General features: G+C 41.6%; 3 protein-coding genes across 11 annotated transcripts; 1 reads left to right on the top strand and 2 right to left on the bottom strand.

Moving 5' to 3' along the window:
• Nucleotides 1-21,355: 21,355 nt before the first annotated feature.
• LOC140372489 (metabotropic glycine receptor-like) lies at nucleotides 21,356-41,818 on the top strand (the record flags this gene model as incomplete). The annotated part of the gene is made up of 6 exons (XM_072459588.1): nucleotides 21,356-21,486; nucleotides 24,037-24,275; nucleotides 29,248-29,386; nucleotides 36,454-36,559; nucleotides 37,394-37,540; nucleotides 39,057-41,818. Coding segments are annotated over 6 exons (2,571 nt in total), but the record flags the coding sequence as incomplete, so codon positions are not given.
• Nucleotides 41,819-72,440: 30,622 nt separating this feature from the next.
• On the bottom strand, nucleotides 72,441-77,525 carry LOC140372490 (gap junction beta-2 protein-like). The gene is made up of 2 exons (XM_072459589.1): nucleotides 77,101-77,525; nucleotides 72,441-73,574 (listed from the first exon to the last, which is right to left on the bottom strand). Exons 1-2 carry the CDS (start codon nucleotides 77,173-77,175, stop codon nucleotides 72,534-72,536), a joined length of 1,116 nt encoding a protein of 371 aa, XP_072315690.1. The 5' UTR covers nucleotides 77,176-77,525; the 3' UTR covers nucleotides 72,441-72,533.
• A 3,480-nt stretch (nucleotides 77,526-81,005) lies between these two features.
• LOC140372491 (cyclin-Y-like) lies at nucleotides 81,006-119,420 on the bottom strand. 9 transcript variants are annotated; one of them, XM_072459592.1, is made up of 12 exons: nucleotides 119,113-119,420; nucleotides 92,213-92,287; nucleotides 91,016-91,036; nucleotides 88,654-88,688; nucleotides 88,554-88,577; nucleotides 87,357-87,457; nucleotides 86,857-86,892; nucleotides 85,754-85,811; nucleotides 85,486-85,602; nucleotides 85,153-85,319; nucleotides 81,912-82,074; nucleotides 81,006-81,383 (listed from the first exon to the last, which is right to left on the bottom strand). In XM_072459592.1, the coding sequence occupies exons 1-12, from the start codon at nucleotides 119,273-119,275 to the stop codon at nucleotides 81,273-81,275; spliced, it is 1,071 nt and encodes a 356-aa protein (XP_072315693.1). In that variant the 5' UTR covers nucleotides 119,276-119,420; the 3' UTR covers nucleotides 81,006-81,272. The 9 variants fall into 9 exon arrangements, with proteins under 9 accessions (XP_072315693.1, XP_072315692.1, XP_072315691.1 ...); XM_072459591.1 differs by having other exon boundaries at nucleotides 81,008-81,383; nucleotides 85,486-85,605; nucleotides 87,357-87,454; nucleotides 119,113-119,419; XM_072459590.1 differs by having other exon boundaries at nucleotides 81,009-81,383; nucleotides 85,486-85,605; nucleotides 119,113-119,419.
• Nucleotides 119,421-120,000: the final 580 nt, after the last annotated feature.

Here is a 120,000-nt window from a genome sequence, read left to right as displayed (position 1 = left end):
ACAAGACTAAAAATAGACAGCATGTTGTCCCTCGTGACACTTCTATTTTAAATAATTCCTTTGTTATCGCGTCGACTGTCACATTGCTTTGTACCGTAATACCCTTTTATTTTCCCTCGTTTTCCGTCTTTACCTCAGAATGTGTCGCCGGCGATGACTTAGAAGAAACGGAAAAGTGGAAGAATGGTTTGAAAATGTGCACGAAAGCGGGGAATATTTGTCTGTTTTCATAAGGGGAGATGAGAGCGCACATTTGGACATGCTTTGGCAGTTTTGAATGGAAAGCCTGCCGGATTAGCTGCTGGGGCGGCTTAGACGGAGTGTGGGTGCGCCGGGCGGACAATGTTGTTTCTCTTCCAGTCAAAACAAGAATGCTATGCTAATATGTCGACAGTTGGACAAGCTGAGATCAGTAGATTTGGGTGAGAATGATGGGGGGAAAGATATGGATTTGGAAATTTGCTAAATGCCGGTAAATTCAATGATAATAATAAAATAATACAGATAATGCCTTCTCAGATTTGAAATTCTCTATCTCTGCCGGTTGCTCAAACCCGATCACTTGGTCGATGCTAATTGGAGCTACGTCAAATCAAAGTTTTTGCAAAAATAAAACAAAACGTGTGTAGATTAAACCTGTTTATGAGGACACAGATGAGCGCTGTAAACACTGGAGGTAAGGAGCCTGTTACAGTCACTTTAGCGCGATTTGTTTGTGCGATTTCCAAAGTTTAAGAGTTGTCACTAGCGCTGCTTTCGTGCTCTGGTCTGTAAAGCTGTTGGAAGCTCATAATTTGAGGTATGCGAGCTGTGACCCGACAAATAGTCCCAACACGATCACAAGGACCCCACAGACTCGAGGGTTGCATATAGATACGTAATTAGTCAACAGCGATCGATCACTTCGTAACTTGGCTCATCCGGGAATATTTTAGAACTCCTACAAAATGACTCCCTCAAAAGTTAAAATATAGATGTATCACACTGTTTACTTTAATTCAAATTTCAGTCCAAAATAAAGTGGTCTCATATAAGTTAAAACTAGAGTATGGATTGATTATATCAGATATAATTGCAAAGAAATGCGCTTTATGAATATTTCCCCTGAGAAAAGCAAATGTGCAAAGTAAGTGTTAGTAACTTGTTGGTGTCTTATGTTCCGGTTGTCTCCTGGCTGGCTGTAAATGTCTGGCCTTCTCCTTGTTTACCCGGCGTGTGGGTGCCCCTGGTGGGTCGTGGGTGCCCCTGGTGGGTTGCGGGTGCCCCTGGTGTGTCATGGGTGCCCCTGGTGGGTTGTGGGTGCCCCTGGTGGGTCGTAGGTGTCAGCAGCTCCTGAGCGATGTCCTGGAGCTGCTGGAGTCATTGGTGTGTGGGCCTTCTCAGCACATCGCGGGGCTAATGAGAACGTGCGTGGCCTGGGAGCCGTTTATATAGCATATCCTGACCTGACAGGCTAAGAAATGTTCTCTGTCAGCCTCTCCTGCCTCATGCACTCCTCTCCTCCGCTCCCTCTTCCTCCTCTCCTCTGCTCTGTCTTCCATCCAAGCGTTCCTGACACTTCCAATAAGACTTGAGTAGATCTAGGGCCTGCTGTGTGCGTTTGCAGGCCTTTTGCTCTCCCCACTTCCCCCTGTGAACCTCACAAATCTAGACTGAATTGCTAAAGTTGAACCCACATTGGTCTAGACTTGAACTTCTTACTGAGGGATACATTCATAATTCTGAGCTGCAGAACCTGTATGTGTAACTATATTATATACTGTACTAATGTTAAGGCAGTGTTTGTAACAATGGCAGCTGGTGGTCTTTATTTTTTACATATGATTGATTATTATTGGATGACACAAATACAGGGCCCATTCTATTCTATTCATGCTCTTGTCTTATTTACTTTTATTGAAATTAATGGTCAAAAATCTGCACCAGAGACTGTAGGCCTATTAAACCATGTCCAAAAAGTACTAGGCAAGACTTAACTGGTCCTAAATAAATATGGACAGCGTGGATTTCGTGGAATTCAACAGTCCTTTTTAGTTCCCAAAATATAGTTTCAATGCTACTCCAGAGTGCTTGCCCGTCAGCCAAAAGAGCAGCCATCCATGGAATACGTGGTCCTGAGGAAAGTTGGAAAACACGCATGAACGCGCACATAAGTTGGGTAACTGGGATCAAACGCTGCTGCGTAACATCCACACCTGACGTCACTGTGCTGTGGAGACGGGGCGAGCATCAGCTGATTTGTTCATTTATCTTAAACATTTGTGCTCTTTGACAAAACATGTCTCCAGCAACACTTAGGTGTTTACTGTCAGTAGTCAAGACCATAGAATTTGCACAAGAAAGACCCAACTACTTAATTGATTACTTTACTTAATTAACGTTAAGAAAAACCATATATGTTTCCCATCTTATGCTTTTGATAAGGCTAACAACAATAAATGTTAGTGGTTATCTCTATTTAACTCTGTGCTGATTGATTTTTTTCTTATTGGTGACATTAAAATCCAGACTTTCTGAGAACAAACGCAAATGAAATCAGATCTTCTCCTCTCAGAAAACCGAACACCCAAAGACCCCATGAACGCAGCCTTACAATCCCAATACGTCCTCAAACCAATCATTGCCATTGCTATTATTATTAACTGACAAATGATCCACCAAGACATAACCTTCATGTTGGATGTCTGGTGCAAATGGCCATGGAGACTTCCTCTTGGCCGTCGTGAGCCTCAGGTTTTACAGTGTAAGGTGTGGGCGGGCGTGAGGAGGCGATACTGGCTCCTGTCGGTGGTCCGTGTACAGGGGCCATGTTGGATGTAATTTACACCCAGCCCACCTCAGGGAGCCCGGAGAGGCAGAGGACCTATTACCTGCCTGCACAAAACACTCCTCATGTGGTCCAGAGTGTCAGCTTTCATAGAGAATTAGATCCATCGATATTACTGCCCCCCCGGCCAAGCCCTCCTTTTGTCCAACGGAACTGTCACAACCAAAAGGGTAAACAGAAACAAAATCATAAAAACCAAAAACCTCTTGACACTGTTGCACTTTGGACATTGTAGCAAATGAAATGCTCCTGAGATCAAAATGTATTGTTTAGTTGCAATACAAATGGATGTGAAATACATTGACCATGATCCTTTGCTGTTATAGAAGTAATAGTAGTTAGTTAGTGAGTTAGTTTGTATTTTTAGCAGATGGAGAATTAGTAATGGAGGCATTAAAGGTTGTCGTGTCCATATTGGTTCTGATAGAAATAATGCTTGGCAAGTAGATGGTCTAATAACACTAATAAGCTGTGTTAGTTGTAGTAGTTTTAGTAGTATAGGCTAGTAGTAATAGTAGTGGTAGCAGTAAGTACAAGAAATATTTTCTTGGGTGTCAATAAATCCTTTCAGTGTTTGAGTACGCCTGCATTCTTAAAAGCTGGTACTGTTCCATACATTTGCTCTATTGTATTTTCAATGGGAGGGTTAGCATTAGCTTTCAAACATCATAAACTATGACAAACCAGGGCTGTTTTAGCAACAAACAACCACTCGACCACATGCGCGTAACACCAGAGCTGCGTTAGAAAACATTAGCAAATGTAAGCAGTTTTGTGTCGACTGTTAACGTTTGCAATTAGCGCCAAAATTAGCTTGTATGCCAACAGCCGCGTAATAAACAGGTATTGGTCAGTTAGATATTCATTCTTTAATCTTACTTGTTTCTAAACTGTGACTAAACTAAAAACTTAAATACAATGGACAAAATGAGTCTATTTTTCAGAATGTAATATGCTCTAATTTTATTCTAATTATTTTTCCCTGATGCAACTCCCATATTGTCTACTTCTATTTTACTTGCCTTATGTTCTACCTGGTCCAGCTCGTTTTTTTTTTTTTTTTCTTTTCTATTGTTGTTGTTGTTGTTGTTGTCTATTTTCTAATAAAACTTAAAATAGCAAAAAAAGAATGCACCAAAGCAGTAGCAATTGTTGTAGTAGCCGTGTTGTAATTGCAGTGATAGCAGTGAAATGTACTCAAAAGGAGCTGTACATTTGCATAGCTCTTCCACCCCATGAATGAGAAATGAAACAAGAAGAGTTCTGTTATCATGAGCCACGGTCAGAGCCACGTTCAGAGCCACGTTCAGAGCCACGTTCAGAGCCACGGTCAGAGCCACGGTCAGAGCCACGTTCAGAGCCACGGTCAGAGCCACGGTCAGAGCCACGTTCAGAGCCACGGTCAGAGCCACGTTCAGAGCCACGGTCAGAGCCACGGTCAGAGCCACGTTCAGAGCCACGGTCAGAGCCACGTTCAGAGCCACGGTCAGAGCCACGGTCAGAGCCACGTTCAGAGCCACGGTCAGAGCCACGTTCAGAGTCACGGTCAGAGCCAAGGTCAGAGCCACGTTCAGAGCCACGTTCAGAGCCACGTTCAAAGCCACGTTCAGAGCCACGTTCAGAGCCACGTTCAAAGCCACGTTCAGAGCCACGTTCAGAGCCACGGTCAGAGCCACGTTCAGAGCCACGTTCAAAGCCACGTTCAGAGCCACGTTCAGAGCCACGTTCAGAGCCACGGTCAGAGCCACGTTCAGAGCCACGGTCAGAGCCACGTTCAGAGCCACGTTCAGAGCCACGTTCAGAGCCACGTTCAAAGCCACGGTCAGAGCCACGGTCAGAGCCACGTTCAGAGCCACGGTCAGAGCCACGGTCAGAGCCACGTTCAGAGCCACGGTCAGAGCCACGTTCAGAGCCACGGTCAGAGCCACGGTCAGAGCCACGTTCAGAGCCACGGTCAGAGCCACGTTCAGAGCCACGGTCAGAGCCAAGGTCAGAGCCACGTTCAGAGCCACGTTCAGAGCCACGTTCAAAGCCACGTTCAGAGCCACGTTCAGAGCCACGGTCAGAGCCACGGTCAGAGCCACGTTCAGAGCCACGGTCAGAGCCAGGTTCAGAGCCACGGTCAGAGCCACGTTCAGAGCCACGGTCAGAGCCACGTTCAGAGCCACGTTCAGAGCCACGTTCAAAGCCACGGTCAGAGCCACGGTCAGAGCCACGTTCAGAGCCACGGTCAGAGCCAAGGTCAGAGCCACGTTCAGAGCCACGGTCAGAGCCACGTTCAGAGCCACTTTCAGAGCCACGGTCAGAGCCACGTTCAGAGCCACGGTCAGAGCCACGTTCAGAGCCACGGTCAGAGCCACGGTCAGAGCCACGGTCAGAGCCACGTTCAGAGCCACGGTCAGAGCCACGGTCAGAGCCACGTTCAGAGCCACGGTCAGAGCCAAGGTCAGAGCCACGTTCAGAGCCACGTTCAGAGCCACGTTCAAAGCCACGTTCAGAGCCACGTTCAGAGCCACGTTCAAAGCCACGTTCAGAGCCACGGTCAGAGCCACGTTCAGAGCCACGTTCAAAGCCACGTTCAGAGCCACGTTCAGAGCCACGTTCAGAGCCACGGTCAGAGCCACGTTCAAAGCCACGTTCAGAGCCACGTTCAGAGCCACGTTCAAAGCCACGTTCAGAGCCACGTTCAGAGCCACGTTCAGAGCCACGGTCAGAGCCACGGTCAGAGCCACGTTCAGAGCCACGTTCAAAGCCACGTTCAGAGCCACGTTCAGAGCCACGTTCAGAGCCACGGTCAGAGCCACGTTCAAAGCCACGTTCAGAGCCACGTTCAGAGCCACGTTCAGAGCCACGTTCAAAGCCACGTTCAGAGCCACGTTCAGAGCCACGGTCAGAGCCACGTTCAGAGCCACGTTCAGAGCCACGGTCAGAGCCACAGTCAGAGCCACGTTCAGAGCCACGGTCAGAGCCACGTTCAGAGCCACGTTCAGAGCCACGTTCAGAGCCACGTTCAAAGCCACGTTCAGAGCCACGGTCAGAGCCACGTTCAGAGCCACGTTCAAAGCCACGGTCAGAGCCACGTTCAAAGCCACGTTCAGAGCCACGTTCAGAGCCACGTTCAGAGCCACGTTCAAAGCCACGTTCAGAGCCACGTTCAGAGCCACGGTCAGAGCCACGTTCAGAGCCACGTTCAAAGCCACGGTCAGAGCCAAGGTCAGAGCCACGTTCAGAGCCACGGTCAGAGCCAAGGTCAGAGCCACGGTCAGAGCCAAGGTCAGAGCCACGGTCAGAGCCACGTTCAGAGCCACGGTCAGAGCCAAGGTCAGAGCCAAGGTCAGAGCCACGGTCAGAGCCAAGGTCAGAGCCACGTTCAGAGCCACGGTCAGAGCCAAGGTCAGAGCCAAGGTCAGAGCCACGGTCAGAGCCAAGGTCAGAGCCACGGTCAGAGCCACGTTCAGAGCCACGGTCAGAGCCAAGGTCAGAGCCACGGTCAGAGCCAAGGTCAGAGCCACGGTCAGAGCCACGGTCAGAGCCACGGTCAGAGCCACGGTCAGAGCCACGGTCAGACATGTGTTGTGACGGGGCAGTCCTCAGGCTGTAGCACCAGTCTGCTCTTGTGTGGTGGTCCCATCCTATCCAGTCTCCATCCATCAAGAGGTACTTAAAGGTCATGTGACAGATTAGAGGTTAGACAACGTTTTACTAAAACAGAGTGAACATGATCATACTGTATTTCAGATTTGACTAAAACGTTTGCATATTTTTCCCCAGGTCGACAATTTTGATTAACGTTTATACTTTTACTTCCTGGTTGGACATGAGTATTTCACAATTAGATTATACCATAGTTATGATTTGACTGAACACACCTTTATTTCTGTAAGTGTTTAAACTGTCAAAAAAATGTGTCAGTTGAATGTCAATTGTTGCCCAATTTTTTAAAGAATGTCGCTTGATGTTAGTTTTCATCTTTTCTTCACAAACTGGAACTTGACTGTTCAAATCAAATCAAATCAATTTATTTTTGTAAGGCTATGTTGTAAAACTTTGATAAATATTTGCCACAGAATGAACCAAACAAAGTCATAATTAGAAAAACATAAGAACCGAATTTCGAATTCGAAACATATTTTTAGTGAATAAATAAGTTCAAATAATAAGAAATATACATGTGTATGTCTTTTTTGTTATAATTTGATGCAAGTGAGTAGGAGTATTTGCACGTTAATGCCCATACGGCATGTTTACAGCATGATACACATGCTGTAAACATGCCGGATTGCTAATTTCCCTTCTGCATTCGTGTGGTCTCCCATCTCTTTTTTGAGGGGGGATTTCCACAATATTGAAATACTTCAACAAAAGCATGACTGTCCTAAACTGAACTTTGAAGCTTACGTCACATCTGAATCCAGCATAAATGATGGCTTTATGTTGCTCTATTGACTGCGGACTAATTTATGATTTCATTTGAGCATTTTCATTTCAGTAAGAGCCTTATTTGCATGAGCCTGTGCGGTGATTCACGCCGCCGCTGCCAAATGGAATGACATTACCAAAGATCATACTGCACGGACTTTAAGGCGGACAGTGCATTTAGCTGTTCTAGAGCCAATCACTGCCCTATAGATGAAATGAGTTTCCAAATTGTGTAATATTTTTATAATAAATGTCATGTAGAGATAAAAATTGTGCTTAACTTTAATCATATATATATCTTTAGCATTTAGGCCACTATAGACAAAACTATGTAAAGCAGTTTATTTATTCCAAATGGACTGTGTACCATCCATTGTACCGAGTGCCAAGTACTATGTTGAGTCTTAAAGGTGGTATGGACGATTTTTTTCAGCAAATTTTTTATCATAATTCCTCGTGGCGTGGATAAATCATTTGTCCTGCCATGTATCAATCATAACACGCACCTACCGTTCACCTCCAGCCGCGTCAGGCTCGTCCCCACGTTTCCTCGTGCCTAAGCGCATGGATCTATCATAATATAGTTCCCTCAGTGTACGGGGCAAAATGAAGACGGAGAAAGACAGTTCGAGCTGACGCGAAGTGGACAGAAATCTACAGGAGACGAGAGATGCGATGCCCTCAGTTGCGCTAATAAACAAACGCACGTGTGTGTTGTATCAGTCCACACGGGGGAGTGACATGCGCACTTCCACCTGCGTTCTCAAATCGACGAAAAATCGTCCATACCGCCTTTAATAAAGTGGTTGAATTAAAACTATAAAATTACATCCAACGTTTAATTAAATTATACTTCTCAGAATAGTTTTAAGACACTTTATTACTGCTAGTAACTAATACAACCAAAAGACGGATTACGTCATATGGCGGCGCCCAGACACGCCTCTGGAATAAAGTGACTAGACACAAATGGCAGCGCATCATTTAAGCCGTTGGACCACTTTATACTTCTACCTGTCTTTGTGTCTGTATTTGGCACCATATACAGTATATAACAAAGTTGGCGTTTGCTCTTGTAGTTGTTGAACAGTGGGTGACAGAGCAGCTCTTCTACATTGAAATGAATGGATTGGTTCCCTCACAGAGGTCCATTAATAGCTGTTCCCTCAGATGCCAGCTGTATCTACTGAATATTTTATTTATCCTTCCAATTACATTAACTTCAAATTATAAATCTTATTTTACATCCTGCCAGTTAAGGAGTAGATTCCTCTAATACTTTTTTACTCACTACTAATTTCTTATCTTCTTTAAAGTTACAGTACTGTTACTTGAGTACATTTTTTGCCTGAATAGTTAATCCGATATTGGCAAGCATAAACGAACTGACAAATTAGACCATATTTTGTACCTCGCTCCCTGGAGCTCTGCCGCTAACACCACAGCTAGCTAACTCATGTCGCGCCTATATGTGCACCACACACGTTAGCAGCTAACCCACCCCGCGCTAGCAAGTGCCGAACCAAAACGGGTCCTGCAAAGTCTGCAGTCACTCCAAAGACAGGGACATCACAGCAATGTAAGTGGTTTGAATGAATACGTGGGTGAATGTGTGTAAACCCTTGGCCGGTCTTTGTATGTTTATGACCATTGTGCAGGATAAATAATGGTGTTGCAAAACTCTTCCTGTCGGCCAATGTCTTCTGAGACAAGATATCATCAAAAAATGTCAAATTGGTTGTTTTGAAGTTGTGTTTCGTAACGCCTCAGGGGAAGTCATTATGTGGAATTACAAAGAAGCTCTCTAAAAATATATATATATAAAAATACTGAAATGAAAAAGAATGATAAATGCTACCAAATTTGGAACTAAACTCAGAACTAAACCTGGGCTACACCATGACTAAACCAATTCAAACCAGGCCCAACCAATGTTTGATTTTTGTGTGTGTGTGAGAGGATTTGAGCTCATTTTAATACACTCTATTATTAGGTAAAACTTCAAATTAGTGTTGTTGTTGTTATTTTTTAAAATTATAAAAATCAATCAAAATTGTAATAAATCTGTTGAGTCAGAATCAGAAAAAGGTTTAATGCCATTCTCAGTGATCAGAACACAGAAACTATGAACTTTAATTACTCTCAGCACGTTTTAGACTTTAGAGATATTTTATTTACTCAAACGTAATCCATGGACATAACAAAATCCAATGCAGATGTAAGGAATTCATATTTTTGGTTGCAAAGCATTATTGTCCTTAGTGATCTTTAGATGTTAAATAATTTGCTTTATTTAACATCTAAAGATCACTAAGGACAATAATGTCCAGAGGGGCTGGACGCTCCACTTCTCTGGTGTTGCCCGCGGGGAGAGGCGGCGGGCTGGTGTGGGCTTGCTTATAGCCCCTCAGCTCAGCCGCCACGTGTTGGAGTTTACCCCGGTGAACGAGAGGGTCGCGTCCCTCCGCCTTCGGGTGGGGGACAGGTCTCTCACTGTTGTGGCGGCCTACAGGCCGAACAGCAGTGCAGAGTACCCGGCCTTCTTGGAGGGGTACTGGACAGTGCACCGACCGGGGACTCCGTTGTTCTACTGGGGGACTTCAACGCCCACGTGGGCAATGACAGTGACACCTGGAGAGGGGTGATCGGGAAGAACGGCTTCCCCGATCTGAACCCGAGCGGTGTTCAGTTATTGGACTTCTGTGCTAGCCACGGATTGTCCATAACGAACACCATGTTCAAGCACAAGGGTGTCCATCAGTGCACGTGGCACCAGGACACCCTAGGCCGGAGGTCAATGATCGACTTTGTTGTCGTGTCATCAGACCTCCGGCCGCGTGTCTTGGACACTCGGGTGAAGAGAGGGGCAGAGTTGTCAACCGATCACCACCTGGTGGTGAGTTGGATCCGCTGGCGGAGGAGGAAGCCGGACAGACTTGGCAGACCCAAGCGCATTGTGAGGGTCTGTTGGGAACGTCTAGTGGAGCCCTCTGTCAGTAGGGTATTCAACTCGCACCTCCGGGAGAGCTTCTCCCATGTCCCGGGGGAGGCTGGGGACATTGAGTCCGAGTGGACCATGTCCTCCGCCTCCATTGTTGATGCGGCTGCTCGGAGCTGTGGTCGCAAGGTCTCCGGTGCCTGTCGTGGCGGCAACCCCCGAACCCGGTGGTGGACACCGGAAGTAAGGGATGCCGTCAGACTGAAGAAGGAGGCCTATCAGGCCACTCTAGCTTGTAGGTCTCCGGAGGTCATCGACGGGTATCGGCAGGCCAAGCGAGCCGCGGCCCGTGCTGTCGCAGAGGAAAAAACCCGGGCCTGGGAGGAGTTCGGGGAGGCCATGGAGGAGGACTATCGGTCGGCACCAAAGAAATTCTGGCAAACCGTCCGGCGCCTCAGGAGGGGGAAGCAGTGTCTCACCAACACCGTTTACGGTGCGGGTGGAGACCTGCTGACCTCGACTGGGGATGTCGTCGGACGGTGGAAGGAATACTTTGAGGATCTCCTTAATCCCTCAGTCACGTCTTCCGAAGAGGAAGTAGAGACCGGGGACTCGGAGGCTGGCTCATCCATCACCCAAGCTGAAGTCACTGAGGTTGTTCGCAAACTCCTCGGTGGCATGGCTCCGGGGGTGGATGAGATTCGCCCTGAGTACCTAAAGTATCTGGATGTTGTAGGACTGCCTTGGTTGACACGTCTCTGCAACATCGCGTGGCGTTCGGGGACCGTGCCTCTGGACTGGCAGACCGGGGTGGTGGTCTCTCTGTTCAAGAAGGGGGACCGGAGGGTGTGTTCCAACTACAGAGGGATCACACTCCTCAGCCTCCCGGGTAAGGTCTATTCCAAGGTACTGGAGAGGAGAATCCGACCGATAGTCGAACCTCGGATTCAGGAGGAGCAGAGTGGTTTTCGTCCCGGTCGTGGAACACTGGACCAGCTCTATACCCTCCATCGGGTGCTCGAGGGTTCATGGGAGTTTGCCCAACCAGTCCACATGTGCTTTGTGGATCTGGAGAAGGCTTTCGACCGTGTCCCTCGGGGTGTCCTTTGGGGGGTGCTCCGGGAGTACGGGGTCCGGGGCCCTTTGCTCAGGGCTGTCCGGTCCCTGTATGACCGGAGCAGGAGCTGTGTTCGCATTGCCGGCAGTAAGTCAGACCTGTTCCCAGTGCATGTTGGACTCCGCCAGGGCTGCCCTGTGTCACCGGTTCTGTTCATAATTTTTATGGACAGAATTTCTAGGCGCAGTCAGGGGTCGGAGGGTGTCCGGTTTGGGGACCACAGGATCTCATCTCTGCTGTTTGCAGACGATGTTGTCCTGATGGCTCCATCAAACCCGGACCTGCAACATGCACTGGGACGGTTTGCAGCCGAGTGTGAAGCGGCTGGGATGAGAATCAGCACCTCTAAATCCGAGGCCATGGTTCTCGACCGGAAAAAGGTGGCTTGCCCTCTTCAGGTGGGTGGGGTGTCCTTGCCCCAAGTGGAGGAGTTCAAGTATCTCGGGGTCTTGTTCACGAGTGAGGGAAGGATGGAGCGTGAGATCGACAGGCGGATCGGTGCAGCGGCTGCAGTGATGCAGTCGCTGCATCGGACCGTTGTGGTAAAGAGGGAGCTGAGCCGAAAGGCAAAGCTCTCTATTTACCGGTCGGTCTACGTTCCTACCCTCACCTATGGTCATGAGCTTTGGGTAGTGACCGAAAGAACAAGATCGTGGATACAAGCGGTCGAAATGAGTTTCCTCCGCCGTGTGGCTGGGCGCTCCCTTAGAGATAAGGTGAGGAGCTCGGCCACACGGGGGGAGCTCGGAGTAGAGTCGCTGCTCCTCCACATCTTGAGGAGCCAGCTGAGGTGGCTCGGGCATCTGTTCCGGATGCCTCCTGGGCGCCTCCCTCGGGAGGTGTTTCAGGCATGTCCCACCGGGAAGAGGCCCCGGGGAAGACCCAGGACACGCTGGAGAGACTATGTCTCTCGGCTGGCCTGGGAACGCCTCGGGATCCCCCCGGAGGAGTTAAAGGAAGTGTCTGGGGAGAAGGAAGTCTGGGAGTCCCTGCTCAGACTGCTGCCCCCGCGACCCGGCCCCGGATAAAGCGGTAGAAGATGGATGGATGGATGGATAATTTGCTTTATCTGCCCCACCTCATGACTTCATAGTGAGTGAGCGAGCGTGCAGAAACCGAGACCTCGTATCAACTTCCTGCAGCCTTCACGCTCTACTGTAACTCAAGAATAGTGCCGTAAGACTGTCAATAATTGTCTCCTCCTCTGTATCGATGTCCATTAGACCTACACACACACGCACACACACACACACACACACACACACACAAATATAACCTGATCCCCTTAGCTTCCCACTGAGCCCGACGCAAGATTCCCAGCACTTAGCATTGATTATTAATGGAAGTTTTGAAAAGTGGGGGTTGGAGGTAGAATCTGATCTTTATGGTTCAGAGGCTTTTCGTTCCCAGAAGCTGCATGTGGAGCGGGGATGAAGTGTAATCATATGTAGCGCAACGTTTATGTAAGTGAAAGTCAGAGTTGTGATTGCTGACAGTGACACCTTTCCGCTAGAGGTGGGAGATGTATTAAAAATGTGTAATATTGCAAGTGTTGTTCTGGAGATGTGCTAAATTAGAAAAGTTTATTGCCTGTATGTTTGAAGCTATTGAAGAATCCTGCAGAAAGTAACAGAAACGTCTAGTGTAATCTCCAGAGTATAAAGTGATGTTTCTGCACTTTTGTGGTTCATTTTATGATCGATTGACGTTTTGTGCGATACATGAACCTCAAAAATCACATATTTAGCACTTTCCAGATGCATTGTAGTAGGGCTGACACTAATGATGGTTTTTATAGTCGACTACTCTGTGATTATTTTTTTGATTTTTTGAAATATATAATGGTAATCTGATTCTGTTGCTGTCTTTGTTACAAAAAGGTATTTTCGTTATGTTTTGGAGTCACGATAGTCGATTAACTGTTACAGCCTAGTGCCATAACGAGACTATACATATTATTTTGTTTTTTTAAAGTAGAATGAGCCGAGGAGAAAAGATATGATCCATTTAGCCAAAGTTTGATGTAGATGAAATATTCAAGTGAAAGAGCTTCATTGAGAGCCTAGTCAACAGCAAACAGGTCTGTAATTATGATTATTGTAGGTTTCCTATTTTGAAAACAGTTAAAGAAGTACAATGGCACTTTCATCTTTCTAATCCTGGAAGTTTGTTAAATCCCCGTCCATGTTTAAAAAAGGTGTAAGGCCATGCCAATAAAAGCTCTTCTGTCGTTCTGGTCCGTTTGATCTCAACCGTTTCCTGTTTCCTGTTGGAGCATATGAGCTTGATTAAAATTAGCACAGCATGTAAGTGCAGATATTTAATAAATACTTCAATAGACTTGTCTATCCCTTAAAGACAATAATAGCACAATAGCTTTCTGAAGTCTTTTTGGTAATAGCCCTATGTCTTTATCGTGGCTACAGTCGCTTTCCAATACAGTAGTAATCAGTCAGTCTGAGGCGTGCTAACCTGTGCTAACCTGTGCTAACATTAGAACAGTGGAGACAAACAGCATTCATCTTGGCAACAATCTAACTGTCTCTTTAAACTATTCTGGTTACTAAAATGCACATATTATGCAAAATGTACATTGTTGAGCTTGTATCCATGTTATAACATTGTTCTCTCATCAAAAACATACCTGGAGTTGTATTTTGCTTCATTCATTTGCTTGTTGACTCCTGTTCACAGTGTCTTTTCAGAAATGATTCCGTTTCAATTCTCCCGAGATTGTTATGTGGCAGATTTAAAACATCCTGGCTTGTTTTGATCCTGTTTTGTTTCGACTCCATCTTGGCTTTCCCTCCTAAAATGATCTCTTCTGTAAGGTCTTCCCCAGTCTCCCTTGCTTACAGCTTTAAAATTAGCATCCCCGTGTTCCCCCTGATCTGTTTGGACCGGTGTGAGCACGGGCGAAGTGCGATCACGCCATTAGCAAACGTCTCGAGTGTTAAATTGGATGAAAAACTTGGGCGGATTTGAATGATTTGGAGCAGTTACTCGAGGGAATGTCTGTGCTCCTCACGCCTCATCTGCACAAACGGGCATGTGGTGGGCGGGGTCAAAGAGAAGGGGCATAATTATGGCGGTGGGTGGAGTCAGATAGGGAGAGGGGCAGAGTCAGATTAAACTCGGCCCTTCTGTCACCTCCGGGTCCCGGTGGACAAGCGTTTGCGTCAGTAAGCTGCTCAGAGCCTGCCTCACTGCACACTGGGAAGACAAATAAAAAACAATCTTATGTGTGTGAAAGAAGAACATTTGTATTTCATTTAAAAAGAAATACAAATGCTCCAATGATACAGTCTTATTCTGCATTTTCTAACTTTACTATTAATAAACTCCTTATTACTTATTACTGCTTATTAGTATGATGTGTATATTTTATTACTTTTGTTTTGTTTTGTTTTTACTATTCTTATTCCTATTATATGTCTTATAATATTAATGTATTAAAAGTATACAACACGTTTAGAAAGACAGCTTTGCAATGACATAAGTGAAACAAAAAAAATCTGGGTAAAACGAGTTGAAATCACTATGTACCAGTCAGTTTCCTCTCGATGTAACTTGTGCCTGAGACGAGAGCTCAGCCGAGAAATCTGTGCATAATTGTGCCACAAATCGTGTTTCCATTGTGTATTATTCGTGTCATCGCCGGGGCAACATTTGCTGCAAGTGGATTATAAAAAAGAAAGCCCCCTCTTATCATTTTGCACGTCACCCGCTGTACATTGGGAAATGTTTTAACAAACCAGCGCCACTAGTAATATTGTGATGAGACGTTACCTTCGTTTTACAATTATGTCGTATTGGTTCAATCCACGTCGTAAACTTTGGCTTAGAGTTAGAGGGAGAAAGTTTTGTTTGCCAAAAAATGTACATCTACTCCAGGCAAGGCCACTTTATTAGTACAGCACAATTCATACACAAGGCAATTCAAAGTGCTTCACAAAAGGAAAAAATGCATTAAAATCACAAAGAAATTACAGAAATCACAAAACAGTTTAAGACATAAAAGTGAAGAGAGCAAATACAATCCTTTCAGTCATATTATTACAGCTAAACAAAACTGTTTTTAGCTTAGATTTGAACATGCACCAGCAGGAGGCCGGTCCATGTTTAGTCCTGACTCTGGCACCAGCAGGAGGCCGGTCCATGTTTAGTCCTGACTCTGGCACCAGCAGGAGGCCGGTCCATGTTTAGTCCTGACTCTGGCACCAGCAGGAGGCCGGACCATGTTTAGTCCTGACTCTGGCACCAGCAGGAGGCCGGTCCATGTTTAGTCCTGACTCTGGCACCAGCAGGAGGCCGGTCCATGTTTAGTCCTGACTCTGGCACCAGTAGGAGGCCGGTCCATGTTTAGTCCTGACTCTGGGCACCAGCAGGAGGCCGGTCCATGTTTAGTCCTGACTCTGGCACCAGCAGGAGGCCGGTCCATGTTTAGTCCTGACTCTGGGCACCAGCAGGAGGCCGGTCCATGTTTAGTCCTGACTCTGGCACCAGCAGGAGGCCGGTCCATGTTTAGTCCTGACTCTGGCACCAGCAGGAGGCCGGTCCATGTTTAGTCCTGACTCTGGCACCAGCAGGAGGCCGGTCCATGTTTAGTCCTGACTCTGGCACCAGCAGGAGGCCGGTCCATGTTTAGTCCTGACTCTGGCACCAGTAGGAGGCCGGTCCATGTTTAGTCCTGACTCTGGGCACCAGCAGGAGGCCGGTCCATGTTTAGTCCTGACTCTGGCACCAGCAGGAGGCCGGTCCATGTTTAGTCCTGACTCTGGCACCAGCAGGAGGCCGATCCCTGAGACCCTCAGAGTCCGAGATGGTTCATATGGCACTAACATATCCAAGATGTACTTGATGCTAGGCCATGGAGAGACTTGTACACAAGCAGAGCTGCTTTAAAGTCTCTTCTCTGAGCCACAGGAGCCAGTGCAGAGACCTGAGAACAGGACTAATGTGATGGTACTTCCTGGTTCTAGTCAGGACCCGAGCAGCAGCGTTCTGGATGTACTGCAGCTGTTTTACAGCTCGTTTGGAGAGGCCAGTGAGCAGCCGTTACAGTCTAATCTACTGGAGACAAACACATGGATAAATCTCTCCAAATCTGGTTTAGACACTATATTCAACTATATGTTTTTAGATGGTAAAAAGCTGCTGATGTTATAGATTGATTCATTACAAATACTTGTAGGCATCTGTATCGATGATAAACTCTCATTCAACAAACAAGAGCTAGCGAGTATAAGAGCTCACAAATAAATCTTCTTTAGAAATAAAACACGCTTTTTAATTGTAGAAAACAGTTCATCCAGGCGACATTTCTTTCAGTTCTAGATTATGGTGATAATATCACCATATATAAATGCATTCTACAGCAACAGTGTTAAAATCTCTCAGTTTATCTTTCAGCTCTGAGGTTCTGCTCTGAGGTTCTGCTCTCAGGTTCAGCTCTAAGGTTCTGCTCTGAGGTTCTGCTCTGAGGTTCTGCTCTGAGGTTCTGCTCTCAGGTTCAGCTCTCAGGTTCAGCTCTAAGGTTCTGCTCTGAGGTTCTGCTCTGAGGTTCTGCTCTGAGGGTCAGCTCTCAGGTTCAGCTCTCAGGTTCAGCTCTCAGGTTCAGCTCTCAGGTTCAGCTCTCAGGTTCAGCTCTAAGGTTCAGCTCTAAGGTTCTGCTCTGAGGGTCAGCTCTCAGGTTCAGCTCTAAGGTTCAGCTCTAAGGTTCAGCTCTAAGGTTCTGCTCTGAGGGTCAGCTCTCAGGTTCAGCTCTAAGGTTCAGCTCTGAGGTTCAGCTCTAAGGTTCTGCTCTGAGGTTCTGCTCTGAGGTTCTGCTCTCAGGTTCAGCTCTCAGGTTCAGCTCTCAGGTTCAGCTCTCAGGTTCAGCTCTCAGGTTCAGCTCTCAGGTTCAGCTCTAAGGTTCAGCTCTAAGGTTCTGCTCTGAGGGTCAGCTCTCAGGTTCAGCTCTGAGGTTCAGCTCTCAGGTTCAGCTCTAAGGTTCAGCTCTAAGGTTCTGCTCTGAGGGTCAGCTCTCAGGTTCAGCTCTAAGGTTCAGCTCTCAGGTTCTGCTCTAAGGTTCAGCTCTCAGGTTCAGCTCTCAGGTTCAGCTCTCAGGTTCAGCTCTAAGGTTCTGCTCTGAGGTTCTGCTCTCAGGTTCAGCTCTCAGGTTCAGCTCTCAGGTTCAGCTCTAAGGTTCAGCTCTAAGGTTCTGCTCTGAGGGTCAGCTCTCAGGTTCAGCTCTGAGGTTCAGCTCTCAGGTTCAGCTCTAAGGTTCAGCTCTAAGGTTCTGCTCTGAGGGTCAGCTCTCAGGTTCAGCTCTAAGGTTCAGCTCTCAGGTTCAGCTCTAAGGTTCAGCTCTCAGGTTCTGCTCTAAGGTTCAGCTCTCAGGTTCTGCTCTGAGGGTCAGCTCTCAGGTTCAGCTCTCAGGTTCAGCTCTAAGGTTCTGCTCTGAGGGTCAGCTCTCAGGTTCATTACAGGAGAGTGTTAAATTGTGAATTATATTCAACAATAGAATGTGATCATTGGACAAGAAGAGAACAGCACTTCCTTTTGTTTGTGTTTAAGGCTCTAGTTTGCATTTTGCCTGATTATTTATCAGGTTTATTGCACATTAATTTAAGTATTCACCGTTTGAGGTCTCTGGACATTTTTATCTTTCAATCCCATCGTATCAACACAGAGACAGTAAAAAAAGCTTTCAACTACTTGGAACAAAACACAGAGACTTTTTAAAGTAAATCATTTTATGCCTTTTAAGGATTTTAAAGAACTGGTCAAGGACTACCTGCTACTACCTTTTTTCAGTTACAGATGCAAAGTGAGTTAGCTGTGTGGGAAAGAAAGTGTGGTTTTACGGTCATTATTTGCATTATGGGATTTATAGCATTTTTAATGCCCTGAACTTTGTCGTTAAAGAATAATGCAAAGTCATTACACTTGGATGTGGAAATGAGTTCTAACGGCAGCTGAGCTGGAGGGTTTGTTAATCTGTTTACTGTGGCAAACAGGACACGCCAGTTGTTACTGCAGCTTCCAATTATTTCAGAAAAATATCTTTCCCTTGTTCTACATAAAATGAGGTTGTACATGTAAAACTTCTCTCTGGGAATCTCTTTTTGAACCCGGAGCTTTGACTTGCGCCATTTCCCTTCGGTCTGGCGACACTCCCTTTTCTGTGCCCTGACCAAATCATCATTACTCCACGGCGCCTTCTGCTTATTTTTAACCATTTTAGCCTTCATAGGGACGATGGGGTCCAGAACATTCAAAACACTAGATGTAACATAGAATCTAGTGTCAAACAGAGTTCAACAAGTCATTTACATGGAGGTTTTAAGGACAGAATCAAGCTCTTTAGCGTTTCTCACACAAATATTATCAACATGCACATTGAAACCACCTGTAATGACCAAACCATCAAAGTCTGTACATACAACTGAAAGCATCTCAGTAAAATCATCAATACAACTTTGCCAGTGCTGGGGAGGCTTGTATAATCTAATATCTAAGTTCATTTATAAAGTAGGATTTGCCGTGCTTAGTGAAGCAAAACACACAATGTCAAACTGTTGGGGCCTGATACATTTTTGGAGCATAATGTTGGATTTAAGACATTTTATTATGTGGTTATTAGCATGTATGCTAATTTGCACCACGGATCACTAACATTAATAATCTTCACAAAACTGCTACACAAAGCTAACTCTCCCACTGAATGTAAGGAATGGTCTGGAAGGTTTTATCATGTTGGTTTATTTATCTTACATTTAGTTCTTGAATTAGAACTTGACTTTTACACTTCCAGCGCTGCTAACTAAGTGGTTCCAAATGTCTTCATTTCTCCAAAGTTGTGGTCATCAGCTTTTTCTGGCTCTCAGGCTGTGGGCCACCCTGTCTCCCTTGGGTGCTCCTCATCTTTCCCTGACTCAGACCTACTTGGCAAAAAATCTCCACAGCTCCCGCCGCCTGAGGGAAAGTATTAATGACTGGCCTAATCCGATTAACATTAACAGTCCCACAGGGTAAAGCTGCTACTCACTGATAATTCATGTTGGCGCAGATATTTTGGCTTTTCACTTTGTTTTTCCCCATCGATTTGGGTAAACTGTTAAATCTCTGCATTGGAGAGTTCATATTGGGGGAGGACATTGATTTGAAGGCTTTTTCAGTTGTATAGGCTCCGATTGAGTGAGAGATTAGACATTTCGGTCATTAGACATGGTACAATGCCTTTAAATAAGCTTAAGTATAATTAGTAAACATTGAAATGAAGACAACTCTTCAAGAACCTAAGGATATCAATCACATTTTGGAGATTTCGCTTATTGAGATAATTACGAAATATTACGATTGAATGATCATTCACAACTATTGACAAGCAACATTAATATTCTAAATAGAGTCACGTTCACACAAATTATATCCATGTCTATAGTGTGAACGGTGTAATGAAATCAAATGTGACATAATCAGCCAGAGAAAATGCACTTTACATTATTTTAGTATAGATGGAGTTGAAATACTTGTTGTACTTCTGTATTCTGTATTATTGGTTTTTAGTTCTTGCAATTTAGGCTACGTTTGCGTTGCAGGATATGATAAACAAAAGAGATTTTTTTCGTTTCATTTTTTTTTATGTGGTCATTCACATTATAAAAAATGCGATTGCCGTTTGTGTCTGGAATGCTTCTTAATGTGTCCCACATGCGCACAAAAGAACACGACGACACACGTAGTGTTTAGTCGGTATGGAATATAAGAGCAGGTTACCCTTAGTATCTATCCGCTGTCATTGCAGCCAGGAGCGCTTAATCCCTCGCTCGTCCCACTTTCCCACAATCTCCTCAAATTCCGCCCTATTACGGTATTCCGCCCTAAATTCCGCCTCTATTTTTGCTGAATTAATGCTTCACCTGGTATATTGATTAGTTCACAAACTTCCTCCATCTTCCACTGACAGTTTTCGTCTGCCATTTCTCTCGACTTTCTCTGTTGTTTTCTGACGCTTTGTCTCTGAATTGTGACTTTTATCCCGGAAATGTCACGTATCGATGACGTTTAGGGCGGATGAACCGGACCTGAGCGTTCAGACTGAAGTCGCACTCTAAAAGTACAGATATATATTGGATTTATTTCCACATAAACGTGACCTGGGTCAGATTTGAAAAAAATCTAAGTTTTGCTGTTCATACTGTCTTGAAAAAATTGGATACAGGTCACATATGGCCAAATTGACTCGCAGTGTGAGCGTAGCCATAATATCCAATATATGTCTTGTTGTAGAGGCCAATAACCGATATTTGTCTATATCAATAATCTGTTTAAAAATTAATAACAAGGGCCGTTCTATCGGCGTTAAAGGGCCTATGGACAACTCATTTGTACTAAAACACAGTTAAATGTTACAACTTTACTTTTTTAGGTTTATATTTTTACTTCTTGGTTGTAAATCTTGACATCACACTTTCCAGAACCAGGATTTAGCTTAGATATACATGATGTAATCTGGTCAAAAAATACGGTGTGTGTTTTTTCATTACATGAATCAAGAGCAGCCGATGGCCGATCTGCTCATATGTTTGGGGTGATATGTATGTTTGATCATTTTCCCCAAATTATGTCATTTGAATTTACTACAATAAATTTATTAGTATGTTTTAGAATTCTGCTCTAATGCCTGTTATATTGTTTTTAACTTTTTCTTTACAAACTGCTGCTTGATATTTACATCTACAAACGTATTCCATTTGCAAATTGAAAAATATTATATTATCTTAAAAAATACAATTATTTTAATATTCAAAATAAATACATTAAATGTATTTATTTTGAATATTAAAATAATTGTATTTTTTAAGATAATGCAGCTGCTTTTTTGCTTTATTGCTCTTCTGTTTCCACCGTAACTAATTTTTCTGTTTAAAAAGACACATCTGATGCAGAGGGCAAAACGCGATGACACATGAAATTGATGGGAATTTATCTATATCACTCTTTGAAACACTCGATATCAACACTAGCACTGATATCTTCTCCAGTCATAGTATTATCTAACATCCAGTATTTTCTGCTCTTTTCTCAGGTGGGCATCCTGTATTTCCAGCCCAGTGTGTTCCGCTGTATCCTGCTGCGATGGGTGCGTCTGCTGGGCTTTGCTACAGTCTACGGGACGCTGACTCTCAAACTGTACAGGTACACTCAGTCCCATCGACTTCCTCCAGCAGCAGCAGCACATTCTATTGACCCAGTTCAGTGTAATTACAACAGGCTGCACGTGGTAACTGCTTGTAAAGTGGACAGTTTGTCGTTTGACTGTAGTGGCCGGCAGGAGTGGATTTCAATCAGCGCTAATAGGATAAGAAAGGCACTTTTTCAGTTTGATTTTATGATTTCAACAAACATTTGAGAGAAGATTGAAATATGAATGTCATAAAACTGAACTGAACTAGTCCAAACTAGGGTTACACTATGATTCATTGACTAATTGTAACTTGTCAACTATTAAAAAAACATATATATTCATTGCAATCATTATATTTGTGATTTTCCTCAATTACGCATTTTTAAAAATGTAAATATTCTCTATCTACAAGCCTTTAGTCACTATATTTCAACTTTTATTTGATTAAAAATATATTTTAAAACTGTAAAATAGAAATAACTGTTTGACTGATTGAAATGTGCACTTCCTTGAAGGAAGGAAGGCACTATCAGTAAAATACAATGCACTTAATGTGAGTTTGATGAGAGATTTAAGAGTAATTATTCAGCTTGTCTTTTTAGTTGAATTGTGTTTTCTTTTCATCTATATCAGACAATAGGGAGGAACATTGGTTGTATTACTTAAATAATTGCAGCATTTTTAATTCATTCTCGGCTCTGGAGTTTTCATATCATTGCAAAGCCACACCATGTAATCTGATTTCTTTCTGGTTGTGCACACTTGAGCAGGTTTTGACACAGACAATTATGAATAAAAGTGCTAAAGTGGCAAAGACAAATATGAGAGGGGAAATGTTGAGTTATTTTAAAATGTATTTGTAATTTGTCATCAATATACAAAATTCCCTGATTATCTGACATGTGTCACCAGGAGCTCGATTATCAGATTTCTCTTTGGGATTTAAACACACACCAAGAATTGTCCTAATTATTCTAGTTATCTGATTTTTACAGGCCTTGTAAATGTACGCATGTTGAAGACCGAAGTACCCTTTTTTAAATAAAGGTAGATATTTTTGTCTCAGCATACTAATCTAAATAAAATGTGTAGTCTTTACTTTAAATTTTAATTTGGTGTTTATTTTTATTCGGTCCATTCATTTTGCACAGAGCCAACTGTGTCAAATTTATTAAATTGTTTAAATTTGGATTAATCTGGGAACTTCAGTATGATTACTTTGAGAAATGACATGGCATTTTTATGTTTCTCACAAATATTGACACCGTAAAAGATTGTGACATCTTTAGTTTATTTCACTATAATCTCTCTTATTTTATTTATTTAAAAACTTGATGTGAGGAAAAGTGAGCTAAGTAATTCTGATTGTATAACATTTGTAATTTTAACGATTTGTCATTTTAACAATTAGCATTTGTAACGAAGAAAAAAAGTAAAATAGATTTATGACTACATCTCATTTGGGAATAATGTAAAAAGATGTGCATCAGACTACAACTAGGAATAAATAGTTGATAAGCCCTCGTTAGCAGGAGCCGAGTGGACATTTACTAATGCAGATGTGGCCTAATAATAGTGGCCTGAGACTATGGTACACTGAGACACTGATGTGAAGCTGGATAAATGACCTTATAATGAGGTTTCACAATGTGGGATGTAAAAGTAGAAGAGCCAAAATGATTGCTGTAATGTCCTAACCCAAAACTTCTACATTAAATCATAAAGTGATGTATGTTTATCCATATTTTTAAGTTCCCATGTGAATGAAAAAGAACCAGACACCAGAGATATGCTGAAGCTGGTGTAAATCGGCCCTGTATGAACTCATTGTGTTTTATCCTTTGCCCAGTTTTCTTTATGGACCAAAACAACCATAAGCCATGTCTCAATTGGTTCCTCCAGACAGGTTCACTTCAGAGTACGCTTCTCTTAATGGCCGTCTGCGTTTTCAAATTGTACCCGATTTCATCTTTTTAATCATGAGGCCAAGCTAAGCGATTCACAAATAGACGTTCACAGTAAGTCCATGTTTGTGTGGCTAAATCTAGCGTAAACAAGAAAATACTTCCTGTTTATAATTTTTTCTGCTCTCATTTAAATCATCTGCACCTCTACACTGTTCTTTTTCTTTTTATGAATGCATTTGTTTTAGTCATAGATGCATTATGTACTAGAAATATAATATGTTGAGTCTTGGCGCGAGAAAAAAAAAATCTCATCACTGGAAATGGTTTATCACAACATCGGGTCAGCGTTTGGAGAGAATTTTTTGTTTTATACATCTGCTTTTTGCCATTTTGTTTTCAGTCGAGTCTGCGATCTTTCTTGTCCAATCATCTCGCAGCAAAGCGTTCTGGGGTTCGAAAGCAAGCCAGCACTTTCTGGAAACTAATACCTCTCACGGCCCCTTCAGACCCATGAAACGGGCCGCTACAGCTCACTTACAACGTTGGAGACATTTTCGGACGGTCCTGATCCGCTCCAAAGTGAACTAGTCGAAACGTGGCTATGTCTGAACAAAACAAAACAATAATACATGATTTTTATTTATTTTATGGCAGGGTGCTGAAGGTGTTCCTGTCCCGCACGGCTCAGAGGATCCCCTACATGACGAGCTGGAGGGTGATGCGTCTGCTGGCCATCATCCTGCTGGTGGTGCTGTGGTTTCTGGTGGCCTGGACGTCAGCCGTGTGCCAGAGCCCGGAGCGGAGGTGGGCCCTCATCGACGTGGGCTACACCCCCGAGGGACTGCAGTTCAGCATGTGTCTGCTCGACCGCTGGGACTACATGATGGCTGTCGGTATGTTCCGCACGCAAGTCGCAACACAATGAATAAGAGATGCTGTTTCGTGTGAGAGGAGGACATGGGTTATGTGAGGTCGTCCAGCTCAGGAACGATTGGAGAAGACTAGGAGTTCAATGGATGCAAGGCAATTACAGTAGGTTTTAAAGTGCATTTACGATGCTCTATTGTGGCCTTTATTAGCTTCTAAACATGTTGTTGTCTCCTTGGCTTTTGTATTGTATGTTTTAGCACATAATATAATGCCTTTTTGCAAAACACACTATAAATTTAAGCGTCTATGCATAATCTAAGCAATCAGATATGTGTTAGAGCTCCCTCTGCTGACAGCAATGTGTATAAACCATAGATGCCTCAGTGGGCGATGCAATCCATTCATTTTAATGGATTCAACAGCTGCAAGAGCAACAGCTGCAAGAGCAAACGCAGACTTTAGGACAAAGACATGGAAAAGAATAGAGCGATCCAAGATATATTCATGAATGCTATTGGTAGTTTCAGGCTAAATGCTACGGCAATGTTAGCACCGTCCACAGAACTGTGCTTTTCTGAGGTTTACGCAATGTCAACAACCTCCATGAAGTCTCAAAAAGGAAGAAGTAGCGTTGCCAACTGAATCAAAGACAGTTTTCACCCATGCCAGTCTACGCCTTGCAAAATGATGCATCGTCGACTGTATCTATGAAAAAACATGTAGCAATGTGATCGGCATGCTAACAAATGCACGCAGCTGTAGTGAAACCAATTTGACCGCTGGAATGCTCAGACTGGTTCCGGTTTTATGGACATTGCACAGGAGCTTTCAGGTTTATTAGCTGGTGAAAATTGAAACGGAGTGATTTCTGAGCATGCAGAGACAGAGACAGAGAGCACCTTGTGTGAATGAAGTTTTTGATGAGGGGACATTCAAAAATGTTGGTAGATCTGAATGTCTCAACACTTAATGGATATAAAAGTAAAGAGAATTATGACAAAATACTTCTGACTTAACCATGTGCAGTACCGTCATATTCATGTGCATATAACTGATGTAAATAAGAGTGTTTACTTACCATTAGTATTAGTATTATTTAGTCTTATGCTAGCTATTTTTACTTTACTTTATTTTATTATTTTTTACTTTATTTTATTATCATTTTATTTTATTTTATTTTATTTGTATTTTTGTCTTTATCTTTATCTTTTTATTTTATTTTATTATAATTTTTTCCTCCATTCCCTATAAAGATATGAGAGGAGTTTTGTTAATAAGAGTTTTTTTTTTAAACTTCCTGCGTTGTAACACCGAAATTTCCCTATGTGTGGACAATAAAGGAATATCTTATTTTATCTTATCTTAAATTATTAACTATAAAGGTTGTAGCCTGTAAGTCATATTAGTTTGACAGTCCGATTTGGATTTTCCCATCTGCATTTATAGTGTATCCTCAGTCGTTTACAGTGCAGTACAAATCATACTGCCATATTCTGCTATATTAAGATTCAGGTGAGCTCTGACGTCAGGCTCATGAGACGACTATAACATATAATCTACACCTGCTGCATTCACAGCCATGGAGCGTGTTCCAAAGGAGAAAAAGACATTGGCTTCCTGCTGATTTTTTCCTCTAGCCGAAACAAGAACATGTCACATTTGTTATAGTATGATTTCTTGCTGGTATCTTTCCCTTTCTAGTTTCAGTGTAGTACATTTATTACCATTTTAAAAGAGATAGTACTCAAATCGTTTTACTTTTAAGAACCTTTAACCATGTTGTAATGGTTTCCCCTCATTATTAACCCACTCAAAGTTGTATTTACAGTGATTCATGCTTGTGTAATCTTGATTTTGCTGCATTTAATTTTCATTCTTAAACGGTGATACACGTAGGATTCAGCAAGAAAAACATGAACTCCCAAGCTTCTACTGTATCCATAGGCAGGGCCGTCAGCATGGCATTACAGCCAGAAGGCAACACACCATTTTGGATCAATATTACAATTTATAATGTCCAAACTATAAAATGATATTCCATGTTTGAGTTTATAAGCTATTATATTTAAAGCAGACAAAACCCTAATACGGTGTCTTCTTTAAACAAACATTGTATTCTTTTGGCTTAAAAACTAATTAGGGAAAGTACTTTCTTTTACGTTCTGTCTTTACTTTTCACAGTACAGTACCAGATCTTGTACAATTATACATCTAAACTTACTGAAAAATATATCGGTGCATTTTCTACAAATACCAGCACTGATACGATGAGTGACGTCACATTAAATAAATGTTACAAAGCGAACAGACCAGACCAAACCATCCATAGACATTTATACTCCTCAGCATTAAGTATTCATGCTTGTATTTTGGTCGTCCACGTCCTCACACAACCTTAAGGCAACATCACGTCTTTACATGCACAGCAATTTGATTTCGAAATAGTAACATTTGACGGATTTCTTTCTTATTGTTTATACCTTTACAAGACAAAAAAAAGGGAAAACTAATATGCAAAATACAAAAATTAAAGAGAAATCGTTCAAGAGCGAAATTGTTCTTTTAAAATTCATTGCACTTTGTCTTAAACATCCACAACTGAAACATAATATCACAAGGTGTTTTTGATGACCAGATTTCTCTTGGGCATTTAAACACCAATAATCAGATCTAATTATTGGGTTATCTGATTACCGTCGTGAGTATTCTAGTTATCTGATTTTTACTGGTCATGTAAAAGGACCCAGTGTCTGCTCTATTGTTGAGTCCAAGACGCCATTCTGCTGCTGCTGCTGCTGCTGCTGCTGCTGCTGCTGCTGCTGCTGCTGCTGCTTCTGCTGCTGCTGCTTCTGCTGCTGCTGCTGCTGCTGCTGCTGCTGCTGCTGCTGCTGCTGGTGTGGCTGCTGCTGCTGCTGCTGCTGCTGTTGCTGCTGCTGCTGCTGCTGCTGCTGCTGCTGCTGCTGCTGCTGCTGCTGCTGGTGCGGCTGCTGCTGCTGGTGCGGCTGCTGCTGCTGCTGCTGCTGCTGCTGCTGGTGCGGCTGCTGCTGCTGCTGCTGCTGCTGCTGCTGCTGCTGGTGCGGCTGCTGCTGCTGCTGCTGCTGCTGGTGCTGCTGCTGCTGCTGTTGCTGTTGCTGCTGTTGCTGCTGTTGCTGCTGCTGCTGCTGCTGCTGCTGCTGCTGCTGCTGCTGCTGCTGGTGCGGCTGCTGCTGCTGCTGCTGCTGCTGGTGCTGCTGCTGCTGCTGTTGCTGTTGCTGCTGTTGCTGCTGTTGCTGCTGCTGCTGCTGCTGCTGCTGCTGCTGCTGCTGCTGGTGCGGCTGCTGCTGCTGCTGCTGCTGCTGGTGCGGCTGCTGTTGCTGCTGTTGCTGCTGCTGCTGCTGCTGCTGCTGCTGCTGCTGCTGCTGGTGCGGCTGCTGCTGCTGCTGCTGCTGCTGGTGCGGCTGCTGCTGCTGCTGCTGCTGTTGCTGCTGTTGCTGCTGCTGCTGCTGCTGCTGCTGCTGCTGCTGCTGCTGGTGCGGCTGCTGCTGCTGGTGCGGCTGCTGCTGCTGCTGCTGCTGCTGCTGCTGCTGCTGGTGCGGCTGCTGCTGCTGCTGCTGCTGCTGGTGCGGCTGCTGCTGCTGCTGCTGCTGGTGCGGCTGCTGCTGCTGGTGCGGCTGCTGCTGCTGTTGCTGTTGCTGCTGTTGCTGCTGTTGCTGCTGCTGCTGCTGCTGCTGCTGCTGCTGCTGCTGCTGCTGCTGCTGCTGCTGCTGCTGCTGCCGTGGAAACAAGCTCGAGTTGTCATGGAGGAGAGCAGGGATTTGATTCATAAAGTGTCCAGAGAATACTCAAGCTAACACAATCTCCTATCGCTGGTCTCATAAAAAGTACATATGAGTAATGTGCTGTCATCCAGAGACAGAAGCAGGTATTATTACACAGTATTTGTAGCTGTTAGTGATAGTGAAGAGGGATAATCTGGCTGCTGCTGTAAATGATTAGTAGTAGTTGTAGTAGTCATAGTAGTCGCAGCGGTAGTAATAGTAATGTGTTTGTGATATTGTGATTTAGAAGCTGTGCATATGACTATGTTGTAGAGTTAGTTGGTAGTAATGTAAATAAAACTGCAGTAGTAATAGTTGGCGTTATCTGTTAAAGGACATATAATTCAAAAATTGTGTTTAGTTTCATTCATGCTTGTTTCATGAATCCTGTTTAGTATGCGCTCTCCCTCTGAGCCTCAGAAATTCCAAAGTTCCCAGAAATGTGTCAAAGGTAGTGCTCTGACTTTAGGATGATACATGTGAGCTCTTTTTAATTCTCTCGGCTGCCAGTAGAGGTACACAAGAACGTGTTGAAATGTAACTTCAAATAAATCATTATAAAACCAATAGAGATTTTAAATACTAAACCCAGCAGCTTTGCAAGTTTTTGTTTACTTTTTAAAGGACAATATCGTGCATATGTTTTGTGAACTTTTAATACGTTCTAACATTGTTCCCTCAACAAAAAGTTGCATTTAGCTTCATTCACTATAGTGTGATTAATACTGTTAGAAATGCCTCTTCCCTTCCGACCGTTAAAAACATTTCTGTTGTCAAATCACAATAACAGCAGCTGCGAGCTTAAACCAGAAAGTATGTGTAATTCCCTCTGCAGCCAGTAGATGGAGCCAAAAGTCAGATACTCTGGCATCTCCCAAGGCTGTAGCTAAGTAATATTGTTTTTTGTTCTAAAACATCAAAGTAAAGGTTCTCAAGAGCATGTGTAACGGCCAATAACTATACAAATAATGCATGATATTTGTCCTTTAAATGTAGTTTTGGCCGATGCAGCTATCTTCAAACCATCAAACATTGCATTTTTTGTTAATAACGATAGTTTTTTCTACATTCGATCGCGAGCTCTATATAATACTAGATGTTTCAGTTATGCAGCAGTAGTTGCAGGTTGCAGCTAATAGCACTAGCAGCAGCTTTAAATCATCTGGATCTTAATGTGTCCCCTGTCTCCTCTCTCTAGCGGAGTTCCTGTTCCTGCTGTGGGCGGTGTACCTGTGCTACGCTGTCAGGACGGTCCCCTCTGCGTTCCACGAGCCACGCTACATGGCCATCGCCGTGCACAACGAGCTGGTTCTGTCCGCCATCTTCCACGTCATCAGGTACACAAGCACACGACCGAGATCAAAAACTCATCTGGAGTTATGTTTTGTTTCATTCGCACATATGTCTATATCTGAGGGTAATTTAACGCTGCACCGCCATTCTGCTGGTGACACACGGTAGCTTCTGCTGGTGACACACGATAGCTAACATTTTGCAGCGAGGACATCGTGGGATTTGACTCCCACGTATGGCTGACAGGCTTGACAGGTTGACAAGGCGACACTGAAGGATGGGTCAAATCTAGAAGACAAATTTAGAATATATTACCTTATCCGCATTCATATCCATGGTATCCAAATATCCATGAGTTTCAGAATGATGTTTTATCTTTTATTATGTTTTTTGAATAGGGAAAAGTCCTGAAACCTATAGATACTTTACCTGGGCTTAAACTACTTTCATTGAAACAGCTTCACTCCAGTGTGTTACTAACTCGTTTTCCATTCATATAGAACAAATAACAAAGATGTATTAATTAATTAACTCTCTGTCACTGTGTCTTGCTCTTTGGATTTTGGATCAGTGCTGGTTTTTGTGTCTTTTTAGGTTCAAAGTTTGCTCAAATTTATAACTGTAAATTACTGTGAATTAGTGAATTAAATTTGATATACTTTTTCAAGGCAGACCAGTGTTCCCTGGCACTAGGTATAGATTACAACATTATGTAAATGTTGCCTTTTTTTTATTGACTATGGCAACAGTTTTCCATCGCCATAGGAATCAACTAATCAAAATTAAAATATTATATCTTTGGAATGGTTAAAATCAGTAAGGAATCATTTGCCTCAAACCCATGATGCATAAAAGCCTAATGCCTAATGCACATCAAGCATAAAAGATGAGTAAAAAAGAGTCCTTTTTACTTGCTCATTTGGAATTTAGATTTTTCATTGACTGTTTCTAATATGGAATTGATGGTCCTGTTAATTCCTTCCCAATGTCTGTATTATTCCATCCATATTCTCGCTCTTCTCTTCCCTCACCCAGCGCCTTCCTATAGCGACGGAGACTCATAATAAATTGGAGTAGGTGTTAGCTGTGGCACATGCTCTGACCAGAAGTCACCGGGGACCTTATTGTGCACTGCGGGCTTGTTAGTAGCATCCAGCATCAGATTTCTCAGCGCGTAGAAGCTGCTTTTGATCCCTATGTGACCAGTTAAACTCTCAATCTCTGTGCGAGTTGGCGCAGTCCTCAGAATTGTGCTGGTTCACGTAAAAAAAAAGAAATGAGGAAAAATGACAGGAGATTTAATGGCTAGAAGGTGCGTGCTTGACTGATAGCAAGACTTTGAATTAACTAGCGGCTGCAAACTGGAAACAACATTCTTCACATTTTTGCCAAGAGACATTCCACATGATGTACGCGATCTGTGTGCCATTTGCGGCCATGTTGGATCTGATCGCTAATGTAAACAAATGTAAAACTCCAATGGAAATATGCATGAACTGCTAAAATATCAGAACAGTTCCAATCTTTGCGCTCAGTTGTCGATGCAGTGATTTCTACAACAACAAATGACGTTGTCGAAAAGTACAGCTGTGATTTAAAGTGTGAATTTGACCGTACGTGTGGGAAACAGAACAAAACCCCGCACCAGCAAAAATGGATGATGAATTAATTATGATCATGTGTAAAGCAAATTCACCAAAGCCACGCTCTCATCCTGGTCTTTCATCGCACAAAGGCACCAACAAGATGCACAAGTGTCCAACTAGGAACGTCAGGCGCAAATTTGACGCAGCGGTGTGAACGTACCATAAGAGTTTAACATTTTTGAAAGTTAGCATTTGCAAACATTTTAACAATATACTTATAATTGCCAAATAAGCATTAGCAGGGTAATTGTGCACAAGATGGCAAGTAGTAATGTATAATAATCAATGTTTTTGTTTGATATGTGGATAGAGAAAATTTGCTGACGGTGTATATGCTAATGAGCTGTGCTAAAGGCTACTAAAGGCTATCACAAAACTAATAAAGCTCAGGATTGTCTCGTCACATCTCATTTTCAATTAGCCTAATCCTAAATAAATATAGCTTTTAATCTGCTAAATACTTATCACAAAGTTAATTCAAAAGTCTGAAAATGTTTTGCTAATGTTGGGCTTTTTGCATGACTAGCCAGAAACCTAACATTTTTATTCCAGGCCGTGTAGGTGTAAAATACACTTAATATGGCATTAATTTAACTTGAGCTAATGTTAAATTATAAAAGGCAAGCCAATGGAGTTGGCTAAATGTGGTAGAAGGGTCTTCAGGGTCACAAAACGGTGTGTACAATTATTTTGATGTATCGCTACTTCAAGATATCCCTTGTTTATATTCAAAGTAAATATATATATTTTGTGGAAGTGGAATTATTTTTTACCAGATGCTCCCTTTTTTGTTTACCGTTCTGCTTATTGCCTTTCTTGGCCAAATTTAAACCCCAAATATTTCCTCACTTGTGAATTAAAAGCAGGAAGCCATGGTTGCAAGCACTCACTCGGGTGGAACATTATATGAGTGTGAGTGGAGCTGTTGAATTGACGCCTGGACAGACAGTGTATAAATTTAGGCTGGCAGAACGCACATCACGTCTCTGGCTCCATCAGTATCTGCTGCAGACGGAGCATGTCGAGGAATACCAGCCCAGCATTTAGTCAAAGCCAACCGCGCTTGTGTACTCATAGAATGTGATCATACACTATTAGGAAGCCAAATACTTAAAGGTGCACTATGTAACTTTTAAGATATAAGATAAGATAAGATATTCCTTTATTGTCCCACATGGGGGAATTTCATTGGTGCAACACAGGTAGATACAGAGGTAGATACAGAAGAACAGATCACTTATAGGAAGTCTGAAAAACACTTTCAGTAGAAGATCTCTTATAAACAAAAACTCCCATAGACAAAACCCAACAAGGGATGGAGGGGAAAAAATAATAAAGATAAAATAAATAAATAAATACATAAATACCATTGCATGTGATCACGACAGCAATTGCACATGAATATGTGTCACGACGGCACATGGATTGCAGATGAATTTCACAGTAATTGCACATGAATCACGACAGTAATTGCACATGAATATGACAGTATTGCGAGTGTTCAGGACTAACAGTGTTTGTTATAAAGTCTGACAGCAGCAGAAGGAAAGACCTGCGAAACCTTTCCTTCACACAGCGAGGGTGGATCAGTCTCTCACTGAAGCTGCTCTCCAGAGTGGACAGAGTGTCCTGCAGGGGGTGAGACTCATGGTCCAGCATAGATGTGAATCTAGCCAGGACCCTTCTGTCCCCCACCTCCTGCACCGAGTCGGACGGAGCTGGACTTCTTGATGACTTTGTCCAGCTTCTTCCTCTTCTAGTGTGAAGTCGGCCACCTGCTTGTCTTTATGGAGATGTTAGTGCTTTGATTTGATTGATTGATTAATCATTCTTAATAAACCATTTGTTCATACCTTATTAGGGCTAATTAAGGTGTAAAGTGGTACCCTCAAACATACCTTGAAGACATTAATTCTTGAGAGACTTCCTGTATGACGTCAGAGTAAGCCGTTTCCACGCTGAACGTTTTTTCTTGTTTTATCCACAACATTCTGAGGAGTGAACGAGGAAATGGGGAGCAAGAGATGACAAAACCAGGAAAACAAAAGACTGATAACCCTACAGGAACCAAACAAACAAAAGCTGATGATCCACGGCTCCGGTGAAAAACAGTCCGCCTCACAAGCTAACAATGCTAACATGGCTAGCCAGTCCGAGGCTTGCATGGCTAACACGCCAAGCAGCTAGAAGATCGCGCTCAGCCAAAAAGCAAACCTCCTCCCCTGAACTCGGGTCTCCAGGCTCGCACTTGTCCAGAGGTGAAGGGGAGATCACCTCACACCGACTGGCCGCTATGATATATGAAGTTGAAAGTGAAATGCAGCATGACATGGCGGCCCTGAGGGTGGAAATGCGATCAGTGCTTGGAATTAAAGAAATCGTCTCTGATATAAAGCGGATCAAAGAGGCAGGAACGTGTGGAGCACGCATGGATGAAGCTGAACAACGTATTTCAGACAATGAAGGCGCTGCAGGCCAAGGTATTAACTCTGCAGACGGAGAACAATATTCTGAAAAGTAAGATCCTGGATTTGGAGTCCAGATCACGTTGACCTAATCTTTGGCTTGTGGGGCTCGAGGAGGGAGAGGAGGGATAGGATACAGAATGTTTTTTTGAGAAAAGGATCTCTGAGCTCCTTGAAGGCTCTGGAGTTGAAGTCCCTCCCATCACAATCGAAAGAGCGTATCGCCTGGGCAAACCAAGACCAGCTTCTGATAAACCACGAGGTCTGCATGGGAGGTTTTTTAACGATTGTGCGAAGGAACATGTCATGAAGGCTGCAAAAGCTAAAAGAGACCTCCAGTACAAAGGTAAGCGCATCTTCTTTGCACCCGATGTCCCATATGAGGTCGTCAACAGAGAGGAAAGTTCCACCACATCTGTGAGGAGCTCAAGAGGAGAAAACAGACATGGTTTCCCGGCGACTCTTCACACTCGCACACTTACTCAGAACACCGGTAGAAGCAGAGGATGCAAAGAACAGAGAACTAATCAGTGACTAGAGAAAGATGTAGTGGGCAGTGGGGGAGGCATGGTGGACTGGTAAGTTGGTGTGTCCAGCTCTTCATAAGGATTGGGTCCAGGAGCGGCCGGGGAGTTTTTTCTTCAAGAAATTGGTCCTATCTCTGGATACAAATTAAATGGGCAAAAAACTGGAATTCTCTCTTACTGGTGACCTCTGCTGACCTTTGAAAAGACTTACCTATTTAAATGGCAAACGGACTCCCTTAGATATTTACTAGTATTGAAAACGATCTCTAAAAATTGAATCTTATCCCTGAAGTCAAAGTCAAAGGATTGAAACTATACAAAATGTTGTTTTGCCCAGGTTTCTCTATCTGTTTCAGACTCTTCCAATTTCCATCTAAAACCAGCTGTTTGATGAGTGGAATAAAGCAATCTCGAGATTTGTATGGCAAGGGAAAAAATTGCGTATCCGATTCCAAACATTACAATTATCAAAAGAAAAAGGAGGCTGGGGTTTACCTTGTTTGAAAGATGACCCAGAATATGAAGCTCAGTGGAAAAACACTGAGATTAATGTTGGAGGAAGTTAAGTACGGTATCCCCGTGTGAAATCAGTGCTTACAGCGTGGAAGGAGCTAATCAAGACATACAAACTGTACAAGGATGTTAAAATCTTAAAACTGGTTGGCGTATGACCAAGGTTTTTACCAAATAGAATGGACCCAAGATTCAAGGTCTGGATCATAAAAGGTATAAAGGTATTTCACCAGATTGTAAAAGGTAATCAAATCAAATGATCAAAATCAATAATCCTTTGACTTGGAGAAACAGAACTTTTATAGTTTTTTTTTTTTACAATTAAGGAGTTGCTATAACCAAGAAATTAAACAAGCTAATGACCAGTGTGGCCCTCTGACTAAGATGTTTATCAAGACTTAAAGGCGCAATGGACGATTTTTCGGCGATTTGAGAACGCAGGCGGAAGTGCGCATGCGCACTCTCCCGCGCGGACTGATACAACACACACGTGCGTTTGTTTATTAGCGCAACGGATCGCATCGCATCTCTCGTCTCCCGTAGATTTCTGTCCACTTCTGCGTCAGCTCGAACTGTCTTTCTCTGTCTTCATTTTGCCCCGTACACTGAGGGAACTATATTATGATAGATCCATGCGCTTAGGCACGCGGAAACGTGGGGACGAGCCTGATGCGGCTGCAGGTGAGCGGTAGGTGCGTTTTATGATTGATACGTGGCAGGACAAATGATTTATCCACGCCACGAGGAAATATGATAAAAAATTTGCTGAAAAAAAATCGTCCATTCCACCTTTAAATAAAGATAAATCCGAACTTTCAAGGGTAATTATATCAAAATGATATCAATGCATTTCTAATCTGGACAGCTACTCTACTAAATATATTGGGACCAAATGGGAAAGAGAGAGTGGTCTTGTTTGACAGACAAAGAGTTGGACGATCTTTGTATATCCCTGTGGAGGACTGCAAAATCATATGTTTGGAAAGAGTTGGAATTATTACAATTATTCACTGGGAAATACCGACTGTTGTGGCAGCAAGGAGGCAAACCACTTTCACATATTCTGGGACTGTCCTCTTGTTCAAAAGGTTTGGATTGAAATTAAGGATGCACTGCAGACAGTTTTTGACACTGCCATTCCTCTCAATTTTGGAACTATGTACTTGGGGCTGAGGACTCTTGGCAGTGTCGAAAAAGGCCATCACAAAAAAATGGATGACACAAATTACAGCGACAATCAAGGGCTGGACAGACATTACTTTGGACATTCGTAAAATGGAAAGGATTACTTTTGGACTTATAGTCAAATTTGACAGACTATGGACTAAATGGAACGTTATCTTTGGGTGTCATGACATGTCTGGTGGTTTTGGTTTAAGTCTTTTCTCTCTTGTCTCTTCTCATTCTTTGAAAACTGAATGAACAAACAGAACAAGAACAAACAGAACAGACAGAACAAGAGAGAGAAAAGTCAAATCAAAAGAAATTAAAAAATAGAATGTTAGTTTGGCACATGTTCCCCAATGTATTGATCCCATATGTCCCAGTATTTGTTTATGTTTTGTCCATGTTTAAGTTCAAGTCAGTGTTTCCATTTTGTTTCAGTCCAATTCTTAACAGTTGGCTCAGTTCGTCATCCATTTATTTGTTATTGCCTATTTAGCTGTAGCCAAAAGTACACTCCACAGGTATCCATATATCATCTCCATCGCTGGAGTCCTACAGGCGAGGTACATTGTTTTAAAGTCAAATGGATTTTCAAAGACACCTCATTGATTTCAGACCAGTATTTGTGAATAATTGGGCGGTTCCACAACACACGGTAATGATGAGCCTCTTGACAGATACAGTTTCTCCAGTAGTTAGCAGAGCCCTGTTATTAGCGAGTAGTGACATGGTGTGATAAAGTGCCAACAGAAATCCCTCCGAACCTCTTCTTGTCATCCGTCTGCTCCTGTAGGTTCACCCTGGCGCCGGAGCTTCACCCAGACTGGATGCTGCTGCTCTTCTTCACACACACACATCTAACTGTGACAGTGACTCTGGGCCTGCTGCTCATCCCAAAGGTACACGCTACTTTACAATCCCACTTCCTATTGGTAGTGATGTAAAAATTGACATTATAATGGAACTATCTTTTATTGGAAAGGAATTTTAGAAGCTTGTTTAAAGGTGAATTGTGTAACTTTTGTGCTTGTTTCAGGGGAGATGTTATTACTTTGTCTGTAATGTTCCACAGTAAAGCATTGAACTTATCTCCTATTTTGCATTTATTCAGTTACAGGAAGAGGGGCGTGGCCTGTGGTGGCTTTCTCTGTGTTCACCAGTGTCCGTGAACTTTTTATATGACTTATCTATTTAGTTTACTTTAGTTCAGTTGTCAATGTGATGGTGAACCAAAGACAAATGTCTACTATACGGTGGACAAAAAAAGTTCAATCCAAAGGTGTTTTTATTGCTATAAAATCATGCACTCTTACTGTGAGCAGGGTCCCCTCTCCACAGATCTGACCTGGAAATTATCCTGGTGGTGTCTCATTCTTATTTCCAAGAAGATAAGAATAAGTGCAATGCCATACTGTGTAATGTTCTAGGTAATTGTGCACCTTTAAAATGTTACCTTGTTATGAAGGGTGAAGTGTCTTGCTCTGGAACACAAAAACAGTCCAACGAAGCGGTTTGCACTCAGCTGGCCTCAACACTAAACCCACTCTGCCTTCAGTGCTTCAACACTGTGGAACATTCCAGGCAAAACAAAAACCTCTCCACTCCGCCCCAGAAATATTACTACCACACATTGTAATGTTTTGTACAGTAAAATTATGACATGGTGATTTAATTTTGACATTGTGGCTTAATTTCGAACAGTAAAAATACATATTTGTTTTGTCTCTCCTTAGTTCCTTTTCGCTGGCACCCACATGAGGGACGACATCGCCTCTGAAGCCTACGAGGATGAGCTGGACATGGGTCGCTCCGGGTCCTACCTGAACAGCAGCATCACCTCCGCATGGAGCGAACACAGCCTGGACCCCGAGGACATCCGGGTACGATGAGCTACTGCTCTTTTCTCTGTTCAACCTGCTGATTCCTCCATAAATACTGAGCACTGGCAGTTTCTTATTGCAGACCCCAGATGAAATGGGCCCTAACAGCTGTAAATATGGCTGTGGCGTAAGATCTTGCGAGGGTCTTTGGGAAAAACGTACCAACGTGAGCAGTGGTTTCTGTTTGTCTGTTAGAGCTGAAGAAGTCTCTCTGCACTGCAAAACACAATATCTACATGAGTTATAATACTTAAATTCAGAATATGTAACCTAATTTTGGTTGTTTTGAATGGTTCAATTTAAGTTAGTTTGTAGGGCAATTTTTTTTAACTTGTTTCAGTGTAATTACGACTGATTTTGAAGTGGACATGCTTTTGGTCACATTGCCTATATTTGGAATACAGTACACACTTGAAACGCAATATATTGAAACCAGATGGAAATACATTGAAACAAGTCAAAAAATCTAGACCTATAAACTAAACCGTTTGAAATTGGTCAAAAGTACTAAAATCAAGTTAAATTCAAAGGATTATTGTCATTTTAACTCCTGTTTTTGCAGTGTACCAAAATATCTGGGGCCTATTTACCAGAAGGAGATGTTATCAGCTGCTCTGAGTACATTCGCTGCTCTGGATGGAGAAAACGGATTAAGGACTTAGAGGCTGTTTCAGACCTAACATTTACAAAAATAACAATTTCCTTTTTTAATTCTGTCCAAAACCGTCTTTTAGTTTTGTTTTTTTGCAGGCATGTGATTTACTGTAGTGCAATAACTGTATGTAGTCCCATGTGATGGATTTTAGCAGCATGTTTCCTGTGCAGTAGAAGTGTACAGTGTAATTGTGAAGCCGGGTGTACACTTAACTCACTGCAAAATGCTTTCGTTTGAATTCTGACTTGGTCTTATGTCACTCTCCTGAAGCTAGAACCGTATGGCTTTGAATTTAATTTAATCCTGATTATAATTATTGCTCCACTCAGGTACAAAAATTTTGTAAAGTGTTTGCTGAAGTGATATGAGTCATTGATATATGCACTAAAACCTGGTCTATTCTTCTGTCACAGTTTAACCTTTGTCACAAATATGATTTCAATTATGACCCAAATAATCTTGATTAAGATGTTTTCATTATCATACAGCCCTACTACATACTACAAGTGGTATTTGTGCATATAAAAAGTAAATAAATCAACACAGGTCATTAAAAGTATGTGATGGTGTTTCTTATTGGTTACAGTAAAACAGATTGTTTGTGTGGCAAGAGGCTGACTCACTCTGTTACCAACCTTTTAAAATATCCTACACACAGCTTGTCTATGTTGCTCTGTCTTTCATTTTTGTCCATGTTTCAACTATTGTTTAGCAAATGTCAATTTTCCTCACAATTAGGACTATTTTGTCTCCGAAAGCCAAAATCATGCAGTGTACATCCGGCTTAAGGCTTTATGTGGATTACTATTACCATAAACACTAGTTTATGTTAATAATTATTTTCTTTGTGCTTATGCGTAGGAGGAGTTGAAGAAACTCTACTCCCAGTTAGAAATCTACAAGCGGAAAAAGATGTTGGCCAACAACCCCCATCTCCAAAAGAAGAGGAGCTCCAAGAAAGGATTGGGTCGCTCCCTGATGAGGCGGATTACCGAGATCCCTGAGTCCGTACATCGTCAGTGCAGCCGCGAGGACAAAGACTCCGGGGAACATGGAAGCAACCGAAACAGCATCTGTATGTTGAAGAAGAATCCTTTCGACCCGACGCATACGGTCAAGCAAGTGAAAGAGGAGACAATGAAGAATAATGTGTTTTCCTTAAAGAAGTCGCACAGTAGTTACGACCACGTCCGCGACCAGAATGAAGAATCCAATAGTTCAGGGACGGAAAAGATGGAAGTTGCCACAGCAGAAGGATCGCTTTTAGAAACACTTATGGGCAAGAAGTTAGTCAAGAGGACGTCAAATGAAAACGTCAATGTTCCGAGTGAATCGACTGAGTCTGTTCCGTTGGTGTGCAAGTCGGCAAGTGCCCACAATCTAACCGCTGACAAGAAGCCCATCCACCCAAGGCCCTCTATGTTACAGAAATCTCTCAGCGTCATTGCCAGTGCCAAAGAAAAGACTCTTGGCCTGACGGGAAAGATACAAAGCTCGGAGGAAAGCAACAAAAAGCCCCAGTCAAAAATCAAAGATTCAAAAGAACTGGACATTGAACCCAAAATGGTGAGCCAGTCCTCTGAAGCGAAACCAAATGTAACCAAGAGTTGCATGGCCAAACCACAGGTCAGCAGCAGCCAGCCAGTAATGTGTCCCGATCCAGTAAAAGCAAAGGAATTCTATGATCTCTCTGAAGTGTGTCCATGGGAAGTTGAAGAGATCCACACTCCATCGGAAAACAGGGTCCAAAAGCACGTCTCCATAGCGCCAAAAGAAACCACCACAATTCACGGAGGAGCAGTGAAAGGAGGCAAAACACAACAGCAGAAAAAGAAAGGTTCGGAAGCTCTCCCAAATGTCGGAGTCACAAAAGAAACTCCAAGGACTTCAGCCGTGCGAGCTGATATCTGTCCATGGGAGGATACAAGCGAGAGTAGTCAATTGAAGCAAGGACCAGCTCAAGCTACTGGTCAACTCGCTAAACCGCTTTTACCGACAGAAAGCAGTGTAACGAAGCAAGCAGATGTTTGTCCATGGGATTTTGACGATGCCCAAATGACTTCGGAGCGAGTAAGTGCAACGGACACAACTAAAAAACTAAAAGGAACATCTCCAGTGGAAGCGAAAGGGAAGAGCGCTCTTTGTGAACCTTCAAAGCTAGCAGGGTCCCTCCAGCTATCCACATCCAAGATCGATGTTTGCCCCTGGGATTACGACACTGCCATTTCCCCAAATTCCGAACTAACACCTAGCCCATCTCAGGCACCCAAAAGCAAGGAGTCGCCTTCAAGAAAGCTGGGCAGCCTTACGCCAAGAACTGTTGAGAAATCAAAAGACACTGAGGAGGATAAAAGCAGATTAAAAGCTCAGGACAAGCTCAGATCAACAGAGAAGCATCCCATCATCCAGCAGAAGATGGCTGAGGTATGTCCTTGGGAGGTAGAGAGCGAGGAGGTACCCCTTGTGGAGAAGAGGAGGAGCACTAATTTGGGGGCGGCCAAGGCAAAGGCGGAAGTATGTCCTTGGGAATTCGAGGACGCGGCCCAAAATATGGGCAGAGACAGCAGCTCTGGTGGAGTCAGGCAGAGCACACCAAGTCCTAGTGCTGCGAAAAAGCCTGAAGTTTGCCCATGGGACTTCGATGACAGCGCAGCAACCAAGAAAGCATGACACTTAAACATAGAGGACCAATGAAATTATAGTTGTTGATGTATGCTTTTTTTCCACGGAGAAATCCTTACCTTTTACTATTGTAGGGTGACTTGGAAGAAAAAATTACCCACAAGTTGCCTTCCTTTTTGAAGTTTTGTTCCTGTTGTGGATGATGAGTGAAATGTACAAAAAATGTCAAGCATTCCAGATTATTACGGGAAAAGATATACATATTGTAGACTAATTATGCAACATATGATTCGCCTTCATGCATATTCCGTATTATATTACATTTTCTGGTGTACATCATAAGTTCTATAGGTAGAGGCATGAAAAATTATGGATGTATATGAACACTTTAAAGTTGAAAAAAAAAAATGAAAGCCAAAGAATTAGCAGGAAGGATGTCAACGATTTGTTAGCGTGCTAGCTAGCTCTAAACAGGAAATCTACCATTTGCACTTTAGCCAGCGCTAGATTCATGTACATTTAGTTAAGTCTTTTTATTTTTTTCATAGCATGATCTTGAAAAGCATATCCTTCAAATTTACTTAAAAATGTATTTATTTTTTATATTTTTAATGTATTTATTTTAGTTCTACTTAATTGTAGTGCTGAGCAGATTTAAATGTTTCAGAATCTCCCGAAGTTTACTGTACGTGCCTAAGTACTTTGTCTCGTAATAGTCTAATTTGGAACTAGTGGCTTCCAACTATTTATTCATTTTTGTATTTTTTTATGTGTAAAATTATGCTTTCAAACAGCATGCACAGCCAGAGTAGATGAACCCCTAAATAATGCTATGGTCATGTTTTATATATTCATATATTCTCACAGTTTCAATAAAAAAAAACATCAAAAAAGTTGTAATATTTTTAGATGCATATAGAGACATAAGTCTACCATTAGAAGATATCGAACATTGGACTGAATTTATGATTGTTTTTGGTGTTTTTATGAGTTGTCTACCGTACTTTTCGAGCCACACAACGCTCCTGAATAAAAGCCGCTCCAATGAAATTCACAAAGAAACAAGAAATTGTACATATACAATAAGCCGCAAGTGCCCACATTGTAACATGAGATATGTACACACGCCAGTTGTCTTTTGAACTGGGGGTCTCGCGGCGCACCCGCGGTCCTGTGTGGTGCTGGTCGAATTAGACTCATTTCTCAGTGAATATGAGTTGGATTGTAATAAAACACACCACATTTTAAAGTTTAACACACAGAAAACATGTGAGCTGTCCCTAGTGTCCCCTACTGTCTCCTCTGTCCTTGATGACTCTGTGAGCTGATTTGCCTGTGTCTGTGTCTTCACATCTGGTTCATCTGCTCCTGAGCTTGTGCTTAGCCAGCTCAGAGTGTTACGTTGTAACATTTGTGATATAATAATTACACAGAAAGATGGTCAGGTCTGGCCCAAGAAAGTCTCATTTCAATGCGGCAGGTTCTAAACTGCAGACCGCTGTATATCGCATGTCCGCGCTCCACGTGTGTCTTTGGTTTTACCGAGTCTAGATTCACTTCCTCATTAGACTCATTTTTCTGTGAATATGAGTCTGATTGTAATTAAACACACAGCATTCTGTGTGTTTAATTACAGTCTGTCAAATGCTTGCGCTTCCTGCTAGAGTGCCCCTGGTGGCCGTTAGCCTGTAAAAATCTATAAATTAACAGCACCGTTTTATAGGCTGCAGGTTTCAAAGCATGGAGAAAAAGTGACGGCTTAAAGTCTGAAAAGTACGGTAGTTTTTCTTTACATTCCCAATGTCTGTATGGAAGCAAAGTTCGAATACCTAACAAAAAGCTTATTAGGCTAGTGGTAGTTTATGAATACAGATTTTTTTCAAAACACCATTCCAAATATTGCCCAAAGTAGTAAGACATACGCAAAACTGGAACAACCAACTGCCATTGCCTTGCCGACCATAATTATTCAAGTTAAAGTCAATCAAACTAACAACTTCTTTTTGCTGTTGTTTCATTCCATGCAAAACCTTTTCATTATACACATTTGACAAGAATCAATATTAATTCCCAGTCATTAGATTATTAAAGTAGCATAACAATTAGCTTTAGCTTGTTTCACCACATTCCCATCAAATGAGCTTAAAAAAAATAATTGTCCACTTGAATTTCCAACATCTCTTAAGTCTGCTTCTTGTGGTCAACTATGAAATCATTTAACCTTGTGAGGGTTTTGTTCTGTGTTTTGTATCAAAATGTCTAATTCCCAGTCCAAAGGTCTCTCTCTCTACATCTGACAGTGAAATGCTGTATGGTCCTTGTATGTTGTCCTTCAATGTGGTCAGTATGTCAGATTCCTAATATTTGTAATTAAATTGTTAGAGGAGCTACTACCAATTCACTGCAAAAAATGAATTGATCTCATTTATTTGGCCTGACAATATTTTCTACAGACTTCAAACCTGCATTCTTCGTTATTTGTGAATAGAATAATAAGAATTTGATTTTGAATTGACATTTTCTTACTTCACCGGCAGATAACTTACCGTAAATCATACCATGAAGCTGTGTTTACATTTTGATCCTGTCCATGTTTAGTTATGTAATATCAACTCATGAAAACTAAATCCAAAGGTAGTTCACTTCAACTTTGTGATATATATCATATTTATGGCTGTGATTCCCACTTGTCCAATTGTGATTTCATTTGAACACTCCGCTTTCTCCAATTGGGTCTATAAACATGATTTAGCCTCCATGTCTGGTGACGTGTGCCCCTCCGAATGAGAAATTACCCCCGCGTTTGACCTGGGGAAATATTTCAGAAAAGCGGGTGTTTATGAGGTGTGGGGGGAGGTCCATTTGTCAACACCTCTGCTTTGTGCGCTCCTGTAGGAATCGTGTCAGCGAGTTGATTGTACCTCTTTGATGGATTTATACAATAGTTATGAGTTTGCCGCCATCCATCACATGCACTAGTTTACCTCCGTAGAATGACTCCAGCTACACTCGTTGTCTGGTTATAGTCTGATTTCCCCTGAAAAAAGTAAATCACACCTTAATTAACCTGACTAAAGCTTGAACAAAGATTCAATTTATACTATTTGAACCAATAGTTTATTATTTATTTATTTATTATTATAGTTTTTATTATATAGAATTATTCAGGCTTATTAACTACTTCATTAAGGGATTAGGATTAGGAGTTAGTAGGGTTTTAATTCAACCTTAATAATGCATGAACAAATACCTAATTAATAATGTACAAATAGTTTATTATTAATGATTTATACTTAGTAACAACTTAATTAATACCCTAACACCATACTCCTACTTACTAAGCCTGAATATTCTTTATTTGTTCATCATGAATTAAGTCTTTGTTCATGCTTTATTAAGCAAAAGTGTAATTATTATAAAGTGTTGCTCTCTTTTCTTAGTCAACAAGCAGGTCAAAAAGTCACATTTGCTGTGAGATGTACCCACAGCGTTGTAGCTTGCGATGCTAATAAAAGCGGCTAATATACGTCATCATTTTGCTGATTTCTGTAAAATTTCTCCTCACGTTGGACCACGCTTTCCCCAGTCAGCCTTATGTTGAATTATGTGGACTAGCATATAGCAAGATGTTCACATTGTCATGTACATTTTGCCCGGCTGATAAAACATTGTAGCTTCAAATGCTAATAATGGAGTATGCTAATAAAAACGCTATGCTAATGACTAGCATTGATATTAAAACAAGTTGAACACGACGAAGTTTGCTTGGTTTCAATTTCAGTTTAAAACGTACTAATGAATACCAAACAATGAAACACAAGCTAGTTGAAGCAAAGGGACCATTATATATAAAGATTCTTCAGGCCATTTCTCAGTTGTATGTACCCGTAGCGTAGTCGGAGTACGTACACCATATACATGCAGCAGTTCTCCAATTACGAGAACGGAACTTTATAAGTGGACCTTTTCTATGTGCATGTAAATGTCATGATGACTATCCAATGTTATAAAATCTTACAATTTCCTCTTTGTAGTTGATTTTATTTATTTATTTTGAACTAGAGTCATTTGGGCCACAGCTGTTCTGGATATCGCTGCCCCAGGTCATGAATAATTTGTGGGATAATTTTAACATTCCTCAGAAAGCTATTGTAAACAAGGTTATTTCAATGTCACTGGGTTTTAAAATAGCAATATACATTCATATGCAAATTGAAACAGTCAATCTATTGAGTTTGGTATAGCAGGTAAATGTCCAATTCTGGTGAACCAAGGTTGAACACTACAGGGAAGGAATGTATAAGTATTTTTGTTTCTTTTAGTTTTAAATAATTGAATTGACATTTTAGATGAAAGAGTTTATTCAGAGGAATTTTTTTTTTTGTGAATTTGAAACTAGATCAGTTGACTGACCAAACATACACAATACTTTGTTTAGTTGTAAATAAAACATATAGAAAAGTATTATGTGTAAATTTAATTTAGTTAAAATCTTCCTTTTTCTGCTTTGAAATTTTGAACATTTGATTTTGCCTGACAGAAAATCCTTTTGAGAAAAACAGCATATGAAGGTGATTTTTTTGGTTGAATTTTTTGAGTGGTATGTTGAAAAGTATATTATGTTTTTATCACAAAATTCCCAAAACATTGGTTAAAACTGGCGACTTAAAATGGAATGCTAATGTACTTTAATTGTAGTGTCTAACTGTTTCTATTTTATTTTTCTAATTTTTCCCATTAGTGCGAGTTGTGAACCAAATGACTGACTCCAAATGTAAAATCGTGCAATAACCCACCCATACTTTTGTCTATTTGCATAATTCGCATTTTCCATGCTCCTCTAACTTGTGTATGCAGAAACGGTGTCTTATGTTTCATCATTGTAACATCTCTCTCTCCATCTTCCCAACCAAGTCCAAGATGGCCTACACTGACTACTACTAATACTTCAAATACTATTACTACTACTCTCGCTGTAACGTCGTAAATCTTGCTCTTGTGGCTTCTGCATGAAAAGTCGAGAAATTAGTAAGACCAATGTTCACTGCCCTTGATAGAACAAAAAATATAGTAAAAACATATGGAATCTTTATGGACTGTTACCAGTTGTATAGTGAGTGATTCTGTCCCTAACCCAGCGTATTAATATGTGCTTGTTATGACTACTGCTCTATGACAAGCTTATAGTATCAATATATGGGAAATATTTGGTAGATTTATATTGTGTTATATTGTGATAGCATGTATATAAAAAGATACCTCCTCTGCAATAAATATTTATACAAAAAGGAATTATGTGTTTGTTTTATCTCAAGCTGGATAACGGAACGGAAAATAGACCTTCTTTTCAAAGAATTTTAGTTTTGCCCCAAAACAGGGCTATAGAAAATTGTTGATTTTTAGTTACAGAATGTTTCAAAAATGAATAATTACGTCATTGGTCAATAAAGACAAGCAGTTAAACCACTAACGGTTGAATGTTAAAGGAACGCTTTGGCGTGAGATGATTGGACAAGAGAGAACATGGAAACTTAAGTGTAAAGAGCAAAAAACATAACATTTCTCGACAAACTCTAACTTGAGCTTGTGATAAGTCCAGTGATGATAACTTGATGATGATGTTGAGCCCAAAACAAAGCTAGCACATCTTAGCATCAGCTGTTTTCTGTTTATGGACACTTAGCACTTGCGTTAAGATTGAAAATATTATATGTACAGTGCATAATGCATCTAATATTATCCAAACCCATGCATTACATAAAAATATGTTAAATATGTGGTGTGGAGGCGCAAAGAAGGGAAATAAATGCAGAAAAGGCTGATGATAAACCTGAAGTAGTTTCCTGTTTAGGCTTTAGCTTTAGCCACGTCTCACAGCAAACTTGGAATTACAAAAAAATAAATTGCATTGCTGAGATCTGCTTTATGATTAAAAAGTATAACTCAGGTACTGTATCTTTTAGTCCTAGTTTAGCCCCAAATTGTCTTTGATGTACATGTGTAATTGCAGCTTAGTCACAAACATGCTCACACATTCCTACATAGAAAAGGTAAGTGAAATTTCTTGCCCAAGGACACAACAGAAAAGACTACCAACACGACCAGTGAAAACCAAACTACTCACACTACCCTTCATTTGCACAACCTTTATCCCCATTCTTCCACACTGAAACCTGACCCCAGACGCTCTCACCATGTCGGCCCTCTCAGGTTCTTCCGGAGGTCTGGGAGTAAGCGGAGGACGGGTGTGGCAGCAGATGCACATTAGAAGGCATAAAGTTTGTTGGCAGAGCTCCTGAAATGCTTTTACAGCTGCAGCAGTAGTGGTGCGTGTCGGGCCGGGGCAGATCGATGCGGCGAGGAGAGGCGAGACAGGAAGGTGCAAGAGCAAGATGGAATCAAGGCTCCGGACTCGAGCAGCACAAATCTGAAACGCTTCACTTCAATCTGAGGAACTAAGATAGTGAGATGCCCATAATGGAGATACTACAAACATGGCATGCTGCTGAATGACCTTTCCTGCATTCATATGATGACATCAAGATTCATAAAGGCCTATATTCATTTTTGAGCCATATGTTAAGAACAAAAATGGTCAAATTTCACTGTTAAACCATGACAAACAAATGTCCAAGTGCCAAGGACAAGCTGGACTCATTTGACTGAAACCCGACTGAAATCCTACAAATTTGATCCTGGTTGAAAAATCATGACATCACACCACAAAATTTCACAACTGTTACCTAGCAACCATGTTATTGCTGGGTTTCAGACGACATCACAACATTCCATAAGCCAAGATATTCAATACAGCTAAATTAATGTAGTTTAAATGCAGATTTTTGGTCTGATACTAAGCACTAAAATCTGGTTCCTCATCAAAATGGTCAGGTTCAACATTTGTGAAATTACCTTTTGGATATTTCGTGGCAGAATACGATGTAAGCAATAAAGAAATATGTTAGTATGACATCATCACATCATTAACCAACTGGCATCATTGGAGATGTCAAAAGATGATGTGTGACTTTTGAATTCTCGGGTTTGATCCAATAATATTGGATCAAACCCGATTTCCTGCACGGTACAGGGCGGGGGTCATAATATAATGTTTTATTTGTCTACGTTTACATTTTTCTGGTCAGCGCTCTCATTGCTGCCACGTATATCCATGTTTGAGGTTTTTGACGTTCTGCTTCATTCAATGGTGGCAGATTTCAGGGGCGGAAGGGGCGGAAGGGGCGGAGTATTAATATTGAAGTTTATTGAGGGGATTTTTTTCATTCTCATAGCATTATATGGGGCGCAGCACAGAATGATGCAAATGTGGAGATTGTAGAACAGTTCTTGGAGGATAATAATGGTTGGTATGTATAAATGATGGAAGTGGGACGTGGATAGGTGACCACACAGAGCTCCGTTTTAGATTTAACACTGGTGTCAAGAGATTTTGGTGGGATTTGTGAGTTGGATGTATGATTTGTGATGAGTCAGCTAATGAGATCATTTTTCAAGTTTGTTGCACTATAATTAAGGAAGAGAGCGAGGGGGAGAGGTGGCTGTTCAGTGAAGCTAAGTATATGAAGGAGGTCGATTTAAGGTTTAACATAGGGGAGGTGGATGAAAAAAGTTGAGAGGTATTGATTTTACAAGGGTCGAATGAGTAAGAGTGCAGTCCCCTGGTGGACAGTGGAGTGTACTGTAAAGGTGAGAATTAGGAGTCGGAGAGAGTTGAGAGAAAACACCATTTCCAGAAGCTATTCGAATATAAAAGAGCCTCAGAAACAGGTAAGAAAAGTTGTTGAGGCAGGCAGAAAAAGGAAGCTGGAGAGGCTTTTGTAACACAATAAGTAGGACTAGTCCTTTGGGAAATGTATGGGGAATGATTAGGAAAATGAGTGGAGTTAGAGAGGACGTAATCAAGTGATGGATGTTCCTTTCTCTATGTCAGAAAAGAAGAGGGCCATAGCGAAGTCTGGAACGACTACACCAGGAAAGGGCCCGATTTGTTACATTATGAGGAGAAACGATTAGGGATATTTAATAAAGTGTGGGAGGAGGGCAGGTTACCCAGTGGCGAGAAAGAAGCAGAGATTATTCCCATTATCAAGCCAGGGAAGGATCCATCGAACGCGTCAAGTTACAGACCAATTGTGCTTAATTCATTGAGAGTAAGGGTCTGTTCTCAGCAGCTCAAAGAGGGTTTAGGAAAGGCAGGGGAACGATGGATCCAGTTTAGAGATGGACATTAGAAAAGCTCAGGTGAATAAGGAGGTAGTGCTAGCTTCTTTGATACATAAGAGGCGTATAATACGGTCTTGAAGGAGGGTCTGTTGATCAAGTTATTTAAAATGGGAGTTAGAGGTAGGGCATTTAATTGGATTAAAAATGTTCTATTTGAAAGAGTCATTCAAGTTCAAATGGGAACGGCTTTGTCAGATAAGTGTAAGGTGGAGAACGGCACTCCTCAAGGCAGCGTAATAGGTCCACTTTTGTTTTTACATGCGGTCATGATGCTTTTAGTAATATTGAGATATTATGCAGATATTATGCAGTTGTTTTTTGCTGATGATGGGGCCTTGGAGGAAAGAATCTAAGGTTTGTGCAAAATGAAATTCAGAGCGCAATAAAAGCTGTTGAAAATGGTCGTACACCTGGGGATTTACGTTCTCTGTGGGGAAAACAAAGTCAATGTTTTCTAATCGGAAAACGAGGGGTTGAAAGAATAGAGCGGGGAAGTAGTTTTAGATTTTGGGACTTGTTTTCGATTCAAAGCTTTTATGGAATGATTACATAAGATTGAGTGCAATAAAGTGTTTAACATAATGAGGCGTCAGGATGTGAATGGGGCGGGATAGAGCTGCTCTTAAAAACATATATATCGTTTGGATAGGAGCAGAGATGGATTATGGATGCCTGGTGTATACGGAAGTGGCTAAAACACTAATTGGGAGATCGGAAATTGTGCAAAATCAAGCACTGTTACAGCGGTTCAGGTTGAGATGGGAGAGGTGCCTTTAGATTTGAGGTATAAACAAGTTATGATGCAGTAGTGGATAAATTTGCAGGGACATAGTGAGGAGCTTCATCTTGCGGTTAAAACTCCCCGTATTGGGGAAAGTGGAAAGGCAAAGACATCGTGCTTTGTGAGGACAGCAATGGGAGATGGGAATTCAGAGAAATGATAATCCTGCTGTGTCAGGCCAAGATACACCTTTGTTGCTATTGCCTACAGTTAATGTTGATTTTTATGATCATGAGATGAAAAGTAGAGGTGGGAAGAATTTAGCTGTGAGACTGTGAATGAGAGAATTCAGAATAATTAGTCAGGTTACACCAGTGGTCCCCAAACTTTTTGACTCGAGGGCCACATTGGGTTCTAAAATTTGGCTGAGGGGCCGGGCCAGGAAAATATGGTGTGTTTGTGTGAACTAATGAATTCCTATAAATTACACGCAAGATTTGACCTGTAACTTGTAACAAAGCAACAAATGCAAGTCTGATTAATTATCTACTGTCTTCTACTGTCCACAAGAGTCTTCTTCAGTGTGTCAAACACTTGCGCTTCCTGCTTGATCGGCACCGGTGGCTGTTTGTGGTGAATTTTATTTTCTGCGCGCCATAGATTTTCTTGTGCGCGCACTAAGTGTGAGCAGTGCACTATGCGCGGAGCAGTGCCCTATGTGCAAGCAGTGCACTATGTGCGAGCAGTGCACTATGTGCGAGCAGTGCACTATGTGCGAGCAGCGCACTATGTGCGAGCAGCGCACTATGTGCGGAGCAGTGCACTAAGTGCGAGCAGTGCACTATGTGCGAGCAGCGCACTATGTGCGGAGCAGTGCACTATGTGCGAAGCAGTGCACTGTGTGCGAGCAGTGCGCAGCTGCGCAGGCGCAGCTTAGAAGGAACAGTGGCATCTCTTGGGGAAATGTGGGCATTACAGGCGAAAGGTAAAATGAACGGCCAGCCACAGTATCGTGAGTTTGAATCCCGACTCCGACATTTGCTGCATGTCCTCCTTTCTCTCTCATCATTCCCCTTCCTTTCTTTCTCATTCCATCTACTGTCTAATAAAGCCTGCGGCAAAAAAAATAAAAAATATATATATATATATATATATATATATATACTTTTTTTTTTTTTTTATTTCATATAACTTGGACAAGCTTGGCGGGCCGGATTGAAAGGCCCAACGGGCCGGATGTGGCCCATGGGCCGTAGTTTGGGTGGGGGTTACACCGTCATTTACACAGATGGGTCCAAAGAAATGGAATCTGGAAAAACAGCTTTTGTGTTTGTTATTCAGGAGTTAAATATAAAAAAAGCAGGGAACATCTGATCACCTTGCAGTTAATACAGTAGAGATTATCGCAATTTTGAAGAGAATAGAGTGGAGAAAAGTGAAGAAAGATATATTCTGACTCATTGGCATTATTAACTCCTATTGATGCTTTGTCATCGCCTGAAGTAGAGGCAGTTCCAGTTGCCGTAAAAGTCTTCACCTCTCCTTTAATCATTCTCTGTGGGAATTAACCGAGTCTTGCACCAATAAATCTAAACTATATGCTGTGTAATGGCAACAAGCCATTGCGAGTGACTGCATAATGCATGGCCTTATGGCCATAATCTTTACAGTTGCCATGAAGATGATGTCATAAATAACCAACATTCCGCCACTCTAAGATATAAGGAATAAAATTGACGAAGAAGAACAAGGAATGCGGTAATGTAACACTTGGATACCAGCCGCCATAAAACACCATAGAAGAAGAAGAATGCGACCCTTGAGACAAAACATATTTACAAAAAGAACTCTCAATGATGAAAATCGGACAAAAGATGCGACCTGTGCCAAATTTGTTGTTTCAATAATAATAAAGGACTACGAGAACTAATATTGACTGCGTAATGCAATCAAAAAGATGTGACAGCAGAGAGCTAGTTACAGAGGGATAATCACTGTTAAGCATGTTAAGACTTTTACGTTCCATCTAAATATATCACCAGAGGAAACCCACGTGTTTATAAAAGTAAGTATTTTTGGCTGACATACATTAACTTAACAGTTTCGTTAAAAAGGCCCATCATTATTCAACTATAAATAATGTACATGGGGAAAACTTTTGTTAAGTTCAGTTGAAAAGTATGTGGTTTTTCTCATATTACTGAGCCAAACTTTTGTATGAATTCTGAGTTTAACCAGTGTGATGTCATTTTTGTATTTACTTTTCTTCACAAACTGCCGCCACATGGCATAAAACAACAGGTAATATCCCTCCAAATAAAATAAAAACTTGAAAAGCATAAAAAGAACTGTCATATGTACTTAACATTGTCCTACAAATTACCAGTTGTATCATAATAAATTATATGAGCATGTCTAGATATGAATTCATATTTAATAGTTGGGAGACTATAGCTTATACATTATTAAACCTAATACAAGTTCTAAAGGAAATTTTAATTGTACTGTCAGCAAAAAGTGAAGCAACTTTGGACTTCAAAAATATCTGAGAAATGTTTCTTTAGAGTACCTTAACAAACCACTAGGGGGGTCTGCACCTTACCTTTCCATTCTGATACAGTTATAATCACAGCCTAATTTGTATGTTGTATGTTGAATTTTGATCTTTTCTCAGTAAATGTCTAAAATGTGGTAAACGGCACAGAGAACGTGGTTATTTTACTGAGCGTTTCCACTGAAATGGCTGAAAATGAAACCACGAGGCTAAAAGGCAATTCACCTGCATCTGACAGCACACGTGACGTCCCCATAGCTAGTATCACAGAATGTTTCAAAGGCCTGAGATTTGCACTGGTTTAAGGGGTGAAGGTTTGATTCCCAACTCCTTCTGTCTCTTTAGCAATATCTCCTGACCATGATCTGATTTGTAAAAAAAATAATAACAATAATATCAAATTGGCTTCTCCATCATCTCTGAAAGACCCAATGTGCAAAGTTCTGAATTTTTGGACCGGACCACATACATGCTTATGTAGTTATTGTTTATAGAGCAGACGTAACATGGAAAGTCATGTACGTAACGCCCTGTAACATGGCCTACTGCTGTTTGTCTCCATGGAAGTTTCATGCCCTTTATTTTAGTGCTTTAATGTGTTATTGGATTACTTTCACTAGTGCACAGTGTTATACTTATATCTTCAAATAATCTTGTACCTCACACTTCACGTCTGATCTACAATTTGAGGTGGACCTTTGTGGATTTTATACATTTTGATCACATTTTCTTTTACTAAACTCATCAAACATGTGTCATCAAAAACAGAAAGATCAGCTTTAAAACACTGATTCGTTTCCAGCATTAATCATCAGTCCGTTGTTTACGCCTCTCCAGAGCTGCAAACGTGTGTTCAGTGCAGAATTGTGCTGCTGTGTGATTAGAACAGCACTTTCACTCACAAAGCTCCAAGGCCAGGGTGAGTCAGAGCCGCGGCAACCCAGAGAATGCAGCCTGAACGCGGGCTAAGTGAGCTCAAACGCCCGGCCTCGGTGGATGACGTCAACACCAGGCATAACAGGATCACCAGGTAAGTGGAGACTCGTGCCGCATGGGCTTGTGCGGTGGAGAAGAAGAGGTGGAGCGGGGTGGGTTTCAAAAGTATCATTTCAAAAAGTACAATTATATCATTAAAACATATACTAAATGTATTTCAGTGTTTCTTCATCAGTAGTTTGCTCAAAGTTGCATTGTGATTCATTCCTGCACGTTTGAGTCAGTCCTGTATTGTTGTGCAACTGAGGCTCCAGTGCTCAGAAAAATCCTGTTTTCACCTACCCTCTATCCCCGCCCACATCCCTGTACTTGTAGCTGTGATTGTTCGAAAAATGAAGACAAGTGATTCTATAAAAGTCACGGCTTATCAACTCTGAAAAAAAAGCAAATATGTTAATGTTTTTTTTCATGTGCCTATTTTTGGGCGCGGCCGAAACTACCATGTTATTTTGTGCCGCGGCTCCTGAAACTGCTGCGCTATTTGACCGCGCCGTTTTAGACCGAAGGTTAGGGTTAAGGATAAGGTTAAGGTTAAGGTTAAGGTTAAGGTTAAGGTTAAGGTTATGGTTAGGGTTAGGGTTAGGGTTAGCCATGAGGCTATATGTGTGTTTTTTCTTTCTTTCTTTTTTTATTATTTATTTGATTGGGATGGATACAGCAAACACAGATCAACATTTGGGGGACAGATTATGTTGGTGGATAAACAGACGTAGGGGTAGATTACAAATGATGAAAAATAACCTTTTTGTCAGCTAAAAACAAAAAAGTTCATTGGAGTGGGTCCAGCTCGACTCAGACGGTGCCTCATCTGCCTGAAGAGTGGGTCCAGTTCCAGTCTCCCTCGCGTCCGTCTGTGAGAGTCGGATCTCTCCTTCACTGGAACTCCTCCAGGTTTCTACTTTTTCCCAAAGAGGTTTTTTATAGTTTTTCCTGGCCGAGAAAGAGGGTCTATGGACAGTGGACTCTGGGACATCGTCCCTCGCCACCACAGACATTGATTCATTTTTCACTGTCGCCCTCAGAGGCAACCGTTGTTGTGATTTTGGGCGTTACAAAAATAAATTGAATTGAATTGAATTAAAAATAATGATATAAACATAGCCGCAAGCGGCAATGATCGGCCCTCGCCACGCCGCCGCCACGCCGCAAGAGGAGGGGGCGCTAACGCGCCCCAATTGTCCTTTTAGTACGCCTACTGCTGAATCTGTGACGCTGTCACATCTTCTCCCCTTTGTTTTACCATTCAAAAAGCAATTTTATTTTAAATTCTTGGCAAAATGTGCGGCATCTTCAGGGGTGATGGTCCACCCCTGAAGATGAGTCTCACCAAATTTCAGGTTAATAGGGCTAACGCCCTGGGAGGAGTTCGTGAAAGTATAAAGTGTAAACATGTTCTGGCGATTTCCCCATTGGAATAACATGGGAGGTTTTGGTCATTGCTGCGGCAAAGCCATAACAATTATGACATGGGTCTCATTGACTTTTTTGATGGGGATGCCAAAATTGAGTTGTGTGTCAAATTTCATATAATTTCGCAAAACTAAACATTTAACCTCCATATAAAATGTGGCACCAAATTAATTTATTTCACTTCAAGTAGGTTTAGGGCAAAGAGTTTAACAACTGATTCTAATTTGACGCAATTCGGACTTTATCTGCGCAAAAGGCAGAAATGTCAAATTAGGGAGATTTCTGAAATTCTAGCTACAGTTTGCGGCTTCGCCGCACAGAGACCGTGACAGGTATCAATGTAATTTGAATAACGTTTGATGTCCCAAATTTGCACGAGCTTCCCTCGTTTACAACGGTAATGTTCCATTTTCCTACTACTAGTTAGTATGCACGGGGAATGCGTGAGTGAAGGAGTGCGTTAGTGAGTGTTTGGAAGTGGGCGAGCGCTTTGCGCTCGATTTCGAGCGCACTACGTGCGCACTTTCGCAGCCGTGCTTTGCACGGCCTTACGGGACTAATAGGCCTCTCGCCAGCTTGTGGCGCTCGGGCCTAATAATATATAATAATAAGGTTTAAGATTTTAATTTTTGAAGTATTTTGTGTTGTAATTAACAGATCAAACTAAATACTAATAAAAAGTAAAGAAAAGAAAAACAAGTTTATAAAAGTAGTTTAGAGTGATCAGTAATATAAACTTAAATAAAACTTTGCTTAAAAAAAAAATTATAAGAAAAATTATTAAAAAAAATATTATTAGGCTACCCCAAATAAATTGTCTGTTTGCTGTAACCCAAGTCAACATTTTTCATCCGGCTCGGTCGGTAGGCAAATTCTTATTTTTTTCATTTTGAAGGCAAAAAAAAAGATCCAAATTTTGTCATTTTTTGATTCGGAATGACCACCAGGGGTCAGGCTTCAACAGTCAATGACGGAAAACGTCTCTATCAACCCGATCGGGAGACTAAATCTCACGATTTTAAGATATTTCAATCGACCTTTTGTACGCCGTTATCCTTTATTTTGGTAGCTAAGGCGAGCGGGGGGAACATGCGGGGACACGGGCGCCGCCATGTTTGTTGTGATGACGCTACTGGGCGTGTTTCAATCCTAGAATGCATTTGCGTAAGTCAAATTTCACACCCTGACAGAGCCTGGCATTACTCTGGACTTGTGAGTGGCGCCGACAAAGATAATACAGCTTGTTAAAAGCAATATGACGACTCCTATGCGTGGTCTGGTTTGTTACAGACACATGTGGGGGACTGAAAATGATGATGTGAATGTGCTATGCGGTGCATTATCAGTCCTTTGAGATGAAAGTCAAGTTGACAAGCGTGATAAAAATATTTGACACGGTGGTTCAGGACAGACCGGTCGGTGAGTCGGCGAAATAATTGAAAAATAAAAGATTTTGAAGTTTTTTCAGCAAAATGTTGATATTTATTTTTCAGTCGGCTAGTTTCATAGCGGGTCGGTCGGGTTACGGCAAACAGACATATTATTTTGCTCCACCTTATCATATGTATTTCTTCTTTACTTTTTGCTAGTGGATAACTCATGCTATTATTCCATGTTTGCAATGTGTAAATGCATTTCAGACAGTTAAAGGTTCCATATCATGCATTTTTCAGCATCTTAAACTTTCTGATACTCAACCTCGGTGCATTTATCTGATGTGGTATGTGATATAACATCGTAAAAAGGGAACATTCATGAATGCATTTTATAAAGCTCTTACTTTAGTTGTATTACATTCCTGTAGGCTTGCAAGGTCTCCGGTGCCTGTCGTGGCGGCAACCCCCGAACCCGGTGGAGGACACCGGAAGTAAGGGATGACGTCAGGCTGAAGAAGGAGGCTTATCAGGCCACTCTGGCTTGTGGGTCTCCTGAGGTCATCGACAGGTATCGGCAAGCCAAGCGAGCCGCAGTTCGTGCTGTCGCAGAGGCAAAAACCCGGGCCTGGGAGGAGCTCGGGGAGGCCATGGAGGAGGACTATCGGTTGGCCTCAAGTGCTTCACCAACACGGATGGAGACCTGCTGACCTCGACTGGGGATGTCGTCGGACGGTGGAAGGAATACTTTGAGGACCTCCTTAATCCCACCGTCACGTCTTCCGAAGAGGAAGGAGAGACCGGGGACTCGGAGGCTGGCTCATCCATCACCCAAGCTGAAGTCACTGAGGTTGTTCGCAAACTCCTCGGTGGCATGGCTCCGGGGGTGGATGAGATTCGCCCTGAGTACCTAAAGTCTCTGGATGTTGTAGGACTGTCATGGTTGACACGTCTCTGCAACATTGCATGGCGGTCGGGGACAGTGCCTCTGGACTGGCAGACCGGGGTGGTAGTCCCTCTGTTCAAGAAGGGTGTGTTCCAAGGAGGGTGTGTTCCAACAACAGAGGGATCACACTCCTCAGCCTCCCCGGTAAGGTCTACTCCAAGGTACTGGAGAGGAGAATCCGACCGATAATCAAACCTGGGATTCAGGAGGAGCAGAGTGGTTTTCGTCCCGGTCGTGGAACACTGGACCAGCTCTATACCCTCCATCGGGTGCTCGAGGGTTCATGGGAGTTTGCCCAACCAGTCCACATGTGCTTTGTGGATCTGGAGAAGGCTTTCGACCGTGTCCCTCGGGGTGTCCTTTGTGGGGTGCTCCGGGAGTATGGAGTCCGGGGCCCTTTGCTCAGGGCTGTCCGGTCCCTGTATGACCGGAGCAGGAGCTGTGTCCGCATTGCCGGCAGTAAGTCAGACCTTTTCCCAGTACATGTTGGACTCCGCCAGGGCTGCCCTTTGTCACCGGTTCTGATCATAGATTTTATGGACAGAATTTCTAGGCGCAGTCAGGGGTCGGAGGGTGTGGTAAAGGGTCGGAGGGCGCGGCCAGGGGTCGGAGGGTGTCCAGTTTGGGGACAACAAGATCTCATCTCTGCTGTTTGCAGACGATGTTGTCCTGATGGCTCCATCAAACCCGGACCTGCAGCATGCACTGGGACGGTTTGCAGCCGAGTGTGAAGTGGCTGGGATGAGAATCAGCACCTCCAAATCCGAGGCCATGGTTCTCGACCGGAAAAAGGTGGCTTGCCCTCTTCAGGTGGGTGGAGAGTCCTTGCCCCAAGTGGAGGAGTTCAAGTATCTCGGGGTCTTGTTCACGAGTGAGGGAAGGATGGAACATAAGATTGACAGTTGGATCGGTGCAGCATCTGCAGTGATGCAGTCGCTGCATCGGACCGTTTTGGTAAAGAAGGAGCTGAGTCGAAAGGCAAAGCTCTTTGTTTGCTGGTCGGTCTACGTTCCTACCCTCACCTATGGTCATGAGCTTTGGGTAATGACCGAAAGGACAAGATCGCGGATACAAGCAGTCAAAATGAGTTTCCTCCGCCGGGTGGCTGGGTGCTCCCTTAGAGATAGGGTGAGGAACTCGGCCACACGAGGGGAGCTTGGAGTAGAGCCGCTGCTCCTCCACGTCGAGATGAGCCAGCTGAGGTGGCTCGGGCATCTGTTCCGGATGCCTGTGCGCCTCCCTGGGGAGGTGTTCTGGGCATGTCCTACTGGGAAGAGGCCCCGGGGAAGACCCAGGATACGCTGGAGAGACTACGTCTCTTGGCTGGCCTGGGAACGCCTCGGGATCCCCCCGTAGGAGTTGGAGGAAGTGTCTGGGGAGAAGGAAGTCTGGGAGTCCCTGCTTAGACTGCTGCCCCCGCGACCCGGCCCCGGATAAAGCGGTAGAAGATGGATGGATAGATGGACATTCCTGTAGGTAGGACCAGTAGCCCGTTTTTCACAGGTCGCATCAACTGTCCAATTTTGGTCATTCATAGTTTGTTTAGTAGATGATAATAAGTTTGATTCTTCCTCTTCTTCTTTGGTGTTTTATGACGTTATTCCTCGGTCTTTTCATTTTTCGGGATCTGTCAAAGTTGCGATTGAAGAATGAAGTCTAAAGAACAAAGTCTAAAGAATAGTCTAAAGAATAAAGTCTGGCTGTAATGTAACACTTGGATACCAGCCGCCATAAAACACCATAGAAGAAGAAGACATCACAGTCAGTGACTTCATTGTCACCGCAACTGTACAGGATATGGCCATGCATTACGTAGTCACTCGTAATGGCTTTTTGCCATTGCACGGCGTCTAGTTCACCTTATTCCGAAAGTCCCAAAAATGAGTAAAAAATTCCACTGTGAGACCATCAACACCGGGTTTTTTACCTTTTTTTCACTGCAATAATTTAAGTTGAATTAGAAATGTATAATTGATTATCAAATGAGGACACATAATTAGAAATAAGATTAGGGTCAGTACACAATGTTTTATTTATATTAAGGGCAGTTAATGATTGTTGGGGCAAAAAATGTAAGAAGAATTAGTTTCCCCTTCCTCCATTCAGTTAGCTCTGGATCAGATGTACGATCAAACTGCTCCAATTTCATTTGAATTTGTTTTAGTTCAACTTTCTCTTCTTCAGACGTAGGGTCTGTCTCTGGATAAGAGATTATCTATACTGTTTAATAGTTCAGTTTCTTCATGTTTTTTTTTATATTTTAAGCTGCTTAAGCTGCTTACTTCTTTGTATTGCTACACCTCTTAGTATAATAAGTATTCCCATTTTTGTTTGTATTCACGATTCTCATAATCAAATATTTAATTAGCTATTTTTTGTTCTAATTTCAGGAGAATTATTCTCTCAGCAGATTGTTCTCCTTGAAACTTGAAGAGTGTTTTTAATAGGAAATAGCATTAGCTGCTGATTAGCGCTAGCATTTCCCTGCTTCGGGTGAATGAACGACTCCACACAGAGGCCATCATTTACGAATACAAACTCATTGATCCATTTTGTTGCTTCATGATTATGTAAATATTCAACCAGGCTCAACATGTTTGATTAAGGGATTCAAAGCGTCTACTATTCATGCATGTTAGCAACTCTTGCTTGAGCCAACAGACATGCAGTTAGTTTTTTACTTTGGTCCTCAAACAATAAACTGTCCAAAGCAAACATACAGGTATAAAATCCCAAATAGAAACTTATAAGAAAACACAAATCATATTGTGGATTCATAGTTTATTCTAATTGTCTGCTCGTTTATCATAAAACGTGACCATTAGTGTAGTTGGAGATGTAATCGCTAACTTAGATTCGGGAGCAGGACCACGCCTCAACCTCTTACTTCCCCAGCAACCACACCTCCACTCTTTAACCACGCCTCTTATTACCCAGAAGGCCTATATATGCAGAGGCCAATTCCAGCATCACTTGTTGTCTCTGCTCTCTCGACCCCACCCTCCCACCCCATGTCTCTATCATCGTCACCTTAACAAATAACCATCCATGGAGGGGGGGTCTGAATCGGCTGGGCTGATTACCCGAGACAGAGCCCCCATCCTGAGTCTCTACCCAGCCATCTCATCGATCTCTCTCTCATCTCATCGATCTCTCTCATCTCATCGATCTCTCATCGATCTCTCATCTTATCGATCTCTCTCATCTCATCGAGCTCTCTCATCGAGCTCTCTCATCGATCTCTCTCATCGAGCTCTCTCATCGATCTCTCTCATCGAGCTCTCTCATCGATCTCTCTCATCGATCTCTCTCATCGATCTCATCGACCCATCATGACTTATCAATAAACATGCTTTCGTATTTCATTGTTGTGGCGTGGTCCTTGCTAGTGAAACCGGTGTTTGACATGAAAACACACATCGTCGCTATGAATTGTCTGAAGCCTTTTGTCTAATCCATAGAAATCACTAGGTTTATAGGCTTTGGATGTTTATCACGATCACACTCCATTCATTTCAACAGACGGAGTGTTTGTTTTCACCCAAAAGGAGGCGGGGACATTCTGGTGGCACAGGAAGTGACGTATGACCAGATACATCTATGATGTCATTGTGATGTCATTGTTGTTACCATGACGATCCTGCCTTCAGTCAACAGAATGACATCACCGAGTCAGATTGTGTGAGTTCAAAGGCGTAGAAGGCTACTTATAGGGTTCACACTAAAAGTAGCCAGGCTCTCCTGCTCGCACTCAATCCAGTAAATGGCAGGAAATGCACATCTGAAGTGGGCTGCCAGCCACCATTAAAAGCAACAACAACAACAACAATCTCCACTTGACAGGACTAAGACCAAACCACATGAACCAGACTCTGCAATGGACTTAAAGATATGTGCACGTTTGGAGGGCCTGGATCAGTTTATCAAGGATAACCTCACAGCTGACGAGCTGAAACACCAGGTAGAAATGCAGCAGAGGACGATAGAGAAGCAGGACAAGCAGTTGGACGAGCAAGGCGCAGCTCTGACCCGCTTGAAGAAGGTTAATGAACGTCTGAAGATGGAGAGGGATAGACTGTGGAGAACCGTAGACAACATGGAGCATATGAAGGAGATAGTAGAACAGGTCAAGGAGTTGTACAGCGAAAAGGAAAAGGACAAGCATAGTTGTCGATGTTTCTGGTTTTGGTAACACATACAGTGCTTTCATGTTCACTGTACAAACTACAGTAGCTAACTTCATTATCTACTGTAGTTAACTATAACAAACACACTGAAGCCTTCAAAGAGGCAGTTTTGGTTTACTGAGAAGTGAAAAGGCCTCTTTAGAAACCACTTTAGTAACCACGTTACTGCCCTGGAAAACTAACGTGTTGCGTTACTGCGCTACTTTGTTATAAAAGTAATGCGTTAGAGTACTCCTACGTTCCTAATAATTAACTAACCAAATTAAGTAAATTCGTTTGACTGAGCTTTAGTTGTATTTTATGTTGACAATACCATATAATAAGCATGTGTAGGCCTGTCCTAAATCAATAAAAAACATCATTAAAACAAAATGAGCGGATTAGCAAGAGCACCGACGCGCAACAAAACTCTGCTCTGTAGTTTATTTAAATCAAACTCATCACATCGCTCTTACCCTACATTTAGTGTAGTATAGTGGTTACAACGAAGGAGTTTTTCAAAACGTGCATCTGAAAGTTTGTCTTTGGCGTGAGAACAAGACTCACTAAATGCACAATGCGCATGCTCAACACGGCGACTCAAGTGTTTGGGGCTCTCTCTCTTTACTCTGCGGCTGGGAAACAAACCTGTCCCTGGGATTGTGGCGAGGAGGTGAGATTTAACTAAAACTAACGCGTTACTGATTTGAAAAAGTAACTTGTACTAGATTACATGGATCCATAAAACGAATGCGTTGCTTTCCTCGTTACTCTAAAAAAGTAATTTGAGTACTCTTAACGTGTTACCAGCTAACGCGTTACCACCAACTGTTGATTCTGTTGTTTCCAGATATCTGCTGCTGTGGCTAATGCTCAGCTCATCTCTCACCTTCACACTGCTATGAAATCTCGTTAATTAATAATTGGAAAATCAGGTCCGTGAGGGGGTAAAAATGACTAAATTCACGTCAAGCATAAACCTACCTTGACGCTACATTCAGTGTGAACGCCCCTTTAGCCCACGTTCAGGCTGCATTCTCTGGGTTGCCGCGGCTCTGACTCACCCTGGCCTTGGAGCTTTGTGAGTGAAAGTGCTGTTCTAATCACACAGCAGCACATTTCTGCACTGAACACACGTTTGCAGCTCTGGAGAGCCGTAAACAACGGACTGATGATTAATGCTGGAAATGAATCAGTGTTTTAAAGGTGATATTTTGTCTTTCTGTTTTTGATGACACAGGTTTGATGTGTTTGGTAAAAGAAAATGTGATCAAAATTTCTGGGATAGGGCTGTGAAAATAGGGCTTTTGGGTAATTAGAGGTGTGGTTAAAGAGTGGAGGAGTGGTTGCAGGAGAAGGAGGAGGAGGCACCTCCAGGCAAAGTACAATTAATACAATTTTTCATATTTTAGAGAGTTACTAGAGCTGAGCAGAAGCCACTGCAGTGCCCGATATTTTTGGGCAGAGCCCAGTGCAAGCTAAAGCAAAATATTAAAGGTGGAATGGACGATTTTTTTTGGCCCAAATCTGATCTGATCTGGATCCGGACCCAAACGCAGTCTCGTCCGGACTATCTCAGCTTTCAAAGTCCCCCCTGTCCAGACGGAGGGGGACTTACAGTGGGTGAACAATCTAAACTCTCACTTCCTGAGATTTGATCAATCACCCTCCCCTAACCCCAGCTTCAGGCCCGTGGCTCTCACGTCCCATCTGACGAAGACACTGGCTGGTCCTGGACCACTTCCGCTCCTTTGTGAGCTCCGGCCGCTCATTGGAGTGGAGGACGCCATCATCTCCCTGCTGCACCGCTCTCTCTCTCACCTGGAGAAGCCTGGCAGCTCTGTGAGGATCTTGTTTTTTTTCCTTTGATCTCTCCAGCGCCTTCAACACCATCCAGCCGCTGCTCTTGAGGGACAAGCTGGAGACGACTGGTGTGGAGTATGACCTGGCAGAGTGGATCCTGGATTGCCTCACAGAACTGACCCCAGTTTGTGTGTCTGACACTCAGACCTGCAGTGTGGGGGCGCCCCAGTGCACTGTCCTTGCGCCCTTTCTCTTCACCCTTTACACTGCAGACTTCAGACATGACACGGACAGCTGTGTCCTGCAGAAGTTCTCTGACGACTCTGCTATCATCGGACTCATCACGGACGACGATGATGCGGAGTACAGAGGACTGGCGCAGGACTTTGTGGACTGGTGTCAGCGGAACCACCTCATCAACGTGGGAAAGACCAAGGAGATGGTGGTGGACTTCCGTAGACGCCACCCCACTGCCCCCTCACCAGTGAACGTCCAGGGACGGGACATTGAGAGAGTGGACTCATACAAGTACCTGGGTGTTCATCTGAACCACAAACTGGACTGGACTCATAACACAGACGCACTGTACAGGAAGAGCCAGAGTCGGCTCTACCTCCTGAGGAGACTCAGGTCTTTTGGAGTGACAGGGCCACTCCTGAAGACCTTCTACGACTCTGTGGTGGCATCAGCTCCTGTAGGTGTGGCCTGCTGGAGCAGCAGCATCACAGAGAGGGAGAGGAAGAGGCTGGACAGAGTCATCAAGAAGTCCAGCTCCGTCCTGGGCTGTGCTCTGGACTCGGTGCAGGAGGTGGGGACAGAAGGGTCCTGGCTAGATTCACATCTATGCTGGACCATGAGTGTCGCCCCCTGCAGGACACTCTGTCCGCTCTAGAGAGTAGCTTCAGTGAGACACTGATCCACCCTGTTCCTCGCTCTGTGAAGGAGACGTTTCACAGGTCTTTCCTTCTGCTGCTGTCAGACTTTACAACAAACACTGTTAGTCCTGAACATGTGCAATACTGACTTAATCATGTGCAATACTGTGACATTATGGAAATCATCCTTATGCGATATTCTCTGTCTATATAACAGCTGTAAATAAGAGCGTTATTATTTTTTATAAGTTATGTTTTTTTTATTATTACTTCTGTACCTACTCTGTGTTGCAACTCTGGAATTCCCCCATTGTGGGACAAATGAAGGCTTATCTTATTTTACCCAAACCTCTGACACATCTTTGGAGTGAACAGCATAAGCCCCTCATTCACGGAGAAGGAGCAGTGCAGCTCCCGTGTGTTAATGTTGAGCATCTTTTAAGAGTTTGAATCTTTCCTTTCCACATCCCTCCCTCCCTCTCTCCTCCTATTTCTCCCTCTGTCTCCCTCTCCCTATTTCTCTTTAATTGCTGTGTAATGATAATGCCACTGTTTTTATACTGTTTATTTTCCAGTAAGCCATTTCTCTGGATTCTTCTGCAGGGTTCAGTTTTGAAATAACCAATCTGCCAAATGCCTATTATTTTGCAACATGTCAAATATATTCAGATTGTGGCAAAGTGGACCAATGCGTCCACTATTTTACTCCATGTTCACAGTTTGCACTCACATTTCCAACAACGCCACCTGAGATTCTGGCTCAGGACCAATCTAATCGAAGACACGCAAGTTCGTCGTTGGAACAACAGAGGCATGGTTTAAGTTATTGATACATTTATTAATACAAATCGTCGATGTTCACAGTCCGTTGTCTTCATAGGAGACAGGTTGTCATACGAGCGTTCACAAAAAGCGTTCAGTTAAAGTGTCCCAGACAAAAGGCAAGACAGGGTCCTCTCCGGGCACCTGGAACAGGATGGCTGCAGCACGGCGCAGCTAGCGCATGAGGCTTTACGCCGCATAGCCGCCCGGCCAACCGAACGCCGCACATCCCGGAGGTCGCACACCACGCGGGCCCATGGCAGCACCGCGGCACACTGAATGACACTTGTTAGACATACAATATTTTCTTATTCACATACAACTCAAAATACCTGGACTGAGGAGCGAGGTGCAGCACCCAGCAACCAGGAAGTGTGTGAGGTCAGAGGCCGACTGACGTCACCAGACAGCAATTTATGGACGTAGCTTGATCGATTCACCTATCAGGGGCGTCTAAGCAGTGGCAGGGGCCCGTCTGCAGGCTGTCCTGCCACAAGATGACAAGGTTATTTATTTACATGCGAAACATGCTAAAAGACATCAAACGGATTTAGGCTACTTGGATCATTTGCTTGTCTACATAGTCAATAAAGCTAAAGTTTGTTAATATAAGCAAGCAGCTGCTTGAAATGTGTTTTCACTCTGGTTTCCAGTTCTTTGTTTTATGGCGGTTGTAACATTACCGCCACCTACTGTAGTTGTACGTCTTGGACGTTTTTTTTTTTTTTTTACAATAAAGCGTAAAACACATACACATACACCTACAGTAGGTGGCGGTAAATGTACCTTTCCAGTTGGCTGCCAAACGCCATTAAGAAAATGCGCCGGTAACACGTTAAGTAATTGAGCTACTGTGTTATAAAAGTAACGAGTTAGAGTACTCAATCACCAGATTTGGGGGGTCACTAACATTTTCTCGACCACAGTCTCACAATAGCCTCTCTCTATTGGATTGTACAGCCAACAACGACCCTAAAACTGAACTATTAAAACATACTAAGCACTTACAAACATAATATGTTATGGAGTGAAAATCAGGCGTAATAAAAGATTGAAACTCAGTGAAGAAGCTGCGTCTCTCCCTAATGGCGGTGGCAGGAGTTTCTGCTCCACTTCACATCAAACTAGCAGGTTTTGTCCGAGTCTGACTGTTTTTAGACAGAACATGTCCTCACAGTTCCATGGCCCACATGCTAATAATAAGTAATTGGTTAGAGTAATATTTGCCATGGCTCTGGCAATAAATAAGGATAATGTGGAGCTGCGTTTAACATTGGAGTCATAAGTGGCCCGTTTATCTGCTCACTTTTATATTTTTCTTCCAAGCTTTTTTTTTTTGGCACAGTTCGAGGGATAAATTGTAGGTGACATGCTCTATTATATGAAACAAAATCAACAGGAATTTAGCCATAAAATGGAAGAAAACGTCCAAAACAGAGCTCGCTTTTGTCTGCCGCACTCACCTTCTGCCACCAGGGGGCACGCGCGAGCCAAAAACCCTAGAAGAAAACATCAGCATCGCTCCTATAATCTATATCATATGCCGACTATCCCTTTGTTTTGCTGAACACAGGGACATAATCACTGTGTTCATTCAAATACCAAATAAAAAAGCTAAGTAAATGCGTTTGTCTGAGATTTACTTATCTTTTATGTTGACAGATTATCACAATACAATACCATTCAATAAGCACGTGTAGGCCTGTCCTCAAGCAATGACAAACATCACTAAAACTAAATGAATGGATTAGTAAAAGAAAAAGGAGAAGGAGAAACAAAATAAAGAGAGTGAAAGAGAGGGAGGGAGAGAGAGAAAGAGAAAATAGACCACTCTTGAGCCTCACAATGTATTCTTACTATGTTTGGCATAAAAAAAAAACTTTCAACGTGGAAAAATAAATAAAAAAATCCTATTATTATTATTATTATTATTATCATTATTATTTTATATGTGTTTCTTCTTTACTTTTTGCGTAACGTAAGCAACTTGACCATTATGTGTTTGTCAGCACACAGTGTCTCTGTGTCCTGAGCATTCACAAATCTGCACCAAATCTGCTATAATTCTATGTCTGTAATCTGTCAATGCCTTTTGGCCAGTTAAAGGTTCCATATGCATTATTCAGCATCTTAAACTATTCAAAACAAAATATGCAAATATGTATTTATTTAGTGTTTTTTCTGCTTTATCAGTAAACATTTCAGTTATTTTAAAGAAAGTGCCTTTAATCCAATTGGGCTGATAATAACCAAACGAACAGTTTGAGTAGTTTTCTGTGCATCGGGGGGAAATCTATTAAATATTGCTTTTGACATTTGGTGCCACTGGAGGGCAGCATTGTTTGAATTCACAATCGAAGCATCAGCATCTATAGGCCGCAAAATGAGGGTCATTCTGTTCAGGCATTTTTGGGAAAGTTTTTCTGCTGAAGATCATCCACAGGGCAAAGCTTAGAATACAGCACTGAACTCACTCAGAACGATGTCAGGCTCATATTGAGAGGCATCAGGGGCGGACACTACAGAGTGATTATAGGTTATTGTCACTATAACTATAGATTATAGTCCCTATAGGTTATAGTCCCTATAGATTATAGTCCCTATAGGTTATAGTGACTATAACTATAGGTTATAATGACTATAGGTTGTCACTATAACTATAGGTTATAGTCCCTATAGGTTATAGTCACTATAGGTTATAGTCCCTATAGGTTATAGTGACTATAACTATAGGTTATAATGACTATAGGTTGTCACTATAACTATAGATTATAGTCCCTATAGGTTATAGTGACTATAACTATAGGTTATAATGACTATAGGTTGTCACTATAACTATAGATTATAGTCCCTATAGGTTATAGTGACTATAACTATAGGTTATAATGACTATAGGTTGTCACTATAACTATAGGTTATAGTCACTATAGGTTATATTCACTATAGGTTTTATTCACTATAGGTTATATTCACTATAGTTTATAGTGACTATAACTATAGGTTATAGTCACTATAGGTTACAGTTACTATAGGTTATAGTCACTATAGGTTATAGTTACTATAGGTTATAGTCACTATAGGTTATATTCACTATAGGTTTTATTCACTATAGGTTTTATTCACTATAGTTTATAGTGACTATAACTATAGGTTATAGTCACTATAGGTTATAGTCACTATAGCTTATAGTGACTATAACTATAGGTTATAGTCACTATAGGTTATAGTCACTATAGGTTATAGTGACTATAACTATAGGTTATAGTCACTATAGGTTATAGTCACTATAGGTTATATTCACTATAGTTTATAGTGACTATAACTATAGGTTATAGTCACTATAGGTTATATTCACTATAGGTTTTATTCACTATAGGTTGTATTCAATATAGTTTATAGTGACTATAACTATAGGTTATAGTCACTATAGGTTATAGTCACTATAGGTTTTAGTGACTATAGGTTATTGTCACTATAACTATAGGTTATAGTTACTATAGGTTATAGTCACTATAGGTTATAGTTACTATAGGTTATATTCACTATAGGTTTTATTCACTATAGTTTATAGTGACTATAACTATAGGTTATAGTCACTATAGGTTATAGTCACTATAGCTTATAGTGACTATAACTATAGGTTATAGTCACTATAGGTTATAGTCACTATAGGTTATATTCACTATAGTTTATAGTGACTATAACTATAGGTTATAGTCACTATAGGTTATATTCACTATAGGTTTTATTCACTATAGGTTGTAATCAATATAGTTTATAGTGACTATAACTATAGGTTATAGTCACTATAGGTTATAGTCACTATAGGTTTTATTCACTATAGGTTATATTCACTATAGGTTATATTCAATATAGTTTATAGTGACTATAACTATAGGTTATAGTCACTATAGGTTATAGTCACTATAGGTTAGATTCACTATAGGTTTTAGTGACTATAGGTTATTGTCACTATAACTATAGGTTATAGTCACTATAGGTTATATTCACTATAGGTTATAGTTACTATAACTATAGGTTTTAGTGACTATAGGTTATTGTCACTATAGGTCAGGGGTGGCAAACCTGCAGCTCGCGAGCCGCATGCGGCTCTTTGCCTGGTTTCATGCGGCTCTTTCACGTTCATATCAACATTTGTGTTTGTGTTGTGCCAGACGGCGCTCTGCGTTTGCGGAGGCGCCCGCAGGGTTTTGCTGCTGAAAATGGCCCGTGTGTTGGCCCAGCGGTTAGCGACACGGCTTTTATTGGTTTGAACATTACAAATGCAGATTCAGAAGATGGAAGTTGGATCATTTGTCATCTCACAGTTTTCACATTTAGTAATGAAAGTAATCTTTAAAAATGTCTCAATTAAACTTAGAGAAGGGAGGACATGCAGCAAAATTCTAACTCACAAACCTGCGTCCAGCTGCACATGGAGTCTGGTACGTGTGCTGCCACTTTAACCACTCTGCCGAGCCCGAGGGACATTTTTATCAGATGATTTTTTATCAGTTTTCAGACCACATTCATTTACTACTTGAGTACTATATTGTACAACAAAAGTATCTTACTCAGGTACACATTTTTCTTCCTCTTCAACAGCTTGTACCACTTTTCAGATTTAATTATTCTCTTCTTTTTGTGCTTATCCTTTGAAAATACCAGTTTGTGAATTGTTTAATGTTTTGTCCTTCAAAATACATTAACTTCACATCATGAATCAGATATTGTCGCTCGATTGTATAGTAGTTTACCCAGAACATTTGACTCTGCTTGAGATATTTCTAGCAAAACCGCTTTATACTTGGACTTGAGTGATGATATACCTATATTTTTAAGTAACTATAGGCTAGTCATTTTGGCCACAACAAACTGTATAGCAATCATTTCTTCTGCATTAAAGTCAAATTAAACTCAAAGATATAAATAATTTCTGATGGCGTTAGAAGACAGTCCTCTGGTTTATATAAGATGACAGCTGAGCGCCGGTATGTAAAGTGCAGATATGAGAAAGGTCCTCTAATCTCCTCAGGCACCACTGAAATAGAGTGACAAGCCTCCCCATAAATACTGAGCCCTATGGAGACGAAGGGAACGACTACGACAGGAGATCAGGCCAATTTGAACTGTTCTGTTCAGCCAACCGCAGAGGGCGCAAGGTCTGCAGCTGCTTGTGTGTGGAGGCCGTTTAAACCAAACTTACAGTATTTATTAGCTGCAAATGCTAATGTAGCTCAGTCTGGTGGTATCATGTATATAGCTTTTTATCATATTTACTTTATCTTTTTAGCGTACAGAATGAAATGTACTTTGTTTTCTAAATTGTTGCTTGTTAATGTTGTTATTTTTGATGTTTTGTTGTGCACTTTTTATATTGATTTATATTTATATAAATGTGCATTGCGATAATTAACTGGAGACAACAGACTGAATGAGGCAGAAGAGCTGTTTAAATGCACTGCTGACGCCAGAATATGAACAAAAACAAAAAAATAAAATCTGTTTCACTTAAATTGCTAGCGTTAGCCGCTTACGTTAGCTTGAGTCACGATCACAGGCAAAAAGTGTGAGACCCATGACTTTTATGGTGATTATTGGTCCATAAATATGTGTGTGCCAGACGGATTTGAATAATAAATACTTCGTAAATATATTTTTTTCACTCAGACGAGAAGGAGAAAGTGTTGAGCTTAGTGTCTGAATGGCTCTGTGACTGAGTGTAGAGTCTGCTGAAGAGTGCAGGACTGTGTAGTGAACGAGGGGTCAGGGGACGAGTGTGGACGTTCAGACGCAGCCAAATATGTTTAAAACAAATTCTTGATTTCAACTTGTCTCAGAACTCGCTCAACCTGAAGGCTATAATTTCTCTCTTTGCTTAACGAAAGAATGTTTTAAAGATGTAAATATTTGACTCATTAATTATTTAGTCTCCCTGTGGATTAATTAATGTAGATGCAGATTGTTTCTGAGTTCACTCCCTCTCACTTCCGATTGCTTGGAAAATGTCTATTTCAGTTTATTTGCCATTTGCAGTTAAAACATAAAAAATAAAAGCATTGGAAAAAAGGTGTGAGAAGCTTAAATTCATTCATTCAAAGGACACATTCCCCCTATCCCCGCCCACTGTTGTCTTTAGACATTCTCTGATCAGATATGGTGGTCTAATGTACAATCTGTCATCCATTTACTACTCCATCCTTAGGCCTAGACCAAAACAAAGACAACTAGAGGGCTAATCAGAGTGTGCTAATAGGAGGCATGTTTTCACACATGTCAGTGCTCTCTCTGTGCAGAGGTCCCAGTGTGCACTACATTTAGTTCTGTTTCCAGTTCTGTTCACACGCACCGCTCTGCATTCACCCCAAACCCCCCATGAACCACGTGAGTCGTGATCAGCTGACTGTATAAATGTGCACGCTCACTTCTCCGGTGCTTTACTTTACTACATGGTGCACGATCAGCAAACACCAGGCAAACTTGCCTTTCCCAGTTGTTAGTTACATACATCCAATGCTTGAATACTACATCTCCATATATTGGACCTGGTTAGCTAAACAACATGCTAGCATTAGCAGCATTAAAAAAAACATTTCCAAATAAAAAGGATGTAACTCTACACAGATGTGGAAGCCACATAGTAAAGCGGATTAAAGCTGAGAAAACCCACTGCACAAATATTTGGCAAAAGAGACCCTAGATTTAACCTTTAACCTTTGAGAGCTCACAAAGCAGGATGGACAGACTGTGGCAGATATAGCACAGGTCAAGGCTCGTCTTTGTCTAAGCACTCAGATATTGTGGGGAGGCATGCTAACAGAACCAACAGGTGCCATGTTTCCTTAAGGCTGCGGTTAGCCCAAGGACACTTCAGAGGGTCCAGTGTTCCCTTTATAGAACACTCGTTTTGTTTGGATGCAACAGTGGACATGACTAAGATTCCTGCCATTTTGTGTCGCAGACTACAACCTCAAGCCCACGTGAATGACGGGACGTCGAGGCAAATTTAGCAGGTGGGTAGACGAGCCAAAAAAGTACTCAAAGAAAAAGTACAATTATAGTAACTTGCATGATTTCTCAAGTCAAGTTTGAACATCTTGTTCATGACTCGCATTTCATTTGACAGATAGAAAATAGTTTGTAAATTATAATTATAAAGGGATCTTCATTGTGACAATTGTTTGACAGATTAAAAAACTAGTCTTTACTTGTTAGTAAATGAAAACGAAGGTAAAAGGTATTTCATTTTACAACAATGATTTGACATACTTAAATATAAAAAAAAAACTGCAAAAAAAGGCCTCTGCTATCGGTACGGGCTACTTCCTGGTATAGTTGGTAGTACAATTGCTTAACAACAGGAAGGTCAACGGTCTGATTCCCAGATGACAGTGATAGGACAAATACTTAAAATGTTGCATTTAGTTAAATAATACTGCTACCTGCTTCAAAATGTAGCCTTTTTTTATTTAATTACCAATTAGTAAATAGCAAACTTGGAATTCTGTGCATTTTAAAGCATAAATTACACAATCAAATCCTATACCATAGTACAGTTCATCTGAATAAATGTACTTTACTCAAAATGAGTATTCCGATTATGTATTCAGTTTCTTCCCAACACTGCCTGTAGGACATTCCTTCAGCTGGACCTCAACACTGGCTCAAAGTCTGGAAAGTGCAGCAGCGCGATCATCCACTGCTCCAACAGGTTTCCCCACAGGAAGTGAAGAACGTCAGCTGGAGATAACAATATCCAACAATATCAACCATTATTCAATTCAACCCACGAACAAGTTGTCAAAGTCACACCCACTCTGACCTCTTCTCCTCATCATTTGGCTGTGCGTCCGATCCCGTCTTTAGCTCCACCAAAGTTCTGTGATTCCCTCTGTTGGAACCGTCCAGAAGTGGAGCAGGTGCATCTCCTGGAAGATCCCGTCGTGGAGGAGGCGGCGGTTTGAGCCGGCCGCGCTTGCTAACACGGATGGACCTGGGCGTTCCCGGCGGACATAGAGCCACGTCACTTCCTTGTCTTTCCAAAACATCTTCCTGATTGGCGGAATACCCGTTGTTTCCGTTGGTGTTGCTGGCCGGAATTCCTGGCGAGCACGGACGAGATTCAGAGTGAAACTTGGCTGCTGGATCTCCTCCTCTGGAGCCTTTGCTTCCGTGGCGCTTGCGAAAATGTTCAACCTCTGTCGCATTGGGCTCTTTTGTTTTGGAAGAATTTGATATGATGCAGTCTTCTTCGTAAATCCTCTCTACGAAGACTTTCTTTTTTGTGTTATGTTTCACGGACCTCTTAACGGCGCAAAAGAAATCCAAAACGTTGAGGAAAATGGAAAACGCTCCAACGCCTAGCATGAAGTTTAGCATAACGGTCTTTTCCGTCGGTCTAGAGATGTAGCAGTCGACTTGGGTGGTGCAAGGCGGATTCTGGCACAAAAACCTCCTTGGAATGTAAAACCCGAAGAGGTAGTAGTGCGCCGCTCCAAACCCCGCCTCCAATAACATCCGGAATAGAAGATGCAAGAAATAGGCTGTGATAAATTTGGTGTTCAGTTGTTGCATGTCGAGTTCGTAGGTTTTGTGGTCGACTTGGAGCGCGTTGGTGACTTTGTGCACCACGTAAATGATGAACATAGTTATGGGCAGGCAAAGGGTGATGAGCTGCACCAGCCAGAAGCGGAAGAGGGAGATGGGCGAGAAGATGTCGTAGCACACGTTAGCGCAGCCGGGCTGGATGGTGTTGCAGACGAAGCGCTCCTGCTCGTCCTGGTACAGGGGGAAACCGGCGAGGAGGAGGAGGAAGACGCGGAGGAAGAGCATCACGATCAGCCAGGCCTTCCCTAAAAGGAGAGGTGTATCGGTTTGAGGATAAATGAACAAATTGCACATGTGCGACATGATTTAACAGCTATATTGCAGATACAGTCTTCGCAAAGCACTTTACATTGGTCCATGATCCAGGCTCTAGTTTTTGTAAGTTTGTTTCACCTCATTTACTCATAGATATTTGTGCATAGTAGTTTGCGATTCATGTAAAACTGGGTACGTGACGTGACATTCATTATTTTGCACTTATTTACTTTCTAAACCAAATGTCTACTCAGCGGTGCACAAAGATGTCTTCTATAGATTACACATACAGGGGTTTCCAGACTTTCTAGGCCAGGACCCCGATAATAACCATACAACCGATTTGGGACCCCCACAGTAAAATGAAATGGAGTGTAATGCGGTAATCCAGAAGATGTCCTGCCGTGTGACATGAAAAAACACATATTTAAAAAGACAGTTACACAAAAAGCTGAACAGAAGGAGCTCATCTTTCATTTCTGCGGCAGGACAAGCTCTGGGCTTCAGGGTTTAAGATAAAGAGCAAAATAAATCCTACTTTGATGAAAAACGTTGAACATGTGTCAGTCTGATGGTGTGACAGCTGAAAAATACAGTACATCCATCCATCCATCCATCCATTTTCTACCGTTTGTTCCCTTTCGGGGTCGCGGGTGACTGGAGCCTATCCCAGTGACTTCGGGCCTTAGGCGGGGTACACCCTGGACAGTGGCCAACTTGTCGCAGTACAATTGTTAAAAATGATCATTAAACATGGACTGTTTATAAGAAATAAACTAGCACTATAAATGTATCAATTAATTTATTATATTTTTAACATGGCACATTGTTGTTGAATGTCCTGCGGTGTGACAGGAGTCGTTAAAATGAAGGAAAGCCTTCTCTGAAATCACTTTTGTATTTGTCTTCAAAGCTGCAGGACAGAAAAAGGCGTTACACCTCCAAATGTCAAGTACCCAAAGAATAAGAACTAAACTTAACTGTGCATCTTCAACAAAAGAGAATGAGGCTGATAGTAACAGAACGAGCATATGGCTCAAATTTAATTTAAGTTTTTTATTGTTCTGTTGTTGTACATTGTCTTGTGCTCATTTGTGTGCTCAAAGTTTTATTTGTCGAGCGAGGAACTCAAAGTGCTTTACAACAGTAAAAACATATTGAAATCAATGTAATATAAATTACATTGTTGAGACCGGTCCATGTTTAGTCCTGACTCTGGCACCAGCAGGAGGCCGGTCCATGTTTAGTCCTGACTCTGGCACCAGCAGGAGGCCGGTCCATGTTTAGTCCTGACTCTGGCACCAGCAGGAGGCCGGTCCATGTTTAGTCCTGACTCTGGCACCAGCAGGAGGCCGGTCCATGTTTAGTCCTGACTCTGGCACCAGCAGGAGGCCGGTCCATGTTTAGTCCTGACTCTGGCACCAGCAGGAGGCCGGTCCATGTTTAGTCCTGACTCTGGCACCAGCAGGAGGCCGGTCCATGTTTAGTCCTGACTCTGGCACCAGCAGGAGGCCGGTCCATGTTTAGTCCTGACTCTGGCACCAGCAGGAGGCCGGTCCGTGTTTAGTCCTGACTCTGGCACCAGCAGGAGGCCGGTCCATGTTTAGTCCTGACTCTGGCACCAGCAGGAGGCCGGACCATGTTTAGTCCTGACTCTGGCACCAGCAGGAGGCCGGTCCATGTTTAGTCCTGACTCTGGGCACCAGCAGGAGGCCGGTCCATGTTTAGTCCTGACTCTGGCACCAGCAGGAGGCCGGTCCATGTTTAGTCCTGACTCTGGCACCAGCAGGAGGCCGGTCCATGTTTAGTCCTGACTCTGGCACCAGCAGGAGGCCGGTCCATGTTTAGTCCTGACTCTGGCACCAGCAGGAGGCCGGCCCATGTTTAGTCCTGACTCTGGGCACCAGCAGGAGGCCGGTCCATGTTTAGTCCTGACTCTGGCACCAGCAGGAGGCCGGTCCATGTTTAGTCCTGACTCTGGCACCAGCAGGAGGCCGGACCATGTTTAGTCCTGACTCTGGCACCAGCAGGAGGCCGGTCCATGTTTAGTCCTGACTCTGGCACCGGCAGGAGGCCGGTCCATGTTTTGTCCTGACTCTGGGCACCAGCAGGAGGCCGGTCCATGTTTAGTCCTGACTCTGGCACCGGCAGGAGGCCGGTCCATGTTTAGTCCTGACTCTGGCACCAGCAGGAGGCCGGTCCATGTTTAGTCCTGACTCTGGCACTAGCAGGAGGCCGGTCCATGTTTAGTCCTGACTCTGGCACCAGCAGGAGGCCGGTCCATGTTTAGTCCTGACTCTGGCACCAGCAGGAGGCCGGTCCATGTTTAGTCCTGACTCTGGCACCAGCAGGAGGCCGGTCCATGTTTAGTCCTGACTCTGGCACCAGCAGGAGGCCGGTCCATGTTTAGTCCTGACTCTGGCACCAGCAGGAGGCCGGTCCATGTTTAGTCCTGACTCTGGCACCAGCAGGAGGCCGGTCCATGTTTAGTCCTGACTCTGGCACCAGCAGGAGGCCGGACCATGTTTAGTCCTGACTCTGGCACCAGCAGGAGGCCGGTCCATGTTTAGTCCTGACTCTGGCACCGGCAGGAGGCCGGTCCATGTTTAGTCCTGACTCTGGCACCAGCAGGAGGCCGGTCCATGTTTAGTCCTGACTCTGGCACCAGCAGGAGGCCGGTCCCTGAGACCCTCAGAGTCCGAGATGGTTCATATGGCACTAACATATCCAAGATGTACTTTGGTGCTAGGCCATGCAGAGACTTGTACACAAGCAGAGCTGCTTTAAAGTCTCTTCTCTGAGCCACAGGGGGCAGTGCAGAGACCTGAGAACAGGACTAATGTGATGGTACTTCCTGGTTCTGGTCAGGACCCGAGCAGCAGTGTTCTGGATGTACTGCAGCTGTTTTACAGCTCGTTTGGAGAGGCCAGTGAGCAGCCGTTACAGTCTAATCTACTGGAGACAAACACATGGATAAGTCTCTCCAAATCTGGTTTAGACACTATATTTTTGATTATGGCAATGTTTTTTAGATGATAAAAAGCTGCTGATGTTATAGATTTGATGTGGCCGCTAAAGTTCAAATCTGAAACCATTATTACTCCTAAATTTCACACTTGATTTGCAGGTTTTAGAGTAAGAGACTGAAGGTGACTGCTAACACCTTCTTTTAGTTTCTGTGGGCCGAAGACCCAAGTGTTCAGCACTTTGCTTTACGGTTGTTTTTAAGAGTTTACAAATAAAGTTGGATTCGATAAAAAAATAGAATGAGTGCAACTATTATGCAGAGGTGACCTTTAACTACCGTAATGTCATTTAATTTACCCATATATATTTACAGTACATTTTTGTATGTAGTCAAGTTTCTGGTTTGTTTTGTCACTTCTGTAAAACTGTTTTCTGAGATAAACCACCACAGAACAAAAGGCAGGTCAGGGCTCCATAACAATACATTGTGTTACTTTATCAAAATGTTTAAATCCTTTCCTGCCCTCTGTATATGTTGACAAACCTTACCCATCATTGTGATGCTCTGGTTGACCGAGATGAAGATGACCTCTGACACACTTGATCCCACCTCTGCCATTCTAGCTCAGGTCCAACGCCAATGAAACAGAAATCTTACATCCACTTTACGCCGACTCCTGCAGATTCACATGGCGCTGTGAACTTTACAGGATCCAGCCTTCTCCTGGCCATTCGCAGCCTTCTTCTGTAAAGCATTAGCCATTTGAGTGAGTGCAGAGAACCCCTGGGAGAAGTGTCTCACCTCTTCTGTCCCGGCTCAAACACTGCCAGTCCTGAGACAACAGAAGACACGAGTGAGGCCCATTGTGGAGCTATTCTTGTCCCACTCGGAGAGGCACGTCGCCCTCCTGGCATTGCACGGATATTTTGGTGCCACTGGTCGTCCTTCAGGAGAACAACAAGCCTCCTGACCCAGCTAAGCCCACTCCAAGTAACAGTTGGAACTACAGATTGTTTTAACCATAGTGATGTCACCATTTCAAATGTGCAATTACCAGTGTTAACATAACAAAAACAACAATAACATGAAAATGTTCTTTCCGTCTGGTTTTCCTAACACTTTAACAACTTTCTGAAAGATCAATTTGACATAAACAGGAAGATAAAAGTGCCCTTCACATTAAGGTTTACTTTTTTGAGAGGCTGAGCAGAAAGGACTTAATTCTGCTCCTGAAATCAACATTTATTCTAATTTAACTTAAAAAGACAAAAAAAATGTTTAAACTAGTATCACTTTTTTATCAATTGAATTTCCTAAAAACTCTAATTTTGTTATTTTCAACAGACATCTGCTCATTTTGGAAATGTTTTATTTATTTTTGAAGACAACGTCTGAAGCCAACTTTATCAACTGAACTGAACACTTTAAGTTGTGTTCATACATCTTTCACTATATTCTAATAATTTCAGTGCCAATCTTGCCTTCATCAATATCAAAGAGTTTTTCCACTTCATTTAAATAGTTTCAGTCCTCATTTCACCCGCAGAATAAGTATGCAAGATAAAAACCACAACATGTAATAAAAGACAACATAGACTTGTGACAACTATGTTTCGGATGCATTTAGCCATTTTTCATTTTATCAAAAGGTTGATGACGATATTATGTCCATCAAAATTATATTATATTCAAAGTTTGCATATCTCCCAGAAATACAGTTGAAATATTATTAATCTCCCATTTTTCCCCCCATGACCCTTGAACAATGTAAAACGCAAATAATAGTCAAGTGTACTTCAAAGATTGACATTTTTATTCTTCAACATTGCTTTTGAAAAAGAGTATTTTTAAATTACAAATGGTTTGGCAAAACTGGAACATGAAAATCTGATCTACCTTGAAACGTGAGATGATGGTTGCTATTTCCAGATGATTGCAAAGGGAGTTTTAGAAAATGGGCTTTGATACAATAAATATAATATGTAATTTCTGAAACAATCCAACAATCATTCATAACACTATTGCTCCAAACGTAAAGACAAAATGTTACAAAGGCAGGTTGATTGTAGAAAAGCTATTAAGGCATTGACAATTTCTAAACAAATAAGAGTGTAACAGAGCATTTCAAATCATGTCAGAATGTTCACAATTACACAATGGAGGCAAAGGTGAAGGATTTAGATTAAGATCTGAACATTAACGGTTTTAAGTCTATAACAAAAATTAAACAATAGAAACCATTTTCAGTTTAGTGCAGTTTTCTTTTCTATTACATAGAATTGAAACTGTTCATCTCTGAGTTCCCAATGGATGTGATTGACAGGTGGATTAGCCAATCAGGGACAAGCGCGCTCCGTCACGATCAAAACAAACACGAGGAGAAAAAGATTAGAAAAAAATATAACAGGGACTGAAAAACCTCACGGAGTTCTGCAGAATTGATGAGTCCAATGAGCTCCTTTGTTTCACATGGAAATTAGGGAAATAAACACATCTGATTGCACGGTTCTGCTTGAGTTTGGCTCCATGCACGACGGAGCGAGAGTAAAACCTAAAATCTTATTCTTTCCGGTCACAATCTTCTGTTAAATATACAGATAATTAAATACATTTGTACTTTTCTTTAAACAAAGGTTTGACATCAGTTACATTATATATGTTTTATTTATTTTGTTTAATATTTTAGTTCTGATATTCTGATGTTAATCCCAGTTTTTCCATTCAAATCCTGACTTTTGCCAACAGTTGCCTCCATTCTGGAATTTAAAATGGATTTGTTTTCAACAGTGGGTTTCAGAGTGATGAAAATCTAGCACTCTGGCAATTAACAATTCAAAAATAAGTTCTCAAATATCACCGACTAAAAACAGGAAACTGAATCAGATGAAGAAGATGGATGACAAAAAGTACATTGGAATTGTGAAATGAGAATACAAATGAAATGTGCTGTAAATATAATAAAGACTACTTTTTTTTGTTTTACTATAGAACTGCAAAACAGAAGTAGCAAGATTTCTAAATGTAGTCTATGGAAAACCAATGCAAAAGCTATTATTTTAATGACAATCTTTATGATTAAAAGAAAATAAGTCCATACAGCAAAAACATACAGTAAAAGGACATTTTAGATACATGAATTTACCATAATGTAGAAATCAGAACTTGCTTTGGTTTAACCTTAGATAATATTTTCTTAATGAACATGGTAATATACTTTAGATTAATTGTAACCAAACATAAACAACTCAAATCAAAAACGTGTATTCTGAAATCAGTTTGATTAAGCCCATGCTACACATTTCACTTTTGCTCTGGTGTTTAAATCATCCAAAAATGTTTTACTTCGCTAACTGTTCTCATTCCTGTGCAATCAGCCACAAACAGACTTGACTGGATTCTTCATAGAAATATTAGTTTGAGGAGAAGGAAAAACAAATAAAGAACCAGGAAATTGAACATTTTCACATACAAATTACGGGAATTTCTTCTACCAAATGAAACATGAAATGCACTGCAACAAAGTGGTGTTTCCCATTCGATTCTTCACACTGCTGTACAATAAAAACAAATATAAATATTCTAACATGACTTTTTTTTTTTTTTTTTAATGGTAACATATTAAGAGATGCTGTATTTACATTGTAGAAAACATAATACAATCTATCTTTTTGTAAGCAATGCAATAGCAACATACAAACCCTGAACATACATGTCGTTAGAGGTTTGGAAAGATTCATATTTTTGTGCCGTTTAGGAATTGGAAGAACAGTATCAAAAGTTGACCAAAAAAAGTGTTTGTTCTGTTTTTTCAGACCACAAGAGGGCGACGTCTAAGATCTCGACAGGCACCGGAGGTCAGGACAATGGCAGTGAACAAGAAAACACTGGACACACAGCGAGGTCCCATTATCTTTGTCTCCTTCCATGTTAAATAGTCCCTCTGCATTGGTTGAATATGAAGCAACGCGAGTATTGCTTTTAATTATGTGTATGATGTAAAAAACGTTTTAAACACTGAATTAGAGCGACAACAACAAAGTTAAGTTATGACACTGCAGTTGGAATGTAACGTTTAGCAGTCCGGAAAATCTTGCAAAAAGCACTTTTAAGAGCTTTTAATACAATGTTATTATAGTTGAGTCATTCAGGCACGTTTGAGTCATCTTTATTCTCCTACATTCAAGATGCCATTGCTCTTGACATTACTGTTTTCACCGTTTTCACCGACCCCTCAGATACGCCCACTGCTCGGTTTTCTTTTCTTAAACTGTGATTCATGTAGGATTTGGCAGCATCTACTTATCATTTTGGCACATGAAAGCCCCACTCCTCTGCTCGCCTGCTCGGGCCCAGCAGGGGTTTGTCGGGATGATGCACCCGAAAAAGGAGCAGGAGGAAATCAATGTTGCAGTTTTCAAGCGGACTTCAGCTGACTTTTCAATCAATTAAAATAAATAGAAAAATAATGATCCTCCGGTGTCACAGATTATAACTATAGCAGACAAAAACATAATGTCTTCTTTAAAAAAAGACAAAAATAACACAGGAATGTACACAGTTGAACTGTGTTTTTTCACATTTAAAATCTCAGTTGTACTTCCATTGGCTTCCAGATGAGTTCGCCGCCATTTTGGTCCAGTGCAATCAGTTAGTGCGGCTCCTGTGAGCAGACTGTACAGTCCCACAGCTCACAGCTCACAGTTCCAGTCTCAGTGTTAGGAAATAATGGCCGGACACCACCGCACCACAGTCAGGTTGTCCGCGCTCATTGACTTCTTCTTGGATAACTTCTTGAAGTTCGTACCATCACATAGTCGGGAGATAGCCTGGAAATGGAGGTAAAGAAGAGTCAATAATGACCATTCCAACTTCATCCCAGAAGTTTGTACTTCTCAAACGTCCCATGAAAAACAATGCTTTCTCACAATGAAGTTGACTCTCAGATTTGATCTGTCACTTATCGCTCCACTTAGGCAATTACTGGTCTCCATGGAGATGGATAAGATGCTGTGGAATATTCTCAGCATAGAAATATTGTCTTTATGGTGACAAAAGCACCTTTAACACAGGGGTTATGTGTGAGGACCGTGCCAGTCGTAGACCCAAGATCACATTCTGATTTAGAATGATTCATGTACAACTACAGCCATCTGCTTATTCTGAATGTGCTTCACTGTGATTGGTCAAATCCACCTGTCACTTACTCTTACTAGAGTTTAATGGAGGCTAGCCAATTGGAGAAGTGGGAGGGGACAAGTGTGTGGGTGTGCATCAAGTCTTCCAGGTGGAATGGGGCAGATTAAAGTGAAAGGATTCTGACTGTGGAAATGCTGGTGACAGATTTAGAGCCTCACCTCCAGCTTCTGGGCCTTGTCCCGGCTGAGTGGCTCCAGGGGGACGCTCAGGTTGTTGGCCTCGGCCAGAGAGCGCAGGTCAAAGTAGTACTTGGCGTAAACACTAGACGGGACGTTTATGTTAAACTGTAGGAGCTCCCAGAACTGACGCTCCAGCTCGTTCCTGACACAGAAGGGAACACAAAGTTAGAAATATTTATAGCATGTCAACTATAACCTATAGATGAGGCCTAGTCAGCTTATGGCCCGTATTCACAATAACCTAATCTAGCAGTTGTGGTTATATTATTAGAATGAAAAGTGATGGCACATACTCTCTTACACATACTGTAAGAGAGACCACTGTCCTCAGGAAACTTAAGTTGACTAGCTCTGCTCTAGATAAAACAACAAAATGCTAATAAGTTTGAGTACACACTTTTTATGTTGATTTTTGGTTGAATTTTGTATTATGAACATGTATTATGAACTAATTACTTGGAAAAGGTACTTATGGGGTACAATTCATAGTACTTTACCCTTGCACTTAAGTAGACACCGTCTAAATAGTTGCGAATAGTGAACATAAGATTGTAGTGATATAGAAGTGCTGATAATATAATAGAAGAAGCAGGAACAGGAACATTCGACTTTCTCTCATCGACGCCAACAAATCAGTCTCATCTTAACCCTTTTCACCCCTGCACCTCCTTTCTCCAGACATCCAGCGAGCTTATCCAACCTAACCTTTCCATTACACCAGAGGAAATGGCAATCCAAGACCCGGGACTGGGATAATCCTCCTCCTCTGTGCTGCTCTTGTCGAGAACTGCCTTGTGTTTACTCCTCTGATCCATGGCATTAACAGCACTTTGATCCCTCCGATCCCTCTCCAGTCTTGTGCCGTCCCATCTCCCCTTTGCTTTTGTACCACGCCCACGCACACTTAAGAGGCAGCAGCAACAGACGGGCTAAAATTAGAACGCTCCATCCGCAGCTCCACGCAGAACGTCGAGTAACGATGTCGCTTCTTCAACCGCTTCTTCCGTCGTGCCTTTGCAAGAGGAGGTTTCAGACGCCCGAGTCAAGCATCGAGCAAACTTTCCAAGCAACTCACAAACAGGTGCTAGTTCAAATTGGTTGAGTTTGTAATCTTTTAAAGTGGTTTTAAGTCGACAATGTATGGTAGTGTACAAAGGACATGTTTGAAATGAGTAATTTGAGACCATCATATTTTTATTCCGAGGAAGATGCCAATTTCTTTGAATCCGGAGTATCCACAGGCCCGAAGGCTTCATTAGACTGGACAGTTTAGCGTGAAATTGGGATGAGAGAGAAGGGAGGACATGCAGCAAATGTCACGACGCTGCGGCCGGCTGCACATGTAGTCTTGGCATATGTGCGGCTGCCTTAACCACTCCACCGCCGGACAGCACAATGAAAATAATATCTAACAATGATTTTAAGAAAAATACTACCTAATCTATGAGTGCAGTGCTGTCTTTGGGTTACGGAGTGAAGATTCATTTGCAAGCATTGCATTTGGTCAATGCTGGAATGTCAAAGCCGATCGTTGGACTGAGAAAGCTGCCAAAATCAATACTTTGGCATTAATTATACCCAATATTAACTAATATTTATATTCAAATACATTCAAATGTATATGTGCAATTGCATGAAAACTTGTTTGTGCTCCTGTTTGTTGGTAGGGGTATGTAAATATGTCATAATTGTAAACCATGTGTCCTACACTATGCTATAAACTCAAAATAAACCAAATATAGGCATTCTAGCAGAGCGGAGCAGGATTAAAATGATCACCTGTTGTTATGGGACTGTCCTGTTATTCAGTAATATTGGACTGAAATTAACAATGCACAGTTTTTGACATAAATTTACTATTTCAGAACTTCTACTCAAAACTCCTGCTGTGGACACAATAGATGGATACCTTTGGAGAGTTCTTTTGGTTAGAAATAACACAAACATCACCATGATCAAAGACTGGCCTGACAAAGTCACAGACATCAGACAAATGGAAAAACTGACATTCAAACTTAATTTGGACATGGACACATCTGACCAACTTTGGACCATATGGAACATTTATTTTAATGCATCTGTGTCATGACTGTTTCTTTTCTTTTTCAGTTGATTTTTTTATTTCGCTCTCTGGTCCTGTCTATTCTGTTAAACTTAAAAAATAAATAAATGTTTTTTAAATATATACATGAGAATGATCGTGAGCGGAATTAGCACACAAAGTACTATTATTTTGTGTTGAAAATGTCATTCTATAATTTTAAACCTTAAGCCTAAATAAGAGCATTTTTATACTATCAAAATCAGATAAAAGAGTATTTACCTAGTAACCACATTGAGCTTAACAGGTCAGATGATACCATTATCATGTCATACCTAAAGAAAGATATATTGCAGATAGAGGACTCTAACTGGAGCAAAGTGTAACGGCTTCTCTGCCAAATGAAAGAGGATAAGCTTTGACTCATGAAACGTGGAAATGCACAGTTAGTTTTGTGTGTAATGACATCACCGGAACACTCGCCGTCACTGCTGCTGTAAAATGAGCTTTCGTTCCTAGTCTCCTCGAGTATTTATCTGAGCATCTCTTTCACGCTGACCTCTGGCTGCTCCCTCTCACTGAAATATCACAAAGTATCCAAGACCGAAGTATTCCCCAGCACCTTCCTTGATTTTATGTATATTTACTGCATCGTATCGTAAACGTCCCGTGATCCTGCCCCTCCGACACGAGTACAGGAAGTATGTGAGAACAACCCGAACACACGCATTGGGTTTGGGGTCTATTTAAACATAAAGCTTTAACCTGACTCCAAAGACATGATCTAATATACATCATTTAGTTTATTAAAATTACAGATTAAAATGTTCTGTATTATTTAAGGTTAAATACCAACAATCAGGAGGAAATTTCAATTTTAACAATTGGCTTATTGTTACCGTTTATTTTTTTTTACCTTTTTCAAGTAATACTGCCTTCCTACCATCTCATGAAAAACAAAATAATGAATAACTTTTATATATCAAATAAAAATCTTTCTCATATTGAAGTAATCTACAAATAAAAATAGTTTCAAATGAAAGGTAGGGTTTGTAGACTCCTGTAAGGCTCACTCTGCTTTCTGATCGTTATCACTAAAAAAGACGTTTTATCTCGTTTCCGGGGACACTGATAGACCGTGTTTATGAAATCTGAAATACAAATTGTCCCGTGACTTACATGTCCTCCACGGTGATGTCCTTGAGGATTTGGCAGTAGTCCACGTTCCACACCGCCTGGTCGTCCCACACTTTGGAGGCCAAGAGGATGGCTCCCAGCACGATTCTCTTCCAGTTGGCGGGGCAGATGTCGATCTCCGCGTACGTCAGAAGTCGTTCCAAATACACCTGTGGCACAAAACGAGACGTCGTCGAGGATTCGGGTGCAAAGATAAAACACGACGTTGCAAGATGAGGCTCTACTTGGCTCACTATACTTTGAAAGGGTAATAACCGCGCCATGACTCAGCACTGCCCCCTACAGTCACTACACTCGCTGCAGCTCCGCACTCACCAAAGTGACGATGGCGCACTCTGCGGTCAGCTGCGCCGCACTAAACAGAGTCCTGACGAAACGGTAGATCTGCTTCTGTTCCGGGTCTTGCTTGTCGTAGTCGGGAGGGAGCTCAGTCTTCTGACAAATAAGAGAAATATGATTAATAATGCCAGTTGCATTAAACACCAGAATATTAAGTTTAATCAAAATTTTCTGGAAATCTTGTGCAAAATATGATCTACTGTTCATTTATAGATTGTACAAAATATAAAGCGGAATGCCTTACCGTGAGTGGATGCTGTTTCTCATCAAAAATCTCTAATAACATTCTTCCGTTAACTTCTCTGTAAAAAAGATTTATAAAAAAAGACACAAAAAAAAGTTTATTTGACCTGGTTGGAATTAAAAGACTGTACATTAACGGTTTTGCATAAAATAAAGATAAAATTGTTATGCCCCAGTACAGATATTTAGTAAAAAGTAAAAAAACAGCTCTTGGGGTGAAAATGAGACCGCTGTGCCCCGTTTGCATCTAATTATAAAGCATTTGCTGCATGGATAAGAAACACAGCGCTGACATACCAGAGTTTTGAGCTTTAAAAATCCAGGCCGACTGAAATGTGTGTGAATGAAACATAACAACACTCCAGGAAACGACGATACAGAACACGACAACAAATATCAGTTTAGGATAATATTGGCCATTTAAGTTGTACAATGTCATGTTTAGATTCCATTATGATTCACACACTAGTATTGGTTTGTTTATAATGCCTTTAATGAGGTAACTAAGGCCAATCGACGTCACACTTCTGACCAATAGGAGTGGGTGGGTGTCTGTTTGGGAATAGAGCTGTTTTTAATTAAAAAGAACTTCCGACAATCTGACCGAAATAACATATCGTCACAGGATCATGAGATTTGTAGGTATCCTGTCATGTGACTTCACCTGTTCTTTGTGTGCTAATGAAAGTCTTACATGAGGGCCTGTCACGATAATAGTTTTTGAAGTTCAATATATTTCTGAAGAAAATAGACGATAAACAATATTGAAACTCATTTATGCACTGATACAAAGAACCTAACTACTTAAAGCAGGATTAACCCCACAATTATTTTAAAATGTACATTAATGTTAAAATACAATTTTCAATAAATATAAATAGCAGAATTAAACACTATAGTAAGTTTAAATTCAAGCTTTTTATTCATTTTTTGACCGTCTACAGCTCAAATCTTATGATAGTACAGGAAAAAAGTAACACATCTATCATTTATTGAATGATAAATTGATCGTCTTATCGTGACAGGCCTGTTACATTAAATAAATAAAATAATGAATCAATTAATCTATCCAGAAAATAAATAAATCCAAGAGTCTCTCCTTACCTGTTCTTTATGTGGTAATATATTGCGAGAGAGACACTGTAAATACAAGAGGAGTAGTATTAAACCAAAAGAAATACATTTAACGTGTGTGAGAGTGTGAGAGAGAGTGAGAGCGCGCGCGCGCGTGCGTGTGTGTGTAATGTGTGTGTAATGTGTGTGTGTGTGTGTGTAATGTGTGTGTAATGTGTGTAATGTGTGTAATGTGTGTGTAATGTGTGTTTGTAATGTGTGTGTGTGTGTGTGTGTGTGTGTGTGTGTGTGTAATGTGTGTGTGTGTGTGTAATGTGTGTGTGTGTGTGTGTGTGTGTGTGTGTGTGTAATGTGTGTGTGTGTGTGTGTGTAATGTGTGTGTGTGTGTAATGTGTGTGTGTGTGTAATGTGTGTGTGGGTGTGTGTAATGTGTGTGTGTGTGTAATGTGTGTGTGTGTGTGTAATGTGTGTGTGTGTGTGTGTGTGTGTGTGTGTAATGTGTGTGTGTGTGTGTAATGTGTGCGCGTTACCATTTGATAGTGTACTTGAGGTTGGGCTGGCTCACGGTGCAGTCGTCCAGGAAGATGGTGGAGCAGGAGCTGTACTTGCGCATGACGGGCCCAAGGTGCTGCTGCATGGAAACAGTAACACACAGGCAGGTTATATCACGGTGTCTACGTGTGCGTGTGCGTGTGCGTGTGCGTGTGCGTGTGTACGTGTGCGTGTGTGTGCAGCTACATGTGAGCCCCTGCTAAGTACATTTGTCCTCTTTGTGGGTGTTATTCATGCGAGAATTCAATTACAGTGAAGGACATTGGGGTTACCAGTCAAGAAAGTGACGGACAAAAGGCTATTTCAAGTCAAATCATGCTTAAAACTTTGCAAATGAGCATATTTTAAACTCCTGTTTCAAAACACTCAAACGATGAGTCCAAAAACTAGTATTGAACTAGATCATCAGTTATCCCCATTAATACTAAAAAAATAAATACAAAAAATACAAAAATCACATAAACAAGACCAAATTGGACCTTTCCTGAATGATTTTGAGCTTAATCAGAACTAGTATAAGACCACAGAGTAACAGAGTAACAGAAATAAAGTACCGGTGCAATTATTTTGTGTTGAAAATGATAATACTTTTGTATCATTCTGGTGTTGTAATCAATATAAAGTATCGAAGTCGAGTTTGAAATGTTGGTGTCACGACAACACTTCTCTGTGGTCAATATCTCAGTTGTGTGAGTGAGCCACCTGCTTGTCTCCAAGGTGATGCCATCGCTTTGTCATGTTTCGTAGTATGTCATTAATTGCAGTATTTATTTCATTATGTAACTTGTCTAATTGGTGAGAGACATGCACCAGAAAAATTACATAGCGCGCCTTTAATGTATAACTTGTGTAAAACATAAATAACTCTGAATAAATCATTAGAGAGTGAAGAAAAAAAACTATAAAAAGACATATTTGCTTATGATAATTCTCTTATTTTGATCATGCTTGGAAAGTTAGTTTTCAAATACAAATACATTTATATAATATATATATGTATTTGTATTTGAAAACTAACATTTTATTTATTTATTCTATATATTACCGGTCTTATCCAAACCAAACAACACCACAAATGTGATTAAAACACACTTAAACATAAAAAAAACACACCTATAAAATGTTGAAACAATAAAATAAAAAATGAACGGGGATTTTTTATATATCAACATTACCTTACTTTCCGTAATATGTGTAAACTAGTAAAAAAGTACAAAGTCATTAACAACACATTTTCATATAGATTTAAATGCATGTTCTGTTCTGTTTACTTACATGGTTGATGTAAAGGCTCTTGCGCTTTTCCCGAACTAAAAAACACAAGATTCACATTATAGTCAGTAAAGTTGAATGCAGTGTTCTACCCTCACAGACAGGGGGCAGCATTTCTCCACTGCTCCCAGTCTCTCCCAGTCACTGTTCACTCAGTTACAGAAAAGACTGTTCTGGCCTAAACATAGAAAAGCAGACTTGGTGCGAGACACAAAAGCAACAAGTACACGTGCGTGAGCGTGTGCGTGAGCGTGTGCGTGAGCGTGTGCGTGAGAGCGTGCGTGAGAGCGTGCGTGAGCGTGTGCGTGAGCGTGAGCGGGTGCGTGAGTGTGAGCGTGAGAGCGTGCGTGAGAGCGTGCGTGAGCGTGTGCGTGAGCGTGAGCGGGTGCGTGAGTGTGAGCGTGAGAGCGTGCGTGTGCGTGAGCGTGTGCGTGAGCGTGTGCGTGAGCGTGAGAGCGTGCGTGTGCGTGAGCGTGTGCGTGAGCGGGTGCGTGAGTGTGAGCGTGAGAGCGTGCGTGTGCGTGTGCGTGAGCGTGTGCGTGAGCGTGTGCGTGAGCGGGTGCGTGAGAGCGTGCGTGAGAGCGTGCGTGAGCGTGTGCGTGAGCGTGAGCGGGTGCGTGAGTGTGAGCGTGAGAGCGTGCGTGTGCGTGAGCGTGTGCGTGAGCGTGTGCGTGAGCGTGAGAGCGTGCGTGTGCGTGAGCGTGTGCGTGAGCGGGTGCGTGAGCGGGTGCGTGAGTGTGAGCGTGAGAGCGTGCGTGTGCGTGAGCGTGTGCGTGAGCGTGTGCGTGAGCGGGTGCGTGAGAGCGTGCGTGAGAGCGTGCGTGAGCGTGTGCGTGAGCGTGAGCGGGTGCGTGAGTGTGAGCGTGAGAGCATGCGTGTGCGTGAGCGTGTGCGTGAGCGGGTGCGTGAGTGTGAGCGTGAGAGCGTGCGTGTGCGTGAGCGTGTGCGTGAGCGTGTGCGTGAGCGGGTGCGTGAGCGGGTGCGTGAGTGTGAGCGTGAGAGCGTGCGTGTGCGTGAGCGTGTGCGTGAGCGTGTGCGTGAGCGTGAGCGTGTGCGTGTGCGTGTGTTAAAACTATTGTCAAAACTACAAACTCATTTGAAAAAGTATCTATACTATACTGTACATATATATAGACCAAATTAAAATGTTTTAAACTTTTTTGCGATCGAACATAAGTGTGTTAAATTTAATAATTAGTTGAGGTTTATTGATCAGAAAAATGTTAACTTGTTTGTAAAATTAACAGAAATATTAACTTATACTCTTATTTGAAAGTTTAGAAGATACGATTTTTAAAAAAATGATGAGCACTTTTGTATCTTTTTTGTTGTTGCTGTAAACAATTAACTATATTCAAATTAGCATTTCATCAAAACAACATTCACAAATATGATCTAATTTGTTATATATTGCTCACCTGTACAATACAAACACACATGACAAAATGTGACCTTTCCTGAACAGTCTTAGAATGACCTTGAGCCACATGTAGGGAAAAGGTCGCAAAAAGAAAGTACTATTATTTTGTGTTGAAAATGACAGTGTAGTCATGTAAAAAAGGATCATTGTGGTATTGAAATCCATATCAAGTATTGAGCCAATTGCGTATCGGAATAGTTTTGAAATATTTGTATTGTTACATTAATTCGCAAAAGAAATTTAAAATGCTCATGCAAATATGGGTAGATTAGCCATAGACTCAAATACATGAAAGAATAAATCACTGAATACAAGTACATTATATATATTAAACATTATCAAGAGTTAAAGATTTTTTTGTTTAAAGAGTCTGAAATCCACTAATAAACAACAATCGGTCTAAAACAAAGGAAGTCATAATCTTATTTTAAAAAAACCTCAAATATTTATTTTATGCACATTAAAAAGTAAGGCATTTTGTTAATAAGCAAACATATTGCATCTATTATCTAACATGACAAGCATCCAAGCACAATTATGGGTTGAATACATCGACGGTAAAGGATTGAAGTGCAATACACAATCATTGGCGACAAAACTATGAAAAATAGAGACAAATATAAACATAACAATAATTTGAAGATAAAAAAAATAAAAAAATAAGAGAAAATGTATAGATTTTTCAACATAAGAAAATCCTACGCTAAAATAAAATAATAAATGCATTAAATATATGTAAGAATGATCATTTACTTTCAGTCCAACATTCCTTTACTGTTCATGACCCAAACACAACAGTAGCTGCAGTAGAAGACAATAAACACTACAATATAATTCAGCTCCAGACGCCATTAATACACAGACATAAACGAGACTGATACTGTTATTATGACATTATTGCACATTTAAAACCATTTCCTTACGGAGCACAGACACGACGCTTACCTCGTTTGTTGGGAACTGGCACTACAAAAACACAAGTACATGTTTCTTTCAATGTTCGTTTAGGGCATTTACATAATCAACATGAAAACTGTTGGAGAATTCAATGACTTTGATGTAAGAAAAGCTCTCAAAATAGAGCTTGTATTTAAATCAATGCTGTGTTGTTGAGAAAATAGGTCGGGCGAGTTTTCCCACCGAATCCAGAGCATGATATTGAAGTCATTTATCCTCCTCACTGTTCCATTCCACTGCCAGGGAAAATAAAGCTGAGCAACTTGTCTTTGTGTGTGGATTTTGTCTGAACTAATACGACACATCCCACAAAATAACTTTATAAAGAACTGCCTGGCTTTTGACTGACTTTCAACACAGAATCAAGAAAGTAAGTTACAGAAGTCTATTTTAAGATTTAAAACAAATATTTGACTACATTAAGCTAACTGCGGCACAATGTCAACACAAACCAAGACAAACATTAGATCTAATCTTATTTTTTGCAATAGCTCTTGGAAAAACACAATTAACTACACTAAACTACACATGCACTCGCTCCGGTCACTGCCTGTGCTTAGGAGCCGAGAGCAGGATCCTTCTGACCTGGGGCTTAACTCAAATTAAAAGTAAATACAATTACTGATTTGAAAAAGTGCTAGATTACCTGGGAACCAAACACACACATTAGAGGACGCATATTAGGTAAAACTGACATTTTGAACTTTTGACCCCGTTTGAACATGTTTGATCAATCCTGGTTGGAAAATCCTCTCCCCTCTGAGCATCAAAAAATTTTGTTCTGAATCTCCTCGATCTGTGACGTGGCTCAGCGGACGCTTTCTGCCGTTTTTAAAGTCCGGAAAATCATTGCCAGAATATGAATTTCCTCGTCTAATCACAATCAGTACAACTGCGTTTGAGAACAGGAAGTGAGAGGCCAGCTTGAAACGTGCTCTGATCTATGTCCATCTTAAACTGTGTGTAATTCCCTCTGCAGCCAGTAGATGGTGCCAAAGTGGGAAACAGCAGAGATTCAAATGTCATTTTGATCGTTATGAACTTTTCTTTTTAGTTCTTACACATGAAATGCCAAACTAAAAGGTACTCAAGAGCATGTTTAAATTGTCATTTGTACAGCAGGCAGCTCAGGGCCTCGTATGACCGTCTCTACTCCCCTGGAACAGCACATGTGAAGGGGCTCACCGTCATTCTGGGATTTGCTGAGGAAGATGGTGCTGGCCCTGGGGTGGTCCGAGGGGTTGTACTCCACAGGCAGATCTGAAACACAAAACAAATGCATACTTAACCTTTCATTTGCTTGAAAAGAAATGGGATGAAGTTTGAGGGCCAGAGAGATAGAATTGTGTGCAATTTCCTTTACAGTAAAATAGGCTAAAACAAAAAGACTCATTACCCTAATAATAACTGGACTTGAATATAGAAATATGTTAATCCGATGTTCACTAAAAATATGTTTTAAATACATCTATTGCACAATATAGAAACAAGACTTTGGCTCTTTTATTCTCTGTATGAAACTGAATTATATGCAGATCATTTTGGCTTTTACTCATGTCAAATCCCTTTGTTTAGCCAAAGGGCACAATGTCGGCATGATACAGCTGGTACAAGAGGATTTGTTTGGTATTTACAGTCTCCTTGTGGCATGAGGTTGTAACTTTGACATATCTTATTCACCTTCTACTTAGTGATGAATAAAATCACTGCGACAAAAAACAAAACAAAAGCAAAAACAAAAGCGATAGGTCAGCCAAAAGTCGGCGTCCCTGGGTAAACGGCCGCTCGGAGATCGATGCCCTGCGCAAACAGCTGCGGCCCGGCATTGATCTGTTTTAGCGCTACAGTTTTGGAAAGGCACCAGCCGGCATCGTTAGCATTGGCACCGAGCCGTAAAGCCCCGAGCACATGGACACAGCGCGACACCACATCCACGTGTTTACACATCCAACACCGACGGGTAAACCAGTGAGAGCGCCAACAACTCCAGCTGCATGTGTCAAACTGCACAAAGGAGATGAGAATTAGTTTGCCATATGGTGTAACCGTGATGTCATGCAGAGTGTGATGTTCCAAAATAATAAAATCAAATCATATTGTGTTGACAGAATAAACTTAGGTAAACTGTCCCGTTTATATAGCTCTTTTCTGCCTCCAATTGGCACTCAAATGGCTTTATTGCAAATAACCACACAATACATTAAGTACAATATTTTGCACCTGTGGGTCAGTGGATCTACTGCTCAGGTTGTGAGTGGGATTTGAACCCCAAATTTAGGCTCCACGAGACAATCCTGGTCACACAATATGAGGTTTTGCGTTTTGCAGTTGTACAGTCCTTCTATAGAGAGCATTACATAATCTACTTTGGCCGTTTAAATCCCGGCTCAAAGCTACTGTTTGGTTGTGCTTACAAGTCAAATTTGGGTGCACTTTCTCTGAATTTTATGCTTTTGACTATTCACGCTTTAAAAGTGGTTTTATATAGTATTGTGATTTTATTGTATTTTTAATGTCAGTAAAGCACTTTGAATTGCATTTTAAAATGCTTTAAAATCTCAACAAATACATTAAAAATGTATCTGAACAATTTAAAAATACACTGTATAATAAAATAATATACCTTATAAATATCACAAATGAGTCTGGTGTGTGTTCTGATTTATCCGTAAACGTGCGGCTGAGTGTTTATCATCGAGTAAAATGCACGGGGTTGTGGACGGGGTCGTGGACGGGGTCGTGGACGGGGTCGTGGACGGGGTCGTGGACGGGGTCGTGGACGGGGTCGTGGACGGCGTCTCGTACGGCGTCTCGTACACCACAGGACCGGCCCCTCCCTCTGGAACACTACACCTCTGTTGTTTGTGCAGCGAATCGTATTAAACCGTGTTGGAGGCTGCTCGCGTTTATGGAGGTCATTTAATATCCTGAAGGAGCAGCTTTCAGCATGAGCTATATTGACACAAATCCACTCTACTGTGAGCAGCTTAGACATTAACTAAGTCACTGGGAATTAACGACAAAAGATATGCAGTTTGATGCGATAATTACACTATAATATTTCAACACACTTTAATAAGTAGGGATGGTCGGAAATTAATTTTTGAGCCGGATACACGTCCTAATAACCAATATTTGCCGATACCGATAACAAGACCACACATTATGTATGATATAATAAAGTTCACAAATTAACTTAATGTTTTACCGCCATGATTGTGTAAATATACAGACTAATTGGACAGCTATTTCCATTTTTACTCATTATTAAGTCAAATTTGATGCTGTGAGGACAAATTGAGGGTGACACATTTGGTTACACTGATTTAATTTGTCTCCTTAAATCAGAAAGCGAGGCACTGACAGCATCAACCAACCAGGTGGTCATTTCATCTGCTAATTTATTGTCTTTAAAATCACCTGAATATTAAAGGAGAGAAAAATAAAAATAAATAAAAAGTGAAGAGACCAAAGCAAGACACTAGAATTAAGGTGAATTTAAAAAAAGCATTACACCACATGTGCCAGGTCGGACGCAACGTTGCGAGCTTGAATCCAGTTCTAACAATGTGCTGAATGCCCTTCCTTTTCTTCTCGCCGTTTCACTCCACACTATAAAAGAATCAATACAAAAGTGTGGACAATACGTTTGCTTTCTACTTAATCACTTTTGGTATTGATTTTGTGATCGTAATCAAGCCACAAGGCCATTAAGACAAAAATGCCCAATTAATACAATCAGAATCAGAATCAGAAAACATGAAAGCCTTGAAGGGCAATTTATTTCATTAATTTCTCCAAAGCCTAAGCTCTGCTCCGAACCACACGCTTTTACTGACAGAAGATTGACTGTAGACACCGTCCATTGAACCTCCCAAGCACATCATTGACGAGAAGGCATGACTGAATTTCCATTTAGATTAAAAAACGATTAGTTTCACTATTCTTATTTCACACTAAAGACTTACAAGCTTGGGCTGGCGCTCGGCTGTATAGACAGAAGTGAATATCATTGTTTTATATCCTGATGACGATTCAGAAATGTGTACAGATTGTTTTTTATTACAGATGATGTACTAAATATTCAAATTTTGTGTATCTGCAAAACAACTGCGTCATTGTCCTTTTTTCATATCTAATCTCTCATTCTTATTAAAAGCATTGTTCTGTTGGACATTCATAGAGCGCTGTCACAAAATGTTCAGAATGGTACAGAAATCATAAAATAATAGTACATTGGTGATGTTCCATGTGGTCTTATACTATATCTGATAAAGCTAGATTAGATTATTATAGATTATTATTAGATTAGAAGATTATTCTAAAACTGTTCAGCAAATCCTTATTTTTCAGTATCAATACTTTAATTCATTTCCATAGTAATGCTTATTATCCATTTTGTATACTTTTGACAACGCAATTTTCATAAACATTTAGCTTTTAAATAATCCTAATATAAAAAAAAAAAAAATGATAAAAACAGCTTTGCATTTTCATTCACAGAAATAAAAAACGTGTAAAACCTGTTAACGGAGCATAACATCTAACCATTAACAGTCAAGCCCTTTTCATAACACAAGCCACAACGACAAACATTTGCATCTTTATCTGACGACGTCTCTAAAACAGGAAGTACTGAACAACGCCCTTGCAGTGAAGTCGCGCTTGTTGCATGTTGATTGACGGCATAGGAGACGGCGCGTACAAAAGCTTAAGCTCGAGGGCGAACGTGACATTTGAGATTTGCAAAAACACTGTTGGTCGTTTCCATGTCCCAGATCACAGGGAGGCTAGTGCACTGCGGGCCACACATCTAAACCAAGTCCATTGTATCTGCCGTCTTTTGAAGTACAGGCCCTTTTTGTGTTTGAAAGCCACTTGAACCTCCTGAAAAGACATGGAAGCATAATAAGACGCACAAGGATAATGCAAAAGAGAGGACAAGAGGATGTGTGGGGGTTATGAAGGGCAGAGCACGGACAGTTGGAGGTGATAAAGAATAGGTAAATGTTCTCAACAATAGTCTTAAAAGGGCAGAACAGTGGTTTAGTCATTAGGTGAGCGAGAACATATCCATTACAATGCTTAACTGTTTGTTAATTATAGACGGGCAATGCAGTATATTAAATTATAGATAATATTGTGACTTAAAGGTGTGCAAAAATTGTGGGCTACTGTATTAGTTTATCATGTTTAAAAAAATATGTTGTGACTGCGCTGCAATTTTGCTGTTTTTTATAATTAAAATTTGTGTATTTCACATTAAAGGAGATACAGGTACTTCGTATTGAATGATGACATAAGTAGATAATCATTTTACATTTTCTTCATTATAAACGGCAATATTGATCTAAAACAGCTCAGTAATAGAAGAAACAAATCCATTGACTGTTCAAAACTTCGGAACTGATAAGCCCCGCCTTCATAGTGACATTTCACTGTAACAAGCAGCAGATTGTCACATGTTTTTATTTTTGCAAAGTGGCTACGTGACATTTAAGAGTTCAAGTCAAAGCGCAAGGTTCAAAAAGAGATTTACAGAGAGAAGTTATACATATACAAGATAATTTTATGTAGAACTAGGGAAGGAAGCTGCAGTAACACCACTCACATAGTTAACATTTCCAATGTCAATGACTGCGGTCATAAAGCCTTTCTTAAAGAAGAGCAGTCTTGATGCCGCAGTACTGAGTCATTACCGGCCCATCTCTAATCTGACATTTTGGGGCAAAGTCCTTGAAAAAGTTGTTTACAACAGCTCAAAGATTTCCTCTTAATAAACAACTCATTTGATGTTTTTCAGTCAGGTTTTAGACCTCATTACAGCACTGGGACTGCTGTTGTCAAGGTGAAAAATGACATCCGCCTGAACACTGACACGGGCAAAGCCTCAGTCTTAATTCTGTTAGATCTGAGTGCTGCTTTTGACACTGTCGATCATGGGATCCTCTTACAGAGACTAGAGGACTGGGTGGGCATCACTGGCACTGCCCTAAACTGTTTAAGGTTTTTGTTGAAATTGGTAACTGTGTCTCAGACCACATGCCCCTGACCTGTGGGGTGCCCCAAGGGTCAGTCCTGGGACCCCTTCTGTTCAACCTCTACATGCTGCCGTTAGGTCAGCTGATACGCAGCAAAAATGTGTCCTATCACAATTGTGCAGACGACACTCAGATCTATGTTTCACTGTCGGCAGGTGAATAAGGACCAGTGGATTCACTCGTCTTTGGCCCATAGAAACAAAGATACAGTGTTAGCAGTCACGTCCAGTCTTGCTCTAACAACTACAAATCAAGTTAGAAATCTGGGGGTAATAATGGAGTCAGGACTAAACATGGACCGGCCTCTTGCTGGTGCCAGAATCAGGACTAAACATGGGGAACCTGCGTTTCAGTTTTATGCAGCTAAAGTCTGGAACAGTCTTCCTGAAGATGTGAGACTACTCTGACAATCTTAAAATCTGAGCTAAAAACAGTTTTGTTTAGCTGTGCATAGGATTTTCTTTGCACTCTTTCTGTTCTATTTCTGTCATTGTCTTTGTGATTTTAATGATTTTAATTTTTCCTGCTGTGTGAAGTACTTTGAATTGCCTTGTGTACAAATAGTGCTCTACAAATAAACTTTCCTCGCCTAGAATGTTTTTGTTAATAAATCACAAGTACAGTGATAGTGGCGGGGATAGGGGGTAGGTGAAAACAGGAATTTTCTGAGCACTCGAACCTCAGTTACAGGACAATACAGGATTACTTAAACATGCAGGTATCAATCTAAATACAACTTTGAGTAAACTAACGATGAGGAAACATGTTTTTTTCATGATGCGTCTTTAAAATCAAGACAAATGGGTATCCAAACCCTGCTTATTAGGAACTGTAGGACCACATTTTGAGAACAACTGAAACTTGTGATGTAAGCCAGGAAGTCCTCAGTCCAGACTGTGGGTGTGTCTAAGTGGTGACCTCCACATTAGGACATAAGGCCCACCCTGATTCCTCCTGTCGGACCTGGAACAACATGAGCACACCTCACTTCCCCCACAGCAGGAAGTGTAGAGGAAACAGACAAGGAGGTGGAGTGCTTTGTTAGAGGTGTGCTTATCGAGAGGGCACATGTAATAGGTCAGTCTATTGTAGAAAGACAATTCTGTAAGCAAAATGTGTCAATGCACTTCAAAAAGCTGAGTACTGGAACTCTGGATAACTGCAGCTTTGTACAATTGGAAGCGATCTCAGCACGTAGACCTTCACCAAATAGAAAGTATGCAGTTCTGTTTATTTTATTTATTATGGGGCAGTGTACATTCCTCATCATGTGTTAGTCCATCATGTAAATGTGCAATAGCAATGCTGGCACATTTTTATCCATATTCCCATTGGCAGATTGATGGCAAGACAGAAAATGGGACATGAAACACAGACACGTTTTTCTAATAATCACTTTTTTTTTGGTCGGCTAGAACTAGTGGCAAATAGTCAAGTAGTAGTAGATTAAAACAACATTAACAAACAGGTTAAATGCAGGAAGTACAAACATACAGGAAGAGTTCTATTAAGCAATACCTCTGTAATTAACACAGTAACTATTTACACACAAGGTGCACATTTGACAGTTTAAACCTTCTTCAACAAAACAAAAGAGTTATGTATTTGTATTAGACTATATATATATACATAACTATTATGATATTTAGCTGAGTTGGCCTTGTGTACTCAAATAAGAAGAGCATATTTGAAAATATTTCCAAGAAAGAGTAAACACTTGGCAAAACTACTACTAGCTGTGAGGAGGTAAAATCTGATTTATAATTCGAAGTGAACATAATGTGAAACACTAAAACCTTAAATCTGGTATTTTCAAAGGATAGACACATCCATCTGCATCACAGATTACTCACAGTAGGAAAAGGAATCAAAACTTTTACTTAAGAGAACTGTTATTTCAAACTAAATGTTATTCAAGTAGAAGTAAAAGTAGGCAGTCTGAAAACTACTCAGAAAAGTACACTTCACAAAGTTACTCAAGTAAATGTAACAGACTACCCGCCTCTGCCTTTATGTACTGTATGTCATAACTGCTTCCCACGTTCCATGTTTTATACATTTTGCACCAAAACTCAGGCTTTAATCTGGCTGTTCAAAATCTTATTGTACCTTACCCTGAGGTGCAAGAACCCCAGGACTTTTTTTTATTTACGTACAGCTAGGAACATTTTCTACATGACATGTTCTCATTTAAATTTGGAGTGGTAGTCTATGTGGTAAATAATTATCATAGTTATTCATCCGTTAAGTTGCAGTTTGTGAAGAAAATCAGACAAATAAAAGTTAAAATTACAGGAAGTAGAGCCGAATTCTAAAAACAGAATCCCTCTGTGATGTCATCAAAAAGCGCATTTCCATCAAAAATGCACGCAACTTACACTTTTTTATGACAAACAAAATAAACTTATTCATGTTGTAATTATTTGTCAAATCATAACTATTGTATGATTTAAATCGATTTTCAATCACCTAGCAACCAGATTCAATCAATCTGGTTGCTAGGTAACAGTTGTGAAAAAACTTATGGCCATATTTTCTGGCCATGTCAAACCAGGAAAAACAAAAATTGCCAAATAGCTAAATGTTTGGTAAAATCTTCAGGCTTTTGTTTTACTGAAAGGTGTAGTCTAATGGGTCGTAGGACTTTAAGCTTCTGGAACCTCAGGGGACTGTTGAGCTCCACAGACGGAACAGGAGAGTCTTTGCAAAGAAATGAGTCATAGCCAAGTCAGAAGGGTCAGCTAGGGTCAAAGCACCAGAGTCTGAGGACTACGACAAAGTCTGAGGAATAAAGTCTGGCGGTAATGCAACACTTGGATGCCAACCGCCATAAAACAACAACAACAACAACAACAACAACAACCAGCCCAAACAGGAAGGCCCTCTGACCCACTCTGGGAACTCCACAGAGGAAAACAGCTGCTCCTGCAACACCAACACTGGCAGTTAGCACGTTAGCGCGTTAACTATAAACCCCTTCTCTTCTTCATATTGTGTAACCAAGACCGTGATGCAGGGAAATAACTGTCTGGTGTTTTGTGGAAGTGTTAGAATGCTATTTCTGGTTGTCTAATTTCAACAGGGTAATTGTGTTAGCGGGGGATGCTAGGCTAAAAAAAAAACACATACTTTTCTCTATAGTGAAGCAGTTTACTGGGTGTTTTTTTCTTCAACATCGACTGAAGTTTGTGATGCGGCGTGAAAACAAGCACTCCACAGTGAGAAGCGCTGACATGTGGGTTTTTGCTGCCAGCTCCACAGCACACAAGAAAAGCAGTGTCTACAATGAGTCTCAGCTGGATTCAGTCAGCTCTCTTTTTATTATTTAGATCCATTATCCCTTTAAAATTCAGGAAAGTCGTACAATAAATATTGAAATACATGATATACTTCTTTAATCTTCAGGTGCACAAAGTTGCTTTACCATTTGGTAGTTAATCAAGTATAAGCAATAATGCAATAATTGTCAACTAACATGAAAATCCATTAATCGTCACATGACAAAATACGCCATTCGTAGCCATATTGTATCTGGTTGCTATGTAGTTCTACAACGCTAAAATGGCTTTTTTGCAGCAAATTATGCAAAAAATGATGGAAGTGAAGTGTACTGCCAGTAGCAAGAATCTAACCATTAACCTTGCGGTCAGTCAATACGTTTACATTCACAAAAGAAGTCGGACTGCGCCTAATAATCAATAAAACCCAAATGATCTTTTTCCCAAAAGTCTTTAGTTTAAATGCAGCTAAAATCTCTGCAAAGTTTTGATGTGACGAGCCTGAACTTCTCCGCCCCTTGTCACACCTATTCAGTTCTGATTGCTAATAAAAACTGAGATCCTACATATAATCACACTTTTGTCAAACATGGCTAGGCAATCTCTCTTATGTGGCGCTGTTGACTTTCAGACATGCTAGGAAGAGTACACGTCTAAACGCATAGCCAATATATCCATGGCTAATTCTTTGCAGTTGAATGTCTCTCCATAGTCTTTATTGGACTGCACTGTTTACATGCATCAGCAGTACAGACTACAAGAGGTCGGGACCATTTGTGCCAATAGTTTTTTGGGAGAACTGATCCACAGCAGCTCAATCGACGTGTCTGGGTTTACAGTACATGCAATTAGGACAAACCATTTGAATTGGACGAGGTAACTTATCCAATTGATCAATACAAGAAGATCCAGTTTTCCATGCAGGCCAGGAAAACCAGACTAGTCTTGTATTGATCAATCACATTTTTCAATTAAACTTTGTTCTGCCCTATATTAAAAACAAATAAAAATGGCTTTCAATATGAATTTGCTAAACATAACATCCTTAACGCAAAAAATGTTTTCGATTTCTTCCACAAAAGTCTAAAATTTGCTCCAAACCAAGTATTGGCAATAGGTCTCCTGATTTAAAAGACCCAAGCTGGTCATTGACGATAACAAATTATTGGAATAATATCTAACCAAACATGGATATGACAGAAACAATGAACACTTCACACACTGCGATGTGACGGTTCTACAGGCCTGTGCGCCGTGAACCCAACCCGCGCCCATGATTCATCGCAACATGAATGAGACTTCATTTACAGCGCACCCAGCTGATAGACACAGACACGCCCCTCCCATCCCAGCATCCCCTGCTCCCAGTCGTCATGGTAACGCAGACTAGAAACGATTCGGCACTTCTGTCAAAAAGGCAAAGACGAAACAGCTTGTAACTGTACTCTTTCCAAGCTTTTATTGGGATTGGCTCGCCGTCCCACCAATGTGTCTACGTTACGCAGGGCTAATTGCTTCTGAGGACTGGAATGGTGGCATTGGCGAGCAAGGCTTCACTTAAAAGAAAATGGGATTTGTTTGAGAGTGGGAATGAAACACCTGAGAGATTGGAGAGGAATGTGTTGGCAAAGATAAAGGCCAGTGTCGTTTAATTAGCCCGAATGACACGCTTTGGCTCAGACACACAACTGAAGCTTTACACAGTCCAGTTTACACAAGAGGGGCAGTCTTACCAATAATACAAACATATTTCTTAATCTGTCAAAGATTAACTAAATGTGCCAGTAAATGTTGTGGTTGGGATTAAAGTATTGCAAAAAAAAAACTAAATTCATTGATGTATGTATTGATGATGAAGTTAAAACCAAAACCATCACAATCATCACTTTGGGGCAATCAAATCAAAATGACTGCAATTTAAGTATCAAACATTTGGAAATGCATGGGAAAGGTGTAAAGACAATATTGATAGTTTGACCCAAAAGCAATGAAAAGAATGGAAATATAAAAATATTAAGGTTGCATTCACAACACAAACTGAAGCAGACTCGGTTTGACCAAAGTTCCAAAGGACCAAAGTTGCAACATTGTCTCCTTCGGAGCTGGTCCGGCTCACGTTCTAAATTCACTTTTAAGATGCCGCTCCCCTATGCCTGCAGAGACCATGTGTACAATAATATCAGCCAGAAGGAAAGACAGGGGAATGTGAGGGAGAGACCTGCTCATCACACAAACAAACTTAGAGCGGGACTAGTAATCATTCTAAGGTTTTTACGGATCTATCCCAGAATCTGCCCCACATGAGTGAGCTGTGGCCGAGGCGTCAGAATACGACATGTGTTTTCACGACAGGAGGAGCTGAGTGACAGGTGAGTACGAGGCAGGCTGCATGCCCTGGACCGCTTGGAATGCCCAGGTTAAAAAGAATGTTTTAACAATCTCAACTGTTTCATTCAACACAAGCTGTACGGGTAAATGTGATGATTTCAGATCTCATGACAGGCTGAATATAGGCCACTATTCCCACGTTAAAGCCAGCTTAAGCGTTATTTGATGTTTGGTTCCATGTAGCTTTAAAACCATCATTTTTGTAGGTATAATCACTGGATATGGTTATATATTTTTGCGTGCTCATCAGTAATTATATTTAAACCAGACTTTGACCTGCTCCGTTCCTTTCACGTCTTCTGATTGTCATTTGTCCCGTTATCGAGCTCACACAGGAGTTTGTTTTGATCCTAAGCCTCACGTGTGTCTCATTGTAACTTAATTGCTAGTTTTCTTCCGCTCCCTGGTTAATTTGCATTCACAATTTGGACAAATCAATTTAATTGGCCCGAGACAGACCTTTCTAACTGGACCAGATTTTTCTTCTTGGTCAGGATCAGAGTTTCATTGCGCGTTGACAATTACCCAAAATAACCATCAAGGGCAAAGGATTCCCGATTCAAATCAAAAGTGTATTGTGAATGTACTCTTAATGTGGGATGCAAAGTTGAAAATATAAAAAGTATGTTCAAAATTTCAGTTGATTTTTTTTTGCTGCTCAGACCAAACTTTCCAGTGTTGATTTTAAATGGGTTGGCAATACAGAAATGTTTAATTATCTTCCAAGTCTCGATTAGAAATCGGCCAATCCAGGTTTTTCATGGCCAATGTCGATACCGATTGTAATGAATCCAGAGAAACAGACGGATGATGAGCTTTGCGGATTACAGGACTTGTAAAAGTGCAGATTTTTGTCATTTACCCTTTATGCTATTTCAACTGACCACAAAATCACCCACAAGGCTGTTATACAACACACATGTGAGAGAACGTAGTCCGATTTTGTGTCAAAATATACCTGTATGCATTGTTCATCAGGCAGAAAGTCGGGGGTGAAAAAAGAAAGAAAAAAAAGCCTGTGCAGTAAAATTAAGTCCATTACTTGAAATTTGAGTTGGTGTGATTATAAAACCAAACGCTGCAATTATTTATTGTTATAATAGAACGTAGAACAAAATACCCTGTGAAAAAACCTGTGGGGCCTGTAGTTTACATTACAGTAGATCTCTACAAAGATGCAACCCTGATCGCAATTGCAAAACTGTTCTCTCCAAAATTGTGCAGCCCTTCCATCTTCTGTAAATGCACTAAACAAACAAGACTCACATTAGACTATAACATGACACCGATCAGAAAAGTCCTGCGGGGCTTGTGCACACTGAGTGCCCTGGTGCGTAATCACTTAGTGGTAACGTCCACACTGAGGCTCAATGACACTCAAGACAATATGATCCCAACTTCAGCTCTCCCACTGACCATATGTCCTCCAGAAATACACACGCTTCAGTGGCCGATGGAGTCAGAGTTGACCACATTTTCAACCACATTCAAGTCGTTTATAAGGATTTATATGCACAACTGCAGCAAGGGAAACCCAGTGAGAGTTGGGAATAGTTTTGGAAGAGACTGGACAGTGTAATCCAGCGTTTTACTTCTTTGTATAGTCATTTTTGTGTGAGATCGTGAACAATTTGAGAGCTTTTTCCAGGGCCATGCCCCCTATAGTCGATTAATAGATGAACGAGATATGTCTTTAGTTGATCAGGAAGTTTAAGGCGTTTCTTGGCCAATTTAATGTATTTTAAGCACAACTAACTTTTTTTCCTTTTAACACAAATTGAAAATTGAGGTAGCTATGGTTAGCATTCTTGGACATTTATACAAATTTGGGCTGTTGGATCACTTTATTCTTCTCCGTGTCTTTGTCTGCATTGGGTAAAATGCAGACACAAAAATAACATGGCAGTTTCGGCCGAGCGCCGCGGCTCTGCAGACACTCCCTTAAAAAAAAAGAGAAAAAAAGAAAAATGACAATAATCTAACTGTACATAGTGTTAAAAAAAATATATGAATTTCACGTGTTTTATGATTCAATAATAACAAAGTGTCTCTTAATTAGCTGAACACGATTCATGTGACGAACCCTATACAGAAAAAGATTTATTAAAAATGAAATGGGAAAAACAACATATTTCATTTTTGATTATGGCACAAATTGACAGATGGCCCATTTGGAAGCTTGTAATCACATAATAGTAGGCCGTCCCAAAAGAGCATTATGCCCAGTCAAGCTGTCTGCTGTTTGTATCCAGCCCAGCTCTGCTCCTCAGCGTGTTATTAGGCCCACACCTGCCCACCTAAGCACCTGCCCACCCAAACACCAGGAACACAACCCACAGACTTGGGGTTGGAGCAGTGTAATGTGACTCTCTAAATACACCTGGAGACTAGGGCTGCACTTTGAGAAAAAAGCAACATACAAAGCTATGTTTAGTATTACGATAATGTTGTTTAGATATTCTTTTTACAGGAAAATCCAAGCAAATTAAATTAATAAAAAAGGAAGAAACTTTACAATTCTTAACTGTGCCAAATTAGTTGGGTTTAAATACTGTGTGTTGCAGCTGAAAGATCATCACCTCTGCAGCAGTTATCCAGTAGGAGGAGAAGACCCATTCGCAAAGCTGAATAAAGTTGGCCACTATTTTTTGCCAGGCAGTGTACACAACCAATATTTTTTCACCATTTAAACATGAGTACCATGCATTGCACCTACAGACTCCTGGCCATATTGTGGAGGCAGCAGCAGCAGCAGCAGCAGCAGCAGCAGCAGCAGCAGCAGAAGCAGCAGCAGCAGAAGCAGCAGCAGCAGAAGCAGCAGCAGCAGCAGCAGCAGCAGAAGCAGCAGCAGCAGCAGCAGCAGCAGCAGCAGCAGAAGCAGCAGCAGCAGAAGCAGCAGCAGCAGCAGCAGAAGCAGCAGCAGCAGAAGCAGCAGCAGCAGCAGCAGCAGCAGAAGCAGCAGCAGCAGCAGCAGCAGAAGCAGCAGCAGCAGAAGCAGCAGCAGCAGAAGCAGCAGCAGCAGAAGCAGCAGCAGCAGCAGCAGCAGCAGCAGCAGCAGCAGCAGCAGCAGCAGCTGCAGCTGCAGCAGCTGCAGCTGTTTCAGCTGTTTCAGTTGGTGCTCAGAATGCAAAGACTTCCTGAAAAAGGCTGACTGACTGATGACAAGAACCCAGAGAGGAAGATTTCCCTGGACAAAGTCAAAGACCACTCCTAGATGAACAGATCAATTATTCTGTCCAGCTCTTCTGTCTTTTCCTGTATAGCAACTTCTCCAACCTCGGATAAACAGCATCTAAGGGCATATCAGTGTTTTCCCCAACCATTGTATTTATATTGTTTGCATCAAAATGATTCTTTTCTAAATCCGTTCCGCTAATTAGAAAATGCTATATTTATAAAAATCCTCCTCTAGTAAACACAACGCTTACAGAATGTTTTTTCTCAAGAGTCAGACTCCTGAGCGTTTGTGTGGATACAGCAGTCTTCTCGAAAGTGTAGTTATATTAAAGTCTGTTTGACTAGTGTCTGTTATGCAAAGGTGAAGGTTTGTCCTGCGTTGTTCTTGGCCTACACCACGTTTGTCCGTTTTGGTGGAGGAGAAGTCAATAACTAACTCTGGTGGTGCATTTGGTGATTTGCAACGTTAAAAGGTTGCCTAACAATGGTTAGACTAAAGTTTGTAGACAGTAATAACGTTCATATTAATGCTTACTTGCAAACTGGCACTATACTTTGGTTAAAGCAAAGTAGCTAAATGGAAAGGTTGCTAGAAATATTCTTCAAGAGTCTACTGGATTACTGTGGAAGCCAATGGTGTGCAGGGTGTGTGCAATAAAACACAGGCAACTCATTGAAGACTTTCAAAATTAACTGTGTGACATGTCTGATTAGAGTAAATTGAATTTATTAGAGACACAGAGTAACCCAACCAATCCCTTCTTGGCAACAGTGGAAAGGAAAAACTGCCTTGAACAGTCTGAAATGGCAGAAACCTCTGACAGAGCCAAGCTCATGGAGGGTGGCTGTCTGACTGGGCCAGTTGGGCTGGAGGGACAGGACGACAGACAATAGCAGCGTCTATGGGATGTATGCTAGCACACAATTAGAGTAGCGGAATGTTTCCATTTTCCTACTTTGATTTATCCGAAGTGTAGTGTCGGTTACATGGTTCATCAACATATTGAAGATGCTAACCTAAAGCCAAGCTATAGACATCCTGCTGATGTGCTGCTCTGGATTTAAGTGACTATACATGGAGCGGTAAACCATGCAGCTAATCCTCCAGCAGCTGAAGCTCTGACACCATGTCAAAAAATGGCTTTGCAAATATATGGATATACGGGTGAGAATGCTATAGAGAAGACATTTTATGCTAAGTCGGTTGTATATAAGCTTTGAACCCTACATATGTGACCCTGAGTCACATATGTAGAGTTTTCTGAATAATCGCAAGTGCAAAGAAGTGAGCAGATGCACACGGCAGCTGTGTGGAGTTAGCATGTTCTTTCCATGTCTGCATAGGGTTCTTCTGGGGGCTCCAGTTTCCCCACCACTAAAAACAATGTATATTATGCACCCACCATGTCTCAATAAATAAAACAAACAAATAAGTAGGAGACTTTCTGAGCGAGCCTTGAATGCATGACAATACAGGATTACTCAAACATGCATAAATGAGAAGGCTACTGGTGAGGGCACACTGAGAATCTGAAAGAAATCAGATGGGATTTCCCGTTTTTCTAGTGTATTGTAGATATACATTTTTACTAGATCACTGCCAATTATCTTAGTTGCATGATGTAGTTTAATAGCCTTCACAAGAAGAGCAGACTTAACACTTTCCTAGCGCCAAAATGACAGACCAGCCTGGAGTGACATGAGAGAATCGAACCAACACAGGTCGGACCGAACCACCAGAATCGAACAGTGCCCTTCTCTTATTGAGAGTGATTCATGCATAGTTGAGTAAACCTGGTATCCTGCTCACAGCCCTTTGAAAAGAAAAAGTTAACAGTACATAAAAAACGAAAAATATAAAGATTTAAATGTTTTTTTTATGACAGGTTTTTACAAATTTCAAAGTTTTACTTTAATTGGTGTATTTACACCTGTATATAGTTTTACACCAATAGTGCAGGTATTTGTAGAGAAAACATTGACAAATCTTTAGAAAATGACAGGAAGTGACATCACACTAGGGACACTCATTCCCGTCAAGGTTTATGTATAATTTACACAAAATAAACTACTTTTTTACTCTAAACATTAATTCAACAAAATAAAGCTGCCATGATATATATTTCTTTTTTTATTAAAAAATGTATTAAATTGTGACATTAGACGAGTTTTGGCCCAGTGTTTGCTGGGTAATTTCCTTGTGTGATGTCATTATAAACAGGAAGTGAAATTATAAACCAAAAAAAATTGCTCTTTTGTGACAAAATTTTGTAGCTAAATTCAAACTATATTTATCTTAACTGCATTTTAGTTCAGCACTTTAAGGGATTTAATGTCCTTATTTTGATTCTTCACATCACAACCTCTCATCATCATCATCACTCACTAATGGACACAGGAGGTTGACTTTTCTGTGTGGCACATAGAGTAATAGAAGAGTCCCGCTGGCAGCTGTGCCCATGTGATCTTTTGAGCCCCCCAGACAGCACATCTAATTGGCATCAGTCCTGCTCCCCTTGGGCAGCGTGCGTGGTATGAGGAGATGGAGGCACTAGAGCAAACGGGCACGCTGCATTAGACTGATTGCTGATTAAACCGTTGGAGAGCCCAGAGATGAGTACTCTGCAGCTCCTCGTGATGGCAAGCAGCACCATCTTGGACACAAGTGGAAAGGTTGGCATGGAGAACGAAACATACAAAGTAATTATAAGCTGTGACGAGTTTGCTTTTTTTTTTTTTTTACATTGTTGCAAGTACCAAAGATACTGTACATCTCGAGCGTAAAATGTATGGACGCATCGAACGTGCAAAAACATCACGATTTAACGATTATTCACGATTGAGACTGTGACCAAACAGTAACATCTTTCATTTTCCTTCATTCTCATGGTTCTTACACAGAACTTGGGGTCTCTTGTTGTGTCCCCCCCATCTTGTTGGGTGCCCCCCCCCCCATCTTGTTGGGTGCGCCCCCCCCATCTTGTTGGGTGCCCCCTCCCCCATCTTGTTGGGTGCCCCCTCCCCTCTTCTGTCCCTCCCCTCTTCTGTCCCTCCCCTCTTCTGTCCCTCCCCTCTTCTGTCCCTCCCCTCTTCTGTCCCCCCTCTCTTCTGTCCCCCCTCTCTTCTGTCCCCCCTCTATTCTGTCCCTCCTCTATTCTGTCCCTCCTCTAGTCCGTCCCTCCTATCTCGCCACACACGCTTCTGTCCTGGTTCCCTTCGCGCTCGTCTCCCTCCCTGTAAAAGGTTTCGCTTTTATTTTGGTAACGTCCTGTGTGACCAGAAGTAACGGTGAAACGAAACTTGAGAGTCAAAGAAAAGAAGCAAAGTAAAGTAAGCTACGGGTGACTGTGAAAATAGAAAAAACATGGTGAACGTTATAAAAAACCCAAGATCAAGCTACAGTCAACAGGGGAACAAGGTTTGTAATATGAATGTATTGTTTATTTGTGGAAGTGTATGGAAAACAGTTATGCTAATGTAATGAGCTAGTAACAGTGATTATATGGAGAAATGCGAATGATTCTTTATTTGTTCTTGTCTAGCTTTGATGTTGGTTGAATGACACGGAATGGAAACAATGACAACTCATTTAACCATCATTTTTTGCCTTCTCAATTCGACTGGATGCTACGCTCTTCTTGTTTGTGTTTTATGGCGGTTGGTATCCAAGCGTTACATTACCGCCACCTACTGTGGTTGTACATCTTATTCTTTAGACTTTATTCTAGAATAAAGTATTGACTTTATTCTAGAATAAAGTCTAAAGTCTAAAGAATAAAGTCTAATACCGCCACCTACTGTAGTTGTACGTCCTACGAAAAGTCTGAGGAATAAAGTCTGGCGGTAATGCAACAATTGGATGCCAACCGCCATAAAACAACAACAACAACGTCTTATTCTTTAGACTTTAAAGAATAAAGTCCCCCCCAACCCCTAGCCCCAACAACAACAACGACACAGTGGTACGAGTCAGCTCCGCGCAGAAAGCGGTCTGTGTGTGTGACGGTCGTGGTCTCGCAGTGGTTAAAAGTGATCCACAGTGACGAGAAGTAAGGTAAGTGCGTCTTCTCCTTGAAATACTGTATTTAAAGCAGTGAAGCACCAATTTTTGAATCTCCCAAGGGGGACATGCCAGAGGTTTAACACATACTATTCCTCAAGTTTGTGACCAGCTTTACAAAAAATATAACGCTCTGAAAAAAAAAAAAGTAAAGTTAAATACAAAAATAAAAAAGTTCTTAACATTTATGTCTATTTTTGGGCTAAATCTTGAACAAAAAACCCTTGAATTTGATTCTAAAAGTGTCACAATTATTATTTGTTTTGTTCTTACGATTACATTGTGACCTTGACATCCCACTGGTGCTACCAGTGTTTTTTGTTTCTGATACTTGTAACGATTGCAATATGCCTTGTATAAAATGTATTGAAACCCTTCTGCTTTTACCACAGTGCAGAGGGGTTATATCAGTCAGCAAGAGCCGTCCCCGATTGATTAAGTGTAGAACTCGAATCTAGAGTGCTACATATCAATCTGGGCTTAACCAGATTAGGTAAATTGGTCAGCAGCACCTAGCTGTACGTATGGTTATGATTTCTTGGGAAGCCCGAGAATACGCATTTTTACAAAACTTAACAGGATTTCAGATGGGGGCGATTGATCGGCAGAATTACCAATAAGACAAACAGATGGTCCATTTGTGTCAAAACAAACATAGTGACTTACGAATTTTTTAAAAAAAGACATCATGACAGAACTGGAACGATGTCTTAAGATCCAGCTCCATCAGTGCACTGTCAAATACGAGCATGAAACCGTCCTTTCATAAGATTCATCGCACATGCCACATACAGTGTCGAGGCATTTTTCTGCAGCGAGACAGGTCCAACACCACAAATCAGGCCATCAACCCAAAGCTGAGAAGTTGTTCAAATGTTTAAAATAAATCATGCATAGATGTTGCAGAGAAGAGAACCTAATTATTGTAAATGAATTGCTTTAGGTTGATGAGGGGAAACCTAGAAGATTAAGAGTAAGAGTCCAATTCTTTACATAAAAAAGTGGATAATAGATGAATGGGTAAACTATTAGTTGGGAATGTACAGGGTAGGGGACTTCACATTTCACCACAGTAACAATTAGGTCAACTAGTCTGGGACCCTCAGTTGAGATACAGCTTGCTCATCAGTGGCCCATGAATAATCCATGTCCAGATTTAAAGCCACACCCATCAATATGTGTGTGTTCCAAACATAACCTATTTTACACAACTCCATGTATTGTTCATTCCCTTTTTTCCCCCTCTTTTTACATTTGTCCCTGGCTTACCTTCAGTTAAGAAATGGGATTTAAATAGCTTTGGATTGGTTAAAGGACTGGCAGAAAGTGGCCTTGCTTTTTAGAGAGCTTCTTCAACGAGGCTTTATGAACTCAAATGGTCTGAAGGAGAAAGTAAAATGAATGTGATTTTCTTTTAAAAAGGGGAAAAAAGCAATTCACCTTTAGGTTTACTTTTTGACCTATTTAATTGAATTACTTCTTTGTGTTTTTTTAATTCTCACAATAAGGCCATTATACTTCAGTAAAAAAGATATATTGTGACCTGTGGACTCATGATTCATGTTGACATCCCTATGTGTGACAAAAGAATCTATTTTTAAAAATCTGCCGTTTAGTGTCAACAGTACACAGCTGGATGGCCTGTTGGGCAAAGACGAAGGCTGTGAAAAGAATTCTGACAATGCTTTCTTTGTGCAACATTGTGCAGTGTCGTCACTGGCTACAGCAGCTCTTCACACGCTTTAACAGCTCATATTATACCAAACTGACTTTGTTGGGTGTTTTAACCAAGTTCTGATGTTTTAAGGTTCATCAGAAAGTGCTTGTTATTTTGACAGTTTTTCTATCCATGGTTTTATGTTATACACGTCTAAATACCCAAGCTAAGATATCCAGAAGAATGAAGAGTCCTGTTGACATGTATTGAGCAAGCCAACAACTGTGTTCTGGTATATGAGCATTTTTTTCAAACCGATCACAATCAAGAGACTTGACCTCACATACAATAAGCTAAAATGTCAGTATTTTATATCAAATAAACGACACCCCTGGATACGAGTGCTGTTATTTGGAGTGGGGCTTGGACATGTGTGCACTCGTGTGGAGTCAGGCTTGAGAATTGGGTGCAATTCTTTGGGAGTTGGGCTTGGACACGGGTGCAGTTCTTTGGGAGTCGGGCTTGGACACGGGTGCAGTTCTTTGGGAGTCGGGCTTGGACACGGGTGCAGTTCTTTGGGAGGCGGGCTTGGACACGGGTGCAGTTCTTGGGAGTCGGGCTTGGACACGGGTGCAGTTCTTTGGGAGTCGGGCTTGGACACGGGTGCAGTTCTTGGGAGTCGGGCTTGGACACGGGTGCAGTCGTTTAGGGTTGGAGTTGGACAAGAGTGGAATTGTTCTATTAAGAGTGTGTTTTGAAACTGCCTATAATCTGTCCTTTCCTCCTGTTCTACTGCGTTGCAACAACGAAATTTCCCCTTGTGTGGACTTTATAGGATTATCTTATCTTATCTTAATTGCTGGAAGTCAGGCTTGGACATGGGTGCCCTTGTTGAGAGTCGGGCTTGGACATGGGTGCCCTTGTTGAGAGTCGGGCTTGGACATGGGTGCCCTTGTTGGGAGTCGGGCTTGGACATGGGTGCCCTTGTTGGGAGTCGGGCTTGGACATGGGTGCCCTTGTTGGGAGTCGGGCTTGGACATGGGTGCCCTTGTTGGGAGTCGGGCTTGGACATGGGTGCCCTTGTTGGGAGTCGGGCTTGGACATGGGTGCCCTTGTTGGGAGTCGGGCTTGGACATGGGTGCCCTTGTTGGGAGTCGGGCTTGGACATGGGTGCCCTTGTTGGGAGTCGGGCTTGGACATGGGTGCAGTCGTTTAGGGTTGGAGTTGGACAAGAGTGGAATTGTTCTATTAAGAGTGTGTTTTGAAACTGCCTATAATCTGTCCTTTCCTCCTGTTCTACTGCGTTGCAACAACGAAATTGCCCCTTGTGTGGACTTTATAGGATTATCTTATCTTATCTTACTTGCTGGAAGTCAGGCTTGGACATGGGTGCCCTTGTTGAGAGTCGGGCTTGGACATGGGTGCCCTTGTTGAGAGTCGGGCTTGGACATGGGTGCCCTTGTTGAGAGTCGGGCTTGGACATGGGTGCCCTTGTTGGGAGTCGGGCTTGGACATGGGTGCCCTTGTTGGGAGTCGGGCTTGGACATGGGTGCCCTTGTTGGGAGTCGGGCTTGGACATGGGTGCCCTTGTTGGGAGTCGGGCTTGGACATGGGTGCCCTTGTTGGGAGTCGGGCTTGGACATGGGTGCCCTTGTTGGGAGTCGGGCTTGGACATGGGTGCCCTTGTTGGGAGTCGGGCTTGGACATGGGTGCCCTTGTTGGGAGTCGGGCTTGGACATGGGTGCCCTTGTTGGGAGTCGGGCTTGGACATGGGTGCCCTTGTTGGGAGTCGGGCTTGGACATGGGTGCCCTTGTTGGGAGTCGGGCTTGGACATGGGTAGACTTGTTGGGAGTCGGGCTTGGACATGGGTGCCCTTGTTGGGAGTCGGGCTTGGACATGGGTGCCCTTGTTGGGAGTCGGGCTTGGACATGGGTAGACTTGTTGGGAGTCGGGCTTGGACATGGGTGGATTTGTTGGGAGTCCGGCTTGAACATGGGTGGACTTGTTGGCAGTCGGGCTTGAACATGGGTGGACTTGTTGGCAGTCGGGCTTGGACACGGGTGCCCTTGTTGGGAGTCGGGCTTGGACATGGGTGCCCTTGTTGGGAGTCGGGCTTGGACATGGGTAGACTTGTTGGGAGTCGGGCTTGGACATGGGTGGATTTGTTGGGAGTCCGGCTTGAACATGGGTGGACTTGTTGGCAGTCGGGCTTGAACATGGGTGGACTTGTTGGCAGTCGGGCTTGGACACGGGTGCAGTTCTTGGAAGTCAGGCTTGGACACGGGTGCTGTTGTTGGGAGTCGGGCATGGACATGGACATGGGTGCTGTTGTTGGGAAAGACCTGCACTCTGGTCTGGTGCCTGCAGTGGAATGCTTGTTGAGCTGCAGTGACACGGCTGGAGGCCTAAAGCTTAAACAAATATCTAATACAAACACTAAACCCACTGTGACTCAGCTTCTTTATCCTGCATTTCTGAATTGTTTAGTGAGAACTGCCCTTGAGGGAGACCTGCAGTCCAGGCACTTTCAGCAGATTCTAAAAATAGTCAAATGTTTGCAATATATCAAGTTAATAATGGTCATTTGGCTTGATAAGAGAAAGGCACTTTGTCCATTGCCGAGTGTTTGCGGTTAGGAGGGAGTTCGATTGCACTACAGTGAACCTAGACCTATGTTAGCTACTATACATATTTTTATAAATTCTGAAGAATCTTATGAACACATTTTTATTGTTATCTTTTAAAGCAATAGTGTGTAGCCTGCGGGCCAACTCGTCGCAGGGCCAACACAGAGACATAGACATTACAGACAGTTCACTCTCACATTCATTCACTAGGGCCAATTTTAGAGTCACCAATTTTGCCTAACACATGCGCTCTTGCTGGTTCAAAAAGCTACAATCACAACTGAACACTCTTTTTCTGACTAGAGTATTGTCTTGAGAACCAAAGCACCAAAGTAACCAAGAATAAAATCAGCATTACAATTGTTATCAGCATTACAATTGTTATCAGCAAAAGCTACATTTTATTTGAACATGTCTAACTCTTATCTGGGGACGCAGATTGGTCAAGTGTATGAAATTTGAAATCAGAATGCGACATGTGGTTGCATTACATATAACACAATGGCTGAATTCCCTGATGGAATGCCCTGGTCTCTCTTCCTAATCTGAGAGGACAGACTGAACTGACATACTGCAGGATTATGCATTACAGAACCTACATCTACTTATCACATAATATTAATGAGACAATACATTCCAATTCATCATCTACAGTTATTCTCCATTTTTTATATCAATACAAGCACAAAGGATAAAGGGGGGAAAAGACAGAAAACTGAGACACAACTGGTTGTAATAGATAATACTTCCCATGGAGACAGCAAGCATATTAGTAACTTGTTAACAATAACATTTGTGCTGTATAAGGTGGAAAAATAAACTATTTATTAGTTTCATCTCATGTTTTTTAAAGACGGTATACTTTAGGACAATGGTTCACCGATACAGTCTGCATCGGTGAGATTTTTCTGTAGCAATATCCCACTTCAAAATGTGTTATTATGACAGCCCTGTCCATATATACATATACACATGTATACATTTATTTCATATTGCATGATTTTTGAAGTTGACGTTTCTGTTGGCACTAGATCTTATAAGAATTGCAAGTCCACTTTTTTTTTTGCTCGGAACATAAACTTGCAGAACATTATAGCAGAATGCAGCGTGACATGATAACCCACTTTAGGTGACGGGGTAGCACATTGTACAGGCAGGTCACCATGTATCACTTCTCCCATGCAAAATAACACCAGTGCTCGTGTTTGATGATTATAAGCAAACATTTCCTCTGGCTGTCCAATTCATTTCCTCAAAAGCAGGTACCATGCTGTGATATCGCCTTATCATGCTTTTCCTCTTTTTGCGATCACCAAAGCTCATTTTTCAGCCTCATTAAAACCAAATTGCCTTCACACTTTATATCTTTAGTGAAGCGGAAAAAAAAAGAATTAACCGCTGTGAAATCAAAGCACCCAAATTGCACAGTTCTGATGGAGAAATAAGTTATGGTGGAATTTGCCCTAAAAAGTGTAAAAGGAAATGAATGAATGTCCTATTTACAACAATGGGCAGCTATTATCTTAGATCGAAAAGACAATACGTACAATGTATGCATTAAACAACTGATTAAAAAGACATAAAACTACCAGGGCTTTTGGCCCACTGGCCTTTTCAAGCTACTACTGCATTCAAGTTTACAGAAGAGGTTTGGACTATAATTTGCAATAAAATATAGCTTTGGTTTTAATAGGTGCCATAGGAGGAAGGTCCGTGCCAGCATTTCTCTGTGGAGCGTTATTGCTACGTCTGTAATGTTCCACAATATGGTGTCAAACTTATCCATCGCCATGGAGACAAACCAGCAAACTGATGTTGCCCCTGGACCTAATTAGTAGACTCGCCGTTCTATGCTGATGCTGTTGATCACCTAGCGACTTGGCTAGTCCAGAAAGACTTTAGAACTCTGGAGCCAATATTCTATTTCTATGTTTATTATTTATATATATTATATGTATTTTTATTTATACATTTATTATCTATTAACCTGTATTTAACCATCTAAGTGCCAATTGAGATTGAGAATTTTTTTTCAAGGGTGACTCTAGGGTATTATAGCAATTAGCATTGGCCCAAAACAAAAAACACTAATTATGAATAATCAAGAGTTTGGTAGAAACCCATCGACCACATTTATGTCAAAGCCTAGTTAAAAGTATTAATTGAGTCCTGTAAACATTTTGCTGTTTTATTTAAAGGCGTAATGGACGATTTTTCGGCGATTTGAGAACTCGGGTGGAAGTGCGCATGCGCACTCCCGTGTGGACTGATACAACACACACGTGCGTTTGTTTATTAGCGCAACGGATCGCATCGCATCTCTCGTCTCCTGTAGATTTCCGTCTCTTCTGCGTCAGCTCGAAAATTCCTTCAGCGTCTTCATTTTGTCCCGTACACTGAGGGAACTATATTATGATAGATCAATGCGCTTAGACACGCGGAAACGTACTGCTCGTGAGGACGAAACGCACGCGGCTGCAGGTGAGCGGTAGGTGAGTTCTATGATTAAGTGACAGGACTAATTGGCAGTCCACGCCACGAGGAAATAATACACAAATTTGGGTCAAAAAAATCGTCCATTCAACCTTTAAGATAATAAATAGTGTGTAAAGGCTAGCTGACTTTACGTTGAGATTTCTGCTGTGCTTCTGGTAAAACACTAGTGAGACTAAACATCCTCTTTTAAATGTCACTGGTGAAGAGAGCAGATCAATGACATAAATATCATTATTATCACATATACTTCAATATGGGGACTGGATTCAGGCAGAGATCTATGAATATCTATGGCTAGCCCAAGTTACAAGTCAGATCTGTAAGAGGATCTGCTCACAGTAAGAATGCATGCTTTTCCATGGTATTCAAGCAAAAGGGAAAAAAGCTATTACATAAATTCAAGATAAATAAACATACAAGAAAAGCAGTGCAAGGACACAATATGTCAGCATTTGGCTCTGGTGTGAATGTCATGCCGTATACATTACATTATGTGGTTGGTTGGTTGATTTATTGATTGATTCATAATTGAGAAATCTTGTAATTTGCTGCATTTGAGGCAATTTCCGCTTACTACAGGAAGCCTATCACTGCTTCTTTATTTACTTGCAAATATCAGGCTGAGAAATAGATTTTCAAAGTTAGGGGCCCCCAAGCAATTTCAGGGGCCCACAAGCGCGCGCGGCGTCATAAGAACAAGATAAGTGTGTTGTTTTAAACCTGGTTAATAGCATGTAAAACAATTTAAAGTACTTTTATCTGTTATTTGATAAGAAGAGCACAAATACTGAATCATATAAACCAGAGATCATGATCTTTAAAACTGTTTAATTCAATATAATAATATTTCTTAGATACAAAATAAATACTGTTTACAGCATTTGACACAAGGAGATCTTGGGGAATATATGAAATCACGTCCTACAAAATAAACTACTAACATATATACATTGCCCCGAAAATTAGACATGGCATTTCCGAGGACACGTGAACGCAACATGAACGCAGCGGCCAATCAGATGCCCGCTTTCATCGATATTACGTCACGGAGACCGCTCGGCCAATGAGAAGCGTGTCTGTCAAAACGAAACTTAAGCGATGAAAATGCCCCGAATATGGCCAAATTACTAGTTAAATCTTGATTTTTTTCGAAGAGGGGCACGGCGGGCCCCTCCTATTTCAAACCGCAGGACCGCCGGAGATTCAACTGCTTGCGGGCCCCGGGCCCCCGTCTAATTTGCAGCCTGATATATTCAACAATACAACTACATAAATGAAAATCTATTGATTTTTGCAGTGAAATGTTACTATGAAGAGTTGGGGTTCTGCAGTTTGGAAAAGGAAGTCAATGTACCCGTTTCCATTTTAGGCCGTTTTAGCTCAAAATGGTGCTTTACAATCACCAAAATAGAAAATAATCCTCTGCATACACTGTAGTTTTATAATAAATGCCTGAAAAAGAGCATAATATGTCACCTTTAATAATCTGATAACTCCAAAAATCATATCGGCCTGATGATTTATGGTTTGCATGTCGAGCTGGGTGATATGCCAAAACAATTATTTCACGATTTTCTTGGGGCCAGATCACAATTTTGCTATTATCACGATACGCAACAAGTGGGATATATATATCGAAAAAATGTATTATATTTAAATTGTCGGTGTAATCCCTCATTCATCCAGGCGTGTTCCATAGTAGAAAAAGCTTCAGTTGTAGTCATCTGGACTCAGTTAGAAAAATTAGACGTTTTGACTCTCATCCAAGAGTCATTGTCAATAAAAGAATTTAGGTCGAGAACTCCAATAGATATAGATAGATGTATTTAAATTGTTGTATGGGAAACATGCCAAAGCAGAATATATAGTGTATTCCCTATAATTAAAACTGAAGGGTAAGGCAATATTTCTGTACTTTAGGGGTTCATTTTTTGGGGTCCATTTCAGTTTTGCACGACATTTTAACACAAATTTTTGCAAATTTAAACACACATTTTTGCACATTTAAACACACATTTTTGCACATTTAAACACACATTTTTGCACATTTAAAACAAAGTTATTGAATCACGATGTGCCAATTTTACCAAAATGTCAGATTTCGGCAGGAATGAGATCACGATTCACTCTTTATAACCATTATTGCCCAGCCCTGCATGTAAACATACCTCAAGGTTACTTAATGTAACCCAGGTTCTTTGATAAATGGTTAATTAACGACGTTAGGGGGGAAAACCTTCCTGTAGCCTTCCTGTTTACAATAAAAAACACTCTCAGGACTGTCAAAAAGTCCTTCCACGCGGATCCTAAACCCACCCGCCACCCGCTGTCCCCCTGCCCGTCCCCCTGTCCGTTCTTACCGTCCAAGTTCTCCCTGTCACTGATGTGCTGGAGGTTGCAGCCCGTGTCCTCCCGGCTCAGCGCTGCCTCGCCTCCGTGGTGCTCCAGCCGGGAGTGGTTATTGTTGTTCCTCCGGTGGTGCTTGGGGCTCGACGCCACGCAACAGGACGTGCTATTGCCCATGCTGCTGTGCGCGGGTGACAGTCCGAGCACCGCGTCTAATTAGTCTTCTTCTTCTTCGTCTTTTTCTTAATTAATCCACGCACGTCTTGATTAAAAGACGCGAAGGGGAAATGCGAAAACTGGGCGGTAACGTACAAGAATATAACAAAAAAGCTGACGAAATTGTAATTCCAGATGTTTTTTTTAGTTTATGAGCCCTGTATGTATACAAGGGAAGTCATGTGCACTGACAAGAAAAAAAGAGAAATAAATCTTTAAAAAAGTAACGCGTTCCCCAAAAAAGGTATGAACTCACGTCGCTTTTACGCACCGCTCCCCCCGGCGTTAAAATCCACACCAAAGCGTCCGTTTGCGACTCGCTTTGGCGCACTGTGGATTCCAACGATCGAAATGAAAAGAAGACATGTTAAATGCGCGCGTGAGGCGGGATCACGTTCGCTCCGTGCGCTACATGTTTCCCCCCCAAACGCGCTGGAGACCGCAGCTGCTACATCCGCTGCCGCGCCGCCTTCACGCGCGCTACGCCAACTCGGAACTTTCACACAAAAACACAAAACTGTCAATTCAAATGTTGTCGGGTTTTTTGTACATTTTGGTTTTGAAGCGTACTTCAGCTTTTCTGACAAAAAGAGGCTTGTCATGCTTGAAATTACAGCAGCTTTAGTTTTATTACTCAATATATGTATAACCTTTTTACGAACGGAATTGAATACAGAAACTAGCAA

This window comes from Eucyclogobius newberryi, unplaced genomic scaffold (assembly GCF_026437365.1).
Source record: "Eucyclogobius newberryi isolate DKJ021-1_F unplaced genomic scaffold, fEucNew1.0.hap1 SCAF_238, whole genome shotgun sequence".
NCBI classification, from domain to species: Eukaryota; Metazoa; Chordata; class Actinopteri; order Gobiiformes; family Gobiidae; genus Eucyclogobius; species Eucyclogobius newberryi.
Note: the sequence above shows the minus strand (reverse complement) of the source record. Positions and strands in the feature narration are given on the sequence as shown.

Excerpts from the sequence above, each read along its gene's own strand:
- LOC140372490 (XM_072459589.1), bottom strand. The coding sequence starts at position 77,175 with ATGGCAGAGGTGGGATCAAGTGTGTCAGAGGTCATCTTCATCTCGGTC. Across the intron at positions 73,575-77,100 it reads GCATCACAATGATGGGTAAG|GCCTGGCTGATCGTGATGCT; the intron begins GTTTGTCAACAT and ends CTTTTAGGGAAG.
- LOC140372491 (XM_072459590.1), bottom strand. The coding sequence starts at position 119,275 with ATGGGCAATAGCACGTCCTGTTGCGTGGCGTCGAGCCCCAAGCACCAC. Across the intron at positions 88,578-88,653 it reads AGAGCCTTTACATCAACCAT|TTTACACATATTACGGAAAG; the intron begins GTAAGTAAACAG and ends CTTTTTTACTAG. Across the intron at positions 85,812-86,856 it reads TATTACCACATAAAGAACAG|AGAAGTTAACGGAAGAATGT; the intron begins GTAAGGAGAGAC and ends TCTTTTTTACAG.